The following is a 144179-nucleotide window of genomic DNA, read 5'->3' on the forward strand; positions in this document are numbered from 1 at the left end:
AATAGGGGTGGTAGGAGAAGAAAATATCAAAATGTTCAGTGAGGATCCACAAGGTCTTCTCTGAGTACTCTTTATTTTCTTCTCCGAGGCTATGGGTCCCTACACTTGCACCAGAGGTGGTACCCCTTCTAGGTTTAAAAAAAAAAAAAAATATATATATTTTTGGCGAATTGATTTTTCAATTACCATCAACAGTGAAAAGAAACGTAAGAAAGATCGAGAAATTTCGTGTTAGAATTATTAATCTTACTTTTTCGGTCATATTTAATAATATATGTCTACAGGAAAGACTGCTACTAAAATATACTAATATATATATATATATATATATATATATATATATATATATATATATATATATATATATATATTTATATATATATATATATATATATATATATATATATATATATATATATATATATATATATATTGTGACGATAATCTCCTTCAAGAGATTGAGCCTGCTCTTCCCTCCACAATTACGTCGGTAAAATTATATAAAACCACTATGGAAGAAATGTCCAACAACGACAACAACACCAGCAAGGTTTGCCAGAGCGCAAAACGTTGCAGCCCGAGACACCTGCCCAGACTCAAACCGTCAAACTACCAGTCTTACTACCGGCTCCTTTGATTGGTCGCCGGCCGGGCTGCAACTGCACTCCACCCCCCCCCCATACTACTTGATGTCTGGGGTCGCCACGACCTCAGACCTCAGAATGTTCTGTGCTTTCGTGGTTACCACTCCTCCCGGCTAGACGTTAGCGTGTACTGAGAGAGGTGGTAGCTTAAAGCCAATATTCCAGCACCTCCCATTTAATTTTGTATTGCACTTCCTGTTTATTTTGCCTTAACGTAACTTTTCATTGTGTCATTTAATTATTCTTACTATTTTGATTGATTTTATTATAAGAATTTGTTTGTCCATTTTTTCATGTTTTGATTTATTTAACGTAATTAAAATTTCATTGTTAAAATTTACTTGTGTTTTGTGTGTCTTCTCCTTACCTTACCACAGACGAAGTTCCAGTTTTCTATTTTTTTTTATAACTATGTGACGAGGCCATACCCCTAGCCTTAAACAGCCGAACACCCACGCGTTACCGTCACAAGTTATATGGGGGCCTGTCCTAGGAGCTTCACTCAGGTACTGGTGCCAAGTGGTAATTTATGGTAAGCGTATTTAACTTTGTTAACGTAGCTTTACTATTTTTCATATTCAATTTCATTTTTTATAAGGTGCGGTGTATTGTGCATTACGAGAATTACATATGGTGAAGGTGAGACAACTTTGGATTACGTGGTGACTGTAGGCCTCAGTCATACTCTTAATTGGTCATCTCTCCCTCCGTGTTATTACTCGTGTTTACCATCTTTGTCCCTTGAATATTTCTCATTCTGACAGATCATCATATTGGTACCCTGGTACTGTGGTCTGCCCCGGGTCAAGAGTACCCAATCTTCTGCAATCTGACTGTAGGAGGACAAAGAGGGCCATAGTTCCTCTAGCTCGAACTTTAGTTGCTGAATTGGGACCTCAGCAGCAGTTCTCGTCACCAGTTGACACCTCGCACCCCTACACGTCAGTCAGAGATGATGATACATACAACGGTAGGGAATTAGCTTATTTTTTCAGAGCACAAAAGTTCGCTAATTCTGTAAGTATCATATTAAATTCAGTAGGAAAAACTTGCTTTATGTCCTATAGAGACGTGGCAAGGTATGCCTACATCCTTGGACTACCAATTTTACTTTTGAGACAATTACTGTTTCATTTGTTTTCGAAACTCTGTTTCATTTGTTAGTAGGATTTTCTTGCCCTTATCCTCTTACATGAGTACCGGGTACAAGATTTCCTGCGCCCTTGATTTAATTTAATCATTTAACATCTTTTTCTTAACTTTAATTGTTAAAGATCACACAGGATAGGTACCAGTTGCCACGTTGTCCTGTTTCTGACATTCACTATAGCTGAATATTCGTTGTACCTTTATTTGCTAATTTCACCATGTTTCGTCTCCAAGCTTTCCGTGCAAATCCAGCAGGTGAAATAGGGACTTTAAGTCGTGCCAAGAGGACTGAACTACAAACTCTTGCACATGAGTATCAACTAGAAGTTCCCTACCAAGCCAACAAAAATGACCTACACAACCTGTTGCTGGATTACTATTTAGAGCAAGGTACGATAGACTCTGAAATTCATGAAACTTACTATATTGCAGATAAATCTGATTTGGCATCGCTGAAACTCAAACTAGAGCTGGACAAGATTGAACGTGATCAACAAGAACGAGCAGCTGCCATACGAAAGGACGAACAAGAACGAGAAATCGCCCTCAAGGAACGTGAACTCGCCCTCCAGGAACGTGAGGTTGCAATGCTCCAAGAGCGGGAACGCGTACAGCTTGAAAACAAACAACGCGAGTTGGAGATACAACACGAACATGACAAGCGACAAGCGACTCTGGCTCTAGAGTGTCGTCAACGCGAATTCACGTTGGAAACTTCACACCTCGCTCAACGCCAGCAAGCTACTGCCAATCTTCCCGTCAGTTTTAATATATCACATGCAAGTAAGTTAATGCCATCCTTTGTAGAAGCAGAAGTTGATGTGTTTTTCACCACCTTTGAAACCCTTGCTAATCAACTCAGTTGGCCTGTCGACCAATGGGCCACACTTCTCAGAGTCCATCTTACAGGTAGAGCTGCAGTCACACTCAGTACTCTGGCGTCTGAGAATGACTACCACACTCTGAAACAAGCAGTGTTGGACGCCTACCTACTTTCCACCGAAAGTTATAGAAGGAAATTCCGTGACCACCTGAAGGCAAGTACCACTACCTTCCTTGAGTTTGCTAACACGAAACGGAGGTATTTCATGAAATGGCTGGAAGCAGCACATGTCTCTACTTTTGCAGAACTCGTCAACCTGATGCTTGTTGAAGAATTCTTGAGACGTGTGCCGCCTCCTGTCCGCCTCTACTTAGCAGATAAAGAAGAAACCGACTACCTGAAGTGTGCTAAGTCGGCTGACACTTACAGCCTCACCCACCGGCTGACACCCGAACCATCCTCCAGTAAGAAGTCGTGGTACAGTTACGAGAAAGTGAGCCCCGATCAAGCTGGTTCGCAACTGTACTGCAAGTATTGTAGACTCTATGGACATACCATAGACAAGTGTGGTAAGTCTCAATACAAGGGAACCACTGACCAACAAAAACCCAAACCAACTCCTCCTAAGTCCGGTAAGCCTGTGATGAATGTTGGTGTTGATGTTAATGATCTTTCTCTTTTCAGTAACCACCTGTATACTGGAACTGTCTCTGCCAACGGTTCAAATCCGGAGGGACGTTTCAAATTGAAGATCTTGAGGGACACAGCGGCTCTACAATCGATCATCTTGAAGTCGGCTGTGCCCAACATCGTCTACACCGGAGAAACCGTCTTCATCACTGACCTCACTGCTACCACTCCATACCCTCTCGCCAGAGTCCACCTGGATTGTCCCTACGTGAACGGGGAAGTCCAAGTCGCCGTCAGGGAAAAGCCTTTTCCCATGCCTGGAGTGCAACTTCTCCTAGGCAACTACTTGGCAGAAGACCTGCAACCGACCAACCTGATCGTCATGGACAAACCCCAGGTGTGTAACTCTGTGCCAAGTAACCCTATTCTAGAGTATGTTCCAGCAGAGGTTCAAGAGAGTGATGAAGTTTCTCCTCCGGTACTCGTGACCACCCGTGCACAAGCCGCACGTCCACAGCCAGCTGACTCTACTGCTACCGCTGTCCCTCAAGACCCTCAGAAACTCCCCCCGCATCTGACCAAGTTGGAGTTCCGTAAGTTGCAGAGGGAAGATCTTACCTTAACACCATTGTTTTTCCAGGCTGAGACTAAACCCGACAGTATTCCTGGGTTCTTCCTAGAGAACGACTTACTCTACCGCAGATATAGACCCAGTAAACTGAAGGAGGAGGACGATTGGGCCAACATCGAACAACTTGTGATTACCTACCAGCCTGCGGCCCACTATTCTACACCTGGCCCACGGAGCATTCTCCCACTACGGCTTCAACAAGACTTACCATGGGATTCGTCAAGACTACTACTGGCCAGGTATGGTAAATAACGTCAAACAGTACGTAAAACAGTGTCATACATGTCAGATGGCAGGCAAACCGAACATCTCCATTCCCAGAGCGCCACTGATTCCCATACAGGTGCCTGCGGAACCTTTCCACATACTCATAATAGACTGTGTTGGTCCTTTACCTCGGACCAGTTCAGGTAACGCCTACATCCTAACCATCCTGTGTCCTACCACCAGATTTCCCATAGCAGTTCCAGTGAAGAACATCACGGCTGCTACGGTTATAAAACATCTATTGAAGATCTTCACTCAATACGGATTTCCCAGGGAGATTCAGAGCGACTGTGGTACCAACTTCACCAGTGATCTCTTCAAAAGGACACTGGAGGAGTTCAACATCAAACAGGTATTGTCCAGCCCCTATCATCCTGCTTCACAGGGCTCTCTTGAACGCAGTCATCAGACCATCAAAGCACTCTTGAAAAAGTTTTGTAGTGAAACCTCGAAGGATTGGGATAAGCAGATTGACCTTATAATGTGTATTTTCAGAAGTCTCCCCAATGAGTCCCTAGGAGTATCTCCTTATGAGATGCTCTACGGCCGTAAGTGCCGTACTCCCCTTAAGGCTTTCAAAGACTCTCTCAGAGATGCCACCTTCAGTGAGCATCAGAATGTGCCCCAGTTTCTTCAAAACCTTCAACACATTCTAGAGAGAGTCCACCGCTTTGCTCATGATAATCTATTGAAAGCCCAGGTGAGAATGAAGACTCATTACAACCAGACCAGCAAAGTACGAAAATTTAAGCCGGGAGACTTCGTCCTTGCCTACTTCCCTATCCCAGGTTCACCTTTACAAAACAGGTTTTCAGGACCCTACTGCGTCAAAGAGTGCAGGAATAATAACAACTACGTAATAGAGACTCCAGATAGGCGGCGGAAGACCCAGCTGTGCCACGTCAACCTCCTGAAACAATATAATGGTACTCCTCCCTCTGTCCTGACTAATTGTTCTACCTTCACAGAACCCTACATCCACAGTGAGACCTTCCCAGCTTCTCCTCCCGAAAGCACTGACAAGGAGTCAGCGCTTTTTAATTCCGAAATCCTTAATGATCTTCCCAAATGCTTTCAGGATAATAATCGTGCTCCTTTGCCCTCTTCTAATTCCACTCTCACCTCGTCAGATAAGCCCTTCATCCTCCATGTCGACGCCAATGGTACCGACGATGGTGGTGTCGTGATGCAGCAACGAGGCGAGAAGAATACACCTGTCAGCGACTACTGCTACAAGGAACGACGGAACAATTGGCAAGGAGCTACTCTTCATCATCCTGAAGCTCCAGCACTTCACTCCACACCTGAAAAGTGCACGGTCCACCATCAATACGGACCACACCACCCTACACCTCCTGCAGCACGCCCACTTCTCATCTCAACGTCTTCTACTATGGGCTCGCTACCTGCAGAAATTCAACCTGGAGACACGCTATACCAAGAGTCTGACAACATCTTAGCCCATGATCTCTCCAGAGTTTATGAAGTAGAAGCGACTCCATCCATTACTCCACCACATAACGACATACTTCTTCCAGAACCACAGGCTTCGGGGGAGAGTTGTGACGATAATCTCCTTCAAGAGATTGAGCCTGCTCTTCCCTCCACAATTACGTCGTTAAAATTATATAAAACCACTATGGAAGAAATGTCCAACAACGACAACAACACCAGCAAGGTTTGCCAGAGCGCAAAACGTTGCAGCCCGAGACACCTGCCCAGACTCAAACCGTCAAACTACCAGTCTTACTACCGGCTCCTTTGATTGGTCGCCGGCCGGGCTGCAACTGCACTCCACCCCCCCCCATACTACTTGATGTCTGGGGTCGCCACGACCTCAGACCTCAGAATGTTCTGTGCTTTCGTGGTTACCACTCCTCCCGGCTAGACGTTAGCGTGTACTGAGAGAGGTGGTAGCTTAAAGCCAATATTTCAGCACCTCCCATTTAATTTTGTATTGCACTTCCTGTTTATTTTGCCTTAACGTAACTTTTCATTGTGTCATTTAATTATTCTTACTATTTTGATTGATTTTATTATAAGAATTTGTTTGTCCATTTTTTCATGTTTTGATTTATTTAACGTAATTAAAATTTCATTGTTAAAATTTACTTGTGTTTTGTGTGTCTTCTCCTTACCTTACCACAGACGAAGTTCCAGTTTTCTATTTTTTTTTATAACTATGTGACGAGGCCATACCCCTAGCCTTAAACAGCCGAACACCCACGCGTTACCGTCACAATATATATATATATATATATATATATATATATATATATATATATATGTCGTACCTAATAGCCAGAACGCACTTCTCAGCCTACTATTCAAGGCCCGATTTGCCTAATAAGCCAAGTTTTCATGAATTAATGTTTTTTCGTCTACCTAACCTACCTAACCTAACCTAACCTAGCTTTTTTTGGCTACCTAACCTAACCTTACCTATAAATATAGGTTAGGTTAGGTTAGGTAGGGTTGGTTAGGTTCGGTCATATATCTACGTTAATTTTAACTCCAATAAAAAAAATTGACCTCATACATAGAGAAAAGGGTTGCTTTATCATTTCATAAGAAAAAAATTATAGTAAATATATTAATTCAGGAAAACTTGGCTTATTAGGCAAATCGGGCCTTGAATAGTAGGCTGAGAAGTGAGTTCTGGCTACTAGGTACGACATATATATATATATATATATATATATATATATATAAATATATATATATATATATATATATATATATATATATAAATATATATATATATATATATATATATATATATATATATATATATATATAAATATATATATATATATATATATATATATATATATATATATATATATATATATATATATATATATATATATATATATATATATATATATATATATATATATATATAAATAGGAAGGGAGTACCACCTCTAGCTGGAAGAAGGGGGACCCATAGCCTCGGAGGAAACCACGCATAACGCATTAGAGGGAATGTTTAGATCCCCTCCAATACAGTTTCTGTGTGCTTTTCTCCTACCACCCCCTTCCTTAAATATTTTTTTCTTGTGTTAAAAGTTCATTTTCACCTCATCCAAAACTATTGTAACATGTCACTTCACCCAAATGTAGGTATAAAAACTCGAAGATGTTTAAGCTCGATTCAGTTAAAGTTGTGTTTGTGTGTAAACTAAAGTCTTTGAAAATGTAATAAGTTTTACGAAACGCGCTCAAGTGTCGCGTCAGACTAGAAATAAAAATTAATTTTGGAGAATTGATTTTTCAATATAATATTCAATATTTCAAAATATTCAATATTTTCAATATTTTATATATATATATATATATATATATATATATATATATATATATATATATATATATATATATATATATATATATATATATATATATATATACTAAAATATATATATATATATATATTAGTATATTTTGGTAGCAGTCTTTCCTGTAGACATATATTATTAAATATGACCGAAAAAGTAAGATTAATAATTCTAACACGAAATTTCTCGATCTTTCTTACGTTTCTTTTCACTGTTGATGGTAATTGAAAAATCAATTCTCCAAAATTCATTTTTATTTGTAGTCTGACGCAACACTTGAGCGCGTTTCGTAAAACTTATTACATTTTCAAAGACTTTAGTTTACACACACACACAACTTTAACTGAATCGAGCTTAAACATCTTCGAGTTTTTATACCTACATTTGGGTGAAGTGACATGTTACAATAGTTTTGGATGAGGTGAAAATGAACTTTTAACACATGACAGGACACGAAACAATGGGTATTAAAGGTAGGTAACTGCAGAAGGCCTATTTTTATTGGCCCATATTTCTTGATGCTTCTATATTGGAGCGGAGTCTTGAATTGGGTAGAATATAGTTGTGCATTAATTGGCTGTTGACTGCTGGTGTTGACTTCTTGATATGTAGTGCCTCGCAGACGTCAAGCCGCCTGCTATCACTGTATCTATCGATGATTTCTGTGTTGTTTGCTAAGATTTCTCTGGTGATGGTTTGGTTGTGGGAAGAGACTATATGTTCCTTAATGGAGCCCTGTTGCTTACGCATTGTTAAACGCCTGGAAAGAGATGTTGTTGTCTTGCCTATATACTGAGTTTTTTGAGGCTTACAGTCCCCTAGCATTTGAAGGCATAGATGACCTTGGTCTCCTTTAAAGCGTTCTGCTTTGTGTCTGGAGAGTTTCTCATGAGTAGGCTGGCCGTTTTTTTGGTTTTATAGTAAATTGTCAGCTGTATCTTCTGATTTTTGTCTGTAGGGATAACGTTTCTACTAACAATATCTTTCAGGACCCTTTTCTCTGTTTTATGAGCTGTGGAAAAGAAGTTCCTGTAAAATAGTCTTATAGGGGGTACAGGTGTTGTTAGTTGTCTCTTCAGAGGTTGCATGGCGTTTCACCTTCCTTCTTATGATGTCTTGAACGAATCCATTGGAGAAGCCGTTGTTGACTAGAACCTGCCTTACCCTAAAGAATTCTTCGTCGACTTGCTTCCATTCTGAGCTGTGGCTGAGAACACGGTCGATATAAGCGTTAACAACACTCCTCTTGTACCAGTCTGGGCAGTCACTGTTGGCATTGAGACACATTCCTATGTTTGTTTCCTTAGTGTAGACTGCAGTGTGGAAACCTCCGCTCCTTTCCATGACTGTTACATCTAGAAAGGGCAGCTTCCCATCCTTCTCCATCTCGTAAGTGAAACGAAACACAGAATTCCGCATAAATGCCTCCTTCAGCTCCTGCAGATGTCTGACATCAGGTACCTGTGTAAAAATGCCGTCAACATACCTGCAGTATATGGCCGGTTTCAAGTTCATGTCGACTAAGACCTCTTGTTCGATGGTATCCATGAAGAAGTTTGCAAACAGGACACCTAGGGGAGAACCCATGGCGACCCCATCTACTTGCTTATACATGTGCCCATCCGGGCTCAAGAAGGGTGCCTCTTTAGTACAAGCTTGGAGTAGTTTCCTTAGAAAGTTTTCTGGTATGTCAAGAGGAGTACAGGCCGGATCACGATACACGCTGTCCGCTATCATTCCGATTGTTTCATCCACAGGTACGTTGGTAAACAATGATTCTACGTCTAACGAGGCTCTTATTCCTGCCCCTCATAAATGCCTCCTTCAGCTCCTGCAGATGTCTGACATCAGGTACCTGTGTAAAAATGCCGTCAACATACCTGCAGTATATGGCCGGTTTCAAGTTCATTTCGACTAAGACCTCTTGTTCGATGGTATCCATGTAGAAGTTTGCAAACAGGACACCTAGGGGAGAACCCATGGCGACCCCATCTACTTGCTTATACATGTGCCCATCCGGGCTCAAGAAGGGTGCCTCTTTAGTACAAGCTTGGAGTAGTTTCCTCAGAATATTTTCTGGTATATCAAGAGGAGTACAGGCTGGATCACGATACACTCTGTCGGCTATCATTCCGATTGTCTCGTCCACAGGTACGTTGGTAAACAGCGATTCTACGTCCAACGAGGCTCTTATCCCTGTGGCCCGTGTGCCCCGCAGTAAGTCAACAAATTCCTTTGGAGACTTCAGGCTGAGGGCACAAGGAACATAAGGAGTCAGCAGGCCGTTGAGTCGCTTCGCCAGTCTGTACGTGGGCGTGGGTATCTGGCTAATGATTGGCCGAAGTGGGTTTCCAGGCTTGTGTGTCTTGACATTTCCATACGCATATCCAGGTTTATATTCCCCAATGATCTTTGGCAGGTGGAGTCCGGATTTCTTGGCGTTCACAGTTTCGATCAGTTTGTTGACCTATGCTTTTAATTCGGCTGTAGTGTCCTTCGTTATGCAACCTCTGAAGAGACAACTAACACAACACCTATACCCCCAATTAGACTATTTTCCAGGAACTTCTTTTCCACAGCTCATAAAACGGAGGAAAGGGTCCTGAAAGATATTGTTAATAGAAACGTTATCCCTACAGACAAAAATCAGAGGATACAACTGACGATTTACTATAAAACCAGAAAAACGGCCAGCCTACTCATGAGAAACTCTCCAGACACAAAACAGAACGCTTTAAAAGAGACTAACGTCGTCTATGCCTTCAAATGCCCTCTTGGGGACTGTAAGCTCCAAAAAACCCAGTATATAGGCAAGACAACAACATCTCTTTCTAGGCGTTTAACGATGCATAAGCAACAGGGCTCCATTAAGGAACATATAATCTCTTCCCACAACCAAACCATCGCCAGGGAAATCCTAGTAAACAACGCAGAAATCATCAATAGATACAGCGATAGCAGGCGGCTTGACGTTTGCGTGGCACTACACATCAAGAAATCAACACCAGCAATCAACAGCCAATTATTGCACAACTATATTCTACCCACCTCAAGACTCCGCTCCAATATAGAAGCATCAAGAAATATGGACCAATAGGCTTTCTACAAACACTTCTATTCAATATCCATTGTTTCGTGTTCTGTCTTGTGTTGATGAAATTAATACTCTATTAATACCACTTCTTGTTCTGTCTTGTGTTGATGAAATTAATACCCTATTAATGCCACATCTTGTTCTGTCTTGTGTTAATGCCACATCACCCCTTCCACCTCACTCAAAGGTAGATATAAAATCGGAGATGCGTAAGTTCTATTCAGTTGTGTATTTGTGAACTAAAGTCTTTGAAAATGTAATAAGTCTTACGAAACGCGCTCGTGTCGCGTCAGACTAGAAATAAAAATGAATTTTGGAGAATTGATTTTTGATTTACCTCCAACAGTCAAAAAGAAATGTACGAAAGATTGAGAAAATTCGTGTTAGAATTATTAATCTTACTTTTTCGGTCATATTTAATTATATATGTCTACAAGAAAGACTGCTACCAAAATATACTAATATATATATATATATATATATATATATATATATATATATATATATATATATATATATATATATATATATATATATATATATGTCGTACCTAGTAGCCAGAACGCGCTTCTGTTTCGATTAGCTTAGATCCCAACTCCTTCAAAAAGCTAGCAGCACTTTTACCCCAGGCACCAAGTGTCTCTGAGGCAATGGGGACAAAATTGTAGTGGTGCTCAAGGTCTCTGTATTTACGTGATTTGGCCGCTTCGCGGTGATTGGCAGCTCCTCCTGCTTGTGTAGCACTGAAGTCAACATAGGTATTGGCTTAAGTTGAAACGCAAGTGTAGTCCCACACCAACTGTCTACCATTCTTCCAGGGGTTCACCGTGATTCCATCTGGGCGACCGACAGGCTCATCAGAGTTGCGGGATATTAGGTAACGGGGCTCTCTCTCTGCTGGACAACCAGCTGTGGTAAGGCTTCTCTTAATAATGTCATTGACCTCGCCGTGTCTTGCTTGCCATCCTCCTGTCCTTTGGCAGAGACGGCCATGCCGTCCGTATCTGTCGGCTTCTGCCTCGCTGCAAATACACCTGTATTCGGTGTGGATTGGGGCAGTGAGGCGGAGAGCCACGCAATTCGGAGGGCCTGCGGTGTGAGACTGGTGCCGGTTGCTGACATAGGGGTTGCTAATAGGAAATCACCTGCATGGGGAGCTGCTACAGCTCTAAGTCGGGCAGTGTCATGTGGTGTTGTTGCAGCTTCTAGCAAAGTCGCAGCTTCTTGGTCGGCAATGGGGCGATCCCAGCTGGATTGCTTATGGGCTTCAGAAGGCGGTGGTTGGGGTGCTGGGCCTGCGAGAGAGACCCATTTGGTTGTGCAGTCTGTGAAACTGGGATCATGTACCCCTGTCTGTTGAACTAGGTGCTCAGGTAGGATTTCCTTCACCAAGTTGTCAGACCCCACCGAAGAGGACAGGAATGCTGGTACAGCAATTTGTGTTGCTGTGCGCATGCCGAGGCCCCCAAGTCTGACAGGAAGGGAGGCCTGTTTCCACTGTAAGTCGCTGAGGGAAAGATTGAGGGCTTTTTCTAGTGTTGATTTCAGCAAGCTGTCGTACTCTTCTAATTTAATATTGTTGAAAGATGGCGAACATCTTAGAAAGTAGGTCAGCCTGGGGAGGGACAACCATCTGGTGATGAGGTAAAGTGCATCATGAGCATCGATGTCTTCAATCCTCTCGTTCATCCTCTTCAGGTCAGTGATCTTCTTACCAAAGATCCCGTCGATGACATTCCTTCCAAGAGGAGCACCTAGGAGTGTGCTGTCCTCAGGGTTGGTTGTATGAATGTCAGGCAAAACAACCTTTATTTGCTCTATTATGTGCTGGTTGGTGGAGGTTATTTCGCACTGGGAAGGGTTCAGGGTGAGGCCTAGGCTTGCTCCTTGCTCCTGAATTATTCTTATGTCGTCCAAGAGTGAGGCTGGGGAGCCGGCTAGAGTACCATCATCCAAAAACCAAATGTTGAGCTCACTGGACAGGTTATCGGTGACTTCCTTGATAACTAGGCAGAAAAGAAAGGGAGCAAGGGGGTCACCCTGTTGGACACCTTTTTGTGATTCAATTTCATGTTCCCCAAAAAACAGAGTTAGATTCTTGCTGTAGCATGAGTTTACAAACGTGTAGAGGGAAGGAAAAAGGCGATGAACCGTACTGAGTACTGCATCCCTTCTAACCAGATTGAAAGCCTTTTTGAAGTCCAGCTTTATCAGGGCTTTTTCATTCGTAATGTTGGCAATGTAGGCTCTAGCTGCATGAGCCGCTGCCTCACACCCTTGGGGAATGCCAAACCCAAGCTGTTTTGACTTCAGCATGTCGGCTGCTGCCTGACTAACTGCTCTAGCAGCAGCCTTAGCGACGAGACGCCGGAGTGAATTGCCGACAGCTATCGGTCTGATTCCTCCATCTTTTTTCCTCAGGGCACAGAGGGTAGCGCCAAAAAAGAGAGGCCGTATGATCTCTGGTATGTTGCCAGCTAGACATGTGTTGGCGAATCTAGTTAGTTCCACCAGGAGGCCCTGTGCAATGTCTCCCAGTGCAGGGTTGAGCATTTGTTTGATGTGGTTGGGTCGTAGTCCTGTGAACCCACGTGCTGATCCTGGTGGGAAGGATAAAGCAGCTTTATGCACCATGGATTCGAGCACACACAGGGGTTCTGCTCTGGTGACACCGACTAGGGGAACACTGTCGTCACGTGGAGCTCTGGGTGGGTGTTTTTCCCTCAGGGCTTGTGCTGTATGGGCATCCCTGGTGGCAACTGTGTCTTCATTGGTGATGACTCTGATTGCCCCTATTGTGTTGCCTTCTTCTATTTTCTTGCTGACTGTTGCTTTGATTTTGGATGCATCGGTTCTGCTATTGATATCTTTCCTGCCGAGGGTGTTTTTGGCACGGGTGGGGAGGGGTGCCTACAACCGGCTATTTTCATTTTTTCCTAAGCCGGTCGTAGGCGTAGGGGGTTTTTCCTGTTTTTTCCTAAGCCTGTCGTAGGCGTAGGGGGTTTTTCCTGTTTTTTCCTAAGCCGGTCGTAGGCGTAGGGGGTTTTTCCTGTTTTTTCCTAAGCCGGTCGTAGGCGTAGGGGTTTTTTCCTGTTTTTTCCTAAGCCGGTCGTAGGCGTAGGGGGTTTTTCCTGTTTTTTCCTAAGCCTGTCGTAGGCGTAGGGGGTTTTTCCTGTTTTTTCCTAAGCCTGTCGTAGGCGTAGGGAGGTTTTTCCTGTTTTTCCTAAGCCGGTCGTAGGCGTAGGGGTTTTTTCCTGTTTTTTCCTAAGCCTGTCGTAGGCGTAGGGGGTTTTTCCTGTTTTTTCCTAAGCCTGTCGTAGGCGTAGGGGGTTTTTCCTGTTTTTTCCTAAGCCGGTCGTAGGCGTAGACGGTTTTTCCTGTTTTTTCCTATGCCGGTCTTAGCATCTGGGTTTTTTCCATTTTATTCCTGTGCCGGTCGTAGCATCATGTTTTTTTTCCTGTGCCGGTCGTAGCATCACAATTTGCCTGGGGGTTGGATTAAAAAGCCGGTCCCTGGCATCCCCAAATTTCGTTGGCTCAGTGACCCTGCACAGACATTGCTAATGGTCAATGACGTCACCAGGTAGCCGCTCAGCATTCCTGCACCGGCATGTTCGAGGGGATTAAAAAGCCTGTCGTAGGCGTAGACGGTTTTTCCTGTTTTTTCCTATGCCTGTCGTAGGCGTAGACGGTTTTTCCTGTTTTTTCCTATGCCGGTCTTAGCATCTGGGGTTTTTCCAGTTTATTCCTGTGCCGGTCGTAGCATCATGTTTTTTTTCCTGTGCCGGTCGTAGCATCACAATTTGCCTGGGGGTAGGATTAAAAAGCCGGTCCCTGGCATCCCCAAATTTCGTTGGCTCAGTGACCCTGCACAGACATTGCTAATGGTCAATGACGTCACCAGGTGGCCGCTCAGCATTCCTGCACCGGCATGTTCGAGGGGATTAAAAAGCCTGTCGTAGCATCATGGGTTTTGCGATACAACAGTGTCCTTGAAACCTAATATAAAATACCATAATAATACACTTAAATATATATGTAATGTTACCACAATGAGGTAGGTAATGGTATTTTTATGATTAAGATGCAGTGCAGTGTCTTTGACACTGATATAATTAAGTACTGTGGTTTCTTAACACTGAACAGTATCAGTATGCTATGAATGCTTACTAGTTAATGGACATGGTGGCTTAAGCCACTGCAAACTATTTGTTTACTTAGATATATAGCTATGATAAATATTGGCTGATAGCTAGGTTAGGCTAGAATATGTAAGAATTATTCCAATGCAAAATCAAGAAGTTTCTTATGTATTTGGCATTGAAATATTCGGTAAACGAATGATCATAAATATCTAGGTATAAAGGACCAATAATATCTAGGTTCGAAGGACCATTAATGTGGGAAAAACCTGCTGGGATTGATATAAGAGGAGACTACCAGGGACTTGTACTGAACTAAATTAAAAATTTACTGTCTGCAAATTAATTCAACTAAAATCTCTAGCTAGGGTTGTAAATCCTAGATCCTCTTTTCCTAATGACAGATTGTGGGCTGTAAGGGACAGGTGGGGTGAATGACTTTGTTGATAGAAGTTCCAATCCACCTGTAGACAGGGATCTCACATCAGCTTGTATTTTATACAAGGATAAGATTTAATAAATTCAGTTATATGACTGAACACTGGCTCTGTTTAAATCAGGGATTTAAACATACATAGTCTAACCTAGCACTATAACTATTAACAGCCAATATGTACTTATACTATAAACAACAAATTAAATTGTAAAAGTATAATAAATGACCTTAAATGTAGTCTAAATACTGTTAACTACGTACTAGAAATTATATTCAATTAAATGAACTTATATGATAACTTAAAAAATAACTAAGCAAGCAATTGATAACTTAATTTATATATTCAAATATATATGCAGACATATTCAATTTATATGATACAGTTAGCTTGAGTGAATCTCTTCCAACACTATGGACACTTGTGAGGTTCTTACTTATTGAGGCTGAATTCTTTCTGACACAATGGACACTCATGAGGTTCAGTGCTTGGATAAGATTCACAGCTACACTACAATTTTAATAAACTTACTGATATGTGAGGCTTAGCCTCGCTTTTTAACCAACAGACAGATTTATAGGATATTAAAGCTACACAAGCATACAATTGGCCAATCATATACCAAATAACCTTCAATATACTTCTCTGCCAGTCGGGGTGCCTGTCTGACAAGTTTGCCAGACTGAATAACTCTCTCTTGTTGAGTTTAGGCAGATATTTTGCTACAGCGTTGCTGTATGATGATCTGGTAGCGTTGCTACGTGATTGTCCCTGCTGTTGCAGAAGAATGAGTAGATAAAGATAAAGAATGAAGGTGGAGGAAACCGTGTCACCGTGATCTCCACTAAACACTCATATTTTATAGAAATGTTCTAGGATTTTCCTTGTAGATATTGTCCAGGTACTCACCCAGTTCTAGAGAGTATTCACTGGCGATAAAAAATATTAGATAAGGTGTCCTTGAGCTGGTAATGTTCGCTAAGGATCCGTTACACTTGTTCACTCAGTTGTAAACAAACGCGGAGTGCCGCGGGCTTTGTTGGTGGGCGCTTCACTTCCCCCATCGCCCTGCCATGCTCTCTGTGCACGGTAGCCTTCTATGAATATTGATTGATTATTTTTACAGTCTAGACTTATGATTAAGATAAGATGTGATTATAATATAATTAGATATAAGAGTTAAAGATTATAAGTAGTATTTGAAAGTACCACTGAATCTTATTAAGGATTCGATTTTTAATCCTACCGGATGTTGAATCAATGTTCCAATAGTTTTTTAATTAACAAATCCTTCTAGAAGCTTCTGGATCCTTGAGAGATCATGTACAAAGTCACGTAGGCATCAAAAGGGCCCCTGTTGCGTACGTGTTCATGGTGCCATTGTCATCCAGGATCAAGCTATACAATGAATCTATAATGATTCTAATATGATTTTGATACGATTTAGATATGATTTTGATATGATATAGAAATTATACATTTCTTAGATGATTATTAGATATGGTGGGTAAAAATTTCCCACAAGAGAGAGAGAGAGAGAGAGAGAGAGAGAGAGAGAGAGAGAGAGAGAGAGAGAGAGAGAGAGAGAGAGAGAGAGAGAGAGAGAGAGAGAGAGAGTGAGAGAGAGAGAGAGAGAGAGAGAGAGAGAGAGAGAGAGAGAGAGAGAGAGAGAGAGAGAGAGAGAGAGAGAGAGAGAGAGAGAGAGAGAGAGAGAGAGAGAGAGAGTGAGAGAGAGAGAGAGAGAGAGAGAGAGAGAGAGAGAGAGAGAGAGAGAGAGAGAGAGAGAGAGAAGCCTTACCACAGCCGGTTGTCCAGCAGAGAGAGAGCCCCGTTACCTAATGTCCCGCAACTCTGATGAGCCTGTCGGTCGCCCAGGCGGAATCACGGTGAACCCTTGGAAGAATGGTAGACAGTTGGTGTGGGACTACACATGAGTTTCAACTTTAGCCAATACCTATGTTGACTTCAGTGCTACACAAGCAGGAGGAGCTGCCAATCACTGGGAAGCGGCCAAGTCACGTAAGTACAGAGACCTTGAGCACCACTACAATTTTGTCCCCATTGCCTCAGAGACACTTGGTGCCTGGGGTAAAAGTGATGCTAGCTTTTTGAAGGAGTTGGGGTCAAAGCTAATCAAAACAACTAGAGACCCTAGAGCAGCCAGTTTTCTTTTTCAGCGTCTTAGTGTGGCAATCCAGAGAGGAAATGCTCACTGCATCCATGGTTCCTGCCCGCCATCTGAGGAGCTGGAAGAGCTGAACAACTTGTGACAAGCAGCCTTGCACCCTGCATGTAATCAATATTGTAACTTTTTTTGTGTAATGACATTTTCAAATAAAGTTAGATAAATATACACACATATCAAAAGAATAGGGGTGGTAGGAGAAGAAAATATCAAAGTGTTCAGTGAGGATCCACAAGGTCTTCTCTGAGTACTCTTTATTTTCTTCTCCGAGGCTATGGGTCCCTACACTTGCACCAGAGGTGGTACCCCTTCTAGGTTTAAAAAAAAAAAAAAATATATATATTTTTGGCGAATTGATTTTTCAATTACCATCAACAGTGAAAAGAAACGTAAGAAAGATCGAGAAATTTCGTGTTAGAATTATTAATCTTACTTTTTCGGTCATATTTAATAATATATGTCTACAGGAAAGACTGCTACCAAAATATACTAATATATATATATATATATATATATATATATATATATATATATATATATATATATATATATATATATATATAAATATATATATATATATATATATATATATATATATATATATATATATATATATATATAAATATATATATATATATATATATATATATATATATATATATATATATATATATATATATATATATATATATATATATATATATATAAATAGGAAGGGAGTACCACGTCTAGCTGGAAGAAGGGGGACCCATAGCCTCGGAGGAAACCACGCATAATGCATTAGAGGGAATGTTTAGATCCCCTCCAATACAGTTTCTGTGTGCTTTTCTCCTACCACCCACTTCCTTAAATATTTTTTTCTTGTGTTAAAAGTTCATTTTCACCTCATCCAAAACTATTGTAACATGTCACTTCACCCAAATGTAGGTATAAAAACTCGAAGATGTTTAAGCTCGATTCAGTTAAAGTTGTGTGTGTGTGTAAACTAAAGTCTTTGAAAATGTAATAAGTTTTACGAAACGCGCTCAAGTGTCGCGTCAGACTAGAAATAAAAATGAATTTTGGAGAATTGATTTTTCAATATAATATTCAATATTTCAAAATATTCAATATTTTCAATATTTTATATATATATATATATATATATATATATACTAAAATATATATATATATATATTAGTATATTTTGGTAGCAGTCTTTCCTGTAGACATATATTATTAAATATGACCGAAAAAGTAAGATTAATAATTCTAACACGAAATTTCTCGATCTTTCTTACGTTTCTTTTCACTGTTGATGGTAATTGAAAAATCAATTCTCCAAAATTCATTTTTATTTCTAGTCTGACGCGACACTTGAGCGCGTTTCGTAAAACTTATTACATTTTCAAAGACTTTAGTTTACACACACACACAACTTTAACTGAATCGAGCTTAAACATCTTCGAGTTTTTATACCTACATTTGGGTGAAGTGACATGTTACAATAGTTTTGGATGAGGTGAAAATGAACTTTTAACACAAGACAGGACACGAAACAATGGGTATTAAAGGTAGGTAACTGCAGAAGGCCTATTTTTATTGGCCCATATTTCCTGATGCTTCTATATTGGAGCGGAGTCTTGAATTGGGTAGAATATAGTTGTGCATTAATTGGCTGTTGACTTCTTGATATGTAGTGCCTCGCAGACGTCAAGCTGCCTGCTATCACTGTATCTATCGATGATTTCTGTGTTGTTTGCTAAGATTTCTCTGGTGATGGTTTGGTTGTGGGAAGAGACTATATGTTCCTTAATGGAGCCCTGTTGCTTACGCATCGTTAAACGCCTGGAAAGAGATGTTCTTGTCTTGCCTATATACTGAGTTTTTTGAGGCTTACAGTCCCCTAGCATTTGAAGGCATAGATGACCTTGGTCTCCTTTAAAGCGTTCTGTTTTGTGTCTGGAGAGTTTCTCATGAGTAGGCTGGCCGTTTTTCTGGTTTTATAGTAAATCGTCAGTTGTATCCTCTGATTTTTGTCTGTAGGGATAACGTTTCTATTAACAATATCTTTCAGGACCCTTTCCTCCGTTTTATGAGCTGTGGAAAAGAAGTTCCTGTAAAATAGTCTAATAGGGGGGTATAGGTGTTGTGATAGTTGTCTCTTCAGAGGTTGCATGGCTTTTCACTTTCATTCTTATGATGTCTTCGACGAAACCATTGGAGAAGCCGTTGTTGACTAGGACCTGCCTTACCCTACAGAGTTCTTCGTCGACTTGCTTCCATTCTGAGCTGTGGCTGAGAGCACGGTCGACATATGCGTTAACAACACTCCTCTTGTACCTGTCTGGGCAGTCGCTGTTGGCATTTAGGCACATTCCTATGTTCGTTTCCTTAGTGTAGACTGCAGTGTGGAAATCTCCGCTCTTTTCCATGACTGTTACATCTAGAAAGGGCAGCTTCCCATCCTTTTCCATCTCGTAAGTGAAACGCAGCACGGAACTCTGCTCAAATGCCTCCTTCAGCTCCTGCAGATGTCTGACATCAGGTACCTGTGTAAAAATGTCGTCAACATACCTGCAGTATATGGCCGGTTTCAAGTTCATGTCGACTAAGACTTTTTGCTCGATGGTTCCCATGTAGAAGTTTGCAAACAGGACACCTTGGGGAGAACCCATGGCGACCCCATCTACTTGCTTATACATGTGCCCATCCGGGCTCAAGAAGGGTGCCTCTTTAGTACAAGCTTGGAGTAGTTTCCTAAGAATATTTTCTGGTATGTCAAGAGGAGTACAGGCTGGATCACGATACACTCTGTCGGCTATCATTCCGATTGTCTCGTCCACAGGTACGTTGGTAAACAGCGATTCTACGTCCAACGAGGCTCTTATCCCTGTGGCCCGTGTGCCCCGCAGTAAGTCAACAAATTCCTTTGGAGACTTCAGGCTGAAGGCGCAAGGAACATAAGGAGTCAGCAGGCCGTTGAGTCGCTTCGCCAGTCTGTACGTGGGTGTGGGTATCTGGCTAATGATTGGCCGAAGTGGGTTTCCAGGCAAGTGTGTCTTGACATTTCCATACGCATATCCAGGTTTATATTCCCCAATGATCTTTGGCAGGTGGAGTCCGGATTTCTTGGCGTTCACAGTTTCGATCAGTTTGTTGACCTTTTCTTTTAATTCGGCTGTAGTGTCCTTTGTTACCCTTTGGAACTTAGTTTGGTCAGAGAGTATGATGTTCATTTTCGCCAGATATTCGTCTTTTTTAAGAATGACATATATTGGCGACTTGTCACCTCTCCTGACAACTATCTCCTTGTTCTCACGAAGGCTTTTAGCTGCCACTTTAAGCTCGGGGGACAGTATGGTGCTTCTGTAATTGCCAATTACAGAAGCAATCCGCCTTCCCAATCTCTGTCCGGCTTCCCAATCTCGTACGACACTGGACCCAACCGTCGCATCACTTGGTATGGTCCCTCGAACCGCGACTCGGTCACCCTACCTTTACCTGGAAGCAAAACTATCACTTGGGATCCGACCTGAAAATCCCTCTGCGCAGCTCTCCTGTCGTACCACTCCGACATCTTACGATGTGCCTCCTTCAGGTGTTTCCCAGCTAGTTCCTTCGCTCGAGTGAGACCTTCTTTGAACTTCTGGACATATTCATTTGCCGTTCCCACGGTCGCTCCTGGTGTCCATCGTTCCCTCAGCATGGATAGCATGGCATATATAATATAGATAAATGGAAAGTAAGCCTTCTCAGGACCCACACGTCCTCCTTCGGCCTCACTAACCAATTCGGGGAACTCCTCCTGCTGCAACTCTCCGAGACGAGTGCGGTCTACCCCTGGAGAACTGGTGAGGGTCACTTGCAACTCACCATTCAGGCTTCCTCTGCCCTCCGCTCGTTCTCCGGGTCCTACGCAGAGGTGATCTGTTCCCAGGCTGTCAGTCGTCTCCTCAGCCCCATCAGATCCACAACCTCCTTGTTCTTCGCGCTGTCTCGGCCTTACAGCACAAACTGGGATCGCCACCGGTGCGATTCCCTTCTCGTCCCCACAGGCGTTCAACTCTCCGCCTGTCTCCTTGTATTGTTCTAGGCACTCTTCGCCCTTCACGAGATTCGGGAGGACACATCCTCCACATGCGTCATTCCCCAAGATGACCTGTGCCTCCATCTTGGGCATTGATGTACAAACTCCCACCACTAGAGTCTGGCAGCCATAATCGGAATCCAAAGTTACCTGGTGAAGGGGCACTCTCACTGGGCCTCCCACAGTGGTCACACTTGCCACCCCCACACTGGTACTTTCGTAACCCTCGGGGAACAGGGTTTCACTCACCAGGGTAAAATCAGCCCCGGTGTCTCTTAGCATCTTCACTGGGATGGGGTCTGCGTCCCCCATCCTTACGGTTCCTTGACACATGAATGGGTGAACTTTCTTCTCCCCACTCAGCACGGGTTCATCCCGCACTCTCTCGGCCCTCTGGTCCTCCAACATCACTAAAGCAACGTGTCCCCGCTGCTTAGAGCGTCTGCATTCCCGCGCGACGTGTCCGATTATTCCGCAGTTGTAGCAGCGGACCCTCGGCGGAGACCATCCGCCACCGCTCGCCTTAGCACTGCCTTCAGAGGCCGTCGCTCCCTGTGTCTTTCTCGCCGCACTTGTCGTTTCCTTCGCTGCAGTAACAGCTTCCGAGCTCTCAGCTTGGTTCTTCTCTATCGGCTCTACAGCACCTTTTGTTCCTCTGTCGTCCCATCTCGAGCGGTGGGACTTGGGAGAACTCGCTTCTGTCCTCCATCCATCCGTCCTCCTATAATTCCTACTGCTTCCGGAGTACGCGGGTGATCGGTGCTGTCCCCCTCGGCTTGGGCGTAGTGCTTCCTCTAACATGTCGGCTCGGTCGGCTGCGGCCCTTAAATCCTTTATGTCCGCCTCCTTTACTCTCATCCTGATCTCAGGAGGGAGCACGGACATAAACTTTTCCATGGCCATTAGTTCCTTGACCTCTTCGACCGACCTCGCTTCTTCAGAGTCCAGCCACTTAAGGAGCTTTCTTTCTATGAGCCTCGCCGTCTCCGCATAAGACTTTCCTGGTGAACGGGTACATTCCCTAAACCCCTTTCTGTAACGCTCCGGCGTGAGCTTGAAGGAATGGAGCACAGCTCGTTTTACCGCATCGTAGTTGGTGCATTCTTGGAAGTCGAGCATAGTGTAGGCTTCTCGAGCTTCACCTGTGAGCCTCCCTTGAACCAGCTCCGCCCACTCCGCCCTCGGCCACCTCTTCAGAGCAGCAACTCTCTCAAAGTGGTCGAAGAAACTTTCGGCTTCACTAGGCACATAGACCGGCAGGTCTCGTTCCCTCACTCGTCGGTCTTCCTGTGGCGGCGGAGCAGGTACACCTAGTCCTAGTTCAGCTCGCTTCAGCTCCACCTCCCTGTTGGCTTCTATTTCCAGTTGTCTCAGCCTAACCTCTCGCTCGTGTTCTTCCCGGCATAGCTGTGCTTCTCGTTCCTCACGCTGCAGCTGTGCTTCTCGCTCTTGCTCTTCCCGGCGTAGCTGTGCTTCTCGTTCCTAGCTCACGCTTCAGCTGGGCTTCTCGCTCTTCTTTGCGCTGCTGTGCCTCTCGCTCTTCTTTGCGCTGCTGTGCTTCTGTTTCTCGCTCTTCTTTGCGCTGTTGTGCTTCTCGCTCTTCTTTGCGCTGTTGTGCTTCTCGCTCTTCACGCTTCATTTGTGCTTCCAGCTGCAACTTCATTATTTCCAGCTTCACGCTGTGCCTGCTGTCGCTGGATCCCCTGCTGCTTCCACCAATGCTCAGGTGTTCACCCACACTGGCAGGTGTTTGGGGCCGTTCTTCCCCCAAAGCTTCGTCTCGTGCCCTGAGCTGAGCTATTATCTCTAGTCTTCTTTCTGCCACCCTGGCAGATCTCAGCTTTATTCCAAAATGATCCGCTATAGCCTGTAACTGTGCCTTGGTGCACTCTTCCAGCACCTGTTCATCTCTAGAGTCAATAAACCTTGCTACTTTATCATCCTCCATCTTGTGCTATGAGTGATAACCTGCACCTGATCTCTAACACCACCGCCAAGTACCACCACTGCAACCTTTACTTCGATCGAGTATCCTGGCAAGGTCGCCAATGTTGGGGTTTACCACAGTTCTTATCTCTTTACTCGGTGAACAATAGTTATGCTCAAGGTCACTCACCGTAGCCCTGCGGGTCTTCACTCTATCCTCACGGCGCCACTGCATGCCAGGAGAGTCTCCCAGTCAATCTCAACCGGCCTCTGATTGAGAAGGAGTGGGAACACGACTCGTTCACTTGACTGTCATGTGCCCTCCCCAACAATCGGGCTCTACGGTTAACCACAAGGTCGCCAACTGGTGTTTTAGGTGGCCAGTAACACCTCAGTGGACTGGTTGAATTAGTGGTAGCCTTGGCGAGGTCACACTCAATAGATCAGGAGTTCAGGCAGGTATGTACTTGTATCACTCTATGCTTTCAGTATAATATAGCCACAAGATCAATGTAGGGGATGATATAAACACTAAGATAGTTTTGTATTTTACTTAAAATGCATGAAAGATGTCACAAGGCCAAACAATAATAAATAAATCAACTGATCCTGGCTGTGGCCGGTAGTTCCCACGAATAGTATGCACTCACTAAGTGGCAACACCTCCCCTCCTCGTCAAGTGTCAAGAACAGCTGATCGCCTGGCCCCGCGCGAAAGTTTATTGCTTGTTTCTAGATTCGCGCGCGCTGTTTCTTTAAGTTCTCTAATATTACTAGAAACTCGCACACTCGATATTGGCACAAATAGCACGTATTACTTAGTTACACTATACTCAGGCTCAAACAGTCGTTTCTACAATCAATGCTACAATGACTCACTGTAATGGTTTTCACTGCCCTTCATTTAATGACATATTATGAAGTATTAAACACTGGAGTTTTCAGTACTTTCTCTCGTGGGCGATAACGCAATAATTCACTGTACTCACAGATGATTAATCACTGCATGAACATAGACATATATAGTGTATATAAATCAAACATCAATACATGGAAAATAAATAGTTTCTGGGCACACAGCCTAACTTCCAAATACTGGCATAATATTATTATAATTCATCACTGTATGTTCACATCAAAATCTGTAGAAAGATATACAAAACACAGTAAATTTATCACTTGTTCCGGGTGCCTGTACACACCAATAATAAACATAAGTATTATAAGTACTCTTGATAGTACTATCCTGCACACTGGTGCTTTATTGTGACATGGGTGAGACTTGCTCACGACATATAAAATCCTCAGGCTAGATAATATAGCCGAATAATATAGCTAACTAAAGGGGAATGGGGAGGGAAACTAGAAACACCTACTTCAACCTATCCTCCGATGAGAGTTGAGTTGTAGCTCCTGGTCCTCGTGTCGGGAACGCCCCCAAACACACGTTGTCGTGTCCTACCGGAACCACTCGTCGTCCCACCGTTTAGCGTGTCGTCTCCGTGCCCTCTTCTCTGCAGGTCCGTCCTCCTTCTTGACTTCTTGAAGGGTTGGAGTCAGTCTCCTGGCCGTCGTCTTCTCCCAGCAACGGCTGCCGCCTACGTCTCAGCTGCAGTCGTCCGGATTCCCCAAATAGTCCTCTTCTTCCTCAGCTACCCAGTGGTTCTGTCAGCCACTACGCCTTCACGAACTGGTGAACTGCCACAGACGTCACATACGTCACTGCACAGGCTTCACTTCTTCTTCTTGCACAGTACCTGACTGGAGCACTTGTTGCTCAATAACCGTCAGTTCCCTCTCTGGTTCAACACATGAACTAGGGAAGACCTCTCAGAGTACTGGCAGACTTCAGGTGACGCGTAAATCCACGGGAGCGGGAAATAACTGTCAAACTGACAGGACCAATCGTCGCACTTCCAACCTCCTTGACGTGTCGTGTCTGACTGCTGGCGCCAGCGCGGCACGCGGCCTGGACCCCCTTCCTTCGTGACGTCACTTTCGCCACGGGAGGTTTTCATTGGCTCCCGGTGCCACATTGCTGTCGGTGACCAATCCGGTGCCACTGACGTCACACGGTTTTGGCGGGGAATCAGGAAGGCCAGCGCCATCTTGGCTTCCTAAAGGGCCTATACCACAGGCCAAAATATTACTATTTCACAAATTTCTCGGCTCTCCGAGAACACTCCACTCTCTCCCATATATCAAATTGAAGCCTGCTACGTAGAGAACGCTTGGGAAAAGTGGACGTGACTCTTACTGCAGGCGTGGGAGAATTATAAAGGGGGGAACACCGTCACAATATATATATATATATATATATATATATATATATATATATATATATATATATATATATATATATATATATATATATATATATATATATATATATATATATATATATATATGTCGTACCTAGTAGCCAGAACGCACTTCTCATCCTACTATGCAAGGCCCGATTTGCCTAATAAGCCAAGTTTTCATGAATTAATGTTTTTTCGACTGCGATATTCTACATTTTAAATCTTTAGATGTTTGCCCGACATAGAACTTATTACATTCCTTACAAGAAATATGGTATGGTTTGTTTACCATATTTCTCTGGGTTTGAGAATATTGTCAAGGCCTTGAAACTTTTTAATATAGATGTAATGTTTAGCTACGAAAACACTGTTGGTAAGCTATTAGTAAGGAACAGCCCTCGTAGTGATAATTGCGTCATTTATAAAATACCTTGTAAGGAATGTAATAAGTTCTATGTCGGGCAAACATCTAAAGATTTAAAATGTAGAATATCGCAACATAAATACTCTGTAAGACATGGCCAATTGTCTAATGCTTTGTTTGTGCATTTGTCAGAAAAAGCTCACCAAATTGATTGGGAGAGTGCTTCTTCAATAACAAATTGTAAAAGCACCAATAACAGAAACATAATTGAATCTGCTCTGATACAGATCACCAAAGAAAGTAATTTGAATATTAGCAGTGGTCTATATAACTTAGATCCATTTCTAATAGATCAGCTAAAGGGCGATTTAAGTAGAATCATTGAAAAACATTTGTCTCACTAATTTATTGTATATATTTACTTCTTTATGTTATAATTACCTATATATTATGCTTGTATGTCTGCTGTATCAGATGGGCCATTGGGCTACATCGGATGTGCCAATTGGGTGCATCTGATGGGCCAATGGGCCGTCTGCGTTGTCCAAGTATTGTACCTCACCTTACTTCACCACTCCTTCCTGCCTATTTATACCCATCACTCGATCTGTAAAATGACCTTCTGAAGATGTATTTAATATACGAAAGTACTAAAGGAAATTTCCTGTTTCATTTTTCCTCCGTGGTCTGACATTGTCACATTCTTAATCACGTGTTTATTTTCGTGATATACACACATATATGTATATATATATATATATATATATATATATATATATATATATATATATATATATATATATATATATATATATATGTATATATATATATATATATATATATATATATATATATATATATATATATATTTATATATATATGTATATATTTATATATATATATATATATATATATATATATATATATATATATATATATATATATATATATATATATATATATATATCCATATATATATATATATATCCATATATATATATATATATCCATGTGGCCGTGGCAGGCGGACACGTGGAGAATGCTCCATTGTTTTCTGAGCCATTACCTAGTGACATCTGTCGGGGTTCACCATAAGAGGGTGAGCAACAGTATACAAGATGTCCTCTCAATGGTCGCACTATTAGCGATAACCGTTACTCACCGTAGCCCTGCGGGTCTCCACTCCATCCTCACGGCGCCACTGTACGCCAGGAGAGTACCCCAGTCGATACCCAACCGGCCTTAGTAGTTAGAGATGAGTGGGGACACAGTTTGCTCTTTCAACTGTGTGCCCGCCCCGGCAAGGGCTCTACTATTAACCACAAGGTCGCCAACTGGTGTTTCCTGTGTCCAGTAAGACGTCAGTGGTTTCGTGGAATTGTGATAACAGCACCCACACAGTGTTTGTTGCAGAGATGTGTTACCCTCCAGGCACTCAGATATGGCACAGTTCACAGCAGACATTCAGGTTCCTACCAAAAGGGAGGGTGACACAAGTACTCACATGAGTGGTGAGTGCAAGGGACAGCTAACAACCCCACCCCCCTCATCCACTACACACGTGTCCACCCTCCCACGCCACGCCCGCCCTGGGCCCGCCGATGTCTCAGCTAGCCCGGGTATGGAGGGGACTGCTACAACTAACCAGGGACCCCTAAGTCAAGAACACGGTCCTGGGAACCATGAACCCAGACGTTCACCCAGAGATGCAAAAAAAGGTGCACCCAGACTACCCAGAGGAACGTGTTGAGTTTGTGACGAATCTCACAGCTTTAGAATCGATGGAACACAACGGTTGTGAGGAGTTCATGGACAGAACCTGTAGAGAGAGAAGGCCCATAGGTCCTCCAGGCAGCCCCACACATCCCAGCAAAATTCATGTTATCTAATGACCTCCTGGGGACAATCAAAGCATCCACCACTAGAACTCTTTCCCACATTCCAGAAGCAGCGTGCCCAATTGCAGGGAAATATACAGATCTTATAAAAGTGAACGAACGGTCTGCAAAACCTTAATGCCGCGGCCACCATCAAAGCATGGCATAATTTGCACCTGTTTGGCAATATTTGCTTAGGCGTACCTGCAAGAGGAGGCAAGTCACTAGCTTCATCAGTCAATAGGGCAATAAATAATTACCCAGAGCTAACAACTTGATCCCCATTCCTCCCCAACGCAAAAGCTGATTTGGTTGACCGAAGAGTTCCAATGACAATTTTTAACTAGGAACACAAGTTACCCAAAAAATTGAAGAGGGCAACACAATAGAGACAATTCGGTTACTTACCAGTGAAGACACAATCGTACCTAGAAATGCTGCTACTGCCGACTCACTGAGAAAGAAGCACCCTCCCAGAGTACCATGGGAACCCACTGCTCGGAACACAAATGTCCTAGGCACGGGACCTCTTTTCATCCAAGCGTCAGAGGTGTACCAATCTAGCATGTCATTACCGCCAGGCTCGGCAGGGGATACACTGGAGTAAAACCTCAGCATTTCAAGGAGATTGCAAACCCAGTTCTCGGCGAAATTGCTGGGCCACTACTGTGAAAGGTCACGAAGTTTGTCAACACCGGCCTCTCTGAGCTGATTCCAGATACAGTTATACCCTTCTTCTTCTTCTCTGGAGAATCCCTTTGTGCCCTTAAGAAGAAGGATGGTGGGGTCAGACCCATTGCCGTGGGTAACACACTTCGGTGCCTCGTTGCCAAGGCAGCTATCAGAAACATCAGCATGGAAGCTGCAACGAAGCTTCGACCCCATCAACCAGGTATTGGTGTCCCCCACATGGCTGTGAAGCAGCAGCTCATGCAGCACGAACCTATATTAAGCACCTCCCAGAAAATAATTAACTAATTAAATTAGACTTTAAAAATGCCTTCAACAAGGTAAAAAGGGATGTCGTGCTGGAAGCACAATTATTTGCGTATTTCCATTGTCTGGGCAACACTCCACTTAGGAATGAATTGTTAAACAGGTGGAGTAGTGGATTTCCAGACACTTCACACAGTGCATTGAGTATGTCGTAGGTGACGCCATCTTCACCAGGTGCTGTACATTTACCCTTGTTCATAGCTCCCTTTACTTCCTGGAATGTGATTGGTTCCCCATACTCATCATCACTAGATTGTGCTCTTGTTATCCGCATCCTTCTGTCATCATGTCACAGGAGCTGTTCCCTGCTTACTTCTGCAGGGAGGCAAGAGGAGGATGCTGCATCACTCCACTTGTGAATTAGTTCTTCAGCCTTACCCTAGGGGTCTTTGTGAGCCGCAGGCTGGGCTCTGCCCCCCCTTAGCTATCTAAAGTTTTGCCCAAACTTGTCTTGCAGATGTTTCCCATCCAATAGAGTTAGTGAATTCAAGTCATTGTCTTTTCCGCTCTCTAATCTTCTTTTCCCTGGCTACTTGACACACAGTTTTAAATAGCTCATGGTTACTTTCAGTAGGATGTCTTCGGTACTCTCTACTCATGCTCCTAACATTTGCATTGAGTATCTTTATGTAATCGTTCTCATGTCATTTTATTTTCTTCTTCTGAGGGTTACTGCGCCTACTAATCTTCCTCCTCTGAGGTGAGTTGGCCGTTCATCCCACAGGACCCTGAGGTTTTCACTTCCCCTGACAAAAAGTGACAGTTTCCGTCCATTGATATTGGGCTGATGACAGTTGGCACCAAAGCGTGGGTGCCTGGCATTAAGGTCACCGACCAGCAGGGTAGTTCACTGGGTTCACTTCTTGTGCCCTCTTCCTTAGTTCACTTGCCTTGCTTGTGATCCGATCTATGCGTGTGTGGGTGTGTTTACTCACTTATTTGTGCTTGCGGGGGATGAGCTCTGGCTCTTTGGTCCCGCCTCTCAACTATCAATCAACTGGTGTACAGGTTCCTGAGCCTATTGGGCTCTATCATATAAACACTTGAAACTGTGTATGGAGTCAGCCTCCACCACATCACTGCCTAATGCATTCCGTTTGTCAACTACTCTGACACTAAAAAAAAAATTCTAATATCTCTGTGGCTCATTTGGGCACTCAGTTTCCACCTGTGTCCACTAGTGCGTGTGCCCCTTTTGTTAAATAGCCTGTCTTTATCTACCCTGTCAATTCCTCTGAGAATCTTGTTCGTGGTGATCATATCCCCCCTAACTCTTCTGTCTTCAAGCGACGTGAGGTTTAATTCCCGTAGTCTCTCCTCGTAGCTCATACCTCTCAGCCCGGGTACTAGTCTGGTGGCAAACCTTTGAACTTTTTCTAGTTTGGTTTTATGCTTGAGTAGATATGAAGTTTTTTTCAGTATGAATGAATATGGGCAATATGTCTTCTGGAGTTTCATTTATTCATAGAAATGAAAGTGCAACAATTACAACTCCTTGATGCTCTAGTTGCAGGTTAGTACAGTGACTGGTGCTGTGTAGAAAATATGTACTTCATATATAACTGAAAATAGTGAAACTCTCCTGCTTTTGTCTCAATATCTAATGGTTAGCAAACAATTGTGAGATTCAAGAATTATGTAATGATGTTTTAATTACATAGTTAACACATGTTTGCTTCAGTCTCAAGTCGTTTTGCTCAGATAACAACGGGTGGGATACATAATATCTTTATTAGTAACTAGCAGTACCCGGCCACCCGTTGCTGTGGCATGTGCGTTGCTGAGCCACAGCAACCTTCCCTGTACCCCAGTCCTCCCCACCATTCCCCCTTCACCCGTCTACTCGGCCTCCCAACCATTCCCCACTCCACTGTCCCCTCGCCCTCCCCACCATTCCCCACTCCACCATCATCTCTTCCTTACCACCATTCCCCACTCCCCAGTCCCTTTGTCCTCCCCACCATTCTCCATTCCCCCATCCCCTCGTCTCCACCATCCCAAACTCCCCTCTCCCTCGTCCTTCCCCACCATTACCCCCTCTCTTGTTCCCTCGTCTTCCCCACCATCTCTCACTTCTGTCTCCTCGTCATCCTCGCTATTCCCTACTCCCTCGTCCGATGCCTTCCCAAATGGTCTGATGTTCCCATCAGAAAATTGGGAACATAAGAACATGAGAACATAAGAACAAAGGTAAATGCAGAAGGCCTATTGGCCCATACGAGGCAGCTCCTATCTATAACCACCCAATCCCACTCATATACTTGTCCAACCATCAAGTGACCTGATGTTCCCATCACTGATATATAATAAAAACAATTAAAAAATGAAATGAAAATATGAAAAAATAAAAAAATAAACTATACTCACAAAATGAACGGTATGGTAAACAACACAGCTTAATTCCAAAGCAATTCATACAAAATAATTAAATCGAAATGAAAATAAATCAAAATATATGAAAATTCAATTTATCTATGCAATCAGAAACATTGAAATGGAATTGTAACATTTAGTATAGCATGTGTGTTGCTCTTAAATGCAACAGATGGCGTTGTTTTTCAAGAAAAGCATAGTTTTACCTGTCACACCCCCCTCCCCTCTCAGCTCGTTGATGCCGTGAGGGGGCTTAGTGGGCGGCTGCCAGAGTGTGATGCTCCTTGGGACAGTCCTCTGTCCTTTTCTAGCCTTGTGCTCCTGCTTCCGTCCTCTCCAATTGTGCTGAGCACCTTTTCCTTTTCCTTCTGTTTCGTTTTTCTCCACCCCTCTTCTCCTATCTGCTTGTCATTTCCAGACGACCTTTTGCTTGTTTTGGATCTTTCTTTGGACTTCTTCTATTTTGACGCCCGGGTGCTTGAGGAGGCATACTCTTGCACCCGTAGAACTGTTGTACCCGACATCTCGAGCGAGGGGAACCATTTATTGTCAATCCCCCTTTCGTCGCATTTATTGTCAATCCCCCTTTCGTCAGTCCGATCTCGACGGACTGACGGTTCTTAAGGTGGCGTTTGTGGGGCGTATACTCACGACGCACCCCTGGGGGGCCCCGGCATGATCGGCGATAGCTTCCTGTTGGGTGTCCTGCCTCTAATTGTGGCTCCATGGTGGGTATGGGGGCACATCGTGGATGAATTTCTTTCTCTTCGTCTCTATGTCGATAAATGTTTCCGTTGTACCCTCTCAGGCTCGTGGGGTGGGCGACCAAGCCCGCGAGTCGGCCTGTATTGGAAGACCAGGCTCTGTAGCTCCTGCTGCGTTGGGCCTCGACCTTGCTCCAACTTCGACCGTCCTGACTTTTTCCTCCAGCTCCCTTCCCTCCTCTGTGGTTGGGTCGAGCCTCCAGCCCCCAGTGGTGACCACTTCGTCCCCTGGTGCGGCTAAGTCTCTCGTTGTGACTACTGCGCCTTTTAACCCCCTCTCTCTCTGGGGGTTCTCAACGCCGTTTGCGCCCCGGCCGCACTCGCTCGATTCCTTCCCGTACGTCCGCGTATCAGGCCTTGTTTGGTCCCGCTTCATGGGCCAAATACTTTGATCTCCTCCCTCTTGATTCTGCGCCTCCTGACGATTTCTCCCTCCATCAGCATCTTGTTGATTCCGTGGATGCGTCTGTTACCTTCAACCCCACTCGTCTCGGTACACGTGTCGTTGCTGCTCCTTCTCAGGATGTAGGTTCCCACTTGGCAGCCTTGTCTTGCCTTGGCGAGATCCCTGTTCGGGTCTCCAAGAATGTTCAGATGAATGCCAGTGTTGGCACTATTCTCCTCCCGCCCCATGTTGCAACCGGTGTTCGGAATCTGCAGGATTGCCACGATGATATTCGGCATATCCTTGATGCCCAGGGCCATTCTGTCCTCCAGGTTGACTCGTTTACTCGTCCCCCTCGTGGTCGTCGCCGCCAACCCCTTCGGGTTGTGAAGATCACCTTTGATGGTAGGACCCTTCCACCCTCTGTCATTCTTGCTGGTGCTAGGTGCTCTGTCCAGGAGTACATTCCTTCTCCTCGGCTCTGTAACAAGTGCTGGAGGTTTGGGCATGGTGCCCTTCGCTGCTCTGGGACTGTCTCTCTCTGTCCTTTGTGTGGGGGTGAAGGTCACTCTAAGTCGGAGTGCACTTCTCCCCAAGCTCGCTGTCTCAACTGCGGTGAGGCCCATCCTACCTTCTCCCGTGCGTGTGCCCATTACAAGCTTGAGGCAGTCGTCCTCAACTTGAAGCACCGGGAGCGTTTATCTTTTCCTGAGGCGAGACGCCAGGTTCGCCGGCTCCCGCCTTATGCTAACGTCTCTTATGCTTGTGTGTTGTGCTCTTCCTCTCCTCATCCTTCCCTCCTTCCTCAGACTCACAACCGTTTCCGGGCCTTGGACCCTGATACGCCCACTGCCCCCTCCTCTGTTCCTTTGAGTTCTGTCCCGAAGGGTCCCTCTCCTGGTCCTCTGTCTGGGGTTCCCCTTCTTTCTACCCGGTCTGTCGTGTCTCCTGTGTTTTCTTCCTCGTCTCCCTCCGATCCTCCTTCCCATCCTCTTCCTCCATCTCTCTCTCCCCGCTGCCTGTCGGTGCAGGCGGATGTCCATCGCTCTCCTAACGGCCGTCGTGTGTGCTCTCGTTCAGCTTCTCTTGTTGAGACACTGGAATCCGTTGCCTGGTACGTAGTTGCTGGGACACCGGTCCCTTTAAGTCCGAAACGTAAGCCTGGCTCCTCTCCTTCCTCCTCCCCGGCAGGTAAGAAGGCTCGCTTTCTTCGTTGGCCCCTACTTCTGGCTCTGTTGCTCCTTCCCCTCCCATTTCTGTGCTTGCACCCCCTGTTCCTGCTATGGAGGTTTCTTTGGCCCCTGCTTCCCTTTCGGTTGCTGCTCATGCTGAGGTGCGCTCCCCTCTTTCTACTCCCCCTCTTCCTGCTGCTGTCCTTGACTGCTCCTCTCCGTTGCCTCCTCCTCTTCCTCCTCCTCCGGACTCCGCCCGCCCACCTCTGGTCTGTTCTCCCGCTTCCTTCCCTCCGTCTTTGCTCATTTTACCCATGCCCCCTAACCCTGACTTTGCTGACCCAGATCCCGAATCTGATATTCTTTAACGTGCTGTGTTGCTCTTTCGCCTTTGTTTCCTCCTTGTTCACTGTTGTTGTCCTTTCCCTTCTCGTCGATGTCTATTCGTCAATGGAACATTCGAGGTTATTACGCCAATTTCCTCGAACTCCAACTTCTGATTTCGCGGTTTTCGCCCCTTTGTGTCTGTCTCCAGGAGCCGATGCTTGGTGCTCGTCCTGGTCGTTTTCGTGGCTATTCCTTTCTCTCCCCCCCCCCCCAGCCGTTGCTGGGGCTCCTAATTCTTCTGCTCTCTTGATCCGCGCTGATGTTCCCTTTGTTCCTTTACTTTTTCCTTTGCCTCTCCATTGTTCTGCTGCTCGTATCTTTGTGGGGAAATGGTACACAGTTTGTTCCATTTATCTCCCCCCGAGTGTCCCACTTTCTCTTCCTGATTTGAAACACCTCTTGGACTCCTTGCCGGAGCCTGTGCTCCTGCTGGGTGACTTCAATTGTCGTCATTCTCTTTGGGGTGATGTTCTGACGAATATCCGGGGTCGCATTCTTGAGCCGTTTCTCCTCTCTTCTGCCTTGTCTCTTCTGAATTCTGGTGAGCCCATTCATTTGGACTCTCGGACTCGCACCCTTTCCTGTATTGATCTTTCTCTCTGCTCTTCTTCTCTTTACTTAGATTTCACGTGGCAGGTTCTTGATGACCTCCATGGCCGTGATCATTTCCCTATCCTTGTTTCCTTTTTCTCGTTTCGCCCTTCCCTCTCTTTTCCTAGGTGGCAGTTTGCTAAAGCGGACTGGAACCTATTTACACTCAGTGCTGCTCTCTCTGACCTCTCCCTTCTGCCTCTCCCTCGCGCTCTCCTCCTTTTTCATGACACTGTCTTCGACGCTGCCCTCCGCTCTATTCCTCGCTCTTCCTCTCGGGGTCCACGGAAGTGCGTTCCCTGGTGGAATGCGGACTGTGCTCGGGCTGTCCGCTGTAAGCGTGCAGCCTGGAAGAGGCACCGCCGTCTGCAGAGGACTGATTCTTTTCTTTTCTTTCGGAAAGCGAGTGCAGTGGCCCGTAGGGCCATCCGTATGGCTAAACGTGAATGTTGGGCTTTTTATGTCTCCACAATTACGTCCGAAACTCCCCTGCCACAGATTTGGAAGCGTATCCGCAAGATTGCGGGTAAGTTCGTTCCCGATGTGTCCCCGGTCCTTCACCTCCGTGGTACTCTTGTGGCGAACCCGTTGCAGGTCGCTACCGAACTAGGTTCTTACTTTTCTTCTGTTAGCTCTGGTCTTCATCTTCCCCAATCTTTCCTTCTTCGTAAACCTGTCCTTGAGTCTCGTCCTTTAGATTTCTGCACTCGTCTTCGACTTTCCTATAACGATCCCTTCTCTCTCTCTGAAATTCGTTCTGCCCTGGCCCTCTGCGGTTCTACGGCGGCGGGCTCCGATGGTATTCATTATGAGGTGCTTCGCCATCTCCCTCCGTGCACGTCTCAATATTTACTGAGTCTGTATAATTGGATCTGGGAGTCGTTGTCAGTCCCTGAGGACTGGCTCGATGCCGTTGTCCTCCCTGTTCGCAAACCAGGGTCTCTGGGAACTTCCCCTAAGGACTTTCGCCCTATTGCCCTCACAAGTTGTGTCTGCAAACTCTTTGAACGTATGGTTAACGTTCGTCTGATGTGGTCCCTGGAACACCATCACCTCCTCTCCCCTTCTCAATTTGGTTTCCCGCAAGTGCCGCAGCACGACAGATGTCCTGATGAACTTGGAGGTCTATATTCGTACTGCTTTTGCTGCGAGGACCTCTGTTGTTGCCGTCCTTTTTGACCTGGAAAAGGCTTACGACACCACTTGGCGATATCATATTCTGTCCCAGCTTCATTCTTTTGGCCTTCGTGGTCATCTCCCTCACTTTCTCCGCAGCTTCCTGTCTCGTCGTTCCTTTCGGGTGCGCCTTGGTACTGCTCTCTCTGCCTCTTTTCAGCAATACGAAGGTGTGCCCCAGGGTAGTGTTCTGACAGCTACTCTTTTTCTGGTTGCCCTCAATGGTCTTCTTTCCTCTCTTCCTTCTGGTGTCTTCTCCGCTCTCTATGTCGATGATCTTACCCTTTGCTGTCAGGGTGATGATTCGCCTATCCTTCAGCGCCGGCTTCAACTTGCGATTGATGCCGTGTCGTCTTGGGCCACCGATCATGGCTTCAAGTTCTCTACTTCTAAGACTTGTGCCATGTCTTTTACTAGGAAACGGGTCGTTCTTCGTCCCTCTTTGTCACTTTATGGTCATCCCCTTGAGTACAAAGATTCCGCGAAGCTTTTGGGGTTATTCCTTGACACTCGTTTGTCTTGGTCTCCCCATATCTCTTACCTCCGTGTTGAGTGCTCTAAGGCCCTTACCCTCCTTCAGGTATTGTCCCATACTTCTTGGGGAGCAGATAGGCGCACTCTCCTTGCGTTACATTCCTCTCTCGTCCTGTCTATGCTCGATTATGGTTGCCCTGCTTACTCATCTGCTTCTCCTTCTACTCTTCGCCGTCTTGATGCTTTGCACCATACTGGGTTGCGCCTCAGTTCTGGTGCCTTTCGTTCGACTCCCGTCCTTAGCTTGTATGTTGACACTGGCTTCCTGTCTCTCCAGGACCGCCGTGATCGCTACTGTCTTCGCTATCTTGCGCGATCCTTACAACATCCTTCCTCTCGCCTCTGTTGTGCTTTAACTTTTACCCCTCCTGTGGTTCCTGTTCCTCTTCACCACCTCCTTCTTTCTGTCCGGTTATCTCGCTTACAGGATTCTCTTTCCGTTCGTGTTTCTATGGTTTCTCCTCGTGTTGTTCCTTCTTTGCCCCCGTGGAGAGTCCCCCTTCCGCAGTTTTGTACATCCTTGACCCGCATCACTAAAGCTTTTACCCCTCCTACGTTTCTAAAACGCCTTTTCCTTGAGCACTTTTCTTCTCACTCCCGCTCCGTTTCTGTCTTCACTGATGGGTCTAAGTCTGCGGACGGTGTTGGCTACTCTCTTGTTTTTCCTGATCGCACTTATATGTGTCGCTTACCTCCGGAGACTAGCATCTTTACAGCGGAGCTTTATGCTATTCTCTATGCTCTTCGTCTCCTGCTTTCTCGTTGTCAGTCTTCCTTTGTAGTTGTTGTTGACTCGCGTAGTGCCCTCATGGCTCTCGGGTACTTTAATCCGGTTCATCCAGTAGTTGTCAAGATCCAGCGTTGGCTGTTTCTTGTCTACAGTAAATTTAAGTCCGTTGAGTTTTGTTGGGTTCCCAGCCATATTGGTGTGTCTTTAAATGAGCGTGCGGATACTGCCGCCAAGGAAGCTGTCCGCTCTTGTCCCATCTCTCGTAAAGGTATTCCATATTCCGACTTTTACCCGGTTATCCATTCCTCCATTCTTACCCGTTGGCAGGCTTCTTGGTCGTCTGTTACTGGTAACAAACTTCGTACTCTTAAATGTTGTGTTTCCTTGTGGCTGTCCTCCTGCCACCTTAACCGACGATGGGAAACAGCTCTGGCGAGGTTGTGTATTGGCCATACTTGCTTAACCCATGGTCACTTGATGGAGCACCGCTCTGCTCCTTATTGTCCTAATTGCATTGTCCCTCTTACGGTCGTGCATGTCCTTCTTGAATGTCCTGACTTCCAGGACGAGCGTGTGTCTTGCTTTCCGACCACCCCTCGCGGTCGCCTGTCCCTCAATGAAATTCTTGGTGACTCGGATACTTTTGATATCATTCGCCTTATGCGTTTTTGTTCTCGTATTGGCATCCTTGGTGATATTTAGCGCCCTCTGATTATTCCGCACATTTGATGGTGCTACATAGCCTTCCCGGTTTGGTGCCTTTTTTTGATAATTACATATTTTACCTGTCACAGGTGTGGCATCTATACATATACTTATGAAATTAACGATATGGTAAACAACACAGCTCAATTCCAACGCAATGTCACACAACATAATTCAATAAAAAATTAAATAAATCGAAATCTATGAAAATAAAATTTATCAATGCAATCGGAAACATTGAAATGGAATTCGTGACATATTTAGTATAGCGTGCATGTTGCTATTATGTGCAATAGATGGCGCTGTTTTTCAAAAACGAATGTTTTTACCTGTCACTGGGGTGATATCTATTTTTCAGTCATATTCAACAACATATGTTTAAAAGAAAGACTGCTACCATGCTTGAGTACATCGTAGTCAGTCTCGTTGGCAAGAGTACTGAGGGTTAAGGCAGCTCTTCCTGTAAGATGTGACCTGAGAAGTATAGACCATTGATTCCTAGGCCACTGTAAGTGGGTGGCCAAGGCCTCGAATATTACAAAAAATTAATCTACTTCTGCTTCTACAAAAGGCGGCATCATTTTAATACAATCTGAAGGCTTAAAACATACCGTTAAGTTGGCATCTGCTTCACGGCGCTGAGAGAGGTGGGGACTTTCAAGTTCTAATTTCTGGCGCCGGAACTCTACAGCGGTGTCTGATCTACCTTGTTCCAAGCGTAATGTGATGCCAACTCCATCCTCCTCTTGTTGTTTCTTGAGTTGAAGCTGTTGAGCTAGGATTTGCAGTAGTTCTACCTCTCTTAGACGTTGTAGTTCAGCTTTTTGTTCTAGACGTTGACGTTGTAGTTCAGTTTCTTGTTCTTGACATTGACATGGCAGTTCAGCTTCTTGTTCTTGACGTTGACGTTGCAGGTCAGCTTCTTATTCTTGACGTTGACGTTGCAGTTCAACTTTTTGTTCTTGACGTTGACGTTGCAGTTCAGCTTCTTGTTCTTGACGTTGACGTTGCAGTTCAGCTTCTTGTTCTTGACGTTGACGTTGCAGTTCAGCTTCTTGTTCTTGACGTTGACGTTGCAGTTCAGCTTCTTGTTCTTGACGTTGACGTTGCAGTTCAGCTTCTTGTTCTTGACGTTGACGTTGTAATTCAGCTTCTTGTAGTTGTAGCTGGCGTTGTTCTCGTTCACGTTCACGGGCTAATTCAGCCTCTTGTCGTCTCATCTCCCGTTTGCGTTCATCGGCAGCAGCTTCTAGTTGCGCTAACTAGATTTTTAGTTTCATGTGTGTGGGAGTGGTTTTATCAGCAACTCTATGTTGGTCCTGCTGCTCTGGAGTAATAAGATCATTGTCTGCAAGATGGTCAAAATCAGGTTATGAAGCTCAGCTTCGGTGAGTTGACCAGACCACACACTAGAAGGTGAAGAGACGACGACGTTTCGGTCCGTCCTGGACCATTCTCAAGTCGATTGAGAATGGTCCAGCTTTGGTGACCCCATCAGGAGGAGTGATGTGGTATTCAGTAGTAAGGGTGATTAATTCTGCTCTAGTAGCACGAATTAATGTGTGGAGCTCCTCCTCCAGATTAGCACGAAATGCGGCTAACCTAAACATATTGAATATTATATAAAAGCAAAATATAAACGGAAGAAAAATGCGAGTACCCTATAGGCGAACCAATAAGTGAGGATTACTAGACTGTCTTGTAAGTGATGTGGCAATATGCACGAGAATGGTTGTTATATAACTGGCAACACTGTACGTAAGTAACTATCCTGTAAGGCAACAATAAATTTACAAGATAAATAACTACACTATATATTAATCTGAAATAAAACTAAGTCTTTGACTTTAGTAAGGACTTGGAGAAACAATATAAAGGAATGTTTCGAGGTAGTAAAATAAAAGCAGGATGTAGGGATTGTGGTGTTTGTGTGTTACTGAGGAAGTCTTGGTTGTAGGGTTGATATAAAGTCATTGCTTAGTTACTGACTTTACTACTTAAACTGATACATGACTTGTAGCTACCAAGCTTGGCGGGCGTCCTGTATGCTCTTTTTTCCTTCTCTGGCGTCTGCTCCGCCGCACATAGAAAACGGATGATACCATTTTCTGTGAACATGACAGGGATGTCTGTACCCTGTACTCTACTGATGATAAGGGCAAGAGTTGTCCTACTGGAATCGAGATAATTAACTGCAGAGTTACTGTTCCTTGTGCTCTGTAAAATAATAGTAAACTCCCTACCTGCGCAGTTAATCAAGAACTTTAAACGAAGGCTTAGAGGTGCAGGGAGTGTCACCACTGTGACCAGAACGGCTATACACGCCCCGAATGTATATTACAGTTCTGGATGCAAAAGGATCTCTAGTCCAATACTTCCTCCAAAGTTCGTAATACAAAGTGGAACATAATAGTTCGAAGACAAATCAAAGTACCTGATAAGTACCCGAGGAGGTGATCTGCCTGAGTGAGTCCTCTCTGTTGGGACAAAATCAATGTGGACAAGAAGATATAGCAATAGCTTAGAAGACTAACCATTACGAGCATGAATTTGTGTATAAAACATCACGTAATTAAAGTCAATCTAATAAACAGATCACAAATTGCTACACCTTTAAAGTAGATGTGTTCAGTTACCAGTATGTAAATCTCAAAATGAATTCTGAAAAAATGCAAAGTATAAAAGCCAAGTATAACAACTAAACTCAACATTAAGCAAGGGTTACTAGGAACAGCTCCTCAGACCAGCTCCTAGGACAGGCCCCCAAATTTATGTGACGGGTTGTGTTATCGCAGCTATACTGAACCAAGATGGTATTGCTCTCCCTCACACAAATAAAAAAAATGCTGCTGTTGGCCTTGCAGTGTGTAAGTCGCAAGTGGAAACAAATGAAAATCATCAAATAAAAAATTAAAAAAATTACTGAAATATTAATGAACATAAATGCCCCTGGAAATACTTGGCTATCATGTAATGCAAGAGTGAACAGGTTAATATGTTATTAATACAAAATAAACTATAAGCAATGAATAAAAGCATAAAGATATACTGGTGTACTGAAGACAGCTACCAAACCACCATGGCATCAGTCACACGACGTTGGCTGAAGGCGGACGACGGGTGAGATACGAACGTGATCCTAGAGCACTAGGAGAGAGATTGGCTCTCCAGGGAGGCAGCGCCCTTTATATAGTCCGGCGGTGATGACTCCTCCAGTGTCAACACAAGGTGGACATCTGGTCAACTAGCACACTACTCGTTGTGGCTGGCGGTGCTTTTGTGTTGAGCTGCACCACTGCCAGTTGAAGGCGGCTAACTGCTTGTTTGTGGGGGCAAACTATCGGTTAGCAGAGGCGCCGGGCTAGCCTCTGAGTCGTACCAGGCCGTGCCAGGCCCTGGAGGGTATGGAGAGGTGGCAGGACTGATGACTCATCTGGGCTGGTGTAGATGTAGACTTCCAGTGCAGAGGCATTGAAGGTGAAGGGAAAAGGCAGTTCCACTGCTATGCAGGGGATTCACGTGACAGTATATATATGTCTACCCTTCGCTTGCAACAATCCTGCAATCCAACGTCTATTATGTTGACTGGTAATCACTTCAATAACTCCTGTTTCCAAAACAATATTTACCTATGTATTTTCAGATTCTAAACTTATCTAGTATGAATCAGAGTAACGACTCGTGATTTAAGAATAGAAAGCATTAGTTAGGAATTTTAAGTAGTTTACTATCATGTTCAGCCATAACATGTTATGTGTTCTTCATCATGTTCAGCCTAAACATGCTAAATGTTCTTCATCATGTTCAGTTTTAACATGATATGTGTTCTTCATCTTGTTCAGCCTTAACATCTTCTGTGTTCTTCATCATGTTCAGTCTTAACATGTTATGCATTCTTTATCATCTTTAGCGTTAACATGTTATGCATTCTTTATCATCTTCAGCCTTAACATGTTATGTGTGTCGGAAAACCCGACACCATTTAATAATATTACATGCAATAGGCAGATAATATTGCTGCTGCCGTTGTATACACAAGTTACCCATAGAAAATGTAGCTTGTAGTGGAATTTCATGTCAATAGAAAACGGGATATCATTGCCACATAGCACTATAAATTCACCAGCTATTCTGATGGGAATTATTTTTAAATACAGTAGTCTTTGGACTTATTACATCCTAAAAACATCACATATGAATTAACTTAATTATCAGTATCAAAATAAAGTAAATGTGACCCTTCTATCGCTTATTGACATCTGGACAAAGTGAGCCAGGAGCGTTAGTAGTGGTGAGGTCACCCATTGTTAAGATGAGAGGCGCTGGGGAGCAAATTCAGCTCCTATAAATTTTCTTGGACCAAGTGTTATGGAGATCAAATTAGTGTTCTTCCATCATCAACACGCTGTCAACATATACAAGGGAAGTGTCTTACCGAAACCCGTTTATCTAATCATTTTGGCCAGTTAATGTTAGGTAGATATAGGGCGAATCGGTTAGCATGAGAAAGAGCCTCTAACTACAGGTAATTAAGCCTTGGTCCTTATCTTATATAATATACAGTGTTTTCTCTGATATAGCTGTCATATATTAGGATTCCGGCTTTACAGCTAGTGCCCTTTGACAGGAACAAGAAGAGGAAGCAAGAATTAATCTTGGTACATCAGTTACTTGGGTGATGGAAGCTAACCTCTCACGAGGATAATTTGGTGTCTACATCCTAGTTATACCTGGTAGACTAAGCCTGCTGTACAATAAGATAAGGCTCCCCAATTTTATATACTAATATATGTAGTTTAATACTGTAGTTTGGTTGGCTGCATATATATAAATTTAATATAAACCCCCCTAATGTGTAAGGATCGATTTGTGAGAAATATTGCAGAAATACAGTCACTAAACATTATACAAATTGCTAGCAAAATATATAAATTAACATAAATATAAATTCTATATAAATTCATATAAATTAATATAAATTAATATAAATCTCACAAGTCGGTTCCCACAAAGTGTTCTTCATCATGTTCAGTCTTAACATGTTATGTGTTCTTCATCATGTTCAGCCTTAACATGTTATGTGTTCTTCTATCATGCTCATCCTTCATTTATTACGTTTCAGTGAAAGTAACTTATGACGGTAAGGCGACTAATTTGCTTGAATATAATCTTTAATGAGGAGCCACGTGTGACGACAGATGGAACCATTATACAGAATGGGTAACCTGCAGGTTTAGCGGTGAGGGGAACTCAACACTCACGCCTGGATAAGCAATGTCTGAAGAAGCCTGACTCAGAAATGAGGTTGACCTGAGGGTGAAGGGTTTACCCTTGTAATTATTGTGTTTGAAGATGTCTGGGATCTGTGGGTTCCATCAGCTGCAATCTCAATCATTCTTAAACATTAATAAATAACAGAGGACTCAATGGTAATGTGGTAAACCCAGAAGTATCGATTCGTAAGACTAAATTCATATAAGAATTGATGGACAGTTTATCATATTATTCAAAATCACTTTATATAAATATCATAAAAACGCCTTCTCTGCATGAGTTCTCTGGTTGGGGGAGTCGGGGGGGGGGGGGGGGAGACACCTGGGACCTCACTATCAACTATTAACACAATGGGACGAGGGAGACATTTGAAACCTCTTGAACAGCATTCCCTGTCCTGCCTGTGGTGGAGTAAAAAGATATCACATCCCACTATAGAGCGGATAGGGGTATCTGGGACGTCAACCTGTTCTCTTAAGAAGAACGTACCTTTTCGCTCATATACATTATGGCCAAAAGTTGCCGTACTAGAAAATGGAATTTCATTTTCCAAAAGAAATGGACCCAAAGCACCAAGTTTTGGGTCCACTGGTAGGTTAGGAGAGTAGCAAATTCTCCAATGGTTTCAAAATGTCATGAAAACCATTTATTTATTGTGTCCTCTCCTAAACTAACAGACTAAGCCAGAGTACCCAAAGCAAAAAACGGGATAGTACGTCACTTTCGCAAGCCACTTTCCTTTTCTAGTACGAAAATTTTTAGCCTAAGTGCGCATACGAGTGAAAAACGACGTAATTTTTAAGTGGATGGGTTGTGCTAGCAGCAGCTTCTACCCCCAGCAAACAATTTAAGGTTGTCATAACGTACCTGGAATGTGTTTGAAAGCAGTGACAACATTTGTTTTTATGTAATAGCTAAGTTATTGTGTGTAGTCGTAAATAGGTTGCCACAACTTACTGCACAATGTTGGCAAAACAAAATGTAAGACCTTGTGGCAACCTTAAATGTTGCACAAAAGTAGGTTTTGTGATTGATGGTATAAATACAAAATGTAGAAATATATAACAAATATATTTCTATATTTAGTAGAAATAAAGCAAGAGCATAATAAAAGTGGGTTCAACATTTTTTCTTCACTATTTTCACTTAATGGAGAATCCATAGTTTTGGTTGTTGGTGGTTGATAGCTGTGGTGGTTGGTGGTGGTGGTGCTTGTTGATAGTTGTGGTGGTTGATGGTGGTGCTTGTTGATAGCTGTGGTGTTTGGTGGTGGTGCTTGTTGATAGTTGTGGTGGTTGGTGGTGGTGCTTGTTGATAGTTGTGGTAGTTGGTTGTTGGTGGTTGATAGTTGTGGTGGTTGGTGGTGGTGGTTGTTGATAGTTGTGGTGGTTGGTGGTGGTGCTTGTTGATAGTTGTGGTGGTTGGTGGTGGTGGTGCTTGTTGATAGTTGTGGTGGTTGATGGTGGTGCTTGTTGATAGTTGTGGTGGTTGGTGATGGTTGTTATTGATAGTTGTGGTGGTTGGTGATGGTTGTTATTGATAGTTGTGGTGGTTGTTGTTGATACCTGTGTTGGATGGTGGTGGTGCTTGTTGATAGTTGTGGTGGTTGGTGATGGTTGTTATTGATAGTTGTGGTGGTTGGTGATGGTTGTTATTGATAGTTGTGGTGGTTGATGGTGGTCGTTGTTGATACCTGTGTTGGATGGTGGTGGTGATGGTTGATGATATTTGTGGTGATGGTGGTTGTTGATAGTTGTGGTGGTTGGTGGTCGTGATTGTTGTTGTTGGTAGTTGTGGTGGTTGGTTGTTGGTGGTAGCCGTTGATCGTTATGGCAGTATGGTGTGGGTGTGACAGTATGGTGTGGGTGTGGCGGTATGGTATGTACATGTAAATGATTTAGGAATAATGATATCTGATGACCTAACGTTTAGGGAGCATAACCAAACAAATGTTGCATCAGCCAGAAAAATGATAGGATGGTTTACGAGAACTTTAAAATCCAGGGATCCCATCACAATGGTTGTACTCCTCAGATCACTTGTGCTGTCCCGTCTTGAGTACTGCTCAGTACTCACTTCCCTCTTCAGAGCATGAGGGACTGCTGAAATAGACGGAGTACAGAGAACATATATGGCGTACACTGACGCAATAAAGCACCTAAATTATTGGGAATGTTGTTGGAAATTTCCGACCCCCCAAATTACTAACCCCTGATATAATAAACTAAATTCGTTATGTCGGAAAGCTAACCATACTAACTGTATTAATTTTCCAGTGAGGAAAGATCTAGAAGCTCCCTGGAAAGCATGGAGGAGTATTGTGTCAGCCAACATTGGTGACGTAACTATTATTTCTCCCAAATTCTTAATTCTTCCAGTCTACAATTTAATTATACTTTAAAAGTATTATATTAGACTGGATTCATTTAAAGCTTAGATAGAACTACGTAACTTTCTCCTCGAGGCTAAATATGCCTGACGTGACTGTAACTGGAGCCAGCCTTTAACCTCACTTACTGGTTAAATGCTGGTCGTTATTAAGCCAATATATACAGAAACCACAGTTCTGCTGTGTTACCTTCAGTACAATTCCTAGAGATCTAAACGTTTGACCATTTAGATATCACGAACTCAAGGACACTGTACCTACTGTGTTATACTGCAAAACTCTGAAGCGCCGCCACCACCTGCTATCAGAGTACATCCCTCAATTGACGAGAAGCAGGGTACCGTCAATTAAACATGCTACGAAAAGGTATCCCCAATTATCCGAAAAGGAGGGTTAAGCTTTACGTTAAGTGTGGTAATTAAAACAGAGGTTTGGTTTGCGACATCCTGGGAGTTTGACTCCCAAGAGTTAGTGTGGGAGTTTGACTCCCAGGATGTCGCAAACCACACTAACTCTTCCTCTCCACACTGACCTCTCACAGGCTGACCTAGGCTAGGGGCCAGGTTACTCTTTGAAAATAATTAATGCTAAAATCCTACATTTGTCACTTAAGGTGACTCTATTATCCCAAAACACTTGGAAATAATCTAAACACTCTAGCCAGGCTAATTACAATATTCAGTAGCACTTGTATTTCACTAATTTACATGATTTAACAAGCAAGAAGGGTAGATACCTATTTTCCAATGACGAAATGTGTTTTACCTATTTCAGATCTTACTGAAGTCTTATGCTCCTTTGCTAACATACAAGACTTATTCATTAATCTCAATTGACGTTAATTTTAACGTAAGAACTTAACCATAATTGATAATTCCTCCTAATTCTGTAATATCTTTCATAATTCTCCTAGTTTGATGACTCATCATGGGGGTCAGCCCTTGGGATGACCCAGGCGTACTAGTCAGGTCACTTACTGCCAACTCTCTCTCAATATTCTTATAACATTCATATCCTCCCTTCTAGTGACTAAAACATTTCATGTTAGATCTTATGGACTTTCTATATTAACAGTCCTACTGTTACAACCCCCTCGCTCAAGTATTTAAGAAACTGTGTGTTAAACTATTTAGCATGTAGTTTCTTATCCCAAATCCCCTACTCTATAATTACCAATCTGAACCAAAGCCTCCAAAAATAACAAAACAATCATATCTAATCATCAGTGACAACCAGCAGGTTGTATAACAATAATCCTTAACATACAATTAAAAAATCCAGGGACATGAATTTCGACTATGTTGTTGACAGCCCAGTCATCTTCCCAATTTCTGAGAATAAAAACATCCTATCCCTGAATTGATAAAACTAAATGCAATATCCCTAATCCTTCAACCAAAAGCGTGCTCCACCTAGAACACGAATTTAAACAAAGACTGAAATCTCAGTCTTTCAGGAGAGGGACACTGAACTCCTCAAAGTTCATCCAGGTGTTCCACTCGCCCAATTATTCAAATATTTAAGGTCCACATGACCTTCTCTAAGATTAAACAATCAAACACAATATAAATTATTAATGAACACTACGTCTACTATCACAGTACTTAGCTGAAATTACAGCAAAAACTATACACACTAAGAGTGTCAATTGTTTATTCAGTTTGTCCCTCTTGCTTTCAAAGCACAGAACACGACATGACAAAAAGTTTCCTAGTATCTTATGTTCTAGGCGCCGTGCAATAGATTTTCAATAGACAGTGATATTTAACAAAAATTTTCATATTTCCTTCCTCCAGATTTTTTAATGACTTTTTTGCTTGGTTTCAACATTTAAACACCATTATTCCAGACTCATGCTCCTAGGTATTCAGAAGCATTACGTTAAAATTATAGAGCAGAGATGACATTTACTTTTCTTTTTCCACCATTGACCATTGTGACGGTAACGCGTTGGTGTTCGGCTGTTTCAAAAGATAGGGGTATGGCCTCGTCACATATAGAAACAAAAAAGAGAAAATCTGGAACTTCGTCTGTGGTAAGGTAAAGGGAAGACACACAAAACACAAGTAAATTTAACAATGAGATTTTAATTACGTTAGAAAAGCAAAACATGAATAAAATGGACATACAAATTGGAACATAAAATCAATCAATCAAAATAATAAGAATAATCAAATGGCAAAATGAAAAGTTACGTTAAGACAAGTGAGTAATAACAAGTGTATAATAAACAATGCAATATATGGATGCAGGAATATTGGCTTTAAGCTGCCACCTCTCTTAGTACACGTAAGCCAGAGCTTAGTCTACCAACGAGACGTGTTAACTTGTTGAAAGCACTGGATATTCTGAGGTCTGTAGGTCGTGGCGGCTCAGACATCAGGTAGTGTGGTGGGTAGGGAGCAGGTGCGACTGACCACCGGCCAATCAGCGATGAGCAGGCGACGGACAGGTAGTTTGGTGGTTCGAGTGGCGGGGGGAGCAGGTGTTCCTGGTGCTGAATACGTTTGCTCTCTGGCAAACCTTGGTGTTGTATTTGTTGGATATTTCTTCCATATTAGTTGTATAGGGATGTATAGCGACGAACTTAGGAGGGAAGAGCAGGCTCAATCTCTCTTGAAGGAGATTATCGTCACACCATAAACGCCAAAAAAAAAAATATCGATGTTAGAAGACTGACGATTAGTTGACAGTAGTTCCACGACCATCAGTTGTTGACTGTAGAGAATCTTGATCCTCTTGTACTTCATACCAGTTACCGCTGAAGGACAGCAGACTGTCCTAGAAATGAGTGTTAAGTGACCAGTGACAGCCCGTGATTGGCGGCCGCCGGTCGGATGAACCCTGTTAACAGGATGCGACTCATTACTCATCTTGTAGCCCACAAATCAGTCTTGATAGAAGAGACTGAACCAGCAGCTGAACCGCGAGAGTGCAGGACTTTGACGCACAACTCTGTCTCGTGACGGAGGTAGCTGCAGAAGAGCACAGAGGTGGGTGGCGTGTTGACAACACAAGTGGCTCCCAATCTTCACTCACCATGGTTCACTTCATCTCAGGTGTTTCTTGATGACACCAGACTACTAGACCGTAAACACCATGCGTGTATACCCTTGTTCAGTTAACCTTGGGCCGAGGGAGGCTGTGGCCCCCTTCTATGGCAAGTCGACTATACTCTGTAGGGAGCCCGTGTCGGTCCGCCTCGTTCCGCTTGCGTTACAATAGACGACGTAACCATGGAGCCATAGACGAGAATAATTTGTACAGCTACATGCTGGTTCCCTCTTCGATTTTCCTACATTTACTTCCGGTCCGCTTGCAGTCTTGACGACGCAGCTGGTGAGTAGTGATGACGTCGAGACAACCACCACCGATGATGTAAAACGTTGACATCTGGTGACTGTATCCTTGTAGACAGCATACTGAGCCAAGACAGCCTCGTTAGTGACATGAGGCGCTGGCAGGGTGACTGGTGTATTGTCACCAACCCTAAGTAATCATGTGGTTAGTTATTGGGTCTGGTGGGGGAGGACTTTGTGTAACGTGCCTCCCCCCCTTGATCTTCTCAGATAGGGTTCACGTGTGGCTGGGACAACTGGGCAGGTGTACAAATCAGACCTGGGAAAAGACAGACAACAACATGGCGGAAGCATGGATATAACTCTGGGTTTGTTGGAAATTGGAAACTCCAGAGCTATCTGAGCTATCTAAAGTCTGCTATCTGAGTTAAGTACAATTAAGAAATCTACATCATTATTGTCTCAACAGGAAAATCTAATGAATTCTAAATTATACTAACTAAGGGAGTTACTTTAACCTTTACTGTAGAGTGCGAGATCTTGTTACCATAGGGTGACAAGAGTGCACTTAACTACTGATGAGAGATGACAGAGGGTCATTCTCCCCATCTCACTCATAACTAGAGTAATCAGCCAGCTCTGCTGAGTCAGGAATTAGACTTGCTGAAGGCAATTCTAGTTCCTCCCTAGCATGATAATTCTTCAACTTATTAATGTGGACAGTTTTTTCCACCTGATCCTCAAAGACTCCCATTATGACAAAATTGACAAGGCCTGCTTTATTAATTAATCATTCTGTACGGCCCCCGCCATCTTGCAGCTAGTTTCCTACTCTGAATGGCGGGTGCCGCTTCATTTATTCGCAAGACAAGGCTACCCTCCTTCAATTCCAGAGGTCGTACATTCCTGTTATAATAGTGAGCATATCTACCCCGTGCTTTTCTTGAAGCTTCCGCTGCAATTCTCCAAGCATTCCTCATTTTATTGAGAACTTCTGAAGGATAGTCACTCCCTATGAAACATTGTGTCTGTTAAGCAGACCTGATGGGAAATTGCATGACTGACAAGTGAATAAAAGAAGGGCTTGGGTATTATAAACTGGTGGATAGCAATATTCAGAGCCAGTTGAACATAGGGCAGGTGTTCGTCCCATGAGTTTGTATCGCGTTCAGCAAGGATTGCAAGCATATCCCTAACTGATCGGTTAGTACGTTCTGTCATCCCGTTTGTCTGAGGGTGGTAAGCTGTTGTAAAGGCTGAAATTGTCTCCAATATCTTACAAACTTCCCTAAATATGTACCCCTTAAATTCCTGACCTCGATCCGAAACTAAAACTTTAAACGGGCCAAATACAGTTGCAAATCTATTAAAAAATTCTCGGACAACAGTACGAGAATCCTTTTGATGGATGGCTATCAAGGTGGTGTATCTGGACAGATGGTCCACTAATACCAACATGTACCAATTGCCTGAATGGCTGCAATGGAGAAAAAACAAATCAGCCCCCACTCGGTCTAGCGGTTCTGAAATCTCTGACAATTCCTGTAGTGAGGCTTGTACCTTAAGGGCACCTTTCCTCCTCTGGCAATTGGAACAAGTCTTTACGTACTTAATTACTGTTGACAACATACCCGGGAAATAAAAGAGAGATTTTGCTTTCAAGTGAGTTTTAAAGATACCCGGGTGACCTGCAACCTTAGATGCATGTGCCAGCTTCAATGCTGCCGGTCTTAATTCATCTGGAATAAGTAGTTGGATGGAATACTGCTCGATCTGCCTGACTATTCACATAATATAGTACTCCATCCTTTAACTCAAATTCATGTTTTGCCAATTTACGATTTTTGCACGGATAATTTCCCCCTCCCAAATATTCAATAATATTTTTCCACCTAGGTTCGCTCTTCTGGAATTCTCTCATTTTAACACTGGAAATATTTTCGATATTTACATTTCCATTAATAGCAGCAATGTTTCTGCTTAATGTATCCGGTACAACATGTGACGGTCCAGGCTTGTAAAGGATCTGGAATGAGTGTGCAAACAATTCGTGAGACCAGTGTGACATCCGTGGGCATTTTGTACGTTTCTTAAAAATGTGTGCGCTCGGTGATCAGCGTAGATTACAAAATGGCGTTGAAAATGATAAGGTTTGAAATATCTAACTGACTCTACCACTGCGAGCGCCTCTCGATCCGTGGCCGAATAAGGAACCTCTGGTCCCTTGACCTTCCTACTGAAATAGGCCACTGAATGGGGGAAATTTTCATTATGTCGTTGCATCAAACACCCACCAATAGCTATACCCCTGGAGTCTGTATGTACTTCCCACTCTTTATCAAAATCAAGCACTGCCAATACTGGTGTTGTACTGAGGTGACTTTTCATTTTAGCATAGACTACATCATGTTCTGGCTTCAAAATAAACTTTACATTTTTCCTTGTTAAATTGGTCAGGGTGCTGATGTTCTTGCAAAACCCTCAATGTTATGACGAGAGTATCCGGCCGCACCCAGAAACCTGCGCACGTCCTTTGCTGTTTTTAGAGTTGGCATTTCAGCAACGGCGCGGCAAGAGCCAGCGTCCGGCCTGATACCGTCTGTGCTCACCTGGAATCCCAGAAATTTGCATTTCTGAGTTGCCAGGGTGCATTTTTGTACACTTAATTTAAAACCCGCTCAGTCTAACAAGGTCAAAGTCTCAGTCAAGTCTCGTAAGTGCTCATCAAACGTCCTGGAATAGATTACTACATCATCCAGGTACGCTAACGAATGCCTTCCCAAAACTGGGCTGAGGATAAAGTTAATGGCTCTCTGAAATAAAGAAGGTGCTGTCTTTAGGCCGAAAGGCATCCTGCGAAATTGGTAAGTATGCCTGCCATCAGAGAATGCTGTTTTCTCCCTGTCTTTCTCAGACACTGGCATTGTCCAATATGCCGACTTAGCATCGAGAGTTGAAAAATACATAGCAGCTCCAAATTGATCTATTATCTCCTGAATTCGGGGCAAGGGCTAGACGTCACCCTTAGTTATTTCGTTTACCTGCCGATAGTCCACACAAAAGCGACAACTACCATCAGGTTTGCGAACTAACACAACAGGAGACAGCCACGGTGACGTACCAGGTTCTATCACGTCCTGTCTCAACATCTTCTGGCACTCATCCCTGATAGTATTCTTAGCCTGTTCCGGCAACCTCCACTGCCTTATATAAACAGGCACGTGATCACCTGTTAGAATGGTGTGCTCAATCCTATCAAGGAGACCAATCTGACCATCCTCTGTTGCAAACAATTTTGGGAATTTTCGTAAAATTCCCCTCAGCAATTTTCTATCTGTCTGCGGAACATGTTGCAAATCGAGTGCTGAGATTAACTTATCTATATCCTGTCTGTTACTTGAAACATCTGTCTCATTCTTTATTTTTTTATGGTGTCTTGTTGTCTATCATATTTAATGCACTACATTGTGCTGTGACGGTTGGCGTCTCAGCTGATTCAAGGTGAAAAATTTCTGTGTCATTCACCATAGTTCCCTGAGATTCCCTTTCACCTGCCCTGAAGCGAAAAGTCTTATGTGAGTGTTACGGCCCTATTGGGTCGCAACGGGGTTCTTTCTCTGATGTTATTAGAGTTTGGGTATCCGGCCCCAAGCTAGTAGTGGCTTTCAAGAGGTGTGCTCCGTAACGCAAGTAAATTAAAGGGGAAGGGATACAATTACACTAAACTTAATATATTATTAAACCACCACCATAAATAAATATATAACCAGTCACACGCAGGGTATAAACACTATAATGTACAATGAATTGTCTTCCTCTGAAGACACAGGATGCTCTGCTTAACGATGCTCAAGACGAGTAGCCCCGGTTCTCTTCTTGTGGCCTCTCGATGAATCCTTATATTCTCTTAGCGAGTCTACCCCGGCCACAGGCCAGCCAAATCACAGTCCCACTGGGTGCACCGTTGTGGAGGCCATCAACCACAAATCCAGCCTGTAGCTGGCAGGTTCCAATCAGCTATGCTGCGTAGGCCACTCCACGACCGATACTAGGGTTGCGAGCCCTAGGCAGGAGCCTCGTGTGATTCCACAGATCACTCTCCTCACCACAACACCCCAGTGGCTAGTCTTCTCCACCAGTCAGCCACGGGTACGACAATTCCTCAACTGCCACGTCACAGGCAGGCTAACACAACAGTGTTCATCCGGGGGGTGACTCACAGCTTCTGCAGCAAACTCGTGGAAATACTTCGGCTGCCTTGGGTAGACTGATCCACCGTCCACTACAGCAGTCCCAGGTCGACTCTGTAATCAGACACGTCATCAGTACTATGGACACCCTAGGGCACCTCACTTGCAGGCTTAGACACAAACGCCCACCTATCCACTCAATAGATGGCGTTGCTGTCTAAGCGTCACCTCACCAGAGGTCAGCAGCAGCTATGTTATGAGCTGATCAGGACGGGAAACCAGCCCCTGTGGCCGGTATATCTCGTCCTCACTAGATGGCGCTGTCCATTTGGAGGGTGGTTTCGGGAGCTGACCCACAGATGGCGTGGTCGTCACTGCTCCGTGCTCGGACGCTGGGCTCGGGTCCGTAACAGTGAGAGATTGACAACGGAAATGAGTGCACCCTTATCAAGCACCACAATTAGATGATGGGGAATTAATAACCCATCACATCTTCCAGCCACCTGAAGGGTAGTACCTGGCAGGATGTGACGTCCCACGGCTACTTTAATGAATGTAACTTAATGTGGTGGGCAACTTTGCTTAATCAATACATGTAACCCACATGACCTCTTAACTGTGTCTGGAAGAGACTTGAAAATCAACTTTGGGTAGTGGTCGTTATATTTCTGCTTCCTCTTAATGGAAGCTACAACTGGGGGATGATCAATAATCTCCACTGGGTAGGAAGTCTGTCCCAACTGCAATCTGCATTTCCTTGCCCCTTTCTGTGCAGATAAGGAGTAATCAAACCGATACAGAAAATCGGTGCCCCATGAGGATGTCTCTAGGAAAATCAAGATTCTCAACGATCGTACATGTATGCGGTTGCAATTCCCCAATAATTCCAAAGTTAATGGTACCTTGACCAAAGATATCAATCTTTTCCCCATTTACAGCCGTTAATTTTTTTTCACTACGCTTAATACATGCATATTTAAATTTGCTGAAGGCTGACTTTTTAATGAGAGTTGCTTGACTACCGGTGTCCACAAAAACTGTCAATCTCACACCGTTCACCTGTACCTCAAAGGTAGGCCTACCATCACTAGAGGCGACCTGTCTCAGGTTTACCTTAACACCTACGTTTTGACATGAATTCCTAAATTGGCCTCAGCCATAACACTTCCAGCACACTTCAATAATAATACCGCGTCTACCAGACGCCCGCTTACTACTTTTACAAGCAGCATCCTGGGCTGCAACACTGGGAGGGGAGGTAGGGGGAAGGGTTGGGGAGTAGGGACTTGTGGGGATGAGGGAGTAGGGGAGGGCATTTGGGGTTGAGTGGGATAGGGAGAGTGGTAAGAGGTGGGATACAAAGGAAGGTTGATGGGGAGGAATTGAAGGGGCGAAGAGTGGATGGCGGATTGTTGAGGAGAGGAAGTTTGAGTGGGGTGGGGTTGAGGGGGCGTGTATACAGGTAGAGGTTGAGGGAGACATGGTTGGGTTTGGATAGGTTGTGGCTGGGGTGGGTAGGGAAGGGTGGGTTCAGGCTGGGGTAGGTAAATGGGTAGGGGATGAGTAGGGATAGGCAGTGGCTGGGGTGGGTAAGAAGGGGTGGGTTCAGGCTGGGGTGGGCATACAGGCAGAGGTAGGTAAATGGGTAGGGGTTGGGTAGGAGTAGGGGGTGGGGAGAGGTTGAGGTTGGGTTGAGTATGCGGGCAGGGGTTGGGTGGGGATGGGCTGGGGTGGGTATGTGGGGGAGGTTTGAGGCTGGGGCTGGCAGGTGGGGATGGGTTGAGGCTGGGGTGGGCAGGTGGAGGTGGGTTGAGGCTGGGGTGGCCATACAGGCAGGGGTTGGGAGGGTATAGGCTGTGGCTGGGGTGGGCAGGTGGGGGTGGGTTGAGGCTCGGGTGGGAATACAGGCAGGGGGTTGGGAGGATATAAGCTGTGGCTGGGGTGGGCAGGTGAGGGTGGGTTGAGGCTGGGGTGGGAATACAGGCAGGGGGTTGGGAGGGTATAGGCTGTGGCTGGGGTGGGCAGGTGGGGGTGGGGTTGGGTGAGGCTGGGTCGGCACCATTGTGTATCCATGACCCACACACATCTTCAGAAATTTCTATAACTATATGACCAGTCGTCTCTTCCATGTGAAATATTAACACCTCGCGTCTCCATAACAAAAATAAAAAACAATGCTTGAAAAGCTAAATTTAAATGACCCCTGAAAAATCTTCCAGTCGTCTAGTTCTGTACCCAGAATTAAGCCAAGTTTACAAAAAATTAAGTAGATTAATTGTGTGTAGTATTTTAAATAAAGAACCAATTTAAGAAGGAGCACACCACACATTAGTCTGTTTCTGAAGGACTCCTCGGCCACTTTATTTAAAACTAAGATGCGTACTCTATAAGAATTAAAGAATATTACTTTCATAAAAAGTTAAACAAAAATAAATTAACCAACGTGCTGCACTCGTGAGGGACTAATAATGATGATTTACGCTTGTACACTAGATAAAATTGAAGGGAACAGAGTGGCCACTGGCTCTACTGATGGAGCGTTCAGTCCCGCTAAAACACAAGTCCTGCATTTTTTTCGCTTAAACGCTTAAAAATCTAATTTTTATCTCTGAGCAGAAAACAAGATTTACGTTAATAACACCCTCTAATGAATAACACAGACACCCGGGACATGCATTTGTCTTACTAATTCGAATTTCCACCAAAAACTGCGTTTTCTCACAAACTGGCTTCTGAAAATTTTTCTAACACAATTTTTCTCGAAAATAGTCCTTAACTGGGCAAAAATCTAATTAAAAATTCTTGATGTTAAGACTATCATTACGTTACTTGCGTGCTCTTGAGAATAATATTAGTCCTGGAACGGTTAAATAACATGAAAATTTGAATTTTCACCATGAACTGCGTTTTCTCACAAACTGGACTGAAAATGTTTCTGACTCTCAAAATGCTGCAAACTCTCTTAATTCGACAAAAATCTAATTTTCGCTTCCTCGATATAAACACACTGTCTTATTACTGGCGATGTCCACAGAACAACACTGACACCTTGGGCGTTCTCAATACCCTTGAATTCGAATTTTCGTAAAAATCTGAGGTTTTCACCCAAACTGGACTCTGAAAAAATCTATCACCAATCGTGAAAACTCACTTAAATTGGCAAAAATCAATTTTCTCATCACTGATGTTAACACAATAATACTTTTACTGGTCCGACCCAGCCTGTGGTTGCCAGCCAGGTCCCCTCCACACCTCTACCCCCTCCTCCTCCATACCTCTACCCCCTCCTCCTCCTCCACACCTCTACCCCCTCCTCCTCCTCCACACCTCTACCCCCTCCTCCTCCTCCACACCTCTACCCCCTCCTCCTCCTCCACACCTCTACCCCCTCCTCCTCCTCCACACCTCTACCCCCTCCTCCTCCACACCTCTACCTCCTCCTCCTCCACACCTCTAGCCCCCTCCTCCTCCTCCACACCTCTACCCCCTCCTCCTCCACACCTCTACCTCCTCCTCCTCCACACCTCTACCCCCTTCTCCTCCACACCTCTACCTCCTCCTCCTCCTCCACACCTCTACCTCCTCCTCCTCCTCCTCCACACCTCTACCCCCTCCTCCTCCACACCTCTACCTCCTCCTCCTCCAACTCCTCTACTTCCTTCTCCTCCACACCTCTACCTCCTCCTCCTCCACACCTCTACCTCCTCCTCCTCCACACCTCTACCCCCTCCTTCTCCACACCTCTACCCCCTCCTCCTCCACACCTCTACCTCCTCCTCCTCCTCCACACCTCTACCTCCTCCTCCTCCTCCTCCACACCTCTACCCCCTCCTCCTCCACACCTCTACTTCCTCCTCCTCCTCCTCCACACCTCTACCCCCTCCTCCTCCACACCTCTACCTCCTCCTCCTCCACACCTCTACCTCCTCCTCCTCCACACCTCTACCTCCTCCTCCTCCACACCTCTACCTCCTCCTCCTCCTCCACACCTCTACCCCCCTCCTCCTCCACACCTCTACCTCCTCCTCCTCCACACCTCTACCCCCTCCTCCTCCTCCACACCTCTACCCCCCTCCTCCTCCACACCTCTACCTCCTCCTCCTCCAACTCCTCTACTTCCTTCTCCTCCACACCTCTACCTCCTCCTCCTCCACACTTCTACCTCCTCCTCCTCCACACCTCTACCCCCTCCTCCTCCACACCTCTATCCCCTCCTCCTCCACACCTCTACCTCCTCCTCCTCCTCCACACCTCTACCTCCTCCTCCTCCTCCTCCACACCTCTACCCCCTCCTCCTCCACACCTCTACTTCCTCCTCCTCCTCCTCCACACCTCTACCCCCTCCTCCTCCACACCTCTACCTCCTCCTCCTCCACACCTCTACCTCCTCCTCCTCCACACCTCTACCTCCTCCTCCTCCACACCTCTACCTCCTCCTCCTCCTCCACACCTCTACCCCCCTCCTCCTCCACACCTCTACCCCCTCCTCCTCCACACCTCTACCTCCTCCTCCTCCACACCTCTACCCCCTCCTCCTCCTCCACACCTCTACCCCCTCCTCCTCCACACCTCTACCTCCTCCTCCTCCACACCTCTACCCCCTCCTCCTCCTCCACACCTCTACCCCCCTCCTCCTCCACACCTCTACCTCCTCCTCCTCCACACCTCTACCCCCTCCTCCTCCTCCACACCTCTACCCCCTCCTCCTCCACACCTCTTCCCCCTCCTCCTCCACACCTCTACCTCCTCCTCCTCCACACCTCTACCTCCTCCTCCTCCTCCACACCTCTACCCCCTCCTCCTCCACACCTCTACCCCCTCCTCCTCCTCCACACCTCTACCCCCTCCTCCTCCTCCACACCTCTACCCCCTCCTCCTCCACACCTCTTCCTCCTCCTCCTCCACACCTCTACCTCCTCCTCCTCCACACCTCTACCTCCTCCTCCTCCTCCACACCTCTACCCCCTCCTCCTCCACACCTCTACCTCCTCCTCCTCCACACCTCTACCCCCTCCTCCTCCTCCTCCACACCTCTACCTCCTCCTCCTCCAACTCCTCTACTTCCTTCTCCTCCACACCACAAACCCTTGACACCACGACCTCATCCTCCACAACACCACCCTCCTCCACAACACTACCCTCCTCCTCCTTCTCCACAACTAAACCTCCCACACCACTATCATAACCACAACTACCACCATCACCACTGTACAAACCTTGCTCTACTACCCTAGCTGTACTCACCAAGCCACACTCACCTATTTGTGTTCACCTATTTGTACTCCCCTAGTTGTACTCCCTTAGTTGTACTCACCTACTTGTGTTCACCTAGCAGTGCTCACCAATTTGTACTCACCTACTTGTATTCACATAGCAGTGCTCACCAATTTGTACTCACCTACTTGTATTCACATATCAGTGCTCACCAATTTGTACTCACCTACTTATATTCACCTAGCAGTGCTCACCAAGTTGTACTCACCTACATGTATTCTCCTAGTTGTTCTATTGTAGTTGTACTTACCTACTTGTATTCACCTATCAGTGCTCACCAACTTGTACTCACTTACATGTACTCATCTAGTTGCACTCATGTAGTTGTTCTAACCTAGTTTACTCACCCACTTGTACTTCAATGATATTTAATGTAAAATCTACTATAATACAGATGCATGTGATAAAGAGGTAGTTTGATGCGCTCTAATTGATCCGGGTTCGATCCCCGGTGGAGGCGGAAAGAAATGGGTTGAGTTTCTTTCACCCTGATGCCCCTGTTACCTAGCAGTAAAAATATGTACCTGTGAGTTAGGCAGCTTTTATGGGCTCCTTCCTGGGGATGTGTAATTAAAAGGAGGCCTCATCGAGGACTGGTCCACGAGGATGCTAAGCCCTAAATCATCTCAAGATAACATCAAGATTTCAAGATAACCAATGCAACAACATTTTCCATTTATGTTAATGTATTATACATAAAGTACATATATATATATATATATATATATATATATATATATATATATATATATATATATATATATATATATATATATATATATTTATATATATATATATATATATATATATATATATATATATATATATATATATATAAAATTTAAACATAAAAACAGTATTATTTGATATATCATTTAGCAAATTGGGTTATAAAAGCAATTTTTAGGAAAATCATGTTAAAATGTAAATGTTTTGCAAACATTTCATACAACTAAGACACAGCATTCTCAATTTATATGTCTAATGTACATAAATTTAATATTTAAACATGAACAAAATATTTTTTTAATATATATAAGGGTGAAACTAGTGTTAGACTAGGCAGCATTTACCTTATTACATAAATATATACTTTTACCATTCTTGGATTAAAGGGTGCTCATGTGCCTGTTGAAACACACATGCAACTAGTCTTTCCCTACATCTCTGTTAAAACGTTACTGGAGGTTGCCACAACGTTTTGTGTTAGCTGGGCCCTGCCTGTGGTGTGGTTGTGTAAAGCTTCCCCCCTACCCTATCACGACAACTAAGAAATGTGTTACTCCTGGGCTCTATCTGCCTTACCTGTGACTGAAAGCATACCACAACATTTTCAGAACATTTGTAATAGCTCAAAGTTTTAATGCCAAGCCCCTTAACAATACCATGGACCTCTCCTACTTTACATAATAAGAAATATTTTTAAATGAAATTCGAGTCAAAATCCACACGTCACTGACACAGATGACTGTTTAGGTTGCAACGGTTAATGATAGACTATTAGAAAAATTGGACAAAGGAGCATTACTGCGTTATTCAATACATGATTTTCGTCTCGGTGCCAGACTATATCTGGTTAGGAACGCTATAAAAGTGATATACAATTATTGTTTCCCATACTTGGTCAAATGTGAACCATAAATATGTAAATATTTACAAAGTTAAAAACCAATATTACTGTTAAACATTACTAATCACCAAACGAGGTGCAATTTGTTAATTTACAATGACAATGTTATAAATAAGCTATTCACTCTAGCATAAAATTTATGTCATAAACCATTGCTGGGCTTGAACCATTACCAATAGTCAAGCATCAATAGGATTTGTTAAGAAAAAAATGTGCAAATAAATTTCCCCTTTAATGTAATTAATTAAAAGCCACAGAGTATATCCAGTATTTTACCATCAATTAACATATTTATGTAACATTTAATCGAACTTTATATCATAAATATTTTTTTGAAAGTGAATATTAAAATGTATATACAAGTATTTCATATACATTTCTAACCTATACATCTATTCTAACCTATATGTAATATATACATATACATTGAAATGTACATCTCTCAAACAAGTTTAATTATCAGAGTTCACTGTAAAGTTTTCATCTAACTGGTAATATTATAAACAGGCAAATTAAGTTAAATGTGTTCTAGAGAATAGTAAAAGAAAATTTGAAATAATAACCCCACTATAAATTTTTCAAATTCTTCCAAGTGCATATCCCTTCTTTCTATTGTAGCAAGCTGGATAGCTTCCATGTCAATTCGATCATTCAATAATACACAGTGTATCTACATGACTTTAGAAGTCCAGTATTGACTTCAGTCGGGAACAGACAATTGTTAGAGCGCTTCAACGTTCATGCTTCATGTTTTTGCGCATTTGCGGGTGCGGTGACCCGTTGGATGGGTTGACCCGTTGGCAGTTTTCGTGATGGCCCGTGTGGGAGGAGTGGTGCGTCAGACTGTCGGCGTCCCTGGAATTCACAATTTTTTTTGACTATGTGACGCTGTGCAGTAAAAGATGAGGTATAATATCAGTTGTCGACCTCCTTGGAATCCAGAAGCTCCGTGATGGAAAAATGATTTTGAAATTAGTGGATGAATCGTCGTTTAGGAGATTTATGGACAGGGCTGAAGGCTGTAATCATCAGTTAATGGGTAACATGGATCAGTGAAGGTCGACAACCTCGGGGAAGGACACGACTTATGTAGTTGGGGGTGACCTATATTATATTGTGGGTTGGGTGGTATGTCGTCGTTGATCCTTCTTTATGGACAACCCAACCCAAAACTCGGTAGAGTGCTTATACTTTACCTGATCACCCTGGGCGCTTCTGGCTCTTGGAGAGGGGCTCAACGTCACACGTTTAGGGGATGCGGCTCCAACACTTAGCCTCGTTGTCACGTGCACACACCCACTCGAGCCGCTGTGACTCCCCACTCTCTCCTTATGTGATATGATCTCCTCAATCCCCTTTGTCTTATTTGTATTCCGTTCTACCCTGTCCACAGCTGTGGTTCTTGTTTCTCTCTCTCTCTCTCTCCTTCTTTCTTACTTCCTGGGAAGCCTCACTAGGACAAGGGCAAACACCAGCAAATTTTAATACATTGACTGTACATAGCACATACACAATACATACACACATATAATAATAATAATAATGAATCCTACACTCTATACTATTTCAGTCAGGTTGCACTCCAACACCATCAGAACTCTATCATCTGCTTATCAAGTGTTATCCTATCTTCTGATTCACCATCTAATACTACCAACCTCCTCAAGTATGTCAAGTCTTATAACACAATGTTGTACTATCAGCAAGAGAATATATATATATATATATATATATATATATATATATATATATATATATATATATATATATATATATATATATATATATATATATATATATATATATATATATATATATATATATATATATATATATATATATATATATATATAACTGAAAACTCACACCCCAGAAGTGACTCGAACCCATACTCCCACAACTGGTATGTACAGGGACGCCTTAATCCGCTTGACCATCACGACCGGACAAAAGGAAGTGATAGCCGAGGCTATATGAACCACTTCCCCGCCGGCACTCGGATGGTAATCTTGGGCATAGCATTTTATCAAATCACCTCATTCTTTGGGGCACACGTGAGGAACACAAATGCAAACAAGCCTGAATGGTCCCCAGGACTATATACAACTGAAAACTCACACCCCAGAAGTGACTCGAACCCATACTCCCACAACTGGTATGTACAGGGACGCCTTAATCCGCTTGACCATCACGACCGGACATAAGGAAGTGATAGCCGAGGCTATATGAACCACTTCCCCGCCGGCACTCGGATGGTAATCTTGGGCATAGCATTTTATCAAATCACCTCATTCTTTGGGGCACACGTGAGGAACACAAATGCAAACAAGCCTGAATGGTCCCCAGGACTATATACAACTGAAAACTCACACCCCAGAAGTATTTGATAAAATGCTATGCCCAAGATTACCATCCGAGTGCCGGCGGGGAAGTGGTTCATATAGCCTCGGCTATCACTTCCTTATGTCCGGTCGTGATGGTCAAGCGGATTAAGGCGTCCCTGTACATACCAGTTGTGGGAGTATGGGTTCGAGTCACTTCTGGGGTGTGAGTTTTCAGTTGTATATAGTCCTGGGGACCATTCAGGCTTGTTTGCATTTGTGTTCCTCACGTGTGCCCCAAAGAATGAGGTGATTTGATAAAATGCTATGCCCAAGATTACCATCCGAGTGCCGGCGGGGAAGTGGTTCATATAGCCTCGGCTATCACTTCCTTATGTCCGGTCGTGATGGTCAAGCGGATTAAGGCGTCCCTGTACATACCAGTTGTGGGAGTATGGGTTCGAGTCACTTCTGGGGTGTGAGTTTTCAGTTGTATATAGTCCTGGGGACCATTCAGGCTTGTTTGCATTTGTGTTCCTCACGTGTGCCCCAAAGAATGAGGTGATTTGATAAAATGCTATGCCCAAGATTACCATCCGAGTGCCGGCGGGGAAGTGGTTCATATAGCCTCGGCTATCACTTCCTTATGTCCGGTCGTGATGGTCAAGCGGATTAAGGCGTCCCTGTACATACCAGTTGTGGGAGTATGGGTTCGAGTCACTTCTGGGGTGTGAGTTTTCAGTTGTATATAGTCCTGGGGACCATTCAGGCTTGTTTGCATTTGTGTTCCTCACGTGTGCCCCAAAGAATGAGGTGATTTGATAAAATGCTATGCCCAAGATTACCATCCGAGTGCCGGCGGGGAAGTGGTTCATATAGCCTCGGCTATCACTTCCTTATGTCCGGTCGTGATGGTCAAGCGGATTAAGGCGTCCCTGTACATACCAGTTGTGGGAGTATGGGTTCGAGTCACTTCTGGGGTGTGAGTTTTCAGTTGTATATAGTCCTGGGGACCATTCAGGCTTGTTTGCATATATATATATATATATAAACATGTACAAGGAAAACCAGGGTATGAATGCAATAACATAAATGCTAGTATAAATGTTCCTTGATATACAACAATGATCAATCGATCCCCTTATGAGTCCTACAACACATATGTATGTCTCTGCAGGTAATCCAGCCTACGACTGTAACTCTATACTTCAGTATAAGTACTCCTTGGAACAATAATGACAAACAATCACTCACCTTTCACTGCGTCTTGCACGTTAATGAGAACCAAACACTACCAACTCCCTACAAATAATCAACCAGAACTTCCCTTCCACATCTGGAAGCTCACTACCCTGACATCTTCAGGTTCTTCCGGGTTTATCTACCAGGATCCTCCGCAGCTCTTCCAGGCTGCTACACCATGAAGTCTTCCTTGAGCAACTATGGTGCTTCACCACTTCTACTAGGGTCCTCCACAGCTCTCCTGGCTGCTACACCATGATGTCTTCCTTGATCAACAATGGTGCTTCACCACTGGTATTGCAAAACTTGTGAAACTTCATTCCATTACTCCTCTTCTCACAGCTTGAGGTTCTCTTCCTCTCTGTATGGCTGCTCTCCCACAGAGCTCAGTACTTTCCACTACTTTGGAGTCTCATCAACTACTCCCTCTGTGCTGGCTTCGAAGTGCTCAGCAACTTCTTCCAAAGACAAACCTGCAACCCATTGACACGCCAATAAAAAACGTTTCCCCTTAAACATATAAACGAAGTAACCACACAATATGTTTGCATCCAACATCTATCTGCTCTCTACATGCTGTGAGAGTGGACTCCCCCGTTTGGGCTGGTCCATGCTCCGCCCGGTCAGGCGGGCAGCCCCTCACTCCGGGAGGGTCTTCTTCAGGGTTGCCAGATTGGGCTACAAGTAGCGAATTGGGCTACTTTTGAAAGCTCCGCGCTCCCAAATTTTAAATTTCGCTACTTGCGACTTTTTGGGCTACTTTAAAAGCAAGATGGGCTAGTTTGGGCATGTAATGTTAAACTAAATGATGATTATTTATACTTTTATAATGTAATGTGTACAAATCACAGCCGCGTCAAACAGCCTGATTGACTAGACAACTTACCACAGGAGGCCTGGTCAGAGACCGGCCCTCTGGGGACGTTGATCCTAGGAACCTTTGAAAGAAAAAGTAACCGCAAGGCAAAGTAATCCTCCCCAGGGGCCATAGATTTCCCAACCTTAATTGTCGTTAATACTCCATCCCGAAAGTTACATCTAGTTCTACAGATCTTCATTAAAGAGAGAATGTTATCTAGAAATGTACAGATTGATAAATGATTGTAAACATCCTTTACAGTTAATACCTTTGTCAGGAAGACGATGGTTGGCAAGGAGCGGTAGTGTAAAGTGGCTGTTAGATCAATGGGAGTCTTTAACAACTCATTACCAAATCGCTTCTTGCTCTTGTGATAAATGTGTTACAAGGCAACTTTTTCAATGGACTCTGATCCCCCAATTAGCTATATTTCACATTTCTCAGACCAATCCTAAATCTTTTTTAAAGTATGAATTGACTTTATCAAAAAGACGAAGCAGATCCTTGTAGCCTTCACACTGTCTTAGAAAACTTCACTCTTGAAATACTCAGAAGAATCGTGCATTTTCATCATTGTTACGGCCCTCTCGGGTCGCAACTGAGTTCGTACTCTGATGTTATTAGAGTAAGTGGTATCCGGCCCCAAGCCAGTAGTGGCTTTCAAGGGATGCAATCCGTGACGCAAGTAACTTAAAGGGGAAGGGAAATAAAGTTAAGAACTTAAGATTATATGCAGGCGATGAGTCACAATAACGTGGCTGAAGTATGTTGACCAGACCACACACTAGAAATTGAAGGAATGACGACGTTTCGGTCCGTCCTGGACCATTCTCAAGTCGATTATAATTAAGATTATAATTACCATCACCAATAAATAATATATAAAAAGAGTACACAGGGGGAGGGGTATTAACACTATACAGGGGAATTATTCACACAATTGTCTTCTCCTGAAGACTCTGGATCCACGCTCTCGGTGCTAAGTCCTCGGTGCTTTCGTGGTCTCTTGACGAATCTTCCGATCAAGCTGAGTCTACCCCAAACACAGGCCAGCCAAAACACAGTTCCACTGGGGGCACCGCCGTGGAGGCCGTCAACCACAAGTCCAGCAGGTCTGCTGGCAGGTTCCGGATCAGCAACGCTGGTCATGCCACCCCACGAGCGATACTAGGGTAGCGCCCTAGTCAGGAGCCTCGTGTGATACCACAAATCACTCTCCTGTCCTCAAAACCCCAGTGGATAACCGTCTCCAGCAGTCGGTCCCAGGTAAGACAACCCTTCTACTGCCACTACACTGGCAGGGTAACACACCACAGTGTTCTTCCGGGAGACGACTTCACAGCTGCTGCAGCAAGGCACAAGGTATGGGGACGGCTGCCTCGGGTAGACTGACTCAACTTCCATCACAGCAGTGCCAGGTCGACTCTGTAAGCAGACACGTCATCAATAACTGGGACACACTAAAACACCTCACTTACGGGCTCAGGCACAAACTCCCGACATATCCACTCCATAGATGGCGCTGTAGTCTGAGCACCACTTCACCAGAGGTCAGGAGCGGCTGTGTTGTGAGCTGCACAGGACTGGAAACTGGCCCTTGTGGCCAGTACACGTCATCCTCACCAGGTGTCGCCGTCCGTTTGGAGGGGGTTTCGGGAGCTGACCCACAGATGGCGCGGTCGTCACTGCTCCGTGCTCGGACGCTGGATCCGGGTTCGTAACACCTCCCCACCAAAAAGAATTTGGTTTGGGGTTCTAGAAAAAGAAACACAAACCAAATTAGTACGGCGACACAACTCCAAATGGACTTACTTATACTGTAAACTGGAACGGCGAGGCTGCCTTGTCCACAGAACTGTCCTACTGGACCATTCCGGCACAACGGGAACTTGCAGATAGAAGTTGATGATTTGTCTGAAGTAGTCTTCCACACTTCCACCGAGATGTTAATCAGTAGCATATTCTCACATCTCTCGAGTAAGGATTGGTTTCGACACGATCTGGGTCGACTCGACACTTCCCTGTGTCGTGACACCGATGATGGCTGATCACAGACGGCATTTCTCGTACCGTACCGGGAGACGGGAACCTGGAATACAGGGGTCTGATAATTCAGAGTGATAGCGACAGTTAAATCAGTACTCACAGCAGACTCCTCTACTAGGCTCACACCTAGTTCCAACAGGGCTGTTTGTACATTGAAGATGGCATTCGCTCTGCCACCGTCAGGTCGACCAACGTTCCGTATAACGCTGCATTGAGGCTCAGCAATCACGCGGGGGGGTGTCAACCTGCCGGAAACAGTCACTCATATTATCATATGTCGTACCTCCTGTATCAACTATTACCTTCCAGGTCCCTTCTTCAACTGCAACACTTGCAGTGCAAATCCCCAATCCCTGGGATCTCTTCACGATGTTCATGGGAGCCATCATCCTTCGGGTCGTCCACTGGTCCTTACTGAGAACAAGAATCAAACAAAACACCGCTAAGAAACATTTGGTTAACTTAGGGATAAGCTTCCTGAGCCTGTCATGTCCATAGCCGGCTATATCCATTAGCCTGGTTTGGACCAAAGAGGGCACTAGACCTTTCGAACACACCTCACATACCTCTGACGTCTGGGGAATCTCTGGCCGGTTCAATGAACGCTGTACCTTGCCATACCGCAAGTACACATCCGCCTTCACTCCAGACTCGTTGGTATCCGTGGGTGCTTGCACACAAAGCCTCTCTTCATGCTCAGTTGCCTCTGCTATCGTAACCACATGTTCCTTATCGGGAGAAGAATCAGGAGACACTGCTAGAAAACTGTCGATCTGCGGGTGAGAGGACAAATTAAACATCATATCTGAATCCGGGTCTGACTTTACCTGGACATTACCACTGCCTGTCGTTACCTCTGACCTTGCTGTTCCGGCCGACTCGTCCACGACCTTGGGAAGATTGATGCTCCAATCCGATACCAAGTCGTTGGCTAGTACCACGTCAATCCCAGCCACAGGGAGGGTATCGACTACTGCCAACACACATGTGCCGCTGAAGTAAGGCGAGTCGAGATGTACCGGCACTAAGGGGGCAATATACTGCGTCCTTGGAAACCCAACCAGGACAACCTGTTGTCTCCCGTCCACACTTACTCCCTCGGGTAACGAGTTCTTCACGATCAGGGACTGGGCTGCTCCACTATCTCTGAGCACTACAACTGATCTACCAGTATGATCACTCGTTACGTACCCGCTTGAAGTGTCAGGGGCGAACAAACTTGGTCCTTCCTGCGTCGTCGTCGACTGGCTTCCTGCTGGTCGTGTAACACAGCTCATCATCATCACCTCCCTACGTGCGCTGCCACCTCTTCTGCCTCGGCACATAGCAGCTACATGCCCTTTCTGCCCACAAGTCCAGCACACCACATTCCTCCTTGGACTACGGTGTTTCGGACTGCTAGGACTTGTTCTTCGAGGGCTACTTGGGGGCGTTCTCTTAGCGCTTCGTGGGACGGGGGTCTCTTCTTCGTCCTGAGGTTTGTCAAACCGACGTTGGTAATGCCTTGGGACGTACTTAGCAGACGGCCTATGAGTCAGGATATACTCTTCAGCCATGGTGGCTGCCGCACTCAAGGTCTCCACCTGTTGTTCCTCTAAGTACGTCTTCAGGTCTCCAGACAAACAATCCTTGAAGTCCTCTAGCAGTATAAGCTGCTCGAGGTCTTCTTTGGTCTCCACCTTCCGAGAGGCACACCATTCCTGAAAAAGTCGCTCCTTGATTGTGACGAATTCGGTGAAAGTGTGCTCTGAGGTCTTCTTCAGGTTTCTAAACTTCTGTCTGTACGCCTCAGGTACCAATTGGTACGCCATGAGCACCACTTTCTTCACCCTGTCGTAATCGCCAGAGTCGTCAAGGAATAACGTGGAGTAGGCGATTTGGGCCTTCCCAGTCAAGACTGACTATCATGATGGCCCAATTCTCCCTTGGCCACTCCAAAGAGGCAGCGACTTTCTCGAAGGCTGCAAAGAACTTCGAAACTTCCCTCTCGTTGAATTTTGGGACCATTTTTATGTTCCTTACCGGATCGAAACCACTGGTGTCCGTTGTTGGCCTCCGACCACCGCCTAATCGCAATACTTCTAGTTCATGTTGTCTCTGTCTTTCTTTTTTCTTCTCTCTCTCGCAGTTTCTCTTCCCTTTCTCGCTCTTCTCTCTCTTTCTCGTTCTTCTCTCTCTCGTCTCTCTTCTCTTTCTCGCTCTTCCCTTTCTCTTTCTCGTTTCTCTTCTCTTTCTCGTTCTTCTCTTTCTCGTTTCTCTTCTCTTTCTCGTTCTTCTCTTTCTCGTTTCTCTTCTCTTTCTCGTTCTTCTTTCCTTTCTTCTAATTCTAAACGCCTCATCGCCAATTCTTTATCTTTTAATTCTCTTTCTAATTCTAACTTCTTCCACTCTAACTCGCGATTTATCTCTAGGGCACGCATTTTGACTAAGAAAGCTAATATTAAGCTCACCTGCATCACTGTCAATGTCACTGCCCTTATCTTCCTTTTCCGTGGAAGCTATTTCCTCACCTTCCTTTGTACTAGGAGCCTGGCCTTCCTGTTTCTCTTCTGCCTTCAAGTGCCGGTGAACCTTGGACAAGATCTCCACACGGGAATCACTGGCACGGATCTTGATCTCCAGGTAGGCGCTCACTAGTACAAGTTCCGGTTTGCTCAGATACTTTAATCTGGCAAGACAGTCCTCTCTGTTCAGAAAAGCCTGAACATCGTCCAGATCATCGATGGTAGCTTTTTCTGCCATTGTCACAGATGGAACACTCAACTAGCACTTAACACACTGCTTACACGTTAGCACTTAACGCACCGAGCACTGTTCTACGTCAATATTGCACTTTATCGCACCAAACACTGCACTTGCCAATATTGCACGTAATTACTTCGGGCACCACACTACGCAATATCGCACTTAATCACAGCGAACCCTTCGCTCTACAATATTGCACTCAATCACTGAGCACCACACTACTCAATATTGCACTTAATCGCTTAATCACAGCGAGCACCACACTGCACAATATCGCACTTAGTCACTCTTTAGCACCGCACAGGACGTATAATGTCACAATCGTCACACACAGGGGGAATTACATGCAGGGATTACGCCACTTCACCACCCCTGTCAAACATACTTAACAAGGGGTCGGATCCCGCTGGGGATGCCAATTATGTTACGGCCCTCTCGGGTCGCAACTGAGTTCGTACTCTGATGTTATTAGAGTAAGTGGTATCCGGCCCCAAGCCAGTAGTGGCTTTCAAGGGATATGATCCGTGATGCAAGTAACTTAAAGGGGAAGGGAAATAAAGTTAAGAACTTAAGATTATAATTCCCATCACCAATAAATAATATATAAAAAGAGTACACAGGGGGAGGGGTATTAACACTATACAGGGGAATTATTCACACAATTGTCTTCTCCTGAAGACTCTGGACCACGCTCTCGGTGCTAAGTCCTCGGTGCTTTCGTGGTCTCTTGACGAATCTTCCGATCAAGCTGAGTCTACCCCAAACACAGGCCAGCCAAAACACAGTTCTACTGGGGGCACCGCCGTGGAGGCCGTCAACCACAAGTCCAGCAGGTCTGCTGGCAGGTTCCGGATCAGCAACGCTGGTCATGCCACCCCACGAGCGATACTAGGGTAGCGCCCTAGTCAGGAGCCTCGTGTGATACCACAAATCACTCTCCTGTCCTCAAAACCCCAGTGGATAACCGTCTCCAGCAGTCGGTCCCAGGTAAGACAATCCTTCTACTGCCACTACACTGGCAGGGTAACACACCACAGTGTTCTTCCGGGAGACGACTTCACAGCTGCTGCAGCAAGGCACAAGGTATGGGGAAGGCTGCCTCGGGTAGACTGACTCAACTTCCATCACAGCAGTCCCAGGTCGACTCTGTAAGCAGACACGTCATCAATAACTGGGACACACTAAAACACCTCACTTACGGGCTCAGGCACAAACGCCCGACATATCCACTCCATAGATGGCGCTGTAGTCTGAGCACCACTTCACCAGAGGTCAGGAGCGGCTGTGTTGTGAGCTGCACAGGACTGGAAACTGGCCCTTGTGGCCAGTACACGTCATCCTCACCAGGTGTCGTCGTCCGTTTGGAGGGGGTTTCGGGAGCTGACCCACAGATGGCGCGGTCGTCACTGCTCTGTGCTCGGACGCTGGATCCGGGTTCGTAATAATCATGCAAAGCTTTATGTTAATTTGGACTACAATTACATATATCTGCCTCTGGAGAAAGTGGACTTTGGTTACGAATTTTCAACACTTCGGGCAACTAACAGACAAAACAATTTTATAATCCAGGAAAAGTTTCAAAATATTAAAGAAAGATACCATAATATTTAAGTGAAAGCTTGCATAGAGCTTCTTTCTCGTATTCCAAGTAATGCTGAAACTTTCAAAATCGTGTAGTGTACTCTATATATTAAAATATATTAGTTTGAAACCTGTATCACTCACTAAAAAAAAAAATTGGCTACTCTAATTGCAAATTCGCTACTTTTAGACCCTCAGCTCGCTACTTTCAGCAATTTGGATCTGGCAACCCTGGTCCTCTGCCACCAGTCAGTTGGCTTCAGGAGGTCGACGGGAGAGGATGTGCTGCTCGTCCCTCCAGCTGCCTCCCTCATCTCCGTCCTCTTATTTAGGCTTTCTGCCTTACCAAAACATGTCTAACTTATCAATAAACATTCGCTACTGTCGCTGGGCACACGACCAACTACAAGTAATGACTGTAAATTGGCTTAAAATCGTGCTTACCACAAATTGTCTAGTCGAGGACGCTCTTCCTCTGACGGAGTCTGATCAGGGCGCTCCCACGGCCCACAAAACTGTCTCTGAGCGGCTTCACAAACGCTTCTTGCCATCCAGGACTTGAGACCTCACATTCCCAGCTCGATTCCACAGCTGGAACGTCTGCACACTTCCTTTCTCTTGAAGGAATATCCAACAGGAGATCCTCTCCAAAGGGAGCTCAAATGGAGCGCAGCTTCCCCTCACGATGTCTGGTACTCAAGTGAGGTCAGAGCCCTCCCGAAGCGAACCTCACGCCTCCAGCAAATTATCCACATCTCATAACCAGTTTTTTATCTTTTTTCTTACTGCCCATATTTTTAAACTTTCTGTAAAATTTACCCAATTATTTTTACATATGAATCTTCATGTCTGTATATCTCCGACCTCCTAGTCAGGTCAGACTTGATAGAATAATTCTCAAAGGGGAGACTCGTTTTTTGGCTGCCTGAGATCATAACACCTACCATTTGAAATGCCTGACGGTGTGCTGTGGGGGAGGGGGGGGGGGCGCTCTCCTGCTACAGAACCGTGATTGGTGTTTTTCCACAACACTTTACATCTGGACCTGTGACGGGAGTTTTGTCCAGGAGCTGGACTGCGGAAATGAACATTGTAAAAAATATTCCCACACAATGGAAGGTGGAAAGATGCACAGTGAATGTTTTAACAAGAACAGCAACATACCTGTTTTAGTGCAGGTTGTCTGGGCAAGTGAAGGCTATGTGTCGTGATGCTCCAGAGGTCCAGGAAAATCTGTTCCCCGAAGTGGATTTTCCGCCGATGGTGGGACCCGTGCACAGTGGAGGAGGTGAGATGGTAGGTGAATCCTTGGAGGCATCGTATCTTGTCCTAATAGAGGGGGTTTGTGTTGATAAGGCTCTAATGCCTGCTCCGTCATCTGTCACTAGTTGTGTGGCGAATTATAGCGGTCGATCGTCAGATATGATTATGGGATGGTGGTTTTGAATGTATTGAAGGTGTTGGTGAACTGGATTAGAGTATATAATTTATTGGATGTGACTGATATTTCCTGGGCTGGTGGCATTCACACATCTTCCTCGCACGAATGCAACAAGGTTAGATTGTATTTACAGTCACCCAAACTTGTTATTTTTTTTTATTATTATTATTTTCTACCATAGACGTGGCCACACATTTACAATGCTAACCAGCATATATACATTTTCTTCTGTCCTCCATGGACAGGGTTAGAGATCAGTTAAACATATAGTTCAGGGATTTATTGAACAATCAACCACAGAAGGTGATTTGGTACTTTTAAAATGCTAAGCTAACCTACATACGTAAATACATAGATACACAGATTTACGTATGCCCTACATAAAGTGATCGAAGTGTCATTTATGTGCATTTACAAAGGTGAAATGCAATTCTGATCAGCTTCCATATGTACTTTATACATATACATATACAGACACACACATATATACGTACATATACATATATACATGTGTTGGATATTTCCAACACCGAATACAACATTGTTGTATTCTCATTACTTATTACTAACCATACTAAATATTGTAGTAAGTAAAATTAACAACTCGTAGAATTCTCATGTACTAATAATTCATCTGTGCATTAGGCTAGAATTCTCACGTTACCTGACGCCAGTATTGCGTCAGATTTCCTTACAGTAAACACATTACATCCAATTTGTGTGAGAATTAAATACGATTCTCCATAATTAAAGCATTCTGTATGACAACTGATTGCAGACGATTTGTTCTCTAACTAAAAGCCGAATAGAGCGTTAGAATCATAGCGTCTACCTCGCGATAGAGTTAACGTCATCAATGAATGCCATGGGGAGACATTAATTCCTCTCCCTTATATATTTACTATTCTTAAATTGGTAAATAATAATAATTTCTTCCTCTAAATAATAAACCCGTCCAGTCTTTAACGTTTCAAGCGCAAATGCGAGAAATAATAATGTTCGAGACAATAATTTGTTTTATGAACGTCGACTCGGCGTGGGTTGGAGGGACGCCATCCTCCTCAGTACGCGGACACGTGCAGAGCCGAAAGGAAGCAGACCTGCGCTTACCGTACTCATAAGAAGACGCCATTGCCCAGCAAATAGGGCAGGTGTTATCCATCCACAGATGAAAGCCGCCACTGTGAGGCGTGAATAACCTTGCAGATAATATCTTCAACTAGTGCTGGTGTTAAATAAGGAGCCCTTTGACTTGGTTCCTGTCGACACGTGATCAGCCAGCTGAAGCGCATCACTATCCAGGATAGGTTCACCGGAGCCTGGGATGCGAAATACGGCAATCTTAATACTTATACAGTGCCCACAGCTAGGTATTCTTTTATTTGATGCATCAGGTAGAAGTATGATAATAGCAGGGTGATTGTTCGTTAAGAAGCGCGATAACACCTAATAACAGGTGATTAAATTTGTCATCTGTAAATTCTTAATATTCTTGAATATAAATTGAGTAGTTAAATCAATTGCTACTGGAAATTATTTATCTTGCAGCCCGAGAGAAGAATTCCTCATGCTGCCTTCATCCATGTTAGCCCATTCCACTCGTTAGTGTACCGAGTCTGGAGAATAAGAGGACTTCTATGGCTTACTAAAGGAATCTTCGTCAAGCTAAGATTTATTTCCCTTTTTTCCATACCTTTGCAATTTAATTTGTGCAGAATGCTTTGAGATTAATGTATGATTTACTGTAACTCATTATTATGCTCATATTTATATTCCTCTTTATGTGAACGATATTAGTTTCAACATTACCTTATAGGATTAGATTATTATTAATTGAATTAGTGAACGAACCACACTAATTCCTGGACGTACTTACCTCCAGTAATAACCCCCCCAGTGTAGGTGTTTGAGGTTTGTTTCATTTAATAATACAGCCCATTAATTATTATTATGATCATGCTTTCTCCTTATATCCATAGTCACTGGTTTCATCTAGAAATTATCCAATGATCAGAAATTCTCAGTTTCCCTCTTTTCTTTAAAAGCGGGTGGTCCTTCGTAATTTAATTTACTACATTAATAATTAAATAATTAGAATCAAGCCCCAAATATCCCACATTATGGTCCTTATCGAACCGGATAGGCATTAAATTTATAATTAAATATTAACCATTAATAACTAATCCTTGTGTGATAGAAGCTAGACTAACTATTTAATTAATTGTGTCAACTAACAGTGTAACACACCAGTTAGCCTAGATCACACTAACAGCTACCTTATACATAGCTTTAGTGGGTCATAGCCAATTACCCACAACATTTAGACCTACACTTCATACTGAAGTAGAATCCTTAGGTCACCAAGAGCAACAGCTCATAACCTTATATTAATCACTAACACCAATTAAGTGTTAACCATTTAGGCTATACCAATGCTTCAATATATGGCTGTCAGCAGACCGTCCATTATAGCCTGAATCCATGTTATAATTACTGATTCACTCAAGTCAGTGGATCATTAACATTTAGGGATCCAGTATACTAATATAAATTACTGATCTCATATTAGTTAATCATTACTAACCCTGATAACATTTTATTCCACAATTAGGAGTACATTTAGGAGTTAGATAATATTTACGGCAGTAGAATACTTGCCAAACACAATTAATTCTTTTGTGTTCATTTAATTTCTTATACACATAATTACACAAGTGTATATTATATTAAATACAAAAAAACCAAAAACACAGCACAATTATTTGCACATTACTGCACCATAATATAATCTTTGCCAACCTTCAATAGGTAGCAATTTAGGCTGTGATTGTGTTGAATTTGGCACAAGCACAGACTAAATATAGTTGTAGTTTCTCAAGTAGAAATTCTCACGACTAGGCTTGAGCTAGTTAGTGACATATATTATTCTTTTGTGCTGACCCTATCAAGGGTGGGATTAACCATTTATTGTGTAATTATTTTATTGCATATTTCTATGTATGTCTTTGAGTGTTACTGTAAGTCCACTACCCATCCGAGGCTGATTTAGAAGAGCTAAGCTGAGGAACACCTGTAGTGAGACCAAGGTACCACTCAAATCTTAGTTGCTTATTATTAGGTAGGTAGCTAACCTCTAAATGAGGTAAATTACAACCAGCCTCAAGAAATATTAGGCTGTCAATACTTATACCTGCTCTACATCAAGGAGCAGATACCATAGCTATACCACTAGCTACATAAGCCCTATCAGGCTCAATTTACCGCAAGAATGAATCCTTTAGAAAGGAATGCAAGATTCTTGACAGCTCTTCAACGTCCCTTAGGAAAACTGCTTATGAAATGTCATTTCTGTGTCGAAACTGACCCAGGTGACGTCTATAGACTAGCAAGTTACATAAGGTACGCCAACCAAAAATATGATCATGTCAAGACTGTAATCGAGTCCCACAGGAATTTACTCCAGGCCGGTCATACTGTCTCAGACCACTTACGTCTAACAGAATCTGATCTCGATAACTATGAACATTCTGTTCAAACCAGTTTAGACCGATATAAGGAGGTGCTTGCGAGGCAATATATTCCCGAGTGGGTAGATTAGATCATTAATAGACCTGTATCCAGGTTAACACTCAGTTCAAATGAAATACCTGAACTAACTCAAGACGAGGAGAATCCTCTAATCAATACGGATCACTACACAGGATCTACAACTGAAGTTCAACCTTCATTTTCTAACCTCTCATCTAATACAGCTTCATGTGATGATTTGTTTAAAGAGTCTGATAAAATTTCAAACCACTCTTCTCAATGTTCCCTGGATTCTATAAGTTCAATACATAATGCTACTGAATTAACTAGCTTATCTCCAGAACCCAGAGAAACGAGTGAAGCTGCAGATGAAACAAGTGAAGCTGCAATGATCAGTGAATCTGAACCAGAAAATGATAAAGCTAATGCTGCAGCAGCAGCCGAAGCTGTAATCAAAGCTGAGGCTACACAAGAAGCCTTAAGCAACACAAGTAATGGTCACAATTGCTCCCAACAGCCTTCTAAAGTAAGTGCTAACAATGAGAAGACTATTATAAACCTTGTGCACCAATTATTAAATTTATCTTCACCAGAGCAATCAGTTGAGTCTTTACAAGACTTTAGTTTTCAGCTTGAGTCACTGATAAATTCTTTCAGTAAAGAGGTGGATCACCCAACTACTGAGTGGATGACTAAAATTATCATCCAAAGAAAATTGTCTGGTGACACACTTAATAAACTATATGTATGCCAGAATGGTAATACCCTGTCAATGCAGGATATATTTACAGGTTTGCGTAATATGAGCAATCATACAGCAGACCAAGCAATTAATGCTAAATCTGAATGCACCAAAACTGTACCTACATCAGTTTCCTTGCCTGAAACTCCTAAAGTGACACTGTCACTAGGTAACCAAGGTGCTAATACTCAATGTAACCAGAATCAGTCAAACACTGATTCATCAGTGAGGCCTAAGAGTCCCACAGGTGCTCCTAAGAGACCTAATAGTCCAAAGATCACTGCTAATAATCCCACAGGTGCTCCTAAGAGACCTAATAGTCCAAAGAGCACTCCCAAGAGCCTGTTAATGGTTCCCCAGAGTACACTAAGTACTCCCAAGAGGATAAATAACAAGCAAATGCAAACAGCAAAACCACCACAACCTGCAAATACTGTTTTACCTAAACCGGTAACACCTAAACGACCTGTAGGATGGGGAATGTGCTTGTTTTGCAATCAAAAACATTCTCTGTACAAATGTACTAATTATCCTAATAGAGACACAAGAGTCAGACGACTCAAACAGTTACACAAATGTACTAGGTGTCTCAAACCACATAATGTTAACAGCTGTGACACCCCACTGAACACCTGCAATAGGTGTAGAAGGGGTAAGCATCATGCTGCACTGTGCAAATTAGTTAGGACTAATTATGTCAATCCTAGAATAGGACGTAGAGAATCTACACCAGTACAGTGCTGCAAGGTGCGAGATGTGTACAGCGTAACTTCCCAAGCATCTCAAGTGGATGCTGCTTTGCCTACTGCCCAACTTCAAGTGAAGAACAGAGGAGCCAAGATCACCATACGTGGATTATTTGATCAAGGTTCCCAGAGAACTTTCATTACTCAAAGGGCAGCAGAGGCACTTAATTTACAACCAATGGGACAGGTAAAATTAAACTTGTCAGGGTTCATGATAAGTCGAGGAACCCATGAATACTCAGTAGTTCAACCGCTTGTACGACTATGTAGTCAAGCCAAGGCTGTCCAAGCCATTGTTGTAGATCAAATACCTTTAGACTTAAATATTAAAGGTCTGGGGTACACAGCCCACTTCCTGCAGGAACGTGAAATTAATTTGGCTGACAACAAATTAATGTCTGACCGCCTTAACAATGTAGATGTACTAGTAGGAGCCGACTACTATCACCAGTTCATAACTGGACATGTTAAACGATTGGGAATGAATATGCTCCAATCTGCAGGAGGCTACTTACTTACGGGTAAAGTTCTGAATGTGAACAAGCCTAAACCTGCCAATAATAATAAATTAGTCAGCGGTAAATCAATTCTCCAGCAGCAAGCTAAAAGGAGAAACGCAGCTGAGTAATAAACTCAGATTGAATGTAGTGCAATTGATACTCGCCGAGATGTTTCATGGCTCTCAGTGAAAACCAATGGTCCGTACTCAAACAAGTACAAGTCACAGCGACCAAACCATTGAATTCACTGCAGACCTAGAATTATTCTCGACAAGTAGTAGTTGACCACACTCAGTCTTCCTAGTTAAATTGTAATTTTAGGCTAGAGAATCTAGTACTCCCTAGGAATTAATAATGTTAGGCTAGAGAATCTAGCACTTAATGCCACTGGCATTTCCTGAATTTAATTACAAATTCACTAGGACCACTGGTCCACTATACTTGCGCTTAAAGGTTTGCCAAGAAAACCTTCTTAATACCATGTTTTCTGCACTAAGAGTTAGTGATAAATACTTGCATTAATTGTTTGAGTTGTTTTTTCTTTCGTTTCTCCTTATTTAGTGTAGGAGCGCAACACGAACAAACTTGCAAACTTACTAACATGTAAGTGAATTTTCAGAGAACTAATATGTTTAATGCATTATCGTTAAACATTAGCATTGTTAATTAACATGCTTCATGAGCTTAATATAGCTCACCTTAGAATTAACGTAATAATATGAGTGCTTGTTCACCATGCGTACGAGCTTAATATTGCTCGCCATGACAATTGAATGACAAAACTCCACCTCGTTAATTCGAGTTCACTGAACTCACCCTGTTAACTGTTAACGAGCTCACTGCAGCTCACCCTGTTAGCACTGCTAACGAACTCAATGTAGCTCACCCTGTCAACACTGTTGACGAGTTCACTGAACTCACCCTGTTAACTGTTAACGAGCTCAATGTAGCTCACCCTGTTAGCACTGCTAACGAGCTCAATGTAGCTCACCCTGTCAACACTGTTGACGAGTTCAATATAGCTCGACCTGTTAATGAGCTCAATACTGCTCACCATGTTAATTCGAGTACATTTTTGCTCACAATTAGCTTAGTCCCTTACTTAGGTAGGTTAGAAATTCAAACCATTTGTTTAGATAGATTTAGGGACTTTAGTTAGTGTCAACTGAGTACTAGCCTAATCTGTACTCACCATTAATCACAGTTGACTATACTTATAGAGACTGATTTAATAAACTCAAATTCATGTAAGGTGATTTCGTATTAAACAGTTTACAGTGTCAAGCCTATGAGCTACCATTTAATTAGCTCATAAGTCAGAATGACTAGGCTACTAATTTCACTGTCGACTCAGAATTTTCCTTGATTTTAATGAATAAACTTTTCAGTTCTCCACTTTTCTATTTTAGCTAATTAGCAAATTAGTTGTACCATCAGTCAACATGACTACTGCACGGCAGTGCACATTAAATTCAACTTCCTCATTTGAATTTGAGGTGATCGTGATGCTGCGTGATGTTATTGTCTAGTAACTCAATAGTTACAAGTCACAGCGACCCTAGACAGTGACTTTACTGTAGTGTCATAGTCCCCTTGATCTTAAATGACTAATAACACTTTACTGTATAATCATACAATAGTGTTATCAGTTATTAGGAACTTATTCTGAGTTTACCTACGATTCAGCAGCTACGTAATACACCATTACATGTCACTGCGACCCTAGTTGTTGAGTTTATTGTGAGCTTTAGAGTGTTCCTGATTACCGATAACTTAATCATTTAATGTTTCAATATTTACTACATATTTCCACTAAGGGAAACTACAAGCCTATTATAGTTCTCAAATAAGAGCAATTCTTTAAATATTGTGTAGGCTACAAACAACATGTTTCATTTGACATGTAAATAGCAAGACTCAAGTTCTTGTAAGTCCTTGATAAAGCCGGGACGTTCGTTATGTGTGTACTAACATACTAACATATTAACATACTAATGTACTAATCTTAATATCACTTCGGGATAGGTCAGTACAACACAGTACACTGCGACCCTAGGATCCTCCCCCCGGAGCTATGTTGGATATTTCCAACACCGAATACAACATTGTTGTATTCTCATTACTTATTACTAACCATACTAAATATTGTAGTAAGTAAAATTAACAACTCGTAGAATTCTCATGTACTAATAATTCATCTGTGCATTAGGCTAGAATTCTCACGTTACCTGACGCCAGTATTGCGTCAGATTTCCTTACACTAAACACATTACATCCAATTTGTGTGAGAATTAAATACGATTCTCCATAATTAAAGCATTCTGTATGACAACTGATTGCAGACGATTTGTTCTCTAACTAAAAGCCGAATAGAGCGTTAGAATCATAGCGTCTACCTCGCGATAGAGTTAACGTCATCAATGAATGCCATGGGGAGACATTAATTCCTCTCCCTTATATATTTACTATTCTTAAATTGGTAAATAATAATAATTTCTTCCTCTAAATAATAAACCCGTCCAGTCTTTAACGTTTCAAGCGCAAATGCGAGAAATAATAATGTTCGAGACAATAATTTGTTTTATGAACGTCGACTCGGCGTGGGTTGGAGGGACGCCATCCTCCTCAGTACGCGGACACGTGCAGAGCCGAAAGGAAACAGACCTGCGCTTACCGTACTCATAAGAAGACGCCATTGCCCAGCAAATAGGGCAGGTGTTATCCATCCACAGATGAAAGCCGCCACTGTGAGGCGTGAATAACCTTGCAGATAATATCTTCAACTAGTGCTGGTGTTAAATAAGGAGCCCTTTGACTTGGTTCCTGTCGACACGTGATCAGCCAGCTGAAGCGCATCACTATCCAGGATAGGTTCACCGGAGCCTGGGATGCGAAATACGGCAATCTTAATACTTATACAGTGCCCACAGCTAAGTATTCTTTTATTTGATGCATCAGGTAGAAGTATGATAATAGCAGGGTGATTGTTCGTTAAGAAGCGCGATAACACCTAATAACAGGTGATTAAATTTGTCATCTGTAAATTCTTAATATTCTTGAATATAAATTGAGTAGTTAAATCAATTGCTACTGGAAATTATTTATCTTGCAGCCCGAGAGAAGAATTCCTCATGCTGCCTTTATACATGTTAGCCCATTCCACTCGTTAGTGTACCGAGTCTGGAGAATAAGAGGACTTCTATGGCTTACTAAAGGAATCTTCGTCAAGCTAAGATTTATTTCCCTTTTTTCCATACCTTTGCAATTTAATTTGTGCAGAATGCTTTGAGATTAATGTATGATTTACTGTAACTCATTATTATGCTCATATTTATATTCCTCTTTATGTGAACGATATTAGTTTCAACATTACCTTATAGGATTAGATTATTATTAATTGAATTAGTGAACGAACCACACTAATTCCTGGACGTACTTACCTCCAGTAATAACCCCCCCAGTGTAGGTGTTTGAGGTTTGTTTCATTTAATAATACAGCCCATTAATTATTATTATGATCATGCTTTCTACTTATATCCATAGTCACTGGTTTCATCTAGAAATTATCCAATGATCAGAAATTCTCAGTTTCCCTCTTTTCTTTAAAAGCGGGTGGTCCTTCGTAATTTAATTTACTACATTAATAATTAAATAATTAGAATCAAGCCCCAAATATCCCACATTATGGTCCTTATCGAACCTGATAGGCATTAAATTTATAATTAAATATTAACCATTAATAACTAATCCTTGTGTGATAGAAGCTAGACTAACTATTTAATTAATTGTGTCAACTAACAGTGTAACACACCAGTTAGCCTAGATCACACTAACAGCTACCTTATACATAGCTTTAGTGGGTCATAGCCAATTACCCACAACATTTAGACCTACACTTCATACTGAAGTAGAATCCTTAGGTCACCAAGAGCAACAGCTCATAACCTTATATTAATCACTAACACCAATTAAGTGTTAACCATTTAGGCTATACCAATGCTTCAATATATGGCTGTCAGCAGACCGTCCATTATAGCCTGAATCCATGTTATAATTACTGATTCACTCAAGTCAGTGGATCATTAACATTTAGGGATCCAGTATACTAATATAAATTACTGATCTCATATTAGTTAATCATTACTAACCCTGATAACATTTTATTCCACAATTAGGAGTACATTTAGGAGTTACATAATATTTACGGCAGTAGAATACTTGCCAAACACAATTAATTCTTTTGTGTTCATTTAATTTCTTATACACATAATTACACAAGTGTATATTATATTAAATACAAAAAACCCAAAAACACAGCACAATTATTTGCACATTACTGCACCATAATATAATCTTTGCCAACCTTCAATAGGTAGCAATTTAGGCTGTGATTGTGTTGAATTTGGCACAAGCACAGACTAAATATAGTTGTAGTTTCTCAAGTAGAAATTCTCACGACTAGGCTTCAGCTAGTTAGTGACATATATTATTCTTTTGTGCTGACCCTATCAAGGGTGGGATTAACCATTTATTGTGTAATTATTTTATTGCATATTTCTATGTATGTCTTTGAGTGTTACTGTAAGTCCACTACCCATCCGAGGCTGATTTAGAAGAGCTAAGCTGAGGAACACCTGTAGTGAGACCAAGGTACCACTCAAATCTTAGTTGCTTATTATTAGGTAGGTAGCTAACCTCTAAATGAGGTAAATTACAACCAGCCTCAAGAAATATTAGGCTGTCAATACTTATACCTGCTCTACATCAAGGAGCAGATACCATAGCTATACCACTAGCTACATAAGCCCTATCAGGCTCAATTTACCGCAAGAATGAATCCTTTAGAAAGGAATGCAAGATTCTTGACAGCTCTTCAACGTCCCTTAGGAAAACTGCTTATGAAATGTCATTTCTGTGTCGAAACTGACCCAGGTGACGTCTATAGACTAGCAAGTTACATAAGGTACGCCAACCAAAAATATGATCATGTCAAGACTGTAATCGAGTCCCACAGGAATTTACTCCAGGCCGGTCATACTGTCTCAGACCACTTACGTCTAACAGAATCTGATCTCGATAACTATGAACATTCTGTTCAAACCAGTTTAGACCGATATAAGGAGGTGCTTGCGAGGCAATATATTCCCGAGTGGGTAGATTAGATCATTAATAGACCTGTATCCAGGTTAACACTCAGTTCAAATGAAATACCTGAACTAACTCACGACGAGGAGAATCCTCTAATCAATACGGATCACTACACAGGATCTACAACTGAAGTTCAACCTTCATTTTCTAACCTCTCATCTAATACAGCTTCATGTGATGATTTGTTTAAAGAGTCTGATAAAATTTCAAACCACTCTTCTCAATGTTCCCTGGATTCTATAAGTTCAATACATAATGCTACTGAATTAACTAGCTTATCTCCAGAACCCAGAGAAACGAGTGAAGCTGCAGATGAAACAAGTGAAGCTGCAATGATCAGTGAATCTGAACCAGAAAATGATAAAGCTAATGCTGCAGCAGCAGCCGAAGCTGTAATCAAAGCTGAGGCTACACAAGAAGCCTTAAGCAACACAAGTAATGGTCACAATTGCTCCCAACAGCCTTCTAAAGTAAGTGCTAACAATGAGAAGACTATTATAAACCTTGTGCACCAATTATTAAATTTATCTTCACCAGAGCAATCAGTTGAGTCTTTACAAGACTTTAGTTTTCAGCTTGAGTCACTGATAAATTCTTTCAGTAAAGAGGTGGATCACCCAACTACTGAGTGGATGACTAAAATTATCATCCAAAGAAAATTGTCTGGTGACACACTTAATAAACTATATGTATGCCAGAATGGTAATACCCTGTCAATGCAGGATATATTTACAGGTTTGCGTAATATGAGCAATCATACAGCAGACCAAGCAATTAATGCTAAATCTGAATGCACCAAAACTGTACCTACATCAGTTTCCTTGCCTGAAACTCCTAAAGTGACACTGTCACTAGGTAACCAAGGTGCTAATACTCAATGTAACCAGAATCAGTCAAACACTGATTCATCAGTGAGGCCTAAGAGTCCCACAGGTGCTCCTAAGAGACCTAATAGTCCAAAGATCACTGCTAATAATCCCACAGGTGCTCCTAAGAGACCTAATAGTCCAAAGAGCACTCCCAAGAGCCTGTTAATGGTTCCCCAGAGTACACTAAGTACTCCCAAGAGGATAAATAACAAGCAAATGCAAACAGCAAAACCACCACAACCTGCAAATACTGTTTTACCTAAACCGGTAACACCTAAACGACCTGTAGGATGGGGAATGTGCTTGTTTTGCAATCAAAAACATTCTCTGTACAAATGTACTAATTATCCTAATAGAGACACAAGAGTCAGACGACTCAAACAGTTACACAAATGTACTAGGTGTCTCAAACCACATAATGTTAACAGCTGTGACACCCCACTGAACACCTGCAATAGGTGTAGAAGGGGTAAGCATCATGCTGCACTGTGCAAATTAGTTAGGACTAATTATGTCAATCCTAGAATAGGACGTAGAGAATCTACACCAGTACAGTGCTGCAAGGTGCGAGATGTGTACAGCGTAACTTCCCAAGCATCTCAAGTGGATGCTGCTTTGCCTACTGCCCAACTTCAAGTGAAGAACAGAGGAGCCAAGATCACCATACGTGGATTATTTGATCAAGGTTCCCAGAGAACTTTCATTACTCAAAGGGCAGCAGAGGCACTTAATTTACAACCAATGGGACAGGTAAAATTAAACTTGTCAGGGTTCATGATAAGTCGAGGAACCCATGAATACTCAGTAGTTCAACCGCTTGTACGACTATGTAGTCAAGCCAAGGCTGTCCAAGCCATTGTTGTAGATCAAATACCTTTAGACTTAAATATTAAAGGTCTGGGGTACACAGCCCACTTCCTGCAGGAACGTGAAATTAATTTGGCTGACAACAAATTAATGTCTGACCGCCTTAACAATGTAGATGTACTAGTAGGAGCCGACTACTATCACCAGTTCATAACTGGACATGTTAAACGATTGGGAATGAATATGCTCCAATCTGCAGGAGGCTACTTACTTACGGGTAAAGTTCTGAATGTGAACAAGCCTAAACCTGCCAATAATAATAAATTAGTCAGCGGTAAATCAATTCTCCAGCAGCAAGCTAAAAGGAGAAACGCAGCTGAGTAATAAACTCAGATTGAATGTAGTGCAATTGATACTCGCCGAGATGTTTCATGGCTCTCAGTGAAAACCAATGGTCCGTACTCAAACAAGTACAAGTCACAGCGACCAAACCATTGAATTCACTGCAGACCTAGAATTATTCTCGACAAGTAGTAGTTGACCACACTCAGTCTTCCTAGTTAAATTGTAATTTTAGGCTAGAGAATCTAGTACTCCCTAGGAATTAATAATGTTAGGCTAGAGAATCTAGCACTTAATGCCACTGGCATTTCCTGAATTTAATTACAAATTCACTAGGACCACTGGTCCACTATACTTGCGCTTAAAGGTTTGCCAAGAAAACCTTCTTAATACCATGTTTTCTGCACTAAGAGTTAGTGATAAATACTTGCATTAATTGTTTGAGTTGTTTTTTCTTTCGTTTCTCCTTATTTAGTGTAGGAGCGCAACACGAACAAACTTGCAAACTTACTAACATGTAAGTGAATTTTCAGAGAACTAATATGTTTAATGCATTATCGTTAAACATTAGCATTGTTAATTAACATGCTTCATGAGCTTAATATAGCTCACCTTAGAATTAACGTAATAATATGAGTGCTTGTTCACCATGCGTACGAGCTTAATATTGCTCGCCATGACAATTGAATGACAAAACTCCACCTCGTTAATTCGAGTTCACTGAACTCACCCTGTTAACTGTTAACGAGCTCACTGCAGCTCACCCTGTTAGCACTGCTAACGAACTCAATGTAGCTCACCCTGTCAACACTGTTGACGAGTTCACTGAACTCACCCTGTTAACTGTTAACGAGCTCAATGTAGCTCACCCTGTTAGCACTGCTAACGAGCTCAATGTAGCTCACCCTGTCAACACTGTTGACGAGTTCAATATAGCTCGACCTGTTAATGAGCTCAATACTGCTCACCATGTTAATTCGAGTACATTTTTGCTCACAATTAGCTTAGTCCCTTACTTAGGTAGGTTAGAAATTCAAACCATTTGTTTAGATAGATTTAGGGACTTTAGTTAGTGTCAACTGAGTACTAGCCTAATCTGTACTCACCATTAATCACAGTTGACTATACTTATAGAGACTGATTTAATAAACTCAAATTCATGTAAGGTGATTTCGTATTAAACAGTTTACAGTGTCAAGCCTATGAGCTACCATTTAATTAGCTCATAAGTCAGAATGACTAGGCTACTAATTTCACTGTCGACTCAGAATTTTCCTTGATTTTAATGAATAAACTTTTCAGTTCTCCACTTTTCTATTTTAGCTAATTAGCAAATTAGTTGTACCATCAGTCAACATGACTACTGCACGGCAGTGCACATTAAATTCAACTTCCTCATTTGAATTTGAGGTGATCGTGATGCTGCGTGATGTTATTGTCTAGTAACTCAATAGTTACAAGTCACAGCGACCCTAGACAGTGACTTTACTGTAGTGTCATAGTCCCCTTGATCTTAAATGACTAATAACACTTTACTGTATAATCATACAATAGTGTTATCAGTTATTAGGAACTTATTCTGAGTTTACCTACGATTCAGCAGCTACGTAATACACCATTACATGTCACTGCGACCCTAGTTGTTGAGTTTATTGTGAGCTTTAGAGTGTTCCTGATTACCGATAACTTAATCATTTAATGTTTCAATATTTACTACATATTTCCACTAAGGGAAACTACAAGCCTATTATAGTTCTCAAATAAGAGCAATTCTTTAAATATTGTGTAGGCTACAAACAACATGTTTCATTTGACATGTAAATAGCAAGACTCAAGTTCTTGTAAGTCCTTGATAAAGCCGGGACGTTCGTTATGTGTGTACTAACATACTAACATATTAACATACTAATGTACTAATCTTAATATCACTTCGGGATAGGTCAGTACAACACAGTACACTGCGACCCTAGGATCCTCCCCCCGGAGCTATGTTGGATATTTCCAACACCGAATACAACATTGTTGTATTCTCATTACTTATTACTAACCATACTAAATATTGTAGTAAGTAAAATTAATAACTCGTAGAATTCTCATGTACTAATAATTCATCTGTGCATTAGGCTAGAATTCTCACGTTACCTGACGCCAGTATTGCGTCAGATTTCCTTACAGTAAACACATTACATCCAATTTGTGTGAGAATTAAATACGATTCTCCATAATTAAAGCATTCTGTATGACAACTGATTGCAGACGAATTGTTCTCTAACTAAAAGCCGAATAGAGCGTTAGAATCATAGCGTCTACCTCGCGATAGAGTTAACGTCATCAATGAATGCCATGGGGAGACATTAATTCCTCTCCCTTATATATTTACTATTCTTAAATTGGTAAATAATAATAATTTCTTCCTCTAAATAATAAACCCGTCCAGTCTTTAACGTTTCAAGCGCAAATGCGAGAAATAATAATGTTCGAGACAATAATTTGTTTTATGAACGTCGACTCGGCGTGGGTTGGAGGGACGCCATCCTCCTCAGTACGCGGACACGTGCAGAGCCGAAAGGAAGCAGACCTGCGCTTACCGTACTCATAAGAAGACGCCATTGCCCAGCAAATAGGGCAGGTGTTATCCATCCACAGATGAAAGCCGCCACTGTGAGGCGTGAATAACCTTGCAGATAATATCTTCAACTAGTGCTGGTGTTAAATAAGGAGCCCTTTGACTTGGTTCCTGACGACACGTGATGAGCCAGCTGAAGCGCATCACTATCCAGGATAGGTTCACCGGAGCCTGGGATGCGAAATACGGCAATCTTAATACTTATACAGTGCCCACAGCTAAGTATTCTTTTATTTGATGCATCAGGTAGAAGTATGATAATAGCAGGGTGATTGTTCGTTAAGAAGCGCGATAACACCTAATAACAGGTGATTAAATTTGTCATCTGTAAATTCTTAATATTCTTGAATATAAATTGAGTAGTTAAATCAATTGCTACTGGAAATTATTTATCTTGCAGCCTGAGAGAAGAATTCTTCATGCTGCCTTCATCCATGTTAGCCCATTCCACTCGTTAGTGTACCGAGTCTGGAGAATAAGAGGACTTCTATGGCTTACTAAAGGAATCTTCGTCAAGCTAAGATTTATTTCCCTTTTTTCCATACCTTTGCAATTTAATTTGTGCAGAATGCTTTGAGATTAATGTATGATTTACTGTAACTCATTATTATGCTCATATTTATATTCCTCTTTATGTGAACGATATTAGTTTCAACATTACCTTATAGGATTAGATTATTATTAATTGAATTAGTGAACGAACCACACTAATTCCTGGACGTACTTACCTCCAGTAATAACCCCCCAATGTAGGTGTTTGAGGTTTGTTTCATTTAATAATACAGCCCATTAATTATTATTATGATCATGCTTTCTACTTATATCCATAGTCACTGGTTTCATCTAGAAATTATCCAATGATCAGAAATTCTCAGTTTCCCTCTTTACTTTTGCTTCTAGAGAATTTTCGTATCTTTTCCCAAACTTCAACAAGTGTTGTTTGCTCATCTAAACTTTGTAGGAACTCTTCTCAATGTTTATTACGTATGACGTTGCTCATGTCTCTCACCTCTCTATTTGCGACAAGAAATGCATGCCAGTCACCTTGTGCTTTAGTTCGTTTGTATGTATCTCCAAGCTGCTTTACTCGTTCATGTCAGTGATTTACCGCACATTCTTGTGAGCACATCACACAATGTACACACACACAGTACCATCACTTTCATGTACAAACTGCAGCAGGCCACTTCTCATTCCTTAACGTATATGCCAGAAGCCACAAACTCAATGTAGCATTGTTCCCGGATCTAGACAATCATGGGACAATATACATGGGAGATTTTAATGCTAGACATATTACGCTGAAAGACATTACTAACAACGATAATGGATGCAAATTTGTTAAATATGTTTATGGCAACAGATTAACTGTGTATACTACGGATACCCAAACTCATTTATTGGGAGGCAGACTTGATTATGTAATGGGTAGAAACCTTGTGCAAGATAGGATGGAATGTTCGTTGGTAAATCACTTAGTTAGTGATCACTATGCAGATTCTGCTTCGTATGAGGTACAGTGTGATGTACCTAATAGACATCAGAGACGGAAAATGAATATTCCATATGGTTTGCATAACCACTTTATTATTTGTATGTCAAAACTTGTTAGTAGTACAACACCCAGCAGGATAAATTTTAAATAGTCTACTATTAAATATAAAGTCCATTCTTAATCAAAATATTAAAATAAATTAAACTAATAAGCCAATGATAAATAAATAAATAAATAAATAAATGATTTTTCAGGTAAAGTACATACATACAAGAGGTTATACAAAAATTGATAGATTTATAGATAGAGCTAGTACATACAATGCCTAAAACCACTATTACGCAAAGCGTTTCGGGCAGGGAAAACATTAAACACTAAAACTTAATACTAATTGAGATTAAAGTATAAAATGTGTTTATAACAAATAAAAAAAGGGGGGGGGGGAAACATGGCAGAAAAAGCAGCACAAATACAATTAGGTCGACAAATAGCGTTATTTAAAAAAACAGACATGGGTTGACAATAGAGGGGTAAGGTAGGTTACAGGGAATTTATTAGGTAGTGCTTAGTTTTTATCTTAAACTGGTTGAGAGAGGTACAGTCTTTAACATGATTGAGAAGGTCATTCCATATTCTGGGTCCCTTGATTTGTAGAGCATTTCTAGTTTGATTAAGTCGTACTCTTGGAATATCAAAACGGTATTTGTTTCTGGTGTGGTGCTCATGGGTTCTGTTACAACCTTCAATGAAGCTTTTGCGGTGAGGATTGGCGTTACAGTTCAGCATTTTATATATGTGTATAATACACATGAGAGAATGAGCAGTGACTTAATATCTAACGTATTCAGAGATTTAAGTAGGGGTACCGAGTGATGTAATGGGGCCAGAGTTGGATATTGTCCTAATAGCAGCTTTGTGTTGAGCAATTAGAGGAGGTAAATGATTTTGGGTAGTAGAAACCCAAGCACAAATACCATAGTTAAGATATGGATAGATGAGGGAGTAATTGAGCGTCACCAGGGCAGGGCGAAGTACATAATATCTGATCTTAGAAAGAATGCCAACAGTTTTTGAAACTTTTTTTTATATATTTAGAATGTGTCCCTGGAAATAATTTAACGTACGTAAATCAAATAAACTCCTGCTGTAAAGATTCCCCACATGTTTATGGTCATTCGAACCTAGATGGTCTAAAAACTAGACCATCCATAATATACCAGTATTTGAACCATGTTTATGGTTCTTTAAACTGAGATTGTCCAGAAATTGAACTATTCTCAAGAACAGGCTCGTCTCAGACCGTATTAATGGTCCTCGACGAACCGGATCAACCAGAATTAACACGTTTATCAAATCTAAGCCTACAGTGGCTCTTAGAACACATGTTTATGGTCCTTCGTACCTAGATCATATATATATATATATATATATATATATATATATATATATATGATGAAAAGACTAGTGTATATATAAAATTTTCAAATATAGCAGTACAAGTTAACTGCTATGTGTAACCATTTGTAGCCTTATTCAGTCAACTTCAATCTGCAGAAAAACCAGAAGTATTAATAGTGACTGAAATCACAGCTGCCATTAAATAATATTAGGCATCATGTTCAAGGTAGCAATAGCGGGACATGGCCAAGTGCCCAGAGAACTTGCTACCATACCTGAGGGAGAAATAAGAATATACCGGTCACCAGGAGCTACTGCTCACAACTTTTTATAACATTTCAACATTACCTACAGCTCCAGAGTGGTCCCATTATTTAACCAGAATATACCTAGGTGGCAATGATTCACCCATCACGAAACACAGCTGAGATTATTTACAACCTTAGGAGATAAATTAACTCCTTCAAAGCAAACAATTCATTAGTCGTTTTACTCTCATAGAACCATGCCAACCACCAGAAAATAATAGTTGGGGTGTTAGTTCTGAGTTTTATACACAGACAGCTAATAATATAAATTATCATCTCAGGAGGGTATGTCTAGGAGCCACACCTATATTCACTTGCTGCACGACTATTACCTAAGAATATATCTCCAGACTAAGTTCACCTCACACGAGAATCACAGCATACGTATCTAACAAAATAATAAATACTATTAAATATCACTAGAGGTTGATGAGAGGTTACTATTCATAAATGTATACATATCTCTCTTAAGCACTGAGAGAAACATTAAACATATAAAATAAAAAACCCAAATTAAATATTGCACCATTTTATTTCTGCACCTAATTGTACCACTTCATTAATCTGCCGACCCTTTAATGGGATGGGACCAAATTAGGCTAATGCTGAACTGAATAATGATCCACTTAGATTAATCCAATTAATTGTGCTAACCTGCTGTAAGAGTAAGATATCACAATTGTCTAGTGTTGAACAAAATATTGTACAGTCTAGCAAGTCTTTAAATATTGTGCAGTGGGCCTGACAGCTGAGTTGACAGCGCTTCGGATTTGTAGTTCTGAGGTTCCGGGTTCGATCCTCGGTGGAGGCGGAAACAAATGGGCAGAGTTTTTTCACCCTGATGCCCCTGTTACCGAGCAGTAAATAGGTACCTGGGAGTTTGACAGCTGCTACGGGCTGCTTCCTGGGGGTGTGTAACAAAAAAGAAGGCCTGGTCGAGGACTGGGCTGCGGGGGAGGCTAAGCCCTGAAATCATCTCAAGATGACCCCTACGAGGGTGGGAGGGGGGGGGGTAGTTAACAACACGAGTTGTGTTGCAAAAACATATTTAATTTACCTGAATTATCTTATTATGTATTTTATTTCATGTAATTGTTTCACCTCTGAGTTTTAAGAAGTGTTGCTATCCAACCAACAGCAATAATGATGAGCTAGCTTTAGGTATTACCTATAGTGACACTGATTATCACTCAAATCATTTGTGTATATATGTCAATCATTTATTTGCTAAATTCCAAGGAAGTAGGATATCGTAGCCTAATGACTGAAAATATAACCCTAGGCTACTACCAAAGCATAAACCCTACAAGGCTTAACCCTCAAACCCCGCAAATCACATATATATGCTTTCAATGGCAAAACCGAAACCGTGCATATCATATATATATATATATATATATATGATTTCGTGTCTAGCGCTATAATTTAAATGGCCCGCCTTAGGGCATTTAAGGGGGGCATAGCCCCCTATCCCCTAGGGGGCATAGCTGCCCCCTAGGGATAGGGGGCAGCTATAGTGCAGCCACGACCGATAGTTGTCAGATGCCACCAAGAAAAAAAATCCAGGCCAACATTCTTGGGTGTGAGAGCAACAGTATTGAGCAAGCTACCAAGGCTGATGCACGCAGCACGAGGTCACAGCACCGCTGTTCAGCTTGTGACCACAGCATCGCCTATAAATGCCATAATATATATGTTCATGCTATTATTTAGCGATGATAGTATTACAGAAGACCCATGACTGTGATAAAACTGACCAGGATTCTGATAATAGCAGGATTGTTGTGATATTTAGTGCTGTGGTCTATGGAGAGAGGTGTAATACTGTGGGAGGGAGGGTGGTGGCGTCGTCTTCTGACTGTGGGTACTCACCTAATTGTACTCACCCTATTATGCTTGCGGGGGTTGAGCTTTGGCTCTTCAGTCCCGCCTCTTAACTGTCAATCAACTGGTATACAGATTCCTGAGCCTACTGGGCTCTATCATATCTACATTTGAAACTGTGTATGGAGTCAGCCTCCACCACATTACTGCCTAGTGCATTCCATTCATTAACTACTCTGACACTAAAAAAATTCTGTCTGACGTCACTGTGGCTCATCTGGGTACTGAGTTTCCACCTGTGTCCCCTTGTTCGTGTCCTTCCCGTGCTGAAGAGTTTGTCTTTGTCCACCCTGTCAATTCCCCTGAGAATTTTGAAGGTGGTTATCATGTTTCCCCTTACTCTTCTGTTTTCCAGGGATGTGAGGTTCGGCTCTTTAGCCTTTCCTCGTAGCTCATTCCTCTCAGTTCCGGGACGAGCCTGGTTGCATACCGCTGGATCTTCTCTAACTTTGTCTTGTATTTAACTAGGTATGGGCTCCAGGCTGGAGCTGCATACTCCAGGATTGGTCTTACATAAGTGGTATACAGGGTCCTGAACGATTCCTTACACAAGTTTCTAAGGGCAGTTTTTATGTTGACCAGTCTAGCATATGCCGCTGATGATATTCTTTTGATGAGGGCCTCTGGGGACAGGTTCGGTGTGATATCAACCCCCAGATCTTTCTCTCTATTTCACTCTTGCAGGATTTCATCTCCCAGATGATACCTTGTGTTCAGCCTTCTGATTCCTTCGCCTAATTTCATTACCTTACACTTTCCTGAGTTGAACTTTAGCAGCCATTTTCTAGACCATTCTTCCAGTTTGTCCAGGTCATCCTGTAGTCTCTGTCTATCTTCATCCGTCTTGATTCTTCTCATAATTTTTGCATCATCAGCAAACATTGAGAGGAACGAGTTTATACCCTCCGGAAGATCGTTTACATATATTAGAAACAGGATGGGTCCATGTACTGAGCCCTGTGGGACTCCGCTGGTGACATCTCGCCACTCTGATGTCTCCCCACCTCACCGTTACTCGCTGTTTCCTGTTGCTTAAGTACTCCCTTATCCACTGTCATTCCCTTTTATTCCTGCCTGATGCTCCAACTATTTTAACAGCCACTTATGGGGTACTGTGTCAATAGCTTTTTGGCAGTCCAGGAAAATGCAGTCGGCCACCCCTTCTCTTTCCTGCCTAATTTTTGTTGCCTAGTCATAGAATTCTATTAAACCTGTGAGGCACGATTTACCATCCATGAACCCATGTTGGTGGTGTGTTACAAAGTTATTTCCCTCCAGATGCTCTATGAGCCTTTTCCTCACGATCTTCTCCATCACTTTGCATGGTATACAAGTTAGGGAAGCTGGTCTGTTGTTGAGTGCCTCTTGCCTGTCACCCTTCTTGTATATTGGGACTACGTTAGCTGTCTTCCAACTTTCTGGTAAGTCTCCTGTTTTCAGTGACCTGTTATACACCATAGAGAGTGGAACATATAGTGCTTCTGTACCTTCCTTTAGTATCCATGGTGAGATTCTGTCAGGCTCAACAGCCTTTGTCACATCCAGCTCCAGCAGACACCTTTTGACCTCATCACTGGTGAGGTCAAATTCCTCCTAGGTTGCTTGGTTTGCCTCCTCCTCATTGATTGCAGGAGCTTCTCCTTGTTCTATTGTGAAGACCTCTTGGAATCTCTTGTTGAGTTCTTCACACACCTCCTTGTCATTCTCTGTGTATCTGTTCTCCTCTTTTCTCAGTTTCATCACTTGTTCCTTCACTGCTGTTTTCCTCCTGATGTGGCTGTGGAGCAGCTTTGGGTGTGTCTTGGCTTTACTCGCTATGTCATTTTCAATCTGTGTCTCTGCTTCCCTCCTCACTCTGAGGTACTCATTTCTGGCCCTCTGGTATCTCTCCCTGCTCTCTGGTGTTCTGTTATTTCTGTAGTTTCTCCATGTTCATTTACTCAGTTGCTTCACTGCCTTGCATTCCTGGTTGAACCATGGGTTTTTCTGTTGTTTTCGTTTTTCTCCTTTTGGACGGGGATAAACCTGTCTGCAGCTTCCTGGCACTTCTGGGTGACAAAAATCCATCATGTCCTGCACATTCTTGTCTCTAAGTTCTGTTTCCCATGGTATTCCTCTGAGGAAGTTCCTCATCTCGTCATATTTTCCTCTTCGGTAATTTTGTCTTTTTCCCTCCAATCCCATCCTTGGATAAGTTATCCCTACCTCCACCAAGTACTCAAAAGTCAGTACACTGTAGTCACTCATTCCTATGGGGGCTTTAACTTTGACTTCCCTTATTTCTGACTCATTCAGGGTGAATATCAGGTCAAGTCTAGCTGGTTCATCATTGCCTGTCACTCTTGTGGGTTCCCTGACATGCTGGCTCAGAAAGTTCCTTATTGCAACTTCCAAGAGTTTAGCTCTCCACGTATCTGCACCACCATGTGGGTCCCCATTCTCCCTGTCTATCTTTCCATTGTTGAAATTGCCCATGATTAAGAATCTTGAGCCATTCTTGCAGGGAACTGAAGCTGCTCTCTCTATTATATTAATGGTTGCCATGTTGTTCCTATCAAACTCCTGTCTAGGTCTTCTGTCATTTAGGGGAGGGTTGTAAATGACTGCCACTAATATCTTAGGGCCACCCATTGTTATAGTTCCTGTTATGGAATCTCTGAACCCGTCACAGTCTGGAATTTCCATCTCATCAAAGCTCCAGTCCTTCCTTATGAGCAGGGTCACTCATCTACCTCCACTCCCTTCCCTCTCTTTCCTTACTATATAGTAGTCTTTTGGAAAGACAGCATCTGTTATGACTCCTGACAATTTTGTTTCTGTGAGTCCTATTGCATCAGGGTTTTCTTCTTGTGCCCTTTCTGCGAGATCACTTGCTTTGTTGGTAATCCCATCAATATTTGAGTACATTACCTTGAAGCTCACTTTCTTATATCCAATTTCACCCTGACTCCAACAAGTGTAGGAAGTTGTTCCATGTTCATTGCTACTTGGGCAGGCTCATCCCCCTGTGAGGTAGTTGCCAGGGGTTCACAGGGAGGTGGAGTGGGGGATAGAGGGCGTAGGTCTTGCTCAGGCCTGCTTGGGGCAGGAAAAAGTCCTAGGGGTGAGGGGGCAGGGATTGCTTGGGGAGAGGGCATGCCCTCCTGCGGTGTAGTTGACAGGGGTTTGGGGGGAGGTGGAGTGGGGGATGGAGGTCTCGCCTTTGTGTGGCCACCTTTTATTGACTGCACTCACCATACCAACTTAGTAGTTCGTTATGGTGAACACAAATGTAGATCCTTATATATAATGTGTGTATAGAGTGTAATAACAGCAATAGGAGTAGGTTGGGAGCCGCCATTTTGGTGAGGGAGGTGCGTCGTCTGCATGACTTATCATGTTGTTTACTGGTGGCCACTATGGTCTTTGGGCACCATACCAGCTTATTTGTACAAGTATGGTGAATAAAACAGGTAGATAGCTATATATAATGTGTGTGAATATAGCGTAATAACACCACAAAAAAATATCGTTGGAGGAGAAATATTAGTGTGTCTGGTCTTGAGGGTGGCCGCCACCAGCTGACTATGTGAGCAGCTACGTCTTTGTGCCTTTACTCACCATACAAGCTAAGATGCACAGTTATGGTGAACAAAACATGTAAATACTTATATATAACATCTGTGTATAGTGAATAAATGCAAAAACAGTATTGTATGAGGGGGAGTGAGGTGTTGTTGAGGGAGTGAGTGGCAGCGAGTGGCTGGCTGGTGTGTGGCGGTCACTCCTCGTTGCATTTTGACTCACAATACCAACTTAGTGGTTCGTTATGTTGAGCAAAACATGCAGATACTTATATATAACCTGTGTATATAGTGTAACAGCAGCAAAACTGTTTGTTTATTGTTTTATGAACATAATAATTGAATCACTAATATGCACACCATAATTTTGAGTACAGCGATGCTTCACACATTTTATTTTATAAATATATCACAATTCACTGTATTGAATAATATTACCGCACAAAAACTAAGAAAAAATCAATCAGACATTGAAATAATTAGGTAATAATATATTTGTGGCAACTGCCGCCTGACCGCTCGAGGAGCTAAAGGAGCTATCAGGAGTAAGCGCCAAGCCATTACAACTATATAGTCCTTGGACGGGATCTGGATAAGGATTTGGTATGGGACGGTGGGGAAGGAATGGTGCCCAACTACTTGGACAGTTGGGGATTGAACGCCGACCTGCATGAAGCAAGACCAGAGTAGACCTTGTCTGGCGAAGGGTCTGTCAACGCCCCTATTTTGCCAAACTTCCCTACCCTATTGCGGCTAAAATATACCACCTACGATTTTTTTTCCATGATCAGGGAACACAAATGAACACTTTTATAAGACGAAAGAATTTTTTGGATTTTTTTTTTTGTTGCGCCTGTAGGTGTTAACCCTTTAACTGTGCTCCCTTCCAAATATGACACCCCCCCCCCCCCGTGCGCAAGAAATATATTATCTTGAAAAAATTCTTTTGTTTTTTTAGTGTCAAAAACCCTTCCCTCAGTATGAGTATGTTTAAAAAATTTCAAATTGTACTTACTTTGGCTGCTATGGGGTCCGTAAGTTGGCGCGTTATGTCATCATTCCCAGTTCGCCCGTGATGTACGCTCCCGGGCCAGTAGGGCGGGGCGAACGTGTTGCCGTGAATATTTTTTTCTTCATTTTTGGCGCACAGTTCCAAATAATTTTTATTTGTTTTTACCTACTATATTATGGCAGTAAAACATCCGTACTGTCCGAGGCCACTGTATTATATGCATGACACTTGTGTACACATATGTTGCACATATTTACCATGTATCATGCTAATTTATGTATATATACAATCTATTTATGGACTATACACTGTCACACACTATATACATTCACCATCAACACATTCAGAACACCGAGAGTGTGAGCAGCCACACCCAGCCGGCCCTCCCTCACTCCTCCAACATTGTATTTGCCAACATTGCAACTCCCATGATACAGTTATTCACACCAATGTTTCATGTTCATTTATGTATATTTACAACATATGTACACACTATACACTGTCACACACTATATACATTTACCATCAACACATTCAGAACATCACGAGTGTGAGCAGCCACACCCAGACAGCCCTCCCTCACTCCAACATCTTACTCACCAACATTATTCCTCCCACCATACTGTTATTGTTTTTATTACACTACTAGCTGTACCTGGCCACGCATTGCTGTGGCTTTGAAACACATGTCCGTTTCTGAGCTACAACAACCTTCCCTGCATCCTAGTCCTCCTCAACTTTCCCCCCTTGCCGTCGCCGAGTCCTCCCAAACATTGCTCACTCTCCTGTTACCCTCATCCTCCCAACCATTCTTCCCCCCCCCCCCCACCCGACATCCCCTTTGTCCTCCTCACCATCCCCCACTCCACTGTCCTCTCGTCCTCCCCACCATTTCCCACTCCTCTGTACCTTCATCCTGCCTACAATTCCCCCCCTTCCCCATCCCCTTGTCCTCCCCATCATCGCCCACTTCCTTGTCCCCTCGTCCTACCCACCATCCCCTGTCCATTTGTCCTCCCAACCATTCTCCATTCCCCTGTCCCCTCGTCCCTACCATCCCCAACTTCTCGGTTAATATAACAAATTAACCTCCTCGTCCTCCCCACCATTACCCACTCGTCCTTTCCACCATCCCCCACTCCAGTTCCCTCGTCGTCCCCACCATTCCCCACTCCCTCTTCCGATGCATTCTCTAATGATCAAATTTTCCCATCACTGAATTATAAGAAAAAGTGTTAAAAATGAAATGTAAAACAATGAAAAAATATCAAAATAATCTATTCTCACGAAATGAATGGTACGGTAAACAACACAGCTCAATTCCAACTCAATGTCACACCAAATAATTAAATCAAGATGAAAATAAATCAAAATCAATGGAAAGTCAATTTGTCAATGCAATCGGAAACATTGAAATGGAATCGTAACATATATTATATAGCATGTGTTGCTCGTACGTGCAACAGATGGCACTGTTTCTTAAAAACAATTATATTTTTACCTGTAACAGGTGTGGCATCTATACTTATTCTCAGGAAATGAACGGTATTGTCAACAACACAGCTCAGTTTCAATGCAATGTCACACAATTTGGACCCCTAGCGGTTTGAGGGTTAAACAACCAGAATGGCTAAACTAGAAGAACTGAAAAAGACCCCTCATAGGTCTCAAAGATCACTTGACCAGACAGATTAATAAATGTCAAGATCTGTCCCAGCAATCACCAGTCACCTGGTGACTGGTGATTGCTGGGATGTTGAACTGAAAAGATACTTTCACATAGCCACAAGTAAGTTTGAGCAAGTCAAATGCCAGATAGAAAATTATTTGGTCGATCCTGCCAACATTAATTTATCTGATACTGTATTAGACGATGTTATGACTGATCTGGCACTGTAAGAGGATTATATACATACCAGTTTGAATCTTTTTGCTAAAATAATTAACCAGTGAAAGGCAACAGCCAAAGCTTCCTCTAATACAGCATAACTAGAGGTCACGCTGCATTCCATCATCCTTCCTACATTCTCTGGAACAGAGAATAAAAGTTTGGATAACTTCAGGAATAAATTTGTTGACAGTGTATTCTAAAGCCACTCTGCCTAAAACCATCAAATTTACATATTTTCCGTGTAAACTTAAAGGACAAGCTTTAATGGTATAGGTTTACCTTTACCTACAGGTAAATTTTTTTTTTTTATATTGTTGAAAGTAACTGAAAATAACATTGGACAATGTATTTATATGAAATATAACAAAATAGAGCAAATTAACATAATTACTCATTATTATTTGGTTTATTATGTATTACTCACCAATGCTATAGAAGCACCACCTGTATATCCACTTTGTTGACACTTCTTACTACTATTCTTCTTTGTGCATCGAACAGGTGTCTAAAATCAATTTCTGAAAATATTTTGATGAAAGTTTCACGAAGTTGAAGCCAATAAGTTGGTGATTTGTTTAAAATTTTTAAGTAATTTTTACATAATTCGAATATTTTTCGATCTTATACCCCCCATCAAAGTCATACATATGACGTTTTTTGCAGTTTAAGGGTTAAGGAAATGGTCATTGCCACAGTTAGAATTAACCACCCTACTGGTAGGCGTAAAATTGGTTCATTACCTGATCAAAACATTAATTATCCTCCACTCTGAAAAAGAGTGGTATGGTCAGATAATGAGGGAGTTCTTTAGTGGGTGGGAAACAATAACAGCTTTCTGGGTCAACCCAGAGACCCAGATCATTAAAAGTTTTTATCAGGCTCATTCTAAATGTGATTTGTGATACAATGATTTGTGGATTATGTTTAGGCCACTGGTCACTGAGGTCCATTAACCACATCACGGCTTTTGGATATTGCCTTAAAGTCAGGCCTCTGGAGAAATAGTCAGTGTGATTCTCCTTTGTGGGTACATATCTGAGTTTGTATCTAGTTGACAACTCTCTTATCTCCTTGACACGATTGCTCACATAACTATTGTTGTTTTTCACCCACTGAAAAACTACATCATTATCTGACCATACCACTCTTTCTTCAAAATTTATATTACTTACGGTTTTGGTCAGATAACCTTACTCCTAACAGTTGAACAGTTAATTCTAATTGTGGCAATGACCGTCTCTTCAACGGTGCCACTCTAGCCTTTGAGGTGAGCAGATTTGCCAGTTCATCTGCCACTAAATTATGCTACATATAGCTTAATGGGCGAATTTGCCTGTGCATTCGACGTGTTTCGAGGAAACTTGATAGCCATTAGGATACATAAATCCTTTACTAGGTGCTGTGATTTTTCCTGATGGCAGGTATTAGCAAATCATCCAAGGCCTATCTTCTCCGGCCAGCATTCTTGCATGATCAAATTTCCTTTAATTAATATGGGATTTAATAGTCCCAAGGAGTCGAAAGCCTTGGTTACTTGCAATAATATCTTTCTCATTGCTAAATTGATGGTATCTGGTTTCCTTGTTTTGATGGTATACTGATGAGAAGTTGTTTCCCATTCGACACCTATAGTACTTTCATATTCTGGAGTGCCATGTAATCGGGAAATTCTGTTCGATCAGTTGATTTAAATTGTAATTATTTGAGGATCATGACTGTAGGGGCATATTTGATATCAATAACTCTCGATTGGCCTCATGATATATATTTATCTGTTCTTTCTTACTGTTGGTGGTTCCTTGGAAGTTGTCTATATACATGTTGTTGCTAATTTCAGTTTTATTTGAGCTATTAGACATCTTTAAATGCTTATCTAAGGTTGCTTGAAGCAGAAACGGTGAAGATGTAGCACCAAACAAAATCTGAGGCAAACCCGTAGTGATTATTTCACTGTTAGGATCACGAGGATCCTTTATCCATAGGACCTTTGTGTAATTTCTGCCTTCCTTTTAGAGACCTTCCCTAAGGAATGCCTTACTTTTGTCGGCTGTGTATAAGTTATTAAGTGAAACTTTAATAGCAAGTCCTACAGTCTTTATGATAGATTAGGGCCAGTTTGAAGGCAGTCATTCAACGAGACACTATTCTGTTTGGTGCTAGCACTGCAGTTAAACACTATCCTGATAGGTGTAGTAATTGTGTCATACAGTACTTTGTCGTGTGGCAAATAGTGTCCCTCCTTAGGGTCGTCATTGGTTACAACTTTAATTAATTTATTATCGACCTTCTGTTATATTATGTCATGGTACAAATTCAGGTTCTGAGATTGTCTATTCTACACCTGAGACGTTACTTGGTTTTGTGCCATGAAATGATTTACTGGTAGCTGAGGATGAATCAGCTTCCTGGTAGCGTGTCCAAGCTTTGATTATCTTTGTAGAGACCGCTGAGTCCAGGTACTGTTTGTATGTCCAGGTATCATTTGGACTAGGTTATTTAGAGACTATGCCTAAAGTTGCAAGATCCCACAACTTATGATCAGGATGATCAATTTCACCTTCAAACATGTCACTGAGTTTACGTGATGATGGTTCTTCTCCTAGTCACACAAACATCACTGGGTTGACTTGTTTGTTGTCTACAGGTGGGGTTTTCTTTAGACTCAATACTGGGCCAGTAAGCAATTTGCCTCCCACAGACAAAAACAGGTTTATTCCCTGCTGTTTTGTACTTCCAGTGATGAATATCTGGTAATAGTCTGCTCCTACAAGTATTCCAGTATTGGTGAGGTGATCAGATGTAATTTTGTTATCAGCCAACCTAATTCCCTTTTCTTGTAGAATTTTTTTTTTGTTGCCCCCCTGGACCATAAACTTATAGGTGAGGTGGAATTTCATTGACTGCGACAAAATTACGAATTACTTCTGGGGACTGTATTCCCAGTGTTACAGTCGAGTTCGTTCTTGGCGCACAATAGAAAATACTAGGTTTGAATCCCTGCCCTGGGAACACAAACCGAAACTGTCTCTATTTCCCGCTTGTTACATCCTGGCTTAACGTGTTTATGACGTATTAGAACGTTGTTACATCTTTCTATATTGGTTGTTATAACTGGTTAGGAGGTGTTAAAACTTGTTCGAACGTTGTACCAACGTCGTAGTTTCGGTGTGTGTTTGGCGGGTGGTGAGACAGAAATGGTTGAGCATATTTCCTTTCACCTAGCAGGAAGCAGATACTCAGGAGTTACTCAGCATGTTGTTGGGTTGTATCCTGGACGGGGTCAGTAATTCGCCCTGGGGGGGGGGGGGAACTCTATAAAAGCCTAATGTGAATGAATGCACTCTGGCTTCTTGTCCCCTAAAATAAATAAAATATGGTGTTGACTTTGGCCCTTTTGTTTTTAAGGATGAATTGGATAGTGGGTAAAGTTGTGTCATTGCTTAACTTTGTGGATAGGACACCTATATCCTGTCATACTTTGCAGTACTGCACTGAGGTAGAAGTCTCTTCCTCTACCATGGCCTTGGAGAACTTTGATTTTATCTCCACACAGTGTGGTCTGGTGTTGGCCCTTAATGCACCTATTGTAGGTGCTTAGTTGGACTGCACAGGTACAGGAGTCATGTGACCATAGGTACCTTGTGCGTTTGTGCAATTCCTTCAGTCGCTTTACCCTTGTAGTACGATCAGGGTAATTTGGACAGTGATATATTAAATGTCCTTCTTGGCAGAGCACTCACATTCTCCAGCCTACAGCACCTTTGCGATTCACAACCGTTTATTTTGGTGGATCCCCCCCAAAAAATAAAAGGCTTTGAGGAACTCACTGCATATGGACCCACACGGCCTTTCCTCCACCTTGGATTGGAGATGGTAGATTTAGATTTATTAGGATTATTTGTCATACTCGTTGGTCTCCCTGATTTCTCAGTGTATGACTTTTCAGTATCAGATTCAATTTTGTTGTGAGATTTCATTCTATTGACTGTCATTCTCAATCCCTGGAAGATTTCGCCTATGGATAGGGCATCTGTCTTAAAATGAGATGAGATTTCAGCTAAAAGATCTCAAAGGGAGCTTCCTCTGGATGCTCAACTTTAGTGACCATTCGGAAGCTTGCACATCTGCTTTGGTGTTAAGGTCTCTCACAAGCGACTCCAACTCTAACCTGAAGTCTTGAAGGGAGTCTGTTCGGTTAGTAGGTGAGGACTATTTGTTTGGTGTAGTAATTGACTTTCAACAACTGTATAGCTATATCATAAGTGTCCTCATGAAGGGACAGATTAGCTATGACCTTCTTGGCCTCCCCTTTGAAAAGGCTTTGAAGGTATGTGAACTTTGTCACCTTTGGTATGGTTGCCTTTGAATAAATATGAGTGTTAAAAGACATCCAAATGGTGTCCCAATCTTCTTCGTCTAGTCCAGCAAAAGTTGGTTACTGTGCTGAACTGGATTGAGACACTATTATTCTAGGTGTTGCCTTATGAAGAGCTAATAGGTGTAGTAAAGGACTTAACTTGGCTTGAGTATCATCCTCATACATAATCAGTTCAGACAGGATTTGTTACATTTCATCAGGGTTGTGTTTACTCCAGTGTTTGTGTTGGCAAGGAGTTTACTTCGGTAAAATTCAATCAATTTTTTCATATCATCGAATTTGTTATCAGCCACCAATGGAGAGATTTCCATATGGGTAAATTCAAATGGAGACTTTAGTGACAAATTCTCAAATAAATTGAGTAGTCTTGTCAGGTGACGTTTAAGTGCTGCTAAGGCACGTTTTGTTTACTGTGGATCAGCCATAGTGGCTGATTGCTTCCATAGTTTCTAAATGAAGATATCGGGGGTACTGATTCATAGAGGTAAAAAATTTTGAGTAGTAATAGCCTAGGATTAATATCCAGTCACTACGCTATATCCTACCTCTCGTTGGTTTGGCACATTAAAAGTAAATTGTATATATATAATCACACAAATAATTTGAGTAGTGACCAGTGTCACTGTAGGAATACCTCTGGCTAGCCTATCATTATCACTATTCGAAGGATTAGAGACACCAATGAAGACTAAAAAATGAAAATGTTATAGATAAAATATAAGTGAATATAATAATTATTAATATAATATGAGTAATCTAATTATATGTACAGCACAACTCGTGTTGGTATTGATCCGACCCTTTCTGGGGTCTGCACAATGTTTAAATGATTATTAGGTTGTTCAATATTTAGTTCAACACTGGACAACTTGGGCATTCGACCCTATATAAAGGTTGGCAACAAGAAAATTGATATATTAGTGTTCAGTAAAGACGAAGGTGCAATATTTTATCTGGGTTTTATTTATATGTTAAATGTTTCTCTCTGAAATTAAGAGAAATTTATATAGATTTGTGTCTAGTAGTCTCACATCAACCTCCTTTGATATTTAATTGTGTTAATAATTTTGTTAAGTGATGAATTTGTATGTTGTGTGTTTGTCTATCTTCTCTTTCTCAACGTTCCATAACATGTCATTTATTTACATTAATTTCCATTTGCCAAGTTGTGTTACATACACTAATAGTTTCCAGGTCTTCTTGAAGGGCATAACAATCGTCTATGTTTTTAATCTTTCCTAGTATCTTAGCATCATCAGCAAACTTATTCTTATAATTCAATATATCTTCTAATAGGTTGGTTATGCATACAATGAAGATTACTAGTGCAAGAATTAAGCCCTGTGGTACTCTGGTACTCCCCTTCTGACTTTTCTTCAGTTTGATAAATTGCTTCTGATTACTGCCCTCCACATTCTGTTTGTTAGAAAATTTGTCATCCATGTTAGATCCCTCCTTGCCACTCCTCCAGTATCTTCCAGTTTCCAGAACTGCATCTTAAATGAGACTCTGTCAAAAGACTTTTTTAGGTGTAGATATATGCAGTCAACCCAACCATTATTTAAAAAAAAAAACATTATTCTTCAAAAAGACGAATATCTGGCGAAAATGTACCATTCTCTCTTACCAAACTAAATTCCAAAGGGTAACGAAGGACACTACGGCCGAATTGAAAGCAAAGGTCAACAAATTGATCGAAACTGAGAACGCCAAGAAATCCGGACTCCACCTGCCAAAGATTATTGGGGAATATAAACCAGGATACTCGTATGGAAATGTCAAGACACATAAGGTTAGAAACCCACTTCGGCCAATCATCACCCAGATACCCACACCCAGCTACAGAATGTCGAAGCAACTCAGCGGCTTGCTGACTCCTTATGTCCCTTACGCCTTCAGCCTGAAGTCTCCAAAGGAATTTGTTGACGTACTGTGGGGAACACGGGCCACAGGGATAAGAGCTTCGTTGGACGTAGAATCACTATTTACCAACGTACCTGTGGATGAAACAATCGGGATGATAGCAGACAGAGTGTATCGTGATCTGGCCTGTACTCCCCTTGACATACCAGAAAACATTCTAAGGAAACTACTCCAAGTTTGTACTAAAGAGGCACCCTTCTTGAGCCCGGATGGGCACATGTATAAGCAAGTAGATGAGGTCGCCATGGGTTCTACCCTAGGTGTCCTGTTTGCGAACTTCTACATGGGTACCATCGAACAAAAGGTCTTAGTCGACATGAACTTGAAACCGGCCATATACTGCAGATATGTTGACGACATTTTTACACCGGTACCTGATGTGAGACATCTGCAGGAGCTGAAGGAGGCATTTGGGCAGAATTCTGTGTTGCGTTTCACTTACGAGATGGAGAAGGATGGGAAGCTGCCCTTTTTAGATGTAACAGTCATGGAAAGGAGCGGAGGTTTCCACACTGCAGTCTACACTAAGGAAACAAACATAGGAATGTGCCTCAATGCCAAAAGTGACTGCCCAGACAGGTACAAGAGGAGTGTCGTTAACGCTTATGTCGACCGTGCTCTCAGCCACAGCTCAGGATGGAAGCAAGTCGATGAAGAACTCTGTAGGGTAAGGCAGGTCCTAGTCAACAACGGCTTCTCCAATGGTTTCGTTGAAGACATCATAAGAAGGAAGGTGGAACGCCATGCAACCTCTGAAGAGACAACTAACACAACACCTGTACCCCCTATTAGACTATTTTAAAGGAACTTCTTTTCCACAGCTCATAAAACGGAGGAAAGGGTCCTGAAAGATATTGTTAATAGAAACGTTATCCCTACAGACAAAAATCAGAAGATACAATTGACGATTTACTATAAAACCAAGAAAACGCCAACCTACTCATGAGTAACTCTCCAGACACAAAGCAGAACGCTTTAAAAGAGACCAATGTCGTCTATGCCTTCAAATGACCACTTGGGGACTGTAAGCCTCAAAGAATTCAGTATATAGGCAGGACAACAACATCTCTTTCCAGGCGATTAACGATGCATAAGCAACAGGGCTCCATTAATGAACGTATAATCTCTTCCCACAACCAGACCATCCACAGAGAAGTCTCAACAAAAACACGGAAATCATCAATAGATACAGCGATAGCAGGCAGCTTGATTTCTGCGAGGCACTACACATTAAGAAGTCGACACCAGCAATCAACAGCCAATTAATGCACAACTATATTCTACCCACTTCATGACTCCGCACCAATATAGAAGCATCAAGATATATGGGCCAATAAGTCCTTTGCAGTTACTTCCATTCTTCCCTTTAACTTACAAAATATTATACCCATTCTTTCGTGTTCTGTTTTGTGTTGAAAGTTTGTTTTTACCTCATCCAAAACTGTTGTTACATATTACCTCACCCAAATGCAGGTATAAAATCGAAGCTGTTTAAACTCTGTTTAGTGTTTGCAAGTTATAGTTGTGTGTGTGTAAGCTAAAGTCTTTGAAAATGTAATAAGTTATTATGAAACGCGAAAAAGTGTCGCGTCAGACTAGAAATAAAAATGAATTTTGGAGAATTGATTTTTCAATTACCATCACCATTGAAAAGAATTATAAGAAATATTGAGAAAATTTGTGGTAGAATTATTAATCTTACTTTTTCCGTCATATTTAATAATATATGTCTACAGGAAAGACTGCTACCAAAATATACTAATATATATATATATATATATATATATATATATATATATATATATATATATATATATATATATATATATATATATATATATATATATATATATATATATATATATATATAATGTCGTACCTAGTAGCCAGAACGCACTTCTCAGCCTACTATGCAAGGCCCAATTTGCCTAATAAGCCAAGTTTTCCTGAATTAATATATTTTCTCTAATTTTTTTCTTATGAAATGATAAAGCTACCCATTTCATTATATATGAGATCAATTTTTTTTATTGGAGTTAAAATTAACGTAGATATATGACCAAACCTAACCAACCCTCCCTAACCTAACCTAACCTATCTTTATAGGTTAGGTTAGGTTCGGTAGCAGAAAAAGTTAGGTTAGGTAGGTTAGGTAGTCGAAAAACAATTAATTCATGAAAACTTGGCTTATTAGGCAAATCGGGCCATGCATAGTAGGCTGAGAAGTGCGTTCTGGCTATTAGGTACGACATATATATATATATATATATATATATATATATATATATATATATATATATATATATATATATATATATATATATATATATATATATAAATTTAATATAAAAAAACCCTAATGTGCAAGAAATCGATTTGTGAGAATATTGCAGAAATACAGTTCACTAAACATCATGCAAATTGCTATCGAAATATATAAATTAACGTATATATAAATTTTATATAAATTTATATAAATTAAAAAAAATGTAAATCTCACAGGTCGGTTCCACACATTATATGGTCATCTTCGAACCGGATGACAGATTATTTGGTCATCTTTGTACCGGATCAACTAGAGTTAACCTGTGGCTTCATTAAATACACTGGTACTAGTGCGATTTATACAATAACAATGCCTCGCCAATCGAAGATCGGCGGCAGTGCCCCCACCATCTGCTCACAAGCCCTCACCCAGTCTCACAGCGGCTTCATGGGTGTATCACCCACCCATTTCGTGGAGTGTTATTCCGTGAAGTGACAGCGCTTATTTTAAAACCAGCCAAATTAGTGGTTGCGCCCTCACAAGAATTATTATCCATGAATAATTGTAGCATTATAGTAGCATTATACTAAGGAGATTACAGCTGACTATCGCAAGGGTGCCAATTTTGGAGAAAACTGGTTGATGTCAAGCTCAGCCACAGATGGCAGCACCTCAGATTTTATTATTTTTTATTTATTTTCCATATTTTCAAGTAACATAAACGTTCAATTAAGTCTTTCATTTTTTATTCAATTTACATGAAACCTACACGTTATATGTAAAGTTTATGTACCTAAAATCCCAAGTAAGCGTTTTTTTCCTAAGTTCATTTATTGATTTTATAATATCAATAAAAATGACATATTTGCATAATTTTTTTTTTTGGGTGGGGGAATTTGAATATTTGTATTAGGAAAACTAAAGACGTTTTGGAAACTCCCTACCTCCGGATCCTTTATTATATGCTAATGTGTCAGAAAAGTGTCATAGAATGATTATATCTGAGAGGAGTGTTTGTTTATTTACACTTGAAAATGTGTAAAATTCGTTGAAAAAATAAAAACTCTCCCTATCTATTTACGCTGCAGTACTGAAATTTGGAATAATTGCAGCCCTTTTCATACACAACTAGCCAAAAAATATTGGTTGACATTGAACAAATTTTATGGAACCAAGATCATGGCCCCATCATATATCATCATTTAAAGCTGAAGATGTGTTCATGAGGCTTCAGTGGCAAATCAGTGAACAGTAGCCTAAACAGCTACAAGTAATTGGGACCAATATCACTGAACCCACTGCAGTCTCAGAACAATACTTGACTTTAGTGATTGACTGTTCAATCTTCTGAATCAACTAACTAAATTAAACACCAATTAATCCGACGATTGATTTTGATACATTTATTATTTAATCAAGATGAATTCCATGGGCCTCAGTGTTTATATATCAGTGACCAGTTACCTGAACAAGCTACAAGTTAATATCACTAATGTCACTAATCTCACTTCAGTCCCTGAATCATATTTGACTGTAGTACTTGATCACATTCAGTCCTCTGGATTAAATAATATGTAAATAGGGTAGAATTTTTGACTTCCAAGAGTTAACAGGGAAATGAAATTGCATTAATCTTCTAACCCCTGCAACTCTCGGTCGGGACATTTGTGCATCTGTTCGTATAGGACATTCATCCTATACGAACAGACGCACAAATGTGTGATTGCTAACTACTAACATCAAATTAATCTAATAATTGCTAAGAAGGAGTATCAGTATTCGTCTGTTCTAAATAGGACTTCGACCCGTGTTCGGGCCCCAGGGAATTATTTCCGAAAACCCGACACCATATACTAATATTAAATACAATAGGCAGAAAATATTGCTGCTGTTGTATACACAAGTTAACATTTTGAAAATGTAATACGAATTACGAAATGCGTTCAGGCATCAGACAATTAAAAAAATGAATTTTGGTGAATTGTTATTTTTATTACCACCGAGAGTGAAAAAAAAACATAAGAAATATTGAGAAGATTCGTGTTAGAATTATTAATCTTACCTTTTTGGTCATATTCAACAACATATGTTTACAAGAACGACTGCTACCAAAATATACTACTATATATATATATATATATATATATATATATATATATATATATATATATATATATATATATATATATATATGGGATGGGATATATATGGGATATATGTGGGATATATGGGATACATATATGGGATATATGTGGGATATATGGGATACATATATGGGATATATGTGGGATGGCCCCATTGTAGACCAAGTTGCTGCAGAGTGCCTGGGTGCTGCAACAACACAACACGACATTGCTCGCCTCACAGCAGTAGCAGCACCACATGCAGGGGATTTCCTGTTAGCAACCCCAATGTCGGCAACTGGCACGCGTCTCACACCACACGCCCTCCGGATTGCTGTGGCCCTCCGCCTTGCTGCCCCAATCCACACCAGATATAGGTGTATTTGCGGCGAGGTGATGGCTGACAGGTACGGCCACCATGGCCTACTCTGCCAGAGCACAGGGGGATGGCACTCGTGGCACAATGAAGTTAACGACATCATCAAGAGGAGCCTCACCACAGCTGGATGCCCAGCTGAAAGAGAGCCCCGTTACCTAACGCCCCGTAACTCTGATGCTCTTATTGGTCGCCCGGTTGGTATCACAGTGAACCCCTGGAAGAATGGCAAGCAGTTGGTATGGGACTACACGTGCGTATCAACCCTGGCTAACACCTACATTAACCTCAGTGTTGCACAACCAGGTGGTGCTGCCACCCACAGGGAAGCAGCCAAATCTCGTAAGTATAGTGAACTGGATCACCACTACAATTTTGTCCCCATTGCTTCTGAGACACTCGGCGCCTGGGGTAAAAGTGCTACCAGTTTTTTGAAGGAACTGGGTTCTATGCTCATTGAAACAACAAGGGACCCAAGAGCTGCAAGCTTTCTTTTCCAGCGCCTCAGTGTGGCGATACAGAGGGGAAATGCGCACTGCATCCAGGGTTCCTGCCCGCCATCTGAGGAGCTGGAGGAACTCGACAACCTATGATAACCATCTTTGTAACCCATATGTAACTCCTTTTTTGTAACAAAGTTCAAATAAAGTAAATATATATGTGTACATACAAAAGAATGGGGGTGGTAGGAGAAGATAATATTAGTGTTCAATGAGAAACCACAAGGTCTCCTTTGAAAACTTTTAATTTCTTCTCCGAGGCTATGGGTCCCCACATTCGCACCAGAGGTGGTACCCTCACAAACTTTAAAAATATATATATATATATATATATATATATATATATATATATATATATATATATATATATATATATATATATATATATATATGTCGTACCTAGTAGCCAGAACGCACTTCTCAGCCTACTATGCAAGGCCCGATTTGCCTAATAAGCCAAGATTTCATGAATTAATGTATTTTCCTTAATTTTTTTCTTATGAAAAGATAAAGCTACCCATTTCATTATGTATGAGGTCATTTTTTTTTAATTGCAGTTAAAATTAACGTAGATATATGACCGAACCTAACCAACCCTACCTAACCTAACCTAACCTATCTTTATAGGTTAGATTAGGTTAGGTAGCCGAAAAAAGTTAGGTTAGGTTAGGTAAGGTAGGTTAGGTAGTCGAAAAACAATTAATTCATTAAAACTTGGCTTATTAGGCAAATCGGGCCTTGCATAGTAGGCTGAGAAGTGCGTTCTGGCTACTAGGTATGGCATATATATATATATATATATATATATATATATATATATATATATATATATATATATATATATATATATATATATATATATATATAAATATATATATATATATATATATATATATATATATATATATATATATATATATATATATATATATATATATATATATATATATATATATATATATATATATATATATATATATGGCACAACTCTCCTAAACACGAGAGTGAAGTATACAACTTTAGAACACTTTCCCACCAGGAGACTCGAACCCTAGCCAGCACAGAAGCCTTCCAGCAACTGGCATAACAGGTACGCCTTAACCCGCTCCACCACCTGCTCAGACCCTTAAAAGAGATGGTAATTTCGGAGTATTTAAATACACCAAAGATCACCACCTCCCAAGAGCACTAGAGCAAGTGAGGGGTCATTTATACGTTTATTTCATCAAGTCCCTGTTAATATGGGAAGACACAGTGTCTATGCTTAAGGCACAACTCTCCTAAACACGAGAGTGAAGTATACAACTTTAGAACACTTTCCCACCAGGAGACTCGAACCCTAGCCAGCACAGAAGCCTTCCAGCAACTGGCATAACAGGTACGCCTTAACCCGCTCCACCACCTGCTCAGACCCTTAAAAGAGATGGTAATTTCGGAGTATTTAAATACACCAAAGATCACCACCTCCCAAGAGCACTAGAGCAAGTGAGGGGTCATTTATACGTTTATTTCATCAAGTCCCTGTTAATATGGGAAGACACAGTGTCTATGCTTAAGGCACAACTCTCCTAAACACGAGAGTGAAGTATACAACTTTAGAACACTTTCCCACCAGGAGACTCGAACCCTAGCCAGCACAGAAGCCTTCCAGCAACTGGCATAACAGGTACGCCTTAACCCGCTCCACCACCTGCTCAGACCCTTAAAAGAGATGGTAATTTCGGAGTATTTAAATACACCAAAGATCACCACCTCCCAAGAGCACTAGAGCAAGTGAGGGGTCATTTATACGTTTATTTCATCAAGTCCCTGTTAATATGGGAAGACACAGTGTCTATGCTTAAGGCACAACTCTCCTAAACACGAGAGTGAAGTATGACCCCTCACTTGCTCTAGTGCTCTTGGGAGGTGGTGATCTTTGGTGTATTTAAATACACCTAACCTAACCTACCTAACCTAACCTAACCTAGCTTTTTTGGCAACCTAACCTAACCTAGCCTATAAAGATAGGTTAGGTTAGGTTAGGTAGGGTTGGTTAGGTTCGGTCATATATCTACGTTAATTTTAACTCGAATAAAAAAAATTGACCTCATACATAATGAAATGGGTAGCTTTATCATTTCATAAGAAAAAAATTAGAGAAAATATATTTATTCAGGAAAATTTGGCTTATTAGGCAAATCGGACTCTGCATAGTAGGCTGATAAGTGCATTCTGGCTACTAGGTACAACATATATATATATATATATATATATATATATATATATATATATATATATATATATATATATATATATATATATATATATATATACATATATATATATATATATATATATATATATATATATATATATATATATATATATATATATATATATATATATATATATATATATATATAAAGATAGGTTAGGTAGGGTTGGTTAGGTTCGGTCATATATCTTCGTTAATTTTAACTCCAATAAAAAAAAATGACTTCATACATAATGAAATAGGTAGCTTTATCATTTCACAATAAAGAAATTAGAGATAATATATTAATTCAGGAAAACTTGGCTTATTAGGCAAATCGGGCCTTGCATAGTAGGCCGAGAAGTGCGTTCTGGCTACTAGGTACGACATATATATATATATATATATATATATATATATATATATATATATATATATATATATATATATATATATATATTAGTATATTTTGGTAGCAGTCTTTCCTGTAGACATATATTATTAAATATGACCGAAATGTAGAATCGTCAGTTGTATCCTCTGATTTTTATCCTCTGATTGTTAATAGAAACGTAATCCCTACAGACAAAAATCAGAGGATACCACTGACGATTTACTATAAAACCAGAAAAACGGCCAGCCTACTCATGAGAAACTCTCCAGACACAAAACAGAACGCTTTAAAAGAGACTAACGTCGTCTATGCCTTCAAATGCCCACTTGGGGACTGTAAGCTCCAAAAAACCCAGTATATAGGCAAGACAACAACATCTCTTTCTAGGCGTTTAATGATGCATAAGCAACAGGGCTCCATTAAGGAACATATAATCTCTTCCCACAACCAAACCATCGCCAGAGAAATCCTAGTAAACAACACAGAAATCATCGATAGATACAGCGATAGCAGGCGGCTTGACGTTTGCGAGGCACTACACATCAAGAAGTCAACACCAGCAATCAACAGCCAATTATTGCACAACTATATTCTACCCACCTCAAGACTCCGCTCCAATATAGAAGCATCAAGAAATATGGACCAATAGGCTTTCTACAAACACTTCTATTCAATACCCATTGTTTGTGTTCTGTCTTGTGTTGATACTTTTAATACCCTATTAATATCCCCTCTTGTTCTGTCTTGTGTTAATGCCACATCACCCCTCCCACCTCACTCAAATGTAGATATAAAATCGGAGATACGTAAGTTCTAATCAGTTGTGTATTTGTGAACTAAAGTCTTTGAAAATGTAATAAGTTTTACGAAACGCGCCCGTGTCGCGTCAGACTAGAATTAAAAATGAATTTTGGAGAATTGATTTTTGATTTACCTCCAACAGTGAAGCGTAATGTACGAAAGATTGAGAAAATTCGTGTTAGAATTATTAATCTTACTTTTTCGGTCATATTTAATAATATATATATATATATATATATATATATATATATATATATATATATATATATATATATATATATATATATATATATATATATATGTCGTACCTAGTAGCCAGAACGCACTTCTCAGCCTACTATGCAAGGCCCGATTTGCCTAATAAGCCAAGTTTTCATGAATTAGTTGTTTTTCGACTACCTAACCTACCTATCCTAACCAAACCTACCTTTTTTGGTTACCTAACCTAACCTAACCTATAAAGATAGGTTAGGTTTGGTTAGGTAGGGTTGGTTAGGTTCGGTCATATATCTACGTTAATTTTAACTCCAATAAAAAAAAATGGACCTCATACATAATGAAATGGGTAGCTTTATCATTTCATAAGAAAAAAATTAGAGAAAATATATTATTTCAGGAAAACTTGGCTTATTAGGCAAATCGGGCCTTGCATAGTAGGCCGAGAAGTGCGTTGTGGCTACTAGGTACGACATATATATATATATATATATATATATATATATTTATATATATATATATATATATATATATATATATATATATATATATATATATATATATATATATATATATAAATATATATATATATATATATATATATATATATATATATGTCGTACCTAGTAGCCAGAACTCACTTCTCAGCCTACTATTCAAGGCCCGATTTGCCTAATAAGCCAAGTTTTCCTGAATTAATATATTTACTATAATTTTTTTCTTATGAAATGATAAAGCAACCCTTTTCTCTATGTATGAGGTCAATTTTCTTTTATTGGAGTTAAAATTAATGTAGATATATGACCGAACCTAACCAACCCTACCTAACCTAACCTAACCTATATTTATAGATAAGGTTAGGTTAGGTAGCCAAAAAAAGCTAGGTTAGGTTAGGTTAGGTAGGTTAGGTAGACGAAAAAACATTAATTCATGAAAACTTGGCTTATTAGGCAAATCGGGTCTTGAATAGTAGGCTGAGAAGTGCGTTCTGGCTATTAGGTACGACATATATATATATATATATATATATATATATATATATATATATATATGTCGTACCTAGTAGCCAGAACTCACTTCTCAGCCTACTATGCAAGGCCCGATTTGCCTAATAAGCCAAGTTTTCATGAATTAATGTTTTTTCGTCTACCTAACCTACCTAACCTAACCTAACCTAGCTTTTTTTGGCCACCTAACCTAACCTTACCTATATATATAGGTTAGGTTAGGTTAGGTAGGGTTGGTTAGGTTCGGTCATATATCTACGTTAATTTTAACTCCAATAAAAAAAAATTGACCTCATACATAGTGAAAAGGGTAGCTTTATCATTTCATAAGAAAAAAATTATAGTAAATATATTAATTCAGGAAAACTTGGCTTATTAGTCAAATCGGGCCTTGAATAGTAGGCTGAGAAGTGAGTTCTGGCTACTAGGTACGACATATATATATATATGTTGTACCTACTAGCCAGAATGCACTTCTCGGCCTAGTATGCAAGGCACGATTTGCCTAATAAGCCAAGTTTTCCTGAATTTATATATTTTTCGAATTTTTTTTCTTATGAAATGATAAAACTATCCATTTCATTATGTATAAGTTAAGTTCTTTTCATTTGAGTTAAAACTAACGTAGATATATAACCGAACCTAATCACCCCTACCTAACCTAACCTAACCTATCTTAACCTAATCTAAACTAATATAACTAAGTCAGTAATTCGTGTTCCTAACATAATAAAATAATAATATTTCAAATAAACTAATTGGAAAAATATTATTGAAATTAAAGAAAATCACTCAGCCTATTAGGCAAATTGGGCCCTGCATAGTAGGCCGAGAAGTGCATTCTGGTAACTAGGTACGACAAATATATATATATATATATATATATATATATATATATATATATATATATATATATATATATATATATATATATATATATATATATATATATTGTGATGGAAAAAATGTAGGTGTACGACAGTCCTCCCAATGGCTGGTGTCAATGTCAATCACATTTACAAATAAAAAGAGAAAATAATTGACTGCGGGGCTGTTGCCTCCTGTGGTCAAGTAAAAGGGAAAAGCACGCAAAACAAATTGTATGAACAATGAAACTTTAATTGACTTGAAACACATATAAACAAAGATAATCCCTTGGCTATGTAAAGTACGAGTTAAACAAAATTACAAAGTCAAAAAATAATGTAAAATAAAACAATGGTTACGTTAATCTACAATGAACAAGACAAAAAATGAATTAAAAGGTGCTAAGAATATTGGCTGGCTGAAAACCTCCACTATTACACAGAGCGTATACTAAATAGATGTATCAGCCTTGAGAGCACAAAATATTCTAAATCCAAATGCTTGTGCACGCTTACTCATCGGCTATGCAGGTGGCGCTGAAGTCGAGTGGAGTCGCCGATATATATATATATATATATATATATATATATATATATATATATATATATATATATATATATATATATATATATATATATATATATATATATATATATGTCGTACCTAGTAGCCAGAACGCACTTCTCTGCCTACTATGCAAGGCCCGATTTGCCTAATAAGCCAAGTTTGCATGAATTAATTGTTTTTCGACTACCTAACCTAACCTAACTTTTTCGGCTACCTAACTTAACCTAACCTATAAAGATAGGTTAGGTTAGGTTAGGTAGGGTTGGTTAGGTTCGGTCATATAACTACGTTAATTTTAACTCTAATAAAAAAAAACTGACCTCATACATAATGAAATGGGTAGCTTTATCATTTCATAAGAAAAAAAATTTAGAAAATATATTAATTCAGGAAAACTTATTAAATATGACCGAAAAGTAAGATTAATAATTCTAACACGAATTTTCTATATATTTCTTACGTTTCTTTTCACTGTTGATGGTAATTCAAAGATCAATTCTCCAAAATTCATTTTTATTTCTAGTCTGACGCGACACTTGAGCGCGTTTCGTAAAACTTATTACATTTTCAAAGACTTTAGTTTACAAACACACAACTGAAACTGAATAGAGCTTTGCACATCTTCGAGTTTATATCTACATTTGGGTGAGGTGGATGAGGTGAAAACGAACTTTCAACAATGGGTATTAAATGGGTATTAAATTCAAACACAAGACAGAACACGAAACAATGGGTATTGAATGGAAGAAATTGTAGAAAGCCTATTGGTCCATATTTCTCGATGCTTCTATATTGGAGCGGAGTCTTGAAGTGAGTAGAATATAGTTGTGCATTAATTGGCTGTTGATTGCTGGTGTTGACTTCTTGATGTGTAGTGCCTCGCAAACGTCAAGCCGCCTGCTATCGCTGTATCTATCGATGAATTCTGTGTTGTTTGCTAAGATTTCTCTGGTGATGGTTTGTTTGTGGGAAGAGATTATATGTTCCTTAATGGAGCCCTGTTGCTTATGCATCGTTAAACGCCTGGAAAGAGATGTTGTTGTCTTGCCTATATACTGGGTTTTTTGAGGCTTACAGTCCCCAAGAGGGCATTTGAAGGCATAGACGACGTTGGTCTCTTTTAAAGCGTTCTGCTTTGTGTCTGGAGAGCTTCTCATGAGTAGGCTGGCCGTTTTTCTGGTTTTATAGTAAATCGTCAGTTGTATCTTCTGATTTTTGTCTGTAGGGATAACGTTTCTACTGACAATATCTTTCAGGACCCTTTCCTCCGTTTTATGGGCTGTGGAAAAGAAGTTCCTGTAAAATAGTCTAATAGGGAGTATAGGTGTTGTGTTAGTTGTTTCTTCAGAGGTTGCATGGCGTTTCACTTTCCTTCTTATGATGTCTTCCACGAAACCATTGGAGAAGCCGTTGTTGACTAGGACCTGCCTTACCCTACAGAGTTCTTCGTCGACTTGCTTCTATTCTGAGCTGTGGCTGAGGGCACGGTCGACATAAGCGTTAACAACACTCCTCTTGTACCTGTCCGGGCAGTCACTGTTGGCATTCAGGCACATTCCTATGTTTGTTTCCTTAGTGTAGACTGCAGTGTGGAAAACTCCGCTCGTTTCCATGACTGTTACATCTAGAAAGGGCAGCTTCCCATCCTTCTCCATCTCGTAAATGAAACGCAACACAGAATTCTGCTCAAATGCCTCCTTCAGCTCCTGCAGATGTCTGACATCAGGTACCTGTGTAAAAATGTCGTCAACATACCTGCAGTATATGGCCGGTTTCAAGTTCATGTCGACTAAGACTTTTTGCTCGATGGTACCCATGTAGAAGTTTGCAAACAGGACACCTAGGGGAGAACCCATGGCTATCCCATCTACTTGCTTATACATGTGTCCATCCGGGCTCAAGAAGGGTGCCTCTTTAGTACAAGCTTGGAGTAGTTTCCTTAGACTGTTTTCTGGTATGTCAAGAGGAGTACAGGCCGGATCACGGTACACTCTGTCGGCTATCATCCCGATTGTTTCATCCACAGGTACGTTGGTAAACAGAGATTCTACGTCCAACGAGGCTCTTATCCCTGTGGCCCGTGTTCCCCGCAGAAAGTCAACAAATTCCTTTGGAGACTTCAGGCTGAAGGCGCAAGGGACATAAGGAGTCAGCAAGCCGTTGAGTCGTGTTACCAGTCTGTACGTGGGTGTGGGTATCTGGCTGCTGATTGGCCGAAGTGGGTTTCCAGGCTTGTGTGTCTTGACATTTCCATACGCCATTTCCATACAGGTCACCACCAAAGATACCTTACAAGCAGAACTTATTGCGGAAGGAGGAAATAATCGAGGCAACTACAGAAGCACCATACTGTCCCCCGAGCTCAAAGCGGCAGCTAAGAGCCTTCGTGAGAACAAGAAGATAGTTGTCAGGAGAGGCGACAAGTCGCCAATATACGGCATTCTTAAAAAAGACGAAAATGAATCTGGCGAAAAAATCTGGCGAAAATGAACCTCATACTCTCTGACCAAACTAAATTCCAAAAGGTAACGAAGGACACTACAGCCGAACTGAAAGCAAAGGTCAACAAATTGATCGAGACTGTGAACGCCAAGAAATCTGGACTCCACCTGCCAAAGATTATTTGGGGAATATAAACCTGGATATTGTCACGTGGAGGTGGGCCGGGGCTCTGCTAACACTTAGCTGCTAGGGGCTCAAAAGGCCCAAATACTCAGCCCCTCCGACTCCCTGGATTCACCGGAGTCTCCTTGGTCACACAAGAGAGGACAAACAATGCCCACCTCTGCTGGTCTTTGCTTCCAACACAAAAAGGGGGGGGGTGCCACTGATTCACCTTGGAAGCCCTTCAGTCAAACACGGGGAAACTGTTGTCAACAGTTTCGGCCTAGACCCGTGGAGGAGAGAAGGAAGACTCAGGCTGACCTTATAACAATAACCTTCCTGAATCTTGCCTGCCAGACAAAAAGGTTGCAGGAACTCCTTTCCCGCCTGTCTTCTCTATCTTCTTCTTAACAAGGTCGCCAGCTGGGTTATTATATCTGCACCCCAGCAATGCAGTTCAGTGGGTGTATTATATATTGTTTGTAGCCAGAAGATTGCTACTCCCATAGATCTGCTACTACACTGCTGGCCCAGGGTATTCTCCCAGGAAGGTCTGTGTGGCTTTGCCTCTCTATAGCCACTTCGTTAATAGTTGCCACCATTCAGGCACTGATACTGATCGGATGGCTAAGGGTACACTTTTATGTAAGTCTGTGCTGTCTTTACCACTCTCCAGGCAATAAGAACTTCTATAGAGAACATTGTGTTCCCTAGGTGGTACTATGATAACCTTCGTGTATGCTCAAAGAGAAATGTTATAAATGGAGGCACACTTAAACACAATGATAAAATGTGTGAATTTACTGATGCAAATTACCTGATCACACATACAATCACAAGTAATACATGAATATGGAAATAAGGATAATAAGTCTGGAGATCGTCAGCCTCTTCTTCCACGAACTCCAACACTCCTTCAACTGGGCAGAAATACAGGAGTCCCACACTCTCTCACAGGAGGGCCTCTTCACGTCGGCGCCTCTCCTTCACTGTCCTGCCATCCGTACACACTGTCCCCTCTGACAGTCCTGGATACAAGCTGCCTTGCAGCCTATTCTACTACTAAAGTATTAAAGTCCTGCTGCCACATACATAAGTAAATATTGTGGCCTAACTAGCCTACTCACACAAGGGGTAATGGGAGGGAAAATGATCTACCTTACATTCCTGGCTCACGACGCCTGTCCTCGATGGTGTGAGGTTCCCACGCTTCCTGAGTCGATCCTCAACGATCCAGGAACGTTCGACAGGTCCTCAGGTGTCATGGAGCCTTCGCGTCGTCGCCGTTCCAATCCCTGAGATTCAGCTACCCCAATCCTGGTTCATCGATAGGCGCTGAGCTAATCACTATTTTCCCACACTCGCCCCTTCCACAAGGCGTTGCTCCTTGTCCTAGGCACAGTGTCGTCCTTCCAAAACCCTCATTGGATGTGACCCGGTCACAGCTAGGCTTGCTCACCACACCTTTTCAGACCCTCAACGTCCAGCGTCGTCGTCGAATATTTTCCAAGTTCGGCACTCTTTCGTTCAATAAACTTGGTTCCTTTTTGCTTCCCAGAAGCGCGGGGTCTCAAATACAGCAGATGGGCTGCAATAGCCAGCACTAATCCACTAAGAAAGACTTTTAGAGCCTCTGATCCTTGAGAGCAGACCGAGGCACGTCCTCTCGCTTCCGAGGTTAGGTCAACTCTGACGTTGGCGCCGCCCGGGGCACTCGGTGACGTCATGGCGGGCCCTGATTGGTCGCCCACGACCTAAGTCGGCCAATCCGCGATCAGCTAGTGTCCCTTCCAAAAGGTCATATCTGCATTAGGGGATACTCTTTCATTTTATATCAGGGCGCCAATTTCCCCTTATTTACAACTTATAATGTAACGTTCTCCCTTAACTGGCAGTCGGTCTGGTCGCCACATATATCATTAGACTCCCTGAACCTCAGAGAATCAGTAAGGAGAGCTGATATGACTCTTTAAGCCGGCAAACGAAAGAAATAGGAGAGGGCACCGTAACATACCCCTCCCCTTAAAATAAGAGTCATATCGGAAGAGCAGCACTCAAGAGGGCAACCTATACTCTTGCTCCCTCCGCTCCTGAAGTGTCACTCCTCCAGTTGGTGACATGGCTCGTACCACCTTGCCAGTCACTTGCCTCATTATATCTCCACCTCGCATAGGAACGGGTGTGATGGGTGTTCCCTGAACACCTACTAGAAATCCTCTCTCCGTGGCCACGAGTGAACTCCCACGGCTCGTTACCACTGTAAGATTCTGTGCATGCAGCGCCTCCACCGCGTCGTGCACTCCGAGATAGTCTTGCACTTCCACTGCGTCCTACAGGTACTCCATGTTTCCTCTCATGATCTCCTCTTCGCCAATCTTCTCTCTTCTCGGTTCCTCTTCTCCCATAGGTGCGTTGTCTCCTCACAGTGGTACTTGTCACCTGTACTCCATCCAGCAGCTTCCTCTCTTCCACACTAGGCTTTTGCGATGGCCCAATGCCCCTCTGGTTAGGCTGGCGCCTACCATGGGTGTGCCTATTCCCTGCTTTCTTCGTATTGCCTTTCCTATACCATTCGCTCCTTCGTTCCCGACGAACATCTTCACTCCTCCATGAGATTCTCTTCCCTGCAGACGTCTTATTCGGTTCGTGGTTGGGCTCATCCACCTCCTTGTGGTTCACCTCACCACGGCTGTTCATCTGGCACCTACCACTATTTATCTGGCCGGCATAGGGTGCACTGCGTCGTGGCTCCTCCACTCTGCCCCTCACTGCCGTTCGCTCATCCACTGAGCTTACTTTATTCACGTTTCTGTGTGGAGGGAGTGCGGTCTGCAGCCTATTTACCGCCCCAGGCGTTTGTACAGCTGCTCCTCGCCACTCCTCCACACGCATCATCAGGCTTAGTCGGAGGTCCCCGTCGGGGTTTTCCACGACCTCCGACGACCTCTCTACACTCTCGCCCTCGTTGTCGTCGTCTCTGGCGACGTTTCCCCTGGCGAAGTCGGCTTCCTCACTATCATCTGGAACGACCGATACCTCACCTGGCAGGGTTGTACCGCTGCTTGCAACATAGGCACTCCTGGCCCAATCGGGTTGTATCCTGCTTCCTCCGAGGTCATTACCCAGCACCATCTGTACATGCTCTAGGGGTAATTTAGGGGCTACAGCTACTATAGCATTCTCGACTCCGCAGTCGGCAATCAGCTGTACTTCGTGAAGTGGCAACCTGTATTCCTCCCCCACACTGCGTATCCTCACCACTCCCACAGGTGAATCATTGAACTCCTTGGGGAGAATACTCCTGGTCACCATACTTATGTCAGCACCCGTATCTCGAAGAACGGCAACCTCCACTGGGTCTGACTTTCCAAACTTCACGTTGGCCCCGAAAACGAAGGGATGTTCACCCAACTTCATTTCCCAACCATTCACGTTGGGTCCACTATAATATGGGGTGTGAACAAACACTTTCTCCTCTTCCAACATTAGTCCTATATTCCTTTGGTGCTCCTCACACTCGCGGGCATAATGTCCTCTCACATCACAGTTGAAACATTGGCTGCCTCCCCTGGGCGGCCACTCGCTAGTCACTCTGGCGGTACCACTTGCAGACGTCCCCTGGGTCCTCCTTGGACTTCCTGTCGTCGTGTCCGGGACTGCAGCACTTGCTCCCGAGCTAGGTCCACTGCTCACAGCTTGGGGCTTCCTTCCCGCGTCTCTTGAGCTCTTGAACCGGGTTACTTCATAGGGCACACTACTCTTGGGAGAGTCCCCACCCGTCCTCGCTCCTCCTGAACTCCTAAGGTTCCCTCCCGACCTGGGGTAAGGCGAGTGTCTGGGCGGCCCCTCCCTCCTGAGATGTAGTGCCTCCTCCAGCATGTCGGCTCGGTCCGCAGCAGCCTTCAGGTCCTTAATACCTGCTTCTCTCACCCTTACTCGCAACTCAGGATGGAGCACTGACATAAACTTCTCCATCACTATCAGTCGTCTGATATCATCCACCGACTCCGCTTCCTCCGCCTTCAACCATCGTAAGAATTTCCGTTCCATATCCCTGGCGGTCTCGGCGTAAGACTTCCCCGACGCTCTTGTACACTCTCTGAACCGCTTCCGGTACATCTCCGGAGTCAGCCGGAATGAGTGGAGCACCGCATGCTTAATCGCGTCATAACTAGTACACTCCTCTAGGTCCAGCATGTTGTAGGCTTCCCGGGCCTCACCAGTCAACCTGCCCTGGACCAGAGCAGCCCAATCATCTTCCGGCCACTCCTTCAGAGTTGCTATCCGTTCAAAGTGTTCGAAGAACGCCTCAGCTTCTTGTGGTTCGAACGTAGGTAAGTCACGTTCCCTTACCTTGAGGTCATCCCGCCGTGCAGGTAGTGAGGGCAGACCACGTTCAACGCGACGCAATTCGACTTCTTTCTTTGCCTTTATCTCCTCCAGTCGCAGTTGTCTCCTCCTTCTTCCCGCTGCAGCCGAGCTTCTCGCTCACGCTCCTCTCGCTGCAGCTCAGCTGCACGTTCCTCTCGCTGCATTTGCGCTTCTCTTTCCTCTCGTCGCTGCTGGGCTTCCAGTTGCATCTTCATTATTTCCAGTTGCAGGCTCCTCTTACTACAGCTGGACCTTCCACTACTCCCATGTACACTGTGAATTCTCTCCACACTGGTAGGTGCTTGGGGTGGCTCAAGTCGGGACGGTTCACCTTGCGACGGCTCTCCTCGGGACGGCCCCTCTTGAGATGGCTCCTCTCCCGTCGCCTCCTCTAGAGGTGTGAGCTGTGCCATGATCTCTATCCTTCGCTCCGCTACCTTAGTCGTCCTCAATCTGATCCCAAAGTGGTTTGCCACTTGTTGGAGCTGGGTCTTGGTACACTTCCAAAATTCTCTCGTCCCTTGTGTTAATAAATTTCTTTACTTTGTCCTCCTCCATCTCTATATCATCAAGCATACACGACAGCACAGACAAGTTAGTAGGCACTAATTTCACCGTTTCAGTCCCTTAGCTGGTTGAGTAACAATACCACTGAATTCATTGGCCACACTGTATTAGTACCCTGGGAACCTTGTCTTGAAATTTGGGCCACACTGTAGCTTGATCCACGCTTCCTGGCGAAGTTCCTAGTTCTTGGCTACCGGGGTTCGAATCCTGGCGAGGTCGCCAGTTCTCTGTCACGTGGAGGTGGGCCGGGGCTCTGCTAACACTTAGCTGCTAGGGGCTCAAGAGGCCCAAATACTCAGCCACTCCGACTCCCTGGATTCACCGGAGTCTCCTTGGTCACACAAGAGAGGACCAACAATGCCCACCTCCGCAGGTCTTTGCTTCCACCACAAAAAGGGGGGGGGGTGCCACTGATTCACCTTGGAAGCCCTTCAGTCAAACACGGGGAAACTGTTGTTAACAGTTCCGGCCTAGACCCGTGGAGGAGTGAAGGAAGACTCAGGCTGACCTTATAACAATAACCTCCCTGAATCTTGCCTGCCAGACAAAAAGGTTGCAGGAACTCCTTTCCCGCCTGTCTTCTCTATCTTCTTCTTAACAAGGTCGCCAGCTGGGTTATTATATCTGCACCCCAGCAATGCAGTTCAGTGGGTGTGTTATATATTGTTTGTAGCCAGAAGATTGCTACTCCCATAGATCTGCTACTAGACTGCTGGCCCAGGGTATTCTCCCAGGAAGGTCTGTGTGGCTTTGCCTCTCAATAGCCACTACGTTAATAGTTGCCACCATTCAGGCACTGATACTGATCGGATGGCTAAGGGTACACTTTTATGTAAGTCTGTGCTGTCTTTACCACTCTCCAGGCAATAAGAACTTCCATAGAGAACGTTGTGTTCCCAAGGTGGTACTATGATAACCTTCGTGTATGCTCATAGAGAAATGTTATAAATGGAGGCACACTTAAACACAATGATAAAATGTGTGAATTTACTGATGCAAATTACATGATCACACATACAATCACAAGTAATACATGAATATGGAAATAAGGATAATAAGTCTGGAGATCGTCAGCCTCTTCCACGACCTCCAACACTCCTTCAACTGGTCAGAAAGACAGGAGTCCCACACTCTCTCACAGGGGGGCCTCTTCACCACGTCGGCGCCTCTCCTTCACTGTCCTGCCATCCGTACACACTGTCCCCTTTGACAGTCCTGGACACAAGCTGCCTTGCAGCCTATTCTACTACCAAAGTATTAAAGTCCTGCTGCCACATACATAAGTAAATATTGTGGCCTAACTAGCCTACTCACACAAGGGGTAATGGGAGGGAAAATGATCTACCTTACATTCCTGGCTCACGACGCCTGTCCTCGATGGTGTGAGGTTCCCACGCTTCCTGAGTCGATCCTCGACGATCCAGGAACGTTCGACAGGTCCTCAGGTGTCGTGGAGCCTTCGCGTCGTCGCCGTTCCAATCCCTGAGATTCAGCTACCCCAATCCTGGTTCATCGATAGGCGCTGAGCTAATCACTATTTTCCCACACTCGCCCCTTCCACAAGGCGTTGCTCCTTGTCCTAGGCACAGTGTCGTCCTTCCAAAACCCTGAGTGGATGTGACCCGGTCACAGCTAGGCTTGCCCACCACACCTTTTCAGACCCTCAACGTCCAGCGTCGCCGCCCAGCGTCGCCGCCCAGCGTCGTCGTCGAATATTTTCCAAGTTCGGCACTCTTTCGCTCAATAAACTTGGTTCCTTTTTGCTTCACAGAAGCGCGGGGTCTCAAATACAGCAGATGGGCTGCAATAGCCAGCACTAATCCACTAAGAAAGGCTTGTGGAGCCTCTGTTCCTTGAGAGCGGACCGAGGCGCCTCCTCTCGCTTCCGAGGTTAGGTCAACTCTGACGTTGGCACCGCCCGGGGCACTCGGTGACGTCATGGCGGGCCCTGATTGGTCGCCCGCGACCTAAGTCGGCCAATCCGCGATCGGCTAGTGTCCCTTCCAAAAGGTCATATCTGCATTAGGGGATACTCTTTCATTTTATATCAGGGCGCCAATTTCCCCTTATTTACAACTTATAATGTAACGTTCTCCCTTAACTGGCAGCCGGTCTGGTCGCCACATATATCATGAGACTCCCTGAGCCTCAGAGAATCAGTAGGGAGAGCTGATATGACTCTTTAAGCTGGCAAACGAAAGAAATAGGAGAGGGCACCGTAACAATATGCATATGGAAATGTCAAGACACACAAGCCTAGAAACCCACTTCGGCCAATCATCAGCCAGATACCCACACCCACGTACAGACTGGCGAAACGACTCAATGGCTTGCTGACTCCTTATGTCCCTTGCGCCTTTAGCCTGAAGTCTCCAAAGTAATTTGTTGACTTGCTGTGGGGAACACGGGCCACAGGGATAAGAGCCTCGTTGGAAGTAGAATCTCTGTTTACCAACGTACCTGTGGATGAAACAATCGGGATGATAGCCGACAGAGTGTACCGTGATCCGGCCTGTACTCCTCTTGACATACCAGAAAACAGTCTAAGGAAACTACTCCAAGCTTGTACTAAAGAGGCACCCTTCTTGAGCCCGGATGGACACATTATTATAGTCTTGTGGGTTGGTTGTGTTGTCGTCGTTGATCCTTCTCTACGGACAACCCAACCCACAACTCGGTAGAGTGCTTATACCTCACTAGGAGATCACCCTTGGTGCTTCTGGCTCTTGGAGAGGGGCTCAACGTCACACGTTTAGGGGATGCGGCTCCAACACTTAGCCTCGTTGTCACATGCACACACCCACTCGAGCCGCTGTGACTCCCCACTCTCTCCTTATGAGATATGATCTCCTCAATCCCCTATGACTTACTAGTATTACCTTCTACCCTGTCCACAGCAGTGGTTCTTGGTTCTTTCTCTCTCTCCTTCTTTACTACCTCCTGGGAAGCCTCACTAGGACAAGGGCAAACACCAGCAAATTGGGATACATTTACTGGACAAAACACACACACGATACATACACACATATAATAATAATGAATCCTATACTCTATAATATTACAATCAGGTTGCACTCCAACACCATCAGAACTCTATCATCAGCTTATCAAGTGGTATCCTATCTCCTGGTTCACCACCTGATACTATCAACCTCCTCAAGTTGATCAAGTCTTTATACGCTGTTGCACCATCAGCAAGAGAATATATATATGTATCTATAAATGTGTACAAAGAAAATCAGCATTTGAATGCAATAACATATATCAGTATAAATGTTCATTGATATACAACAATGATCAATCGATCACTCTATCAGTCCTAGAACACATACATCTGTAGGTAATCCAGCCTACGTCTGTAACTCTAAACTTCAGTGTAAAACACTCCTTGACATAAGAATGCCAACAATCACTCACCTCTCACTGCGTCTTGCACGCTAATGACAACCAAACACTATCAACTCCCTACAAGTAATCAACCTGAACTTTCCTTCCACCTCTGGAAGTTCACTACCCGGATATCTTCAGGTTCTTCTGGGCCTAACTACCAGGATCCTCTGCAGCTCCTCCAGGCTGCTATCATGAAGTTTCCTTGAGCAACCACGGGGTTTCACCCTTCTGCTAGGGTCCTCCACAGCTCTCTTGGCTGCTACACCATGAAGTTTCCTTGAGCAACTATGGTGCTTCACCACCTCTACAGAAGCATGTGACACTCCTCTTCACTGCTTCTCCTCACAGCTCGAGGTCCTCTGCTCCACTACCTTGGAGTCTCATCAACTACTTCATCTGTGCTGGCTTCGAAGTTCTCAGCAACTTCTTCCCCAAAGACAAACCACAGATTGTCTGGTCGAGGGCGCTCCTCCCTCTGACGAAGCTTGGTCAGGGCGCATCCACGGCCCACAATAATGTCTCTGGGCGGCTTAATAATCTTCTCGTCGACCAAGACTTCAGACCACAACGTTCCCAGCTCGATTCTACAGCTGGCACGTCTACACACTTCTCTTCTCTTCGATATATAACTAGGGGTTCCTTTCAGACGGGAGCTCGAACGGAGCGCGGCTTTCCCCTGCGATGTCTGGCACTCAAGTGAGGTCAAAGCCCCTCCAGAAACGAGCCTCACGCCTCCAGCAAAATGTCCACATCTCCTAGCCAGTCATTTATCAGTTTTCTTCTTCATTGCCCATAATCTCAAATTGTTTATCATATCCAACCAGCTGTTTTACATATGTGTTATCACCTCTATATTTTTTAGACCTTCTGGTTAGGTCAGGCTTGATGAATAACTCTCAAGGAGGGAGACTCGTTTCTCTTGCAGGCTGAGATCATAACACACATGTATAAGCAAGTAGATGGAGTCGCCATGGGTTCTCCCCTAGGTGTCCTGTTTGCAAACTTCTACATGGGTACCATCGAGCAAAAAGTCTTAGTCGACATGAACTTGAAACCGGCCATATACTGCAGGTATGTTGACGACATTTTTACACAGGTACCTGATGTCAGACATCTGCAGGAGCTGAAGGAGGTAATTGAGCAGAATTCTGTGTTGCGTTTCACTTACGAGATGGAGAAGGATGGGAAGCTACCCTTTCTAGATGTAACAGTAAGGTAATCATAAGAAGGAAAGTGAAACGTCATGCAACCTCTGAAGAAACAACTAACACAACACCTATACCCCCTATTAGACTATTTTACAGGAACTTCTTTTCCACAGCCCATAAAACGGAGGAAAGGGTCCTGAAAGATAGTGTCAGTAGAAACGTTATCCCTACAGACAAAAATCAGAAGATACAACTGACGAATTACTATAAAACCAGAAAAACGGCCAGCCTACTCATGAGAAACTTTCCAGACACAAAGCAGAACGCTTTAAAAGAGACCAACGTCGTCTATGCCTTCAAATGCCCTCTTGGGGACAGTAAGCCTCAAAAAACCCAGTATATAGGCAAGACAACAACATCTCTTTCCAGGCGTTTAACGATGCGTAAGCAACAGGGCTCCATTAAGGAACATATAATCTCTTCCCACAAACAAACCATCACCAGAGAAATCTTAGCAAACAACACAGAAATCATCGATAGATACAGCGATAGCAGGCGGCTTGACGTTTGCGAGGTACTACACATCAAGAAGTCAACACCAGCAATCAACAGCCAATTAATGCACAACTATATTCTACCCACTTCAAGACTCCGCTCCAATATAGAAGCATCAAGAAATATGGACCAATAGGCTTTCTACAAACACTTCTATTCAATATCCATTATTTCGTGTTCTGTCTTGTGTTGATGAAATTAATACCCTATTAATACCACCTCTTGTTCTGTCTTGTGTTGATGAAATTAATACACTATTAATGCCATATATATATATATATATATATATATATATATATATATATATATATATATATATATATATATATATATATATATATATATATATATATATATATATATATATATATATATATATATATATATGACAATGTCAGACCATTTATAAAAATACCTTGTAAGGAATGTAATAAGTTCTATGTCGGGCAAACATCTAAAGATTTAAAATGTAGAATATCGCAACATAAATACTCTGTAAGACATGGCCAATTATCTAATGCTTTGTTTGTGCATTTGTCAGAAAAAGCTCACCAAATTGATTGGGAGAGTGCGTCTTCAATAACAAATTGTAAAAGCACCTATAACAGAAACATAATTGAATCCGCTTTGATACAGATCACCAAAGAAAGTAATTTGAATATTAGCAGTGGTCTATATAACTTAGATCCATTTCTTATAGATCAGCTAAAGGGCGATTTAAGTAGAATCATTGAAAAACATTTGTCTCACTAATTTATTCTATATATTTACCTCTTTATGTTATAATTACCTATGCATTATGCTTGTATGTCTGCTGTATCAGATGGGCCATTGGGCTACATCGGATGGGCCAATTGGGTGCATCTGATGGGCCAATGGGCCTTCTGCGTTGTCCAAGTATTGTACCTCACCTTACTTCACCACTCTCTCCTGCCTATTTATACCCATCACTCGATCTGTAAAATGACCTTCTGAAGATGTATTTAATATACGAAAGTACTTAAGGAAATTTCCTGTTTCATTTTTCCTCCGTGGTCTGACATTGTCACATTCTTAATCACGTGTTTATTTTCGTGATATACACACATATATATATATATGTCGTACCTAATAGCCAGAACGCACTTCTATGCCTACTATTCAAGGCCCGATTTGCCTAATAAGCCAAGTTTTCACGAATTAATATATTTTCTCTAATTTTTTTCTTATGAAATGATAAAGCTACCCATTTCATTATGTATGAGGTCAATTTTTTTTTATTGGAGTTAAAAATAACGTAGATATATGACCGAACCTAACCAACCCTACCTAACCAGGTTAGGTAGCCGAAAAAGTTAAGTTAGGTTAGGTTAGGTAGGTTAGGTAGTCGAAAAACAATTAATTCATGAAAACTTGGCTTATTAGGCAAATCGGGCCTTGAATAGTAGGCATAGAAGTGCGTTCTGGCTATTAGGTACGACATATATATATATATATATATATATATATATATATATATATATATATATATATATATATATATATATATATATATATATATATATATATATATATATATATATATATATATATATATATATATATGTATATATATATATATATATATATATATATATATATATATATATATATATACACTTATAAATATATATATATATATATATATAGTTGTACCTAGTAGCCAGAATGCAGTACTCGGCCTAATATGCAAGAGCTGATTTGCCTAATAAGCCAAGTTTTCCTGAATTTATATATTTTTCAAATTTTTTTCTTATGAAATGATAAAACTGTCCATTTCATTATGTATAAGTGAATTTGTTTAAATTTGAGTTAAAACTTACGTTGATATATGACCAAACCGAATCAATGCTGCCTAACCTAACCACACCCCAGAAGTGACTCGAACCCATACTGCCAGGAGCAACGCAACTGGTATGTACAGGGACGCCTTAGTCCGCTTGACCATCACGACCGGACGGTTCAAAGGAAGTGGTTCAAATAGCTTCGGCTATCACTTCTTTATGTCCGGTCGTGATGGTCAAGCGGAATAAGGCGTCCCTGTACATACCAGTTGCGTTGCTCCTGGCAGTATGGGTTCGAGTAACTTCTGGGGTGTGAGTTTTCAGTTGTATATAGTCCTGGGGACCAATCAGGCTTGTTTGCATTTGTGTTCCTCACGTGTGCCCCAAAGAATGAGGTGATTTGATAAAATGCTATGCCCAAGATTACCATCTGAGTGCCGGCGGGGAAGTGGTTCAAATAGCTTCGGCTACCACTTCCTTATGTCCGGTCGTGATGGTCAAGCGGATTAAGGCATCCCTGTACATACCAGTTGCGTTGCTCCTGGCAGTATGGGTTCGAGTCACTTCTGGGGTGTGAGTTTTCAGTTGTATATAGTCCTGGGGACCATTCAGGCTTGTTCGCATTTGTGTTCCTCACGTGTGCCCCAAAGAATGAGGTGATTTGGTAAAATGCTATGCCCAAGATTACTATCCGAGTGCCGGCGGTGGGGTGGTTCAAATAGCCTCGGCTATCACCTCATTATGTCCGGTCGTGATGGTCAAGTGGATTAAGGCGTCTTGTACATACCAGTTGCGTTGCTCCTGGGAGTATGGGTTCGAGTCACTTCTGGGGTGTGAGTTTTCAGTTATATATATATATATATATATATATATATATATATATATATATATATATATATATATATATATATATATATATATATATATATATATATATATATATATATATATATATATATATATATATATATATATATAATATATATATATATATTTTTTTTTTCAAAAGGGAAGGGAGTACCACCTCTGGTACCACAACATAACTTAAAGAAACAAAGTAACCCCAGTGTTGCATAGGTCACACTACAATGGCATGCAACAACACAAATGCACTGCCCATATATGGTTGCGGCTACTGCAACTCGCAAATTACTGTGCCCACACAATAATGACACACGGTTGTGCAACACACAAGAGTATACCAATATTACTGCCCCCCTTATCTTGCACCCGTTGCAAAGGACTACTGTGAACACACACTTACCTCAGCAAGGCAATTAACCCATCAATTGCCTGCTCTGATTAAGCACTGTGAATTCCCCTGAATAATCCTAGAGGTCCCTTAAACCCTCAACACAGTTCCTAGGGCAAAAATATCGTATAAACTGATAACAACACTGCAAAAACCTGCAACATAATGATGCCGTCAGCATACCCCACATGCTAATGACATCATTAGGCAATCAGTCAGCAATCACATCTACTGACTCACCACACAACACAGTACATAAAGCATGCAAATGAACACATAGAAATGGCATTCACATAATCAATGAAAATTTTATCATCAGGTAAATGTAACTCTAACTACACAGACCTCAGGGGTACCCACTGACATCCCTGCAACCTGGCTTGCCTACCTCTAATGATTATAATTACGGTACTCTATGGCATTAATCCAGTCTGAACGATTATATAGAATCGACAGGCTGGATCACTTATATGGTAAACCTCTACACTGACCGGTTACATACTCTAGTCAGTCTATATATATATACATTTTGATACTACAGTGTGGTCCCGTGTATAACATCTATCTCCAGGTACCGCCCTACCAATCACCTGGACGTGCTACAAACAACTGTCTCTCAGCTGCTTCTCTAGCCTGGCGAGGCTCTGAGACAACTCTTACCGGGAATTTTCACCGGTACTCATCACACTGTATACAATGATAATAGTACTCACGTCTCTGGATATTCACCACAATCCTTTTCCTGGTCACTACCTCTCTGGCGGTAAACACCTAGCTCGCTCCTCATGCGTCGACAAGATGTGGCCCTAGGTTGTCCCGGGAAAGTGGCCAAGGCATGTGGCCACCGCGTGGCCCACAGCGCCCCTCCCGAGCTGAGAGGGGGAATGGGGTGGTGGTAGCCGGCGCGCGGGCAGGCGGGTGGGTAGCCGGCGTGCGGGCCGAGCGGCTGGGTGGTCTGGGGGTGGCCACGGGTAGTGCATGACGTCATAGCACCCAACCCGGCTGAGCTGGTGCGCGGGGTGGGGTGGGGTTTGGCCACGCGAGTGGCCTGGGTGGGTGACCCCCCCAAGCAGCTGGCCAAGGTGGGTGGTTGCGGGCGGCCTGGGGTGGCCGTGCATATGGGTGCCTCGGGTAGGCAGGCTGCCGCCCACAGGCGTACACACGCGGATGGGGAATCACTAACAACCCCATCAAACCAGAGCCTGCCTTGCTCTACACTGGGGTGACAATGGCCGGCGGCGTCCCCACACTGACGCAGCCTGGCGGAATACAAAAATCCAACAGGGGCCTGTAATATCACACTCACTTACACTGCCCAACACCAATTGTCCATTGCCACTAGGCAGGATGCTCAGACCCGAGGGATGAGGGATCAATCTGATACACCATGAGGCTCTGCCATCTGCCTCATGGGTTAACACTGCAACTGTCTCTTAGTTCGTCACATCGGCCCCAATTTCACGCAAATTTGGGCCTAGACACAACCCGGGATGGCGGGAGGGCCATCCCTGCTAGACAACACGGCAACGTCCGCGATTAACGGGGTGGAGGGGGAAAACTAACCCCCTCCACCCAGACACGTCCTCGTCCACCTGCTACCCTGCTCAGACTGACGATTTCCCGGGCTAGGGAAACTCAAAATGCCCATATCTCCCCCGCTACCTTGTCTTGACCAATCAGCCCAAAGCCGGCACGGCTCCCTCGTGCCGCTCCCAATCACAGCTCTTCGCGCCAAAACTCGGCTTGGAGCACACTTGCCTACTCCAATCACAGTCTCACCACCCTCGAGCGTCCCGTGACGTCACAAGGAGGGGAAGGCCTAGAAGACAGTGGCGTACTGTCTCACATGTTGGGGGGGGGGCAACGTTCGCCCCACTCTCCCCCCACCTCTAAAGGTTTTAGTCAAGTATCCTCTCATCTTATTTCACAGAAACAGAAAAATTTCTGTAATTGTCTCTACAAAGCAATCACAGACTTCTGACTACTCCCAAATGATAGTCCATGAAATAAGCTTTCATTCAACACCCCACAAGTATATGTTAGTTTGAAAGCTTCAGTTTCTAGAGTGACTAGCCTAATCTAGAAACTAGGAAAACTAGCTGAGGGAATCTAGATTCCCTCACACCAATGTAGTCCCAATATACAAGAAGGGTGATTTGGCTAGCCACAGGCCAGCCAAATCACAGCTCCACTGGGGGCACCGTCGTGGAGGCCTTCAACCACAAATCCAGCCTGTAGCTGGCAGGTTCCAATCAGTTGCGCTGGTTAGGTCACCGCCGTGGAGGCCTTCAACCACAAATCCAGCCTGTAGCTGGCAGGTTCCAATCAGTTCCGCTGGTTAGGCCACTCCACGACCGATACTAGGGTTGCGAGCCCTAGGCAGGAGCCTCGTGTGATTTCACAGATCACTCTCCTCGTCACAACACCCCAGTGGCTTGTCTTCTCCACCAGTCAGCCCCGGGTACGACAATTCCTCAACTGCCACGTCACAGGCAGGCTAACACAACAGTGTTCATCCGGGGGGTGACTCACAGCTTCAGCAGCAAATGCGTGGAGGTTCTACGACTGCCTTGAGTAGACTGATCCAACGTCCGATTCAGCAGTCCCAGGTCGACTCTGTAATCAGACACGTCATCAGTACTGGTTACACTCTAGGGCACCTTACTTACAGGCTTAGACACAAACGCCCACCTATCCGCTCCACAGATGGCGTTGCTGTCTAAGCGTCACCTCACCAGAGGTCAGCAGCGGCTATGTTACGAGCTGAACAAGACGGGAAACCAGCCCCTGTGGCCGGTATATCCAGTCCTCACTAGATGGCGTCGTCCATTTGAGGGGGTTTCGGGAGCTGACCCACAGATGGCGTGGTCGTCACTGCTCCATGCTCGGACGCTGGAATCGGGTCTGTAACACCTCCCCACCAAAAAGAATTTCGTTTGGGTTTCTAAAAGGAAAAAAACAAACAAATTAGTACGTGGGTATAACTCCACACGGACTCACGTACACTGTAAACCGGAGTGGCGAGGCTGTCTTGTCCACAGAACTGTCCTAATGGGAAACTCTGGCACAAAGGAAATTTGTAGATGGAAGGCAATGACCTGCCTGATGTAATTTTCCACATCTCCACTGTGATGTCAAGCAGGGGCATAATCTCACATGCCTCGAGTAAGGATCGATACTGACGCGATCTGGGGTGAATCGTCACTTCCCTGTGTCGTGGCCCCGATGATGGCTGGTCACAGACGGCATTTCTGGTACCTGTCCGGTAGTCCTTCAGGGAGACGGGAACCTGGAATACAGGGGTTGGATTATTTAGAGTGACAGCGACCGTTAAATCAGTACTCACAGCATACGCCTCTACTAGGTCCACACCTAGTCCCAACAGGGCTGTTCGTACATCGAAGACGGCATTCGCTCTGCCACCGTCAGGTCGACCAACGTTCCGCATAACGCTGCATCTAGGCTCAGCAATCACGCGGGGGGTGTCAACCTGTTGGAAACAGTCACTCATAATATCACCTCTCGTACCTCCTGTATCTACCATCACCTTCCAGGTCCCTCCTTTGACTGCAACACTCACAGTGCACGTCTCTAATCCCTGGGATCTCTTTGCGATGTTCATGGGAGCCATCATCTGTCGGGGCGTCCACTGGTCCTTACTGAGAACACACATAAGAATAAAACAAAATACCGCTAGGAAACATTTGGTTAACTGAGGGATAAGCTTCCTGAGCCTGTAATGTCCATAGCCGGCTATAACCATTAGCCTGGTTTGGACCGAAGAGGGCACTAGAACTTTTGCACATACCTCACATACCTCTGACGTCTGGGGAATCTCTGGCCGGTTCAATGAACGCTGTACCTTGCCATACCGCAAGTACTCATCCGCCTTCGCTCCAGACTCTTTGGTATCCGTGAGTGCTTGTACACGAGGCCTCTCCTCTCGCTCAGTCGCTTCTGCCACCGTAACCGCATGTTCTTCGTCGGGAGAAGAATCAGGAGACTCTGCTATAATGCTATCGATCTGCGGGTGAGAGGAAGGATTAAACATATTATCTATTTCCGGGTCTGTCGGTACCTGGACATTACCACTGCCTGCTGTTACCTCAGACCTTGTAGTTCCGGCTGACTCGTCCACAATCTTGGGAGGATTGTTGCTCCAATCTATCACCAAGTCGTTGGCTAGTATCACGTCAATCCCAGCCACAGGGAGGGTATCGACTACTGCCAACGCACATGTGCCGCTGAAGTAAGGCGAGTCGAGAGGTACCGGCACTAAGGGGGCGACGTACCGCGTCCTAGGAAACCCAACCAGGCCAACCTTTTGTCTCCCATCCACACTCACTCCCTCGGGTAACGAGCTACTCACGATCAGGGACTGGGCTGCTCCACTATCTCTGAGCACAACAACTGATCTACTAGTATGATCACTCGATACATAACCGCTTGAAGTGTGAGGGGAAAACAATCTTGGTTCTTCCTGAGTAGTCGTAGACTGGCTTCCTGCTGGTGGTGTTACACAGCTCATCAACATCACCTCCCTACGTGCGCCGCTACCTCTTCTGCCTCGGCACATAGCAGCTACATGCCCTTTCTGCCCACAAGTCCTGCACACCATAGTCCTCCTCGGATTCCGGTGTTTCGGACTACTAGGACTGGTCCTTCGAGGGCTACTTGGGGGCGTCTTCTAAGCGCTTTGTGGGATGGGTCTCTCCTCTTCCTGATGAGGTTTGTCAAACCGGCGTGGGTAATTCCTTGGGACATACTTAGAAGAAGGCCTATGCGTTAAGATTTACTCTTCAGCCATGGTGGTTGCCGCACGTAAGGTCTCCACCTGCTGCTCCTCTAAGTACGTCTTCAGGTCTCCAGACAAACAGTCCTTGAAGTCCTCTAACAGTATGAGCTGCTCGAGGTCTTCTTTGGTCTCCACCTTCCGAGAGGCACACCATTCCTGGAAAAGTCGCTCCTTGATTGTGGCGAATTCGGTGAACGTGTGCTCTGAGGTCTTTTTCAGGTTCCTGAACTTCTGCCTGTAAGCCTCATGTACCAATTGGTACGCCATGAGCACCACCTTCTTCACCTTGTCGTAATCGCCAGAGTCATCAAGGGACAACGTGGAGTAGGCGATTTGGGCCTTCCCAGTCAAGACGGACTGTATCATGATGGCCCTATTTTCCCTTGGCCACTCCAAAGAGGCTGCGACTTTCTCGAAGGCCGCGAAGAACTTCGAAACTTCCTTCTCGTTGAACTTCGGGACCATCTTGATGTCCCTCACCGGATCGAAAATACTTGTTTCCATTCTTTGCCTCCCACCGCCTAACCGCAATACTTCTAGCTCATGTTGTCTCTCTCTTTCCTCTCTGTCTCGTCGTTCTTGTCTATCTCTTTCTTCTCTTTCTCGTTCTTCTCTCTCTCGTTTCTCTTCTCTTTCTCGTTCTTTTTCTCGCTCTTGTCTTTCTCTTTCTCGTTCTTCTCTTTCTCTTACTCGTTCTTCTCTTTCTCTTTCTTCTCTCTTCTCTTTCTCGTTCTAATTCTAAACGCCTCATCTCTAATTCTTTATCTTGTTTCTCTCTTTCCATTTCTAATTTCTTCCATTCTATCTCGCGATTTATTTCCAAGGCACGCATCTTTACAGTTAGCAAGCTTATATTCAGCTCACCTACATCGCTGTCAATGTCACTGCCTTTATCTTCCTTTTCAGTGGAAGCTATTTCCTCACCGTCTTTTGTACTTTGGGCCTCGCCTTCCTGTTTCTCTTCGGCCTTCAAGTGCCGGTGAACCTTGGACAAGATCTCCACACGGGAATCACTGGCACGTATCTTGATCTCCAGGTAGGCACTAACTAAGACGAGTTCTTGTTTCCCTAGATATTTTAATCTGGCAAGACAGTCCTCCCTGTTCAGAAAAGCCTGAACATCGTCCAGATCATCGATGGTCGCTTTTTCTGCCATTGTCACTTAGATGGAACACTAGCACTTAACACATCGCTTTCACAATAGCACTTAACGCACCGAGCACTGTTCTACGTCAATATTGCACTTTATCGCACCTAACACTGCACTTGCCAATATTGCACGTAATTACACCTGGCACCGCACTACACAATATTGCACTTAATCACAGCGAGCACTTCGCTCTACAATATTGAACTGAATCACACCGAGCACCGCACAGGACGGATAATGTCCCAATAGTCACACACAGGGGGAATTATTTACAGGGATTGCGCCACTTCACCACCCCTGTCAAACATACTTGACAAGGGGTCAGATCCCGCTGGGGATGCCAATTATGTTACGGCCCTCTTGGGTCGCAACTGGATTCTTTCTCTGATGTTAATAGAGTTTGGGTATCCGGCCCCAAGTTAGTAGTGGCTTTCAAGGGGTGTGTTCCGTAACGCAAGTAAATTAAAGGGGAAGGGAAACAAAGGCACTAAACTTAAATATATAAATAATCCACCACCATAAATAAATATATAAATTATCACACGGGGAGGTATAAACACTAAAATATACAATATGGTCTTCCTCTGAAGACGCGGAGTGTTCCACGGTGCTAAACGATGCTTAGCCCTGGTCCTCCTCTTATGACCTCACGTTGAATCCTTCGATTCTCTCGAGTCTACCCTGGCCACAGGCCAGCCAAATCACAGCTCCACTGGGGGCACCGTCGTGGAGGCCTTCAACCACAAATCCAGCATGTAGCTGGCAGGTTCCAATCAGTTCTGCTGGTTAGGCCACTGTTGTGGAGGCCTTCAACCACAAATCCAGCCTGTAGCTGGCAGGTTCCAATCAGTTCCGCTGGTTAGGCCAATCCACGACCGATACTAGGGTTGCGAGCCCTAGGCAGGAGCCTCGTGTGATTTCACAGATCACTCTCCACACCACAACACCCCAGTGGCTAGTCTTCTCCACCAGTCAGCCCCGGGTACGACAATTCCTCAACTGCCACGTCACAGGCAGGCTAACACAACAGTGTTCATCCGGGGGGTGACTCACAGCTTCAGCAGCAAATGCGTGGAGGTTCTACGGCTGCCTTGGGTAGACTGATCCAACGTCCGATTCAGCAGTCCCAGGTCGACTCTGTAATCAGACACGTCATCAGTACTGGTTACACTCTAGGGCACCTCACTTACAGGCTTAGACACAAACGCCCACCTATCCGCTCCATAGATGGCGTTGCTGTCTAAGCGTCACCTCACCAGAGGTCAGCAGCGGCTATGTTACGAGCTGAACAAGACGGGAAACCAGCCCCTGTGGCCGGTATATCCTGTCCTCACTAGATGGCGTCGTCCATTTGGAGGGGGTTTCGGGAGCTGACCCACAGATGGCGCTGTCGTCACTGCTCCATGCTCGGACGCTGGACTCGGGTCCGTAACAATGACAGAGCCCAGTAGGCTCAGGAATCTGTACACCTGTTGATTGATGGTTGAGAGGCGGGACCAAAGAGCCAGAGCTCAACCCCCACAAACACAACTAGGTGAGTACAACTAGGTGAGTACTCACACACACATATCACTTGTCTTGTGACCATCGTGTTGGGTGGACGTGGGTTGGGAGCTCCTGGTTCACTAGTGGAGTGGGAGGGGTAATCAGGCAACTTCGAAGTGAAAAAGACTATAAGTGAATGTACAAGTGAATGAAAAAACCTTGGGTTTTGACCAGAGCCATAAGGTAGTGAAGAAAAACAGTTTAATTAGCGTAATTCAAAATAGTTGAGGAAATACTGTGCAGTGTGGAAGCAGACCTCACCGACCTCTGACCGCGTGACCTCACCTCGGCACCAACCCTTCTACCACCACGTGGGACGACGATTGGAGATTCACTCACCTATTGTGTTAGCAGATTGTGCAAGGTATTGAGGAGCGCCTTTTTGGCTAGATTGTTACTGCAATGACTAGAAGGGGTTCAAGGTCAATCACCAGCAGGGATGAGGAGGAGGACAGATTTATAGACAAATTAATAGGGAAATTTGTAGAGAGAAGGAGTGATTGGTGGGAGGATCTAATCCAGGGGATTAAAAGTGAGGTATTTCAGCAAATACAGGATGCGGTAGAGAGGCAGAAACAAGAACTTATGCTCTATGTTCAGGAAGAGATTAGGAAGGGAAGAGAGGACTGGGAGAGGGAATGTGCTCGTATCACAAACGAATTAGGAAGGATTAGCAGCATGGCTAAGGATAGAGGATTAGTGGGGGATGGGTTAGTGACTGCGGTTGGGATGGGGAATCCCCAGGGGACAGGCTACCAGCATGACAATGAATTACTGAGGAGACGGTCTATTATAATACATGGATTATTCGAATCTAGGGCACCAACAAGACAAGAGAGAATAGAAATAGAAAAATACGAATTGCACGAGATATTGAGGTGTATTGGAGCAGAGATGGCAGAACGCGAGGTGGATATCAATCGACGGGTTGGACCTTACAATTGTACCAAGAATAGACCTGTTCTGGTGCAATTCTCCAATGAGGAGGCAGTGGAGTACATAATGAGGAGCAAGCATTTACTCAGAGGAAGTGAAACCCATTACAATGTGTTTATAGAGAGGTTTATGACGAAAGATGAGCAAACAGCCCACAAAAATAGATGGCAACAACGACACCGAACTAGCCTTTCAGGTAGTCTCACCTCCCAGGTCACATCCCAGGTCACCTCCCAGGTCACCTCCCAGGTCACCTCCCAGGTCGCATCCTCCCCAACTCAGCCCTCCTATACATCCCCCCTGCCTCAGCCTCCCAAAACCCCCCTGTCCCTCCCACATTTGCACCTCCACAACGATTCCCCTGCCCCTGCTACATCACACTTGTCAGCGACCCCAGTGGGTCAAGCCATGCCCTCCCCAAACCCACCTTCCCATCCCCCCTCCCCAAATACCCCTTCCCACTTCCCTGCCCCTTCTACCCCATTGACTTCAATTCCATCTACTCCATCCCAGCTTCCACTGCACCCCTCTTCCACTCACCCCCAAATCCCACCCAACCCTCACCCCTCCTATGCACCTCCAGCCCACATTTAACCCCCTCAACTTGTGACCCCCTAACACCTTCCCCCATCTCCCTCTTCCCCTCTTCTACCCCAAAACCCCCACCTACCCCCGATTCCCCCCTTACTAATATACCCTCTCTTCCACTCCCAGCACCCATGCTCCATTCTCATCTCAGCTCTCCGCCCTCAGTATCCCTCTCCCCCCCAACCTCTCAACCTCTATCTGACTCTCAGTCTCACTCTATTTCTCAACCCCCCTATGCTATTCAGACCCCAAACTTTCAGACCCATTATGCCCTTCCTACCCCCCTAGATGCCCAGACCCCATTCGCCTACCAGGCACTCCCAGGCACCCCCCTAGCACCCCCCCACTCACCCCCACAGCCCCCACTTGCCCCCCAGACACCCCCCAGTTCCCCCCAGACCCCTGGTGAAAGGGGGAACTCTGACACCCGAGTTTCCAAGAAGAGTCTCAAGGTTTGGTACACCAATGCTGATGGGGTAGCCAATAAAGCAGAAGAGATAAAAGAAAGAGTTAGTGAGGCAGACCCAGACATAGTGGCAATAGTGGAAACTAAAATAAATGGCATGATCTCGGATGCAATCTTTCCAGAGGGGTACCAGGTGATAAGAAAAGAAAGGACACAGAGACAGGGAGGAGGAGTGGCACTACTAATAAAGCGGAAATGGAAGTTTGATGAGCTGGAAAATCCGGGTACCAATGAAAGCACGAGCTTCATACATGGAACTCTGACAGTGGATGGAAAGAAGATTGTAATCTTGATACTCTACAATCCCCCACCAAACAGTAGAAGGCCCAGGCAGGAGTACGAGGACAGCAACAAGACATGTATGGATGAACTGCAGAGGGCAGCAACTTTAGCGCATAGAATGAGAGCGAAGCTGCTGGTCATGGGGGACCTAAATCACGGAGAGATAGATTGGGAAACGAGGAATCCCCATGGCGGGAAGGAGACCTGGGGAGCGAAGCTGGTAGACGTTATTGACAGGAATTTCCTAACACAGCATGTGAAAGAAGATACTAGGGAAAGAGGAGGGGATACGCCCAGCCTATTAGATCTCATTATCACTCAGAATGTAGAAGACATCGAGCAGTTGGAACATGAAATACCACTAGGAGCTAGTGACCATTGTGTCCTAGTCTTTGACTACATGATGGAGCTTAAAATTGTGACCAAAGGACAAGAGGTCCGGGAAAGGAGACTTGATTACAGAAAAGGGGACTACAGAAGGATAAGGGACTACCTGGGAGAAGTGCAGTGGGAGGAAGAACTTAGAGGAAAAACAGTGCAAGGTATGATGAACCAAGTCATATTGAAATGCAAGGAGGCTGAAGATAGATTTATTCCAACAATAAAGGAAAAAAGCAGGAGGGAATATAATAACCCATGGTTTAATAGACAGTGTCAGGAAGCAAAGGTGAGAAGCAGGAGGGAGTGGAGGAAGTACAGAAGACAAAGGACAGAGGACAACAGGATTAGATGTAACAGAGCTAGGAATGATTACATTAACATAAGACGAGTGTCGGAAAGAAATTATGAGAACGATATTGCAGTCAAAGCGAAAAAGCAACCAAAATTACTACATAGCCATATAAGAAGGAAGATGTCGGTAAATGACCAAGTGACAAGACTGAGGAAAACAGAAGGGGCATATACAGAAAGCGACAAGGAAATCTGCGAGGTACTGAATGCAAAATTCCATGGAGTGTTCACAACCGAGCCTGAGCAGCTCCCATTGTTAGAAGAGATTACCCAAGATGAAAGACTATCAGATATAGAGGTGACAGCAGAGGATGTAATGAAACAGTTGACAACACTGGATGCAAATAAAGCTGTTAGACCAGACAAAGTATCACCGTGGATACTTAAAGAGGCAGCGCAGGCTCTCAGCGTGCCTCTGGCAATGATCTTTAATGAGTCACTTATGTCGGGAGAATTGCCCAGTTGCTGGAAGGAGGCAAATGTCGTACCGATTTTCAAAAATGATAGGGAGGAGGCACTTAACTACAGACCCGTATCACTGACAAGCATCCCCTGCAAAATACTTGAAAGAATAATTAGGCTAAGACTTGTTGAGCACCTGGAGAGCATTGGGTTTGTAAACAAGCACCAACATGGGTTCTGGACAGGGAAATCATGCCTAACAAACCCTTTAGAATTCTATGATAAAGTAACAAGGATAAGGCAGGACAGAAAAGGCTGGGCAGACTGCATATTTCTTGACTGCCAAAAGGCCTTTGATACGGTACCGCACATGAGACTGCTATACAAACTTGAGAGGCAGGCAGGAGTAAGCGGAAAGGCCCTAGTATGGGTGAAGAACTACCTAACAGGAAGGAGCCAGAGGGTAATGGTAAGGGGCGAAAAGTCGGACTGGCGAACAGTAACAAGTGGAGTACCTCAAGGATCGGTGCTGGGACCAATCCTCTTTCTAATTTACGTAAATGATATGTTTACAGGAGTGGAATCATACATGTCAATGTTTGCAGATGACGCAAAATTAATGAGAAGAGTTGTGACAGACGAGGATTGTAGGATCCTCCAAGAGGACTTAAACAGGCTGCAGAGATGGTCAGGGAAATGGCTACTGGAGTTTAACACCGGTAAATGTAAAGTTATGGAAATGGGATCAGGTGACAGGAGACCAAAGGGACAGTACACAATGAAGGGGAACAGCCTACCTGTAACGATTCGAGAAAGAGACCTGGGAGTGGATGTGACACCTAATCTAACTCCTGAGGCACATATAAATAGGATAACGACAGCAGCGTACTCTACACTGGCGAAAATTAGAACTTCATTCAGAAACCTAAATGAGGAAGCTTTTAGGGCGCTTTACACTGCCTACGTGAGACCCGTCTTAGAGTATGCCGCGCCATCATGGAGCCCCCACCTGAAGAAACACATAAAGAAACTGGAGAAGGTTCAGAGGTTTGCGACGAGGCTTGTCCCAGAGCTACGAGGGATGGGATATGAAGAGCGGC

The sequence above is a fragment of the Procambarus clarkii genome, chromosome 51 (genome assembly GCF_040958095.1).
Source record: "Procambarus clarkii isolate CNS0578487 chromosome 51, FALCON_Pclarkii_2.0, whole genome shotgun sequence".
NCBI classification, from domain to species: Eukaryota; Metazoa; Arthropoda; class Malacostraca; order Decapoda; family Cambaridae; genus Procambarus; species Procambarus clarkii.